General features: G+C 36.7%; 1 long non-coding RNA gene across 1 annotated transcript; it reads left to right on the top strand.

The window, feature by feature from the left end:
* The first annotated feature begins 58,478 nt into the window (after positions 1-58,478).
* LOC148754629 (uncharacterized) lies at positions 58,479-132,781 on the top strand. Its single transcript, XR_016019930.1, has 3 exons — positions 58,479-58,606; positions 101,033-101,189; positions 132,522-132,781. It is a non-coding gene; the product is annotated as an uncharacterized LOC148754629 (long non-coding RNA).
* Positions 132,782-144,179: the final 11,398 nt, after the last annotated feature.

The following is a 144,179-nucleotide window of genomic DNA, read 5'->3' as shown; positions in this document are numbered from 1 at the left end:
TTCCATCCCCAGCCACTGATAGCCACTGATCTGTTGTCTGTCTTACAGTTTTGCATTTAAAAAATATGATATAAATGGAATTATATAGTAGTATTTTTTTTAGTCAGATATATTTCACTTAGAAAAATGCATTTGAAATTCATCTATGTTGTGTGCATCAGTCCTGCATGTCTTTTTCTTACTGAGTGGTATTCTATTGTTCAGATATATCACAGCATGTTAATCCATTCACTGGTTGTTCCTAGTTTTGGGCAATAATGAATAAAGTCATTAAAACATTCACAAGGAGGGATTTTTAATGAAAATAAAATTTAAATCTTTTTGGTAAATACCAAGATGTGGGATTGCAGGGTTGTATGGACATTGTAAGTTTAATTTTATAAAAGAAATTGTCAAACTGTTTTCCAAAGACATTGTACTTTTGCACTCCCATCAGTAATGCATAAAATTGAGAACAAACCTCTGCACTGAGGCAAGAAAACTCTGGCATGGCTTCTGGCAACAGTGATGACTTTGATGACCCCAGCCCCAGGGGAAATTACTGTTTGTTCTAGCCAACACCTGATGTTATAGGCCTCTGACCTCTCTTTTTTAGAGCATTTACTGAAATGGGTTTACAAATGTGAATCCTTCCTCTGTCTCTTTGAGATGTAAATATATCTCTTGAAACTTAGGAATGACCTTCTCAAGGAACTGAAAGGGATTCTTTTGAAATATAATCTTCACAAAGGATCCAGGCCTCTGTCTCCCAGTCTCCTTGGAAGGATAGAATCCAAACTTCCATCATTGCCAGCTAGCAGACACAGCTGACCTAATCACATTTTTACAGACCAAACCTTTGTAATTTTATACTTTGAGCCCCCACCCCTCCTCCTCTCTACTCTCTCACTCTCCCTTTGAAACACCCAGTCACCTCTGTACAAATCAGAATGGAACTCAGTTCTTTTTTTTTTTTTTAAGATTTTATTAGGGAAGGGGAACAGGACTTTATTGGGGAACAGTGTGTACTTCCAGGACTTGATTCCATGTCAAGTTATTGTCCTTTCAGTCTTAGTTGTGGAGCTCAGCTCCAGGTCCAGTTGCCATTGCTAGTTGCAGGGGGCGCAGCCCACCATCCCTTGTGGGATTTGAGGAATTGAACCGGCAACCTTATGATTGAGAGCCCACTGACCCATGTGGGAATCAAACTGGCAGCCTTCGGAGTTAGGAGCACGGAGCTCCAACCGCCTGAGCCACCGGGCTGGCCTGGAACTCAGTTCTTTACTGTAAGTAGTTCTAAATAAAATCTGTCTTTACCACTTTCTGTTTAACAGTGTTCCAGTTGCTCTGTATATCACTAATAGTATTGTTTATTATTATTATTATTATTATTAATTATTTTAGTAAGTGTATACTGGTATCTCATTGAAGTTTTAATTTGCTTTTCCTTAGTGACTAAGGATGTTGATCATCTTTTTAAATGTGCTTATTTGATATTTGTCTTCTTTGGTGAAATTTCTGTTCAAATCATTTGCCCATTTTGTAATTGGGTTGTATGTATATTCAGATATCAATCATTTATCAGATATTTGTTCTTCAAATTTTTTCTTCTAGTCTGTGTGTTCTCACTCTCTTTCAAAGAGCAGAAGTTTTGAATTTTGATGAAACCCAATGTATCTCTCTTTTATAGTCATGTTATTTTGTTCTTTCTTCCGCCTGCCCCCCACTCTGGTTCAAAACATTGTTTCTCAGTCTAGTTGTATAGGACACAGCTCCCTGGCCCATGCTGGTCTTATGAGCCTTGCGCCCCCACCCCGCCTCCCCGGCCACGACTGAGGCAGCTGGTCGCTGGTTGGTCACTCACAGCAGCTCACGGCAGCTCTTGTCAGCTGCGGGCCGCTCTTGATGGCTGCTGCCCGCTCATGCTGGCCACCAGCTGCTCATGGTGGCACACAGCATCCTGCAGCAGCACACAGCAGTCCTCGCCAACCTCCGGCTGCTCACAGCAGCCCAGCTCCAGGGAGAGCTGTTGTTCACAATCTTAGCTGTAGAGGGTGCAGCTCACTAGCCCATGTGGGAATCGAACCAACAACTTCGGTGTTAGGAGCATGGTGCTCCAACCACCTGAGCCACCAGGACAGCCCTATAGTCATGTTTTTTAATTGCAGAGCTTTGTTAACTTTTTCTGTATGGCTGAAAATATGGGGGATGTTTTCTTTGGTCAATTACAGTTGACATTCAATATTATTTTACATTAGTTTTAGGTGTACAGCATAGTGGTTAGGCATTTGTATAATTTACGAAGTGATCCCCCTGGTAAGTCTAGTACACACCTGGCATTGTACACAGTTATTACAGTATTTTTGACTGTATTCCCTATGATGTATTTTATATCCCTGTGACTATTCTGTGACTACCAATTTGTATTCCTTAATCCCTTTACTTTTTTCACCCAACTCCCCAATGCCCCTCCCATCTGGTAACCATCAGTTTGTTCTCTGTATCTGTGCATCTGTTTCTATTTTGTTTGCTCATTTATTTTGTTCTTCAGATTGCACATGCAAGTGAAATCATATGGTATTTGTCTTTCTCTGTCTGACTTATTTCACTTAGCATAATACCCTGTAGGTCTAGTCATGTTGTCGCAAATGGTAAGATTTCATTCTTTTTTATGGCAGAGTAATATTCCATTGTATGAATGTACCACATCTTTTTTATCTAGCCTATTGATGGGCACTTGGGTTGCTTCCATATCTTGGCTATTGTAAATAGTGCTGTACTGAACATAGGGGTGCATATATTTTTTTGAATTAGTGTTTTGGATTTCTTCATATAAATACTGAGAAGTAGAATTTCTGGGTCATAAGGGAGTTCTATTTTTAATTTTTTTGAGGAACCTCCATGCTGTTTTCCATAGTGGCTGCACCAATTTGCAATTCCACCAACAATGCATGAGGGTTCCAGTTTCTCCACATCCTTGCCAACATTCCTTTGTTGGTTTATTGATGATAGCCATTTTGAACAGGTGTGAGGTAATATCTCGTTGTAATTTTAATTTCCATTTCTCTGACGATAGCCCAGAAATAATCCCATGACTATGATAGGGTAGGTAGATAGATAGAGATGAGCAGGAGAAGGAGAGATTTAGCCCTTGTTAGAAAGCCCCTCGCTGTAGCTCCTACTTGGGTCAAGACCCCTGGCAGCTGCCCAGCAGGACTCCAGGCTTACACATACCTGTAAATCAGAGATGTGTTGTTACAAGTCAGAGAAGGGGGAGGGGGTGTGTCACATCCTGTTTGTCAGAATCATCAGTACCTTACTAGCCCAACAGGATTCCAGGTTTTCACACACCCCTAAGGGATATGTTTACATATCCCCCAAAATTAAGGGGATGTTTTTACCCAGCCTCTGAATCAAAGGGATATGTTTACTTATGCCCCTAAATCAAAGAAATGCATTGCTAAATTCCAGAGGACCAGGCACCTCAGGGGAAGAAACAGAGGTAAGAGAAGGGAGAGGGGGAGGCAATTCTACTCATAGAAATAAAAGCCTTCACAGAATATAAGACGGGGCTGCTTCCCTCCCTTGAGTCAGTGCCTCCGTGTCTCCGAGTGTACTTTCTTTTACTAATAAATGTCTGTTGTTCATGCTGCAAAAATTTCTGTCTCTTGATTGAATTCATTCCTTCAAGAAGATAAAGAGCCAAGGTGTTCAATGTCATTTTCCTGGTAACACATCTATGGTCATTTAATCTATGACAAAGGGGGCAAGAATAAACAGTGGGATAAAGACAGGCTATTCAGTAAATGGTGCTGGGAAAACAGGACAGATACATGAAAAAAAAGAAAAAAAAAAGAAACTGGACCACCTTTTCTTGCACCATATGTAAGAATAATCTCAAAATGCATTAAAGACATTGATGTAAAACTGAAACCATAAAAGTCCTGTAAGAAAACAAAGGCACCAAGCTCTCTGACATTGCTCATAGTTATATTTTTTCTGCTATGTGTCCTCACGCAAAGGAAACAAAAGGAAAATTAAACAAATGGGACTACATACTAAAAAGTTTTTGCACAGCAAAGGAAACCATCAAGCAAATGAAAATTCAGCCTATTGATTGGGAGAAGATATTTGCCAATGATACTTCTGATAAGGGGTTAATATCCAAAATTTATAAAGAACTCATATAACAACACCAGAAAGACAAACAATCCAATTTAAAAAGGAACAGAGCACCTGACAGACATTTCTCCAAAGAGGACATACAGATGGACAGTAGACATATGAAAAGATGCTAAAAGTCACAATGTATCTATATCTATATCTTTATCTATCTTTCTATCTGTCTGTCTGTCTCTCTGTCTATCTATCTATCATCTATCTATCTATTTTGGATTTTGCTTTTGATGTTACATCTTAGAAATCTTTGCCTAACCCATGGTCGCAAAGATTTTGTCCTATTTTTTTCCTTGAAAAGTTTTGTAGTTTTAGGGTTCACATTTAGGTCTGTTACCTAGTTAGACTTAAATTTTGTATGTGATGGTGATGTGTGGGTCAGTTCATTTTTGTGGTTATGGCTGTCCAATCATTCAGTCATCATTTGTTGCACGTTGGTTACAAATAAATTGGGCACATATGTGTGGATATAATTTTGGAATCTATTCTATTCGATCGGTTTATGTATTTTTCCTTTCACCAATACCACACTGTCTTGATTACTGTATCTTTATAGTTAGTCTATAGAAATTGTATAATATAAGTTTTTCAACTTTGTCCATTTCAAAATTTTTTTGGCTATTGTAATTGCTTTGCTTTTCAGTATCAACTTTAGAATCAGCTTGTGAAGTTCTATAAAATTCTCCTGGAATTTTTATTGAAATTGCATTCAAATTATCAATTTTGGAGAATGTACATCTTGACAATATTGAGTCTTCCAATCCATCAACATAGTGCATCTTTATTTTAGGTCTTTTTGATTTCTTTTATTAGTGTTTCACAGTTTTCAACATACAGCTCTTGCACATACTTTGTTAGATTTATACCTAAGTATTTAATGCTTTTTTGGTGCTATTGTAAGACATACTATTTATTGTTTCAATTTCCATTTGTTCACTACTGGTATTAATATATAGAAATGTAATTGATTTTTGTATACTGATCTTTTTCCCTGAGACTGCTAAACTCACCTATTTTAATAGCGCTTTTTTTGTACATTTGGGACTTTTTACATCAACAGTGACATATTTGTGAATAGAAACAGGTTATTTCTTCCTTTCCAGTCTGTATACATTTTCTTTTTATTTATTTTCTTGCTACAGTGGATAGGACCTTTCGTACAATATTAAATAGGTGTGTGGAGAGCAGACATCATGTTTTTGTTCCTGATATGAAGGAGAAAGCATTAAGTCTTTTATTGTTAAGTATGAAGTAGGCTCTGGGTCTTTTGTAAATGCCCTTTATCGGGTAGTAAGAATTCCCTTGTATTCCTAGTTTGCATTTTGTTTAAAAAATTTTTATTGTGAATGGGTATATAATTTTGACATGCTTTTTTCCATATGATCCTTGAGATAATCATATTTTTTTCTTCCTTAACCTGTTGATTATTGAATGTAAAACTAGCCTTGAGTTTATTGGATAAATCCCACTTAGTCATGATGTATTATTATTTTTATATATTGCTTGATTCAGTTTACTAATATTTGTTGAGAATTTTTGGATGTATTTTTGTGAGTGATATTGGTCTTTAGTTGTAAATTGATTTTATATATCCATCCAGTTTTCTAACCTCTTCTGTTATTTCTAGTAGTTGTTAGATTCTTTGGCTTATTCACGCAGAAAAGCGTACCTTCTAAAAACAGTGGACATTTATTTTCTTCTTTCCAAACCATCATGCCTTTAATTATTTGTGTTTTTATTCTTTTTCTTTCTTTTCTTGCACTGAACTGGCCAAGACCTACAGTGCTACATTGAATTGATCTGGTAATATTGGGCATCCATGTCTTTTGTTTCATTTTAAGGGAAGCACTTTTAATATTTCCCATTTAGAATGATGACATAAATTCTTGTAGATATCCTTCATAAATTTAAGGATGGTCTCTTCTTATTTATAGTTCATTAAGAGTCCTTTTCTTACGGAACCCAGGTTTGATGCTGCTTGCCACAGGAAGCCCAGAAATTGGAGCGTCAAGAATTGGTGAGGAGAAAAGGTGTTTTGTTTATTCTGTGTGCCTGCAGCCAGGGAAGATGGTGGACTGCTGTCCTGAGAAATGCCATCTTCCCCAAGCTGAGGATAATCAAGGGGTTTTATAGGCATACAGGTTAGGGGAAGAACAAAGAGAAGTGGAGGAGTCAGTCAGGCAGGCTGAAGGGCTGCCGTGCTTCCTGGGGTCTGGTCTGTTTCAAGATAATGTTATCTCGGTACTCTAAGACTTGGCCACCATGGCCTGGGACTTTATGCGTCACCAGTAAAAACTGCAGGGGAGTTGCAAAATGGACTCCAGGGCCTGGATGTCTGAGGACTAAGGAATTACTTTTTTTCGATTCATGCGTGCTCTGCTTATTAACTGCATTAGCGAAGTATGTATAGCCTTGAGAAAGGGAACAAAGCAGAGTCATTAAAATCAAGCAGTGAGAAGGAGAAACAAAGAGAAAACAGCTGAATAATAAACTATGAGGTGAATCAAGCTATAGACTAAGTTACTGACTTCTTAAGTTGAATCCTTACACTGTTTCTTGATTTTCAGTCATGAATGGGTGATGATTTCTACCAAATGCTTTTCATGCATTGAATGATCATACCCTTTTCTCCTTTAAAGTGGTAAATGACATGTATATATTTTCTAATATAAACCATCCTCAAATTCCTGGGATAAACCTGGCTTAGTCATGGTGTCCTTTTTGTACTATGTAGAATTTAGTTAGCTTTTTGTTTAGGATTATAACATCTATAATCCTACATTTGAAATCAACCATCGTTGTTTTTTTTCTTACTATCCTTGTTTGGATTTGTTATGGTTACTAAGCTGTATAATATTTCCTCTTGTTCTAGCCATTGAAGAGTTTACATAGTATTAGAAAGATCTGTTCCTTGTAAGTTTGGTAGATTTTGCTTGGAAAAGTCTCTGGGTCTGGAGTTTGTTTTGTGAAAAATTTTGAAACTACTGCTTTAACTTCTATTATAGTTATTATAATCTTTACACTTTTTATTTCTTCTTACATTAGTTTAGTAAATTATATATTTCTAGGAAATTATCCATTTCATGTAACTTTTCAAGTTTACTGACAAGATTTTAGACAAATCTAATAGCTTTCTAATATCTTCTTTACCTGTGATCATGTTTAGTTCCTCATTTATAATTTATACCCCCTATCTTTTGACAGTAAATCTTTCTAGGCATTTTTTCATTAATGTTTCTATATGTGAATCCTGTTTTAATGTTCATAGATATCTATGACATGCTATATCTGACATATGCTAAGCTCTAGTAATAGCTAGGAGGCTTTGAAACTTCATCCAGAAAAAAAAAAAAAAGGATACGATTATACTGGGGTTTAAAGATTGAATGCAAGTATTAGAGCTCATGATTTTTTGGCACTTTCTTGATATCTTATAGAAATTCTTCCTCCTCTTGTCTCTCCATCCTTCAGCTATCAAGTGTGAGAAGCAATAGGGCATTTTACTTCAGCTACAGTAAAATGAGAACTATTCATAAAATAAAAAGTGAATTATTAACAATATATGTATACTGCAATATTTGGGGGAAAATATATCAATGACACTTGAATTTCAATGCACAATGTATATAGGATCCTTTTCGCTTACAATATTATTAACATAAAATACATGAATCCCCTTTCTTCCTATTTCTTCAGCTTGCTATATGCCAAACAATATACCTAAGATATACCACTTTGACAATTCAGAAAGTTGGCAATTATTAGCAGTTTTTGAAAAACAAGCAAACCAAAAACTATGACTTGGAAAACCAATACCTGAGAGCAAAAACTGTGCATTGCTGTCAAGGCAAATAAGCAATGAGATAGGTATTGTTTGTTTTTTAGAAAACTGAAATCTAATCCATTATTATATTATTCTTTCTTACGCATTACACAGTGATCCTGGAAATGTCATTATAGACAATACCACTTACTGTCTTATATTGCATGTCACATAATATCAGTAATGTGCATGGTGTCATGCAGGTGTCTTCTTGCCCTGAGTACAGCAGTTATACTTGTGGGCTCCGAATTCAGACTATCTTGGCTTGAATCCTGGCTTGCCCTCTTTCTAGCCATCTGACTACTGGCAAACTACTAAAACTCTGTGATTGCTCATCTGTTAAATGGAGATAGTACTTACATAATTATTATGAGGATTGAATGAATTCATCAGTGAAAAACCTTTGGCATGGTACTTGGCGCATTGTAATATCCAATAAACGTTAATTTTTTTAATATATGAGAGACATTTATTTTTGTTTGCTAATACAACAACTAGTGTAGGGTTCTGCATATTTTGCTAGTTGCTTTTTAAAAAATCAGCCCTAGACAAATTGTTAAAGTCTAAAAAAAGATGTGACCTATATAAAATGTAGAAATATAAATCATATTAAAAAGTTTAGAGGAGAATATTTAGAAATAATATTCCTGAGGATAAGGTGCTTTTTTAAGTAAAGGGCCAAAGCAGTGATGTATTTCTATGTACATTGTCATGAAAAAGAAGTCTTGTTAATTTGAAAAAAGCTAAAATATACATATGTATGGAATGATCTCACTCTTTTAAAATATATGTGAAAGTATTTTTACATGTAAATATATCCAAAAGAATCTGGAAGGTAAATCCCCAAGATGTTAACTGTCCTTATCTCTAACTAGCTTATTGTAAATTATTTCCACTTTTTTCTTTAAATTGAATACATTCATTGTTAAAAATTTCAGAGCATACAGATAAAACTACGCATACTTATGAAGTAATAAAACTATTCATACTTTGGGAAAAAGCAAAGACTAATTTAAAATCTGAAGAGAGTAAATGTTCACTGCTTGTGAAAAGCAGATCAGAATAATCCTTTATTAGGAATATGTGCTAAATGTTAGTGAAGACATCACATCCTCATGGTATCCTTCTTTATCCAGAACGTCTTTACCAGAAATCAGATTTATAAATAACATGGTGATTTATCCTAAGCCACAAATAAAAGCGTTCATATTTGGATGTACTAAATACTATGTAAATTGTCTAGAAAATATCCAATGTGCATCTTGGAGTTTGGGGAAGAGGAATGGAAGTGTTAGTTTTGCCTAGGTTTGGCTAGTTTACCCCAAATTGGAAATGGACAAAACCAATATATACATTGGTGGTTTGGTTATGCTTGGCCTCTATAGCATACACCTGTGCATTATGTTTACTATTTGTTTTGTTTCTTAAATATAGAGATTATAAAGGTTTTATGTGTTTTTTTTTTTTTTTGTTTTTTTCTGGAGAAGCAGTGTATAAGAGTAATGAAAACATTTAGCAGAGAAGAAGTTACCGATCTTATTTTCACCTATAATAAGCCACTCTCCTGTAAAAAAGTGTAACTCTATGACAGGGGTGTCCAAACCGCGTCCCATGGGCCAACTGCGGCCCATGATCCATTGTTAATTGGCCCACAGCAAATTCCAAAAATATATTTAGTTTACTTAAATAAACCAGGTGAGGCAATACGTACTTCACCTCAAGGGAGAGGCCCCGCCGTTTGTGTATTTTACCGCATATGGCCCTTGGTAAAAAAAACATTGAAAAAGTTTGGACACCCCTGCTCTATGATAGCAGATCACCATATCTCTGAAATGGTCAAATCTTATGAGACACTTTCTGTTGAAAAAAGCCACTGACCTTGTGATGTTTAAAGATGATCAAACCAACAGTTCTTAAGTCAGTCATAGAAAGGTAGAGTGTTTAAAGTAGAGGTGGAAGGTAGACTTAATTAAGAAAGAAGAAGAACCGTCTAGAATGTCCCATTTCAGAGTGCTGTTTCTTAAAATCCAAACCTATATTACTAGCTATAGCTTTTGGAGCACATACTGAGTGTCAGGCATTATTCTAACAAGCTATACATACATTTTCTGTTTTAGTCTTTGTAATAATCCTGAGAGGTAAGAAAAAATATTGCCATTAGCATGTTAAAGATGAGTAAACTGAGGCAAAGTCATGCCCAGGTTACAATATTATTAAGTGTTTCAAAAGAAGTTTGACTCCAGAACATCATGACATTATATTACCCAAGAAGAACTTTCTTTTTCGGACTTACCAAAGCCAAGTTTACTTATTGCTCACATTACGTGTCCAGCACAGGTCAGAATAACCTCATACTTTAAAACAGTACATGTAGCTAAAGAGATAGAGAAGTTCAATGACCTAAGGATGAAGCATGCCTAATTGAACCAAAATATTTGCACTTGTAACTGTGCACTATTCCTTGAGGATGGACTGTGCATAATGTAAACACAATGATGTTAGATCATTTCAGAGAGGAACTGCAGCTTAGAAACTTATGCAAGTCAACAGCTGTGACCTCGGTCAAGCAGGCAGTGGAGTTTACATTCAGCAAGCTGTGCCTCATGCTTCTTTGGCTAGAGCTATGTATATTAAATTAGTGTCCTCTCACCTTCACAGTACGTTTTTCCACTTGACAGTTTCTGGCACCAAAAGAATGTCCTTGAGGAAAAAGTCAGGCCTATTGACTACTAAGCATATTATTTGACTTGGTGTTCAACCATTCTGGAGAAAGAATTGGGAATAATGAAAGACAGTGGGGCATAGAGCCACTTTAACTGACAGTGTCAGGACGGTCGAAGCTATTGAACAGTTCCTATTAAATTAGCTTAGCTTCATTTCGGCTAGTTAAAGCTGGCATGCTGACAAATTAGTTTCTATCTGTACAGAAAAAGAGAAAGGAAGAGTAGATTTACATATGGGGGCTTAGTGACAGGCATAGCATGGAGTCAATAAGAACATGATCATCACAGAAATGTTTGTCCCATGTCAGTACATGGGATGGTCAGCTTCAAAATATTTAGCCTTTCACGAGGTGAGAAAGAATTTCATTCTTTCTGATGAAATTCTTTCATTATTTCTTTGAAAGAATATTAACAGAGATGATTTCACAGGGTTTATTGCTTGTTGGAAATCCAAATGTAAATTTTATTTAGCATTTCCACTCAAAGATATGGGACAAGATTGTGCCCCCTCTTGAAAAAATATCATAGAGAAAGATGCTCATTTCCTTAGCAATATTTTTTAATTCTATGACTACATATAATTTGAAATGGTGTTAAGATTAATCTCGGATATATGATTTTAAAAAGAGACACATGTTGGTCCCATCTCATTTTTTCATTCTAGGGGTCAGATTGTAAGTCCTGGGATGTTTAGGATTTTTACCAAAACTAGAGAAAATAACTGTAACGGAGGCATTCTATCCACTTCTAGGAATTGTCTGAATGTGAACAAGAGCCCTTAACTTCCCTTTAACTAATTAAAACACCTGTCTCTTATAGAAATCAATGTCATACATACATAAAATAGCTCCCTTCCTATTATACTCATAATCCGTGAGGGAATTATTCTGGAGAAATCAGAAAATGAGATATGACAAAATAACTTTCTGTGGTGCTGGGTATAGTGAAAAGACAGCTTCTCCCATCACTTGGTACTGCTCTCTTCCTTTATCCCCCATTTGACTGCTTCCATTTTTGTTGCCCAAAGTTTTCAATCATGGCATTCACTAAACCAAATCTTTTCATGCTTCAAAATTCTCTCTTCCCCTCTCCATCCCTGCTTATTGCTGAGCCACATTTTGGAGCTGATTTCAGTTTTTATATCCGAATACTCTTGCAAGAGGTGAAGTGGCTGATAGCTCTCCCAGAAGAACTTTGTATTATTAAAGAGAGGAAGTTAACGAATCTCTAGTTGGTAGAATTTAGAAACTGTCACCAAATAAATTACTCTTCAAGAAGAATTTTAAGGTAGAGGATCTCATCTAGTACTTCTAAATTACCTACTTGTCTTCATTCATTCACTCCATTTCTCCTCTCTTTCAACTCCCTCCCGGCAGGTTGTGAGAGTTTTCCTTGGGTTTCATACATGCTGTTTTAGTTATACCATTAAATAACAAATTACCCCAACATTTAGGCTGAAAACATCAATAAACATTGAACAGCTTTTGTAGATCAGGAATTTGGGTGCAGCTTAGTTGTATGTTTTGGCACAGGATCCCTCACAAGGCTGTGGTCAAGGTGTGGGTCAAGGTGTCAGCTGAGGCTGCAATGAACTCAAGGCTTCAGAGGGAGATGATCTGCTTCCAAGCTCAGTCACATGGCTGCTGGCATGCTTCAGGGCCTCACTGGCTGTTGGCTAGATCTATTGGTTCCATAAGGCTACTCACAGCATAACTTCTTAATAAACACACACATACACACTGAGAGAGAGAGAGAGAGAGAGAGAGAGAGAGAGAGAGAGAGAGTTGATTGAACCTAGGATGGACATCACAGAATTTTATATGACCTAATCTCGTCAGAAGTGGCATCCCATCACTTCTGTTCTTTACAAGGAAATCGCTACGTCCAGACCATTCTCAAGGGAGAGACAATGACATAAAGGCCAGAATATCAGGAGTTGGAGCCATCACTGTAGAGGCTCCTACCGCATTTACACACTTAAATAAAGGGATAGGAAGGATGGCATCACTTTGTTAGAAAGTTTGTTTAAAGATGTATGGATTTTAAACTTGGCTATATCTATAGATGTCAATGTGACCTGTATCAGTTACTGTTAGACAATGTGCTTTTTGAGGGCACCTGCTTTTGTGAAGGTATAACCACTGCCTATTTTAAGGAGTTATTAGCATGGGACTATATTCAAGAAATAGACAAATGATAATAGGAATAATTAAGTACGCCTACACAAAAAAATGTTAATTTCCAATTAAACACTCATATTTAAGCTCCTGTTATAATATATGTCAGGCATCATACAAGACACTGCAGATACAAATGTGAATAGAACAGTCTCTTCCCTGTAGGTCTCCTAGTCTACTGGAGGTCACTAACAGGTAAACAAAACTGACTACAGTAAAGCACATGTGAGAATAGAGGAATTGACTAAAACTTTATGGATAATGAAGTGTATACTTTTGTCTGGATAACCAGGAAACGAATTGAATCTTGACCTGAGTCTTGAAGTAAGAGTGGGCAGAGTAGGGGAGTGAATCACAAGCAGCGGTAAGAACAACATGAGCACAAATGCTTGTCAGGAAGGTGTAGGAACATTCAGGGAGCCCGAGGTGTTCAGCAAGAGGAGCCTTGAGTGTGAGATGAAGAAGGGCACTGCAGGAGGCTTCAAGTGTAGGCAGGAGCCAGGTCATATTATGCCTTGCTTTCCGTGTAAGGACTGGATTTTCTCTTAAGGTTAATGTTGTACTAGTAGAAGGATTTAAGCAAATGTGAAAGAAAGGCCAGATTTATGGTTTAGAAACATCGCTTTAACTTCGGAGTGGAGGGTGGGGGAAGAAGTGAGGGGGTATGGGGTTGGACCATGGGGTTTAAGAGCTTGTGCTTTGGCCTTAGACAGTTTCTACTTTATCATTTACATACTGAAAATATCCAGATCTCTTCCAGATCCTCAGATTCCCCATCAGTCCAGTGGAGATGATGATAGCACCTACCTCCCAGGGCCATGATGGAAGGTATGGGAAGTGATAGATGCAAAGTGCTTAGTGCAGTTCCTGGCACATAGTAATTGCTTCATAAATGGTAGCTCTTACTATTCACCCTGTTTCAGAAAGAAAAAAAAAAAAAGGACCAATTAGGAAGCTTTTTTTCAGTAATGCATCTGAGAGAAGACAGTGGCCTGTATTATGGTGATGGCATTGTTGAAGAACAGAAGTAGATGCCTTAAGGAAACATCCAGGAGATGAAATCAATAGGTCTCAGTAACCAATGGAGTTATGCCACTAGTCATCATTTCTGAGTAACTATTAGGGACCAGTAAAGACTGTAGCTTTTATTTGACTGGACAAAGGAACTGGTTACGGGATGCACTATATGATATAAATATAGACCCCTAGTTACTTGATGTGAATACAAAACCTACACTTTAATCATGTTGTGAGAATCAGGGTTGACAGGATCTGTTCCTTTCTTTCTCTCTTTAGATTTGAAAATAAGGAATACTTGCTCACTTTAGGAAGAAAAATAGAACAGAAAAATCCCAGGAAATAAAAATCACCCTTATCAGTTCAACTTTTGTAGATTCTACATGTAAATACGATCATCAGTATTTGTCCTCCTGTGTCTGGCTCATTTCACTTAGCATAATGTCCTCCAGGTTGACCCATGTTGTCACAAATGACAGAATTTTCTCCTTTTTAAAGGGTGAATAATATTCCACTGCATGCCTATGTGGGTATCATGTCTTATTTAATCATTCATCCCTGGAGGGACACTTAGATTGTTTTCAAGTCTTGGTTATTGTAAATAATGCTGCAGTAAACATGAGAATGCAGATATCTCTTCAAGGTAGTGATTTCGTTTCCTTTGGATATATACCCAGAAGTGGGACATAAGGCATAAGGTAGTTCTGGGTTTTTTTGTTTGTTTGTTTGTTTTTTCAGGTGAGAAAAAATGCATGGGTTTTATTCTGTTTTGTTAATTAGTTTGAAAATGGTGATTATTTCACAATGTATATCAAATCATCAAATTGTACACCTTAAATATATATAATATTTAGTTACCAAATATACCTCAATTTAAAAATTTACCCTAATAATGCTACTAACTAGAGAAAAAATTAATGCATATTGAAGGAATTATCTCTTGTAAATAATAATGATGATAATGGCTTCAGTAATTCTTACTTGGTACTTGCTGTGTACCAGGATATTTTCTAAGGGCTTTACTTTGTATTTACTTATTTCATCCTTACAACAACCCTATGGGCTCCATACTATTTCTATCCCTATTTTATCAATGAGGAAAATTGAAAATTTTTATTGATTTTTAACATTCCAATTTTTTTTAGTTTAGCAGAAAAAGTCAGTTCTCTACTTTATTCAATTGTCTTCTCACTGTCCTAGCCCAATAGCTCTTGTTGTTTTAAATATATTTTTCAGCTTTATTGAGGTATAATTGACAAATAAAAATTCTGTGTATACATATAAATATGTATATCATGATGTATGCTGTACAATGATATGTTTTGGTATATGTATACATTGGGAAATGATTACTGCAGTAAAGCTAATTAACATATCCAAAACCTCACAAAGTTAGCAAGATTTTTTTGTGGTGAGAACACTTAAGATCAACTCTCTTAGCAAATTGCAAGTATACAACACAATATTATTAAATATAGCCACCATGCTGCACATTAGATCTCCAGAATTTATTTATCCTACATACTAAGTGAAATTTTATATGCTTTGACAAACATCTCTCTGTTTTCCCCACACCCCAGACCCTGGCAACAGCCTTTCTATACTCTTCTTACTCTGCTTTTATGAGTTCAAAATTTTTGGATTCTGCATACGAGTATAAATGAGATCAGGCAGTATTTGTCTTTCTGTGTCTGGCTTATTTCACCTAGCAGAATATCCTCCAGGTTCATCCATGTTGTTGCAAATGGCAGGGTTTCCTTTTTTAATGTTAAGTAAAAGTGTGTGTGTGTATCACCTTTTCTCTATTCATGTGTACACTGACAGATATTTAGATTGTTTTCATATCTTGGCTATCATGAATAATGATGCAATGTGGATCTCACAATATATACAAAAATCTGCTAAAAATGCATCAACGACTTAATTGTAAGACCTGTAACCATAAAACTACCAGAAGAAAACAGGGAAAAAGCTTCTTAACATTGGACTGGGAGTGATTTTTTGGGGAGTGAGACCAAAAGCCCCAGCAGCCAAAGCAAAAATATATGAGTGGGAATGCATCAAACTGAGAAGCTTCTGCACAGCAAAGGAAACAATAGAGGAAAAGGCACCCAACATAATGGGATAAAATATTTGCAAATCAAATATCTGATAAAGGCTTAATATCCAAAATACATAAGGAAGTCAAACAACTCAGTAGCAAACAAAACGAAACAAAACAAAACAAAACCCCCAACCCCCCAAACAGCAAAAAACCTCCACAAATAACCCGATTAAAAAATAGTCAAAGGACCTGAAGAGACATTTTTCCAAAGAAGACATACATACAAATGGCCAACAGGTACATGGAAATTCAGTGCGCAACATCAATAAACATCTGGGAAATGCAAATCAAAATTACAGACATTACCTCATACATGTTAGAATGGCTATCATCAAAAAGTCAAAAGATAGCAAGTGTTGGTGAGGATGTGAAATAAAGAACATCCATGTACACTGTTGGTGGGAATGTAAATTGGTACATTCATTATAGAAAATAGTATGGTGCTTCCTCAAAAAATTAAATTAGAACTGCTATATGATCCAGCAATCTGATTTCTGGTTATATAGCCAAAGGAAATGAAATCAGTTTATCAGAGAGATGTCTGACTATGGGTTTTAGATGCCCTTTATCAAGTTGAGAAAGTTCCTTTTTAGTTATAGTTTGTTGAGCATTTTTATCATGAAGGAATGCTTTGTCTGTGTCTATTGTGATGATCATGTGATGTTTAAAAATTCTATTGATATGATGTATTCCAGTAAACCAACCGTGCTGTCCTGGGATCAATCTTACTTGGTCACGTTGTGTAATTGTTTTCAAATGTCGATGCATCTGGATAGCATTTAGTTGAATAATTTTATGTCTATATTCATAAGAGATAATGGTCTATAGGTTTCATTTTTGTGATATTTTTATCTTGTTTTATCAGGGTAATATAGGACTCAAAAATCAGTTGGGAACTATTCCTTTTCTCCTTTTTGGAAGTGTTTGTGAATAAAGGGCATTAATTCTTTGACTATTTGGTAGAATTCAGTGGTAAAGTCATCTGAGCTTGGGTTCTTGTTTGTAGGTAGTTTTCTGGTTGTGGATTAAATGTCTTCATTGATTAGAGTTCTATTCAGATTGTCTATTTCTTCTTGAATTCCTTTTGGAAGCTTGTATTTTTAGATGAGTTTTTCCATTTCACTTAAATTACCTAATTTGTTGTTGTAAAGTTAATTATAGCATTCGTTTACAATTCTTCTTATTTCTGTAAGGACAGTAGTACTGTTTCCACTTTTAGTTCTGTTTTTATAATTTGAGTATTTTGTCTCTTTTTTAGTTTTTTGATCAAACTAGCTAAAAGTCTGACAATTTTGATGATCTTTCCAAGAAACCAGTTTTTTGTTTCATTGATTTTCTGTATTGCTTTTCTAGTTCCTATTTTATTTATTCCCACTCTAATTTTTAGTTTCTTCTATTTACTTAGTAGGTTTAGTTTGCTCTTCATTCTTTTAGTGTCTTAAGGTTGAATATTGACTTGAGATCTACCTTCTTAACATAGAGATTTACAGCTGTAAATTTCCCGCTAAGCACTGCTTAACTGTATCTCATAAGTTTTGGTATGTTGTGCTTTCATTTTCATTTGTCACAAAGTATTTTCTAATGTCCTTTGTGATTTCTTCTTTGATCCATTAGCTATTTAGTGGTATGTTGTTTAATTTACACGTATTTTTTATTTGTCAAATTTTCTTTCATTGTCAATAAATAATTTTATTCCTTTTGCGGTCAGAGACCACACTTTGTGTAATTGTATTATTTGAATCTTTTTAAATTTTTTGAGGCTTATTTTATAGCTAGCATATGGTCTGGCCTTTAAAATGTTCCATGTGCACTTAAGAAAAATATGTATTCTGCTGTTGTGGACGGAGTGTTCTATACATGTCTGTTAATTCTAATTGGTTTGCAGTGTTTTTCAAGTTTTCTATTTTGCAACCTTTTGCCTGGTTGTTCTACCCATTATGAAAGTGGGGTTTTAAAGTTTCAATACATTATTTTGGAATAGATTTCTTTTTCTCCTGTCGATGTTTACTAGTTTTTCTCATGTATTTTGAGGTTCTATTGTTATGCTCATATATGTTTATATCTTCCTGATGGATTGACCCTTTTATCATTATAAAAGTGTCTGTCTTTACTAACAATTTTTGTCTTAACTTCTCTTTTGTATGATATTAGTATATCCACTACAGCTCTCTTTTTGTTACTGCTGTTTGGTATATTTTTTACTATTCTTTTACTTTTGAACTATTTTTGTCTTTCAATCTAAAGTATGTCTCTTGTTGACAGAACATAGTTGGATCATGTTTTTGTTTGTTTTTTCTTTATTCCATTCTGCTCAGTTCTGACTTCAGATAAGAGTGTCTAATCTGTTTATGTTTCATGTAATTCCTGATGAAGTTAGGTTTTACATCTCACATTTTCCAATTTGTTTTCTATATGTCGAAAATATTTTTGTTCCTCTAATCCTCAGTCAATCCTTGTCTTCCTTTGCATTAAGTAGATATTTTTAGTGTACCTTTTTAATTCTTTTGATATTTTTTACATGATATGTCTTTTAAACTTTATTTCCTTACTAGTTAATTTAGTGAATATAATTAGCATCTTAACTAAAAACTATCACATTCAGATTATTACTAATCTGATTTCAATAGTGTATGAAAATTTTGCTCCAGTAACTCCAATCCCTCCCTAGTTCTTTGTACTACTATAGTCATGCAAGTTCACTTTGTTTTATAAACCCAACAACACAGTAATTATTGTTTTATGTTTTCTTCTAAAATAGGAAGAAGCAAAGCGTTAGAAAGAGAAAATACATATACTGTATTTTGTAAAATCTATATGGTTACTTTTACAAGTTTTCATTTCTTCATTTGATTTGAGTTACTAATCTGTGTCCTTGCATATCAACCTGAAGGATTCCTTTTAGTAATTCCTATAAGTCTGATCTGCTGTCAATGCATTTTATCAGTTATTATTTGTCTGTAAATGTCTTAATTTCATTTTTGAAGGAGATTTTATAAAGGAGATTTCCTAGGGGATTTTGCAGAATTCTTGGCTGACCTTCATTTTCTTTCAGCACTTTGAAGCTGTCTCCCCATTATCTTCTGTTTTTTCATGCTTATTCTGATATTCATGAGAAGTCAGCCGCTAATCTTATTAAGAAATACTTGTATCTCCTAAATCAGTTTTTTTTTCTGCATTCAAGATTTTCTCCTTGTTTTTGACTTCTTTCAATTTGACTGTGGCATGTTTTGATGATTATCTTTAGTTTATCCTAATTTGAGTTTGCTGAGCTTCATGGATTTTTTAAACTAAATTTATTGGGGTGACAAAGGTTAGTAAAATGACATAGGTTTCAAGTGTGCATTTCTATAATACATCATATATATACATTGTATGTTCAACACCCAGAGTCACTTCTCCTTCCATCACCATATATTTGACCTCCTTTATGCTCTTCTACCACCCTCCTCCCCTCTTACACGCTGGTAACCACTAAACTGTTGTCTGTGTCTATGAGTTTTTGTTTCTTTGTTTGTCTTGTTCCTTTGTTGCTTTCAGTTTTATATCCCACATATCAGTAAAGTCATTTGGTTCTTGAATTTTTCTGTGTAACTTATTTTGCTTAGCATGATAATCTCAAGATCCATCCATGTTGTCGCAAATGGCAGTATTTCATTTTTTCTTATGGCAGAATAGTATTCCATTGTGTATATACACCACATCTTCTTCATCCAATCATCTATCGCAGGACACTTTGGTTGTTTCCATGTCTTAGCCACCATAAATAATGCTGCAATGAACATCGTTGTAAGTACATCTTTCAGGATAAATGTTTTCAGATTTTTTGGTTAGATACTTCTATTCTTAATTTTTTGAGGATACTCCATACTGTATTCCATAGTGGCTGTACCAGTTTACATTCCCACCAAAAGTGTATGAGGGTTCCTTTTTCTCCACAGCCTCTCCAGCACTTGTTATTATTTGTCCTTTTGGTAATAGCCATTCTAACAGGTGTGAGGTTATAACTAATTGTTGTTTTGATTTGCATTTTCCTAATAGCTAGTGAAGCTGAGCATTTTTTCATATAACTGCTGGCTGTTTCTATGTCTTCTTGGGAGAAGTGTCTGTTCAGTTCCTCTAACCATTTTTTAATTGGTTTGTTTGTGTTTTTTTTTGTTTTGTTTTTGAGTTGTATGAGTTTTTATATATTTTGGATATTAGTCCTTTATCAGAGGCATTGTTTGCAAATATCTTCTCCCATTTGGTTGGTTGCCTCTTTGTTTTGCTGATGGTTTCTTTTGCTGTGCAGAAGCTTTTTAGTTTGATACAGTCCCATTCATTTATTTTAGCTTTTACTTCTCTTACCTTTGAGGCCAAATTAACAAATACACTGTGAACCCAGGGTCCATAAGTTTAATACCTATGTTTTCTTCTGTGCAGTTTATTGTTTCAGGTCTTATGTTTAGGTCTTTGATCCATTTTGATTTAATTTTGGTACATGGTGACACATAGCAGTCTAGTTTCATTCTTTTGCACCTGGCTTTCCAATTTTCCCAGCACTGTTTATTGAAGAGGATTTCTTTTCTCCATTGTATTTTTTTTGCTCCTTTGTTGACAATGATCTGCCCATATATGAGGTCTGACAATTAACTTCATGAACTTGTTGCAAGGATATTGCTAACTTTTTTATGTATCAGAGGGATTAGTCATTGCAAATTTGTACCAACTGGACAAACAGTTAACCAGGTTTACTATTTGAAAATGCTGAAAATGTTGCATGAAAAAGTTAGATGACCTGAACTTTTCACCAACAATTCACAGCTCTTGCATCATGACAATGCACCAGCTCACAGGGCACTGTCTGTGAGAGAGTTTTTAGCCAGTAAACAAATAACTGTACTGGGACACCCTCCCTACTCACCTGATCTGACCCCAGTGACTTGTTTCTTTACCCAAAGATAAAGGAAATATTGAAAGGAAGACATTTTGGTGACATTCAGGACATCAAGGGTAATACGACAATAGCTCTGATGGTCATTCCAGGAAAAGAGTTCCAAAATTGCTTTGAAGTGTGGACTAGATGCTGGCATCAGTGCATAGCTTCCCAAGGGGAGTACTTTGAAGGTGACCATAGTGATATTCAGCAGTAAGGTAGATAGCACTTTTTCTAGGATGTGTTCGCAAATGTAATTGTCCGGCCTTGTATGTGGGTTTATTTCTGGGTTTTCAATTTGATTCCATTGATCTGTGTGTCTGTTCTTTTGGTCAATACCATGCTGTTTTGATTATTGTCACTTTGTGGTATAAGCTGAAGTCAGGGAGTGTGTATGATACCTCCAGCCTTGTTCTTTTGCCTTAGGATTGCTTTGGCTATTCAGAATCTGTTTTGATTCCACAGAAATCTGATGATTCTTTGTTCTACTTCTTTAAATAATGCCATTGGGGTTTTTATGGAGATTGCATTAAATCTGTATATTGCATTGGGTTATATGACCATTTTAACTATGTTGATTCTTCCAATCCATGAACACGAAACATCTTTCCACTTTTTTTGTGTGTCTTCTTCAATTTTTTAAAAAAATGTCTTATAGTTTTCAGTGTATAGGTCCTTCACATCCTTTGTTAAGTTTATTTCTTAGGTATTTTATTCTTTTTGTTGCAATTGCAAAAGAAAAGAAAAATTTCATTTCTTTTACTGAAATTTCATTGTTAGTATTATGTATAGGAAAGCTGTGGTTTTTTATAGGTTGATTTTTGTAGCTGGCAACTTTACTATATTCATTTATTATTTCTAATAGCTTTTTGGTGGAGTAATTAGTGTTTTCTATATAAATAATGCCATCTGCTAAAAGTCACAATTTAGCTTCTTCATTCCCAATTTGGATGTCTTTTATTTATTTCTCTTGCCTGATTGCTCTGGCTAGGGCTTCCAATAATGTTGTGTAGCAGTTGTGAGAGAGGGCAACCCTGTCTTGTTCCTGAACGTAGAACAAAAGGCTTTATTTTTTCACTGCTAATTACCTTTTTTTGCTGTGTATAATGTGCACTTTTTAGCCCAAATTAGTGAGGGAAAAATAAGGAAGCACATTATACATGGGTAGTACTAATTCTGTATCTATATCAATGTTTTCAATTTTTTTTATTTGTGCTTATGAGTTAAAAGTATAACTAGAAATTAATAATGACATCTGTATGCAAAATAATGTCCTGGAATATGATAATCAGTTTTGTTGAACTTACGACAAACTTTCAACAGCGAAGAGTTCTTGGCCTTCTATGATGTGTGAATATCGTAAATTAATTACTGGTACATAAAATTTCTTGTACCTTGTATCTGTTGTTGTTTTGTAATTATGTGTTACATAAAATTTCTTGTACCATAATATGTTATAAAATAAATCCTAAAATTCCTTTATAATAAAAAAGTACCTAAATATAAACAAATAAAAATTTGAATTAAAAAATTAAAACAAAAGATTTTTTTCCCTGAAATTTGGGGTAAAAATGTGGGTGCACATTACACACTGGAGCACATTGTACCTGGCAAAATACGTATAATAATAGCTGAGGATTTGTCATATATGGCATTTATTATGTTAAGGTATTTTCCTTCTATACCCTTTTTTTAAAGTGTTTTAATCATAAAAGGATGTTGTGTCTTCTTAAATGCTTTTTCTGAATCTATTGTTATAATTATGATTTTTATCTTTTATTTATATGGTGTATCACTTTGGTCGATTTACGTGTATTGAACCATCCTTGTGCCCCTGGGATGAACCCCACTTGATCATGACGTATGATCATTTTAATGTATTGTATTCAATTTGCTGGAACTGTTTTAGGATTTTTGCAAATTTGAGCTTCTTGTGTATTTAGATTAATGTTTTTCATCAAATTTGGCAAGTTTTCCGTCATTATTCCTTTAAATACTTTATATGCCCCTTTTCTTTCTTTTCTCTTCCTGTGTTTTCCATTATGCATATGTCAGTGTCCTTGTAGATGATGATGTCCCACAGGTCTCTGCTCTGTTTTTCTTTCTTCATTCTTTTTTTCGGTCTTCTTTTTCTTCATCAGACTAGATAAAGCTAATGATCTACCATCAGGATTACTGATCCTTTTTCTGCAAGCTCAAATCTTTTGTTGTGCATCTTTTTAGTTATTTTTTTAGAGTATGTTTTTAGTTACAATGCAATATATTGTATTTCTCAGCTCCTTAATTTGCATTTGATTCTTTCTATTATTTCTGAATCATTATTAATAATATTTTCTGTCTAGGGAGACATTTTTGTCATAAGTTCCTTAATTCTTTAAACATGGTTTCTTAAATCTTTGAAGATAGTTATAATAGCCTATTTAAAGTTTTTATATACTAGATCCAAAATCTAGGCTTCCCTCATGAACATATTCAGTTACCTTTTTTTTCCTCCTGAGATGTTAGCACACTTTTATTTCTTTGCATATCTAGTAATTTTGTTGTTGTTGTTGAGAACCAGACATGTTAATTATATATTTTATCAACTCTAGTATCATATTCCTCTTTCTCCAAGATGTGTGGTTGTTTGGTTGTTGCATGTTTCTCCAAAGAATACATATAGATGGCAAACCGACACATGAAAAGATGCTCAACATCACTAATCATCATGGAAATGTAAATCAAAACCACAATTAGATATCACCTCACACCTACCAGATGGCTATTATCAAAAATACAGCAAATAACAAGTTTGAGTGAGAATGTGAAGAAAAGGGCACACTCATTCATTGTTAGTGGGGTTGTAAACTCATGTAGCCACTATGGAAAACAGTACGGAGATTCCTCAAAAAATTAGAAATAGAAGTACCATATGACCTAGCAATTCCACTTCTGGGTATTTATTTGAAAAAAACAAAAACAACAACAACAACAACAAAAGCAATAATTTGAAATGATATATGCATCCCTATGTTCATTGAAACTTTGTTTACAATAGCCAAGATATGGAAGCAAACTAGGTGTCCATCCATAGATGAAATGATAAAAAAGATGTGAGACACACACACACACACACACACACACACAATGGAATATTACTCATCAATAAAAAAGAATGAACTCTTGCCATGTTACCTACATTTCAGTTTCTTGGTGATTATAAGAATAACTACATTATGTGATCACCCATGTAAAACATTTAACACAGTGACTGTCAAAGAGGAAGCATTCAAAAATATTATTATTTTTATTACCTTTATTTAGTATTTTCTCTACTTTATTTATTTATTTAGTAGATTTCTCTACTCCTGATTATTCCAGAGAGAATAATCATGATCCCTTTACTGCTTAATTCTTGTTAAAAGCCTAGCTATGAGAAATCACATTCATGCAGGATTTCTTGAAGTATAGGCAGTTCTTCCCTTAAGGATTGATACCTCAAATACCTTTAATGCTAGGAAGTTCAAATCAGTAAGACAGTAGGGAGTGGTAGGTACTATAGGGAACTGGAGACTGCATGGACTTTTTTAATAATTCAAATTAAAAAGAAAAAATAAAGATACTGTAGACTAAGCCAAACTTATGTTCAAGTTGAATGTAACTCTCTTGCTGCCAGCTTATGACCATTGGATAGTCAGATATTGTCCTTGGATCAGTCTAGACCACCAGAGAGCCGTATTCTTGAATCGCATTCTTTAGGTCCCTTATCTAACAGCTGGTTGTGAATATTTCTTGGTTTTGTGAAATTAGTCTGCAAGGAAAGGCATTGATTCAATCAGCAAAAGTTTATTTAGTGCTTACTTTGTGACAGACAATCATTAAGACAATATAAGAAGGAGTTATACAAAATGCACTATTACATTTGTTATGGAATTTTATGGAGGATGCAGACTACTTTTTCAAATAGTTTTCTCTTTATGGGGATCCATTGTAGAAATACCTCTTGAGTTCTCCGAATTTTGGTTTCAGAAAATGCTGTCTCTCTTGAGTATTTGCTTTGACTATATTATGAAGTTGTTGAATCTGATAGTTAATTGTTTGCCTCAATAAGACTAGACACTAAAGATCTCAGAGACATTTTTTTTTTTGGCCCACTTGTGGCAGTTGTAGAGGAAATATATGGTCTTTTGTACATGGATTCTATCGCTAGCTTTACCTCATTTTCCTACTGTAGTTTTCCTGTTACTTCTATTTCTCATTCATCTTATTTGTTTTTATAATAATAAAAATAAGAGTAAAGCTAACAGTTATCAAGTGTTACTGAATAATATCATTTCCATTTTACACATGAATAAACGAAGCTCAAAAATGAGATTAATTAATTTAACCAAGGTCATCTACCTCACTAAGTGAGAAAACTGGGATTTAAACTCAGGCTAACGCTGAAGTTTACATGCTTAAACATTATATTACACTGTTTCTATTTGTTCAATATGATATTTTCTCAAGTCCACCTTTGGAATTAAGTGGGAGAGTGAGTGTGTGTGTGTGTGTGTGTGTGTGTGTGTGTGTGTGTTTGTGTGTTTCCTTTAAGTGAACAGTTGGATACAAGGATTGAGGGATGCATGATGCTTTGCACAAATGTTTGGGTTCTCCTCTGAATCTATTGTGAAACATCCCCAAAACCTGATTTCAACCTCTGTTCCTCTGAATTGAGAGGTGAGGATTTTCAGATACCGTACCTCATGATTGACTGTCATTTGATCTATATGATGATGAACTGAGGGGAAAGAACAGTAGGGACAGAGTGATGAATTTCAAAGAATGGTAAACCAACTTTTTCAGGGTAGGGAGGCAATATGGATAGGGTTTAAGAGTGGTGAGTTAAGAGCTTGCCTGCCTAGATTCAAATTGTGCCTCCACTATTTACAAACTATGTACTTGGCCAAGTTATTCAACACCTGGAAGCCTCAGTTTCTTTAAATACAACTATGGGTAAGAATAGTATGCAGTGTTTAGGCTTATTGTGAGGACTAAACAAGATAATCAATGCAATGCATTATTCCAATGCTTGGCAAATAGTAAACCTTTAACCAAGACTTCGAAGTGAACAGTATCAGCGATGAGACATACTGACATCATGTGCCTGCTGGTAAGAACCACTGGAAGGGGCACCGACTCACTTCTTTGTATTCTGTGTAAAATGTATAATATGAATTGAATTATAATTAAGTAGCAGTTATCAGAAAAATTGAAAGTGAGGAGCATTCTTCAAAATAACTGGTTAGTAGTTTTAAAAAAATTAAGATCATGAAAGAGAAGATAGATTGGGGAACTGTGCCACATCAGAAGAAATTAGATACATGACAACTAAATGAGATGTGGGATGCTGACTTAGATCCTGGAACAGAAAAACGGCATTAGTGGAAAAACTTATGAAATCTGAATAAAGGCTGTAGTTTAGTTAATAGTGTTGAACCAATGTTAATTTCCTGGTTTCAGTAATTATACTATGATTATGTAAGATGTTAACAATGGAGGGAGCTAAGTGAATGGTATATAGGAACACCATAGACTATTTTTGCAATGTTTTTGTAAGTCTAAATTTATTTCAAATTAAAAGGTTATAATAGGAGTAACACAAATGGGGGTACAGTACTAGTTGGAATAGAAAGTTTTTAGTCAGTAATGCTAGTAATTTATAACTACAAGCCAAATACCTTAGATATTAGTCCATAATAAACCAAGTATATTCAAATGTATTTTGCAGTTTACTTTATTTTGCTTAAAAGTTTGGGATCTGCTATGGGTTGAATTGTGTCCTTCCAAAAATTCATGTGTTCAAGTCCTAACCCACAGTATCCCAGAGATGTGGCTGTGTTTAGAGAGAGGGTCTTTAAAGAAATTAGCAGTTGTTACCTATTCCTGGCCAATAACATTTTGATGAATTTAGGATACTGTGTGAAAAGTAGTATAGTTAAATTGCAATATACTAAAATGCTGAGAAATATGCATTATGGTTAACAGAGTTTTTGGCTTTGTAAGTACTTAAAAGGGAACTGTCATGCTATTGAAAATATTTGAAACATATTTTAATTGTGTTAATCCACTTTTCTGCCTCTAATCGTAATCTAGTGAAGGTAATGAATTCTTTGATGAATAAGGATCTTGGCATGGGCTTAGTTCATTATTATTAATATAGATAATTTGTGGGTATGGCTGTAACTGTAAATAAAAAATGCTTTGAGAGATTTAGTCTGAACATATACCTTTCAGATCTCAGTATCTACTAGAGAAGGGATTTTGAGTTTTGTATCTCTTACGTGCTAGTTACCGACATGTCTCTGCCTCCTAATAAGAGTGTAGAACAAAATGAAAATGTGATTACTAAGGATTACAGTTAGTTGGGTTTTGGCTAATTAATGTTTTATTGTGTTAGGAATGCTGTTGTTATGGGAAGGGAACTGATTTAGGACTCATAAGACTTGAGTTATAGTACCAATTTTGTATTTTACTAGCCATGTGATCTGAGCAGATTACTTAAACTTGGTTAGTCTCAGTAAATACCAAGTAAACTTGGTTAGTCTCATAAGATATAAGTAGATATATCTGGAAAATGGGTAAAAGCAAATGTATTAATCTTCACTGTTTACCTGAAAGGGTTGTGAGAGGATCAAATAAGGTAACATATGTAAAAAGTCTTTGTACAATGCCAAAAAACAATAAACAAAACAAAACAAAAAAACAATCCAATTAAAAAATGGGCAGAGGATGTGAATAGGCATTTCTCCAAAGAGAACATACAGATGGCAAATGAAAAGATGCTCATTTGAGACAAGATGGATGGATCTTGAGATTATTATGCTAAGCGAAATAAGTCTACCCAGCAATCCCTCTCCTGGGTATCTACCTAAAAAATCTGAAAACATTTATCCATAAAGACAAGTGTGCTCCAATGCTCATTGTAGCTTTATTTACAGTGGCCAAGACATGGAAACAACCAAAGTGTCCTTCGAAAGATGTTTGCTTAAAGAAGATGTGGTTTATATACACAATGGAATACTATTCGGTGGTAAGAAAAGATGAAATAGTACCATTTGTGACAACATGGATGATCTTGAGATTATAATGCTAAGCAAAATAAGTCAGACAGAAAAAGTGAGGGTAAGGGGGATCAAATACATGGTGATGGAAGGAGAACTGACTCTGGGTGGTGAACACACAATGGGATTTATAGATGATGTAATACAGAATTGTACATCTGAAATCTATGTAATTTTACTAACAATTGTCACCCCAATAAATTTAAAAAAAAGAAAAAAAAAGAAAAAGTAGAGAACCATATGATTTCACTGATATGTGGGATATAAAACTGAAAACAACAAAGGAACAAGACAAACAAGTGAAGAAACAAAAACTCATAGATAATAGTTTAGTGGTTACCAGAGGGTAAGGGGGGATGGAGGCTCTAGAAGAGGGTAAATGGGATCAAATATATGGTGATGGAAGGAGAACTGACTCTAGGTGGTGAACACATAATGTGAGATATAGATGATGCATTACAGAATTGTACACCTGAAAGCTATGTAACTGTACTAACAATTGTCACCCCAATAAACTTTAATTAAAAAAAATTCATTTTGGCTCACTGGGGTGGGGGGAATTGATTTTGGCACAGCAGAAAAAAGAAAAAAAAGAAGATGCTCAGCACCACTATCACGAGAGAAATGCAAATTAAAACCACAATGAGATACCACCTCACTCCTGTCGGAATAACTATCATCAATAAATCAAAAAACAAGTGTTAGTGAGGATGTGGAGAAAAGGAAACCTTCGTGTACTGTTTGTGGGATTGCAAATTGGTGCAGCCACTATGGAAAACAGCATGGGGGTTCCTCAATGAAATGAAAAATAGAACTACCTTATGACCCAGCAATCCCACTCCTGGGTATTTATCCAAAACACTAATTCAAAAAAGATAGGCACCCCTATGTTTACTGCAGCGCTATTCACAATGGCCAAGATATGGAAACAATCAAAAATGCCCATCAATAGAAGATTGGATAAAGAAGATGTACATTTGTGCAATGGAATATTATTACTCTGCCATAAAAAAGAATTAAATCTTACCATTTGCGACAACATGGATGGACCTAGAGGATATTATGCTAAGTGAAATATGTCAGACTGAGAAAGACAAATGCCATATGATCTCACTTATATGTGAAATCTAAAAAACAAAATAAATGAGCAGACAAAACAGAAATGGATTCAAAGATAGAACAAACAGATGGTTACAAGATGGGAGGATGGTGAGAATAGTGAAGGGATTAATGAGTACAAATTGGTTCTTACAAAATAGTCACAGGGATATAAAGTACAGCATAGGGAATATAGTCACTAATATTGTAATAACTATGTATAGTGCCAGGTGGATACTAGAATTATTGGGGTGATCACTTCATAAATTATGTAAATGTCTAATCACTACACTGTGTACCTGAAGCTAATGTAAAATAATATTGAATGTCAATTATATTTGAAAACTTTATATAACTTATAAAGTAGTATGTGATGATAAGGTCATAATGATTAACAATAAAAATGTTTAAAGTAAACAAGATTCTCAAATTTTTATCCCCAACACTTTCAAAGAGACTGCCAAGACATTTGTTAATGTCTCTTTTCTGTCATATAAGCATATAAGTCTCTTTTCTGTCATGAGAATCAGCCAGCAATATTTATACTTGGTTAACTTTTTTTTGAATTGAAAAAAAGCATTTAATCTTTACCTCAATTTTACTGGGAGAAAATATGTTTTATATACATGAATAAAATTCCAAGTATAGGTTTCCACTAAGAGATGGGTTGATATTTCTACTTAATGTGCTTCCTACACTTACAGGCACAAAAAGAAAATTAACTGCTCTCTTGTGCCTACACATTGTCCCTGAACATACAGTACTACAGTATGCAAATCCAGAAGCCCTCAGAGTGTATGGAAATAAAAATCTCTCATCTGGCAATTGCCAAAAAGGCCTTTTCTCTTGGTAATGCCTTTTCTTTGCACTTTGAAAATAAAACAATACCAATTGATTAGATAATCTAAGTATCAGAAGTTCTCTGAGATTAGGAAAAATATCACATGCCCTGAATTTTCTATGTCACTTAGTGGTTTACCTGTTTACATACTGTGCCTCTAGATAGTGGAAGAAGGAGTGTTGCCTAGTGATTAGACATGCAGGCTCTGGAGATGGAGAATCTAGTTGATAAACAAGTTGTATTATTTACTAACTGTCTAAATTTGGGCAAAGGCCCTTACAGTTTCATCTCGGTTCTATAACAAATTACCACAAGTTTAGTGGTTTCAAACAACAGATATTTATGCTCACAGTTCTGGAGACTCGAGGCCTGAAATCAGTATAACTTTTGCGAAATCAAGGTATTGGCAAGGCTGCATATCTTTCTGGAGGCTCTCAATGAAAATCTGTTCCCTGAATCTTCTAGCTTCTGGTGACTGCCACCATTCCTTGACTTGTGGCTGCATCACTCAGATCTCGGCCTCTGTGGTCACATTGTCTTTTTCTCTTTCTGTTTCAAATCTCTCTCTGCCTCCCTCTTATAAGGACACTTGTGATTAAATTTAGAGCCCATCTGGGTAACTCAGGATAATCTCCCCTTCTCGTGATCACTTGCAAATAACCTGTTTCCATATAAGGTAACCATGCCATTTGCGACAAATGAAATTTTGCAAAGGAGATTTGTCTACCCCAATAATTTATTTATTTAATTATTTATTTAGATCAGTATGGATTCATGGATACTAATTTTATACTTCAGGTTATAGTCCACTACATTTTCTTCCCCTCAAATTGTTCTAGTTTTGGCCATTGAGAGTTCTTTCAGTTGGCTCCTGTGTTGATATGCCATACTCCCACTGTTTTATTTTTCTACAGACTTTCTGGTACTAAAAATGCCCTAAGCTCATCTTATGTATTTCCTCTCGTAGTCCTAGAATCAGCCATTTCTCCAAGGAGCCTGGGTTCTTTTTATTGGATGACAGCATTAGAAATCAATATCTGGACACTAGGTGTGCTTGTTGCTCCTGAGGTGTCATTGCTTCTAGGTCTTCTCAGTGAAGAGAACTTGGAAATATATTTATCCCAACCCATGTATACACATGTATTAATGATTATGTCTAATTTTTTGATCAGTGTCTGTATTAATCTAAACATGAGTTCATTCTAATGTCTCTAATTCTATTCCTGTATCTTATGGTTCATTCTAGCTTTTCCCTTTAGTTTATCTGTAACTTCCCACTTCAACACTGAGAAACCTGACTTGCACCATCCACCATTCACTTATTTGTGCAATCCCAGTATGCATACGTGTACAGTGACTTCAGAATTATTGATGTGTACCCCCAAGGGAAACAGTCAACTAGAGTACAGTGTTGTGTATTTTGCCTCTTGTCTTGTATTCTGCACTCATTGGCAAAGTTACCAAAGTAGGTACCTTTCACCCCAACTCCTTCAGTTGGATTGTTCTGTCACACTCTGTGTTTCATTCTGAGATCTACTGAGTTACTAAATGATAATTTAAATGTCTGTATACATTAAAGTTCACTCTTTGTATTGTAAATTTCTATAGGTTTTGGCAAATGCATAGTGCTATGTGTCTACCACAACAATATCATACAAAATAGATTCATTATTTGGTTTGTGATTTTAAATAAGTTATAAACTAACATCATTCTCTTTTCTTAAAATATTGAGGAGCATTATGGAATCTAATACCTAGCATCCTAAGTGTTTTCTGAGGTTTGCGCTTAAGAGTATGTAGCTAATAATAGCATTACATTTATGTTTTATACTTTCAAAAAATCCTTTGTATACATATGAGTCTTTAAAGAATACTAAGAGTGAGGTAGATTATATCTTAATAGCCCCATTTCACAGAAGAGAAAACAGGCTTCAAAAGGTTTGAGAAGATTTCAGAATTGTACAGCTGGTAATCAGAGGGGTGGAGACTAAAATCAAGTCTTCTAGATCCAAGAGTAGAACTCTTCCCACTGTGTCGTACTGCCCATTGCTATTATCATGTTTGTAAAATTGTTTATGGAAGGTGCTTTTCCTATCTCCATTATCGGGTATGGTACCATTAGTGGGGGGAAGATATATGAATTGTACTCTCTGGGATTTGATTTCTATGATCTTATCTACTATACTAACCCTTCTCTACCCCCATTTAACAGCTGTATATATGAAGGCAATTTAAGTAGGGCAGACTCCAATACAGCTTTGTGAAAATTAAGCCCTAAACAGTTAATTTAGAGTAGAGCAATTGAAATTAGTATCTGATGCAAAGGAGAATAGGTTAACTGCTTGTTAGAGTGGTGTCAAATTACAATATTAGTGTTTTACCCTTGCTCTGTAATAATCCCACAACAATATTTTTTGGAAATTTTAGACTACATTTGAAAATTCTAATGAAGTTAGTGGGCAAAAAAATTAGCAACAACTGGAATTAAAAGCATGAGATTTTTAAAAGGATCATAATGAAAATTAGATGGAGAATATTAAAATATTACTTTAGAGTGCTGTAGAAAAGACATGTTTTAGATTGAATTTGATATAGTGTTCCATGATTAATTCCTTCCCTACAATTTTTCTTATGACTATTAGACATATGTTTTCCAGTGATACAAAAGATGGCTTTCTGAATTCAAGAACATTTATTGTTGGTTGTCAAGTGTAGCAGTCATTAGTGCTGCTTACTGGCTCTTTCATTCCAGGCAAATGGTAGGATTGCATTTTTTTTGTTTGTTTCCTTTGTGATTTGATATGTGCTGAAGACCACCTTTGCCAATGGATTGTGAGTGGACATAACAAGCCTCCCTTCTGATTCCAACATTTAATTTCTGTGTGAGACCCATAAACATATTTTTTCCTCCTTCCATGGTGACTAGCAAAATTCAAGACAACAGCTGCTCTGTAATCTATGATTATGATAAAAAATTGCAAATATCTAAGCAACATACTGTTCAATTACAGGACACACTGATTCCTCCCTCCCTCCCTCCCTCCCTCCCTCCCTCCCTCCCTCCCTCCCTCTCTCCCTCCCTTCCACTTTCCCTCCGTTCTTCCATATATATTTTTTAAATATATCAGCAGACACTGTGCTAGGTTCTAATTTGCAAACTCAAAAGACACGGTTGCTATTCTTAAGCAGCTCATAATTTGGTGGGAGAGAAATATGAGTAAACAAAAAAAATTAAACCTAACATGAAAAGAAATTAATATTTCTGTATGCAAAGTGCTATGGAAACAGGGATTAGGGAACAATGAACTGACTGAGCAGAGATAAAGGAAATCTTCTCAGAGAAAGTGACATTTGAATTGTGTCAAAAAAAGTATTCTCTTAAATAAATGGTGCTGCGAAAATTGGAACGCCACATGCAGAAGGATGAAGCTAGACTGCTATTTGTCACCATATACCAAAATTAACTCAAAGTATATCAAAAAACCTAAATATAAGACCTGAAACAATAAACTGCATAGAAGCATAGGTACTAAACTTATGGACCTTGGGTTCAAAGAGCATTTATGAATTTGACCTCAAAGGCAAGGGAAGTAAAAGCTAAAATAAATGAATGGTACTATACCAAACTGAAAAGCTTCTGCACAGTGAAAGAAATTATTAGCAAAACAAAGAGACAACCAACCAAATAGGAGAAGATATTTGCAAACAACACCTCCCATAAGGAGCTAAAATCCAAAATTTATAAAGAACGCATACAACTGAACAACAACAACAAAACAAATAATCCAATTAAAAATGGGCAGAGGACCTGAACAGACACTTCTCCCAAGAAAACATACAAACGGCCAACAGGTGTATGAAAAAATATTCAATTTCACTAGCTATTAGGGAAATGCAAATCAAAACCACAATAAGAGGGAGCAGACGATTAGCTTAGTTGGTTAGAGTGTGGTGCTCTTAACAACAAGGTTGATGGGTTCGATACCCGCATGGGTCACTGTGACCTGTGCCCTCCAGAACTAGATTGAAACAACTACTTGACTTGGAGCTGATGGGTCCTGGAAAAAAATACTTAAAACAAACAAACAAACAAACAAAAAAACCCACAGTGAGATACCACCTCTCACCTGTTAGAATGGGTATCATCAACAAGACAAGTAATAACAAGTATTGGAGAGGTTGTAGAGAAAAAGGAACCCTCATACACTGTTAGTGGGAATGTAGATTGGTGCAGTCACTATAGAAGGCAGTGTGGAGGTTTCTCAAAATAATAAGAGTAGAATTACCATATGACCCAACAATCCCTCTGCTGGATATCTACCCAAAAAATCCGAAAACATCCATAAAGATATATGTGTTCCGATGTTCTCTGCAGCTTTATTTACAGTAGCCAAGACATGGAAACAACCGAAGTGTCCTTCAATAGAAGATGTGGGATATATACACAATGGAATATTACTTGGCCATAAGAAAAGATGAAATCGTGCCATTTGTGACAACTTGGATAGATCTTGAGATTATTATGCTAAGCAAAATAAGTCAGACAGAAAAAGTCGAGAACCATATGATTTCACTCAGATGTGGGATATAAAATGGAAAGCAACAAATGAACAACAAACAAAAACTGATAGACTTAACAGTTTAGTGGTTACCAGAGGTTCCGGGGGAGGGAGGGTGGTGGAAGAAGTTGTAAAGGGGGTCAAAAGTATGGTGATGCAAGGAGAACTAACTCTGGGTGGTGAACACACAATGCAATATAAAGATGATGTATCATAGAATTGTACACTTGAAGCTTACATAATTTTACCAACCAATGTGACCCCAATAAATTTAATGAAAATTTAAAAAGATGCATGTCCAATCTAAGAGTACAGCAGCTACTCAATTACAGTCAAATGTTGCCTTGTGGGATTATGGGCTCAGCATGGCCAGACCCCAATTTTTCAGTGCCTGACATTTCCCAAGTTCTAACATGCAGGTGTAAGTGAGGATTTATGCAAATCAAGTTAAGTAAACACACTGTTAGTGATTGAAAAATTTTTTTTTTAATTTTATTAAATTTATTGGGGTGACAATTGTTAGTAAAATTACATAGATTTCAGGTGTACAATTCTGTATTACATCATCTATAAATCCCATTGTGTGTTCATCACCCAGAGTCAGTTCTCCTTCCATCACCATATATTCGATCCCCCTTACCCTCAGCTCCCACCCCCCACCCCCCACCCCCCTTACCCTCTGGCAACCACCAAATCCATTTGAAAAATTGACTAAAATAAATTCAAAACAGATTAGCAGCTTAATTAGCTTTACTTTCACACCATACCAAATAGAAAAATTTAGGTAAATATTTTAATCTAATTTTTTGACTCGTAAAATATTGTTGAAAATAATGAAAGAAGAGATAAATTTCCTTATCTACACAAAAATAAAAAATACTGTATATTAAAAAAATCATAAAAATAATGAAAAGGTAAATATCAAAGCGGGAAGAATACTTCCCAGTGATGATTGACTCTCATATACCACTACTGGGAATGTGAATTGCGTCCACCTTCTAAGAAGCAATTTGGCAATATACATGAGAGACCTTAAAAATAAATATAAACTTTGACCTAGTAAAATAACTTCTAAGATTGTATCCTAAGGAGTTCATTTTATGTAGTTTTAGAATTTAGTTACAAAGGTGGTTATTCTAGAATATTATATCAATTATAACATGTATCACATTTATTATATCAAATATTCAAAACAAATTAAATGTCCAGCATTAACTAAAGGTTAAATAATCTTAAGTAATTCAATAAAAATAGTTTTATGCTCTTCATAACATCGTTTTAATTAATTTTTAAGACATTAAAGAAATGTTTATGTGTATTCTAGACTTTTCTAAATGCTAGAATAATTTGCCTATAATTCACCACTGCTTCTTAATGACTGCTAATATTTTAGAATATATCTTTCCAGAAGGTATCTAAATGTAAAAGAACAGAGTGTATGTGTGTATATATATATATATATATATATATATATATATATATATATGTATATATTCCATCTTTCCCTCCTCCCTCCTTTTCTATCTTCATCTTCTTCTTTCTCTCTCTCTCTCTCTCTCTCTCTCTCTCTCTCTCTCTCTCATTATACATTAAACAATGTATCATACATATATTTTTGGTTCATTACATATTTAAAGGTAATTTTAAATGGTTATATAACATTTCTTTGTATGACAAATACAACACAGTCATCTAAAAATGTATTCTAGGCAAAGGATATGAAAGCTCATATAATTAAAGACAGGAAAGATATAATTAAAAGAAAGAACAGTTTTTTTTCTTCCAGCTTTGTGAACAGTTTTGTAATTCAAAGTTAAGAGTTTATACTGATGACACCTTGAATGACTTGCAAGATAAAACAATTGGTGGCATATATTTTATGTCTTTATATACATGCTTACACACATATACAGGAAAGTAAGCAACTTAAATTTTTGTGGCAGTCAAATGACACGGAGTTGTGTGACATACTTATGTCTCTCTCTCTCTCTACTGTTATTGTAATGTCTATAGTATCAGGGAAGAGTCTCCAGGTGTTCAGCCTTATGTGAATTGTCATCGCTTTGTACAGTGCCAGCCTATGGTAAAGACACAACTGTCGAATGTGTAAGCATTTTGATCCTCAAGGAAATGTGACATCTGATATCACTACTAGTTTATGGGATCTTTGAAACTCTTCGAGCCTTTTCCTTTGATTGAATGTTTGAAACATCTATTTATGTTTTAATTTCTTTAACCTTCTGAAATAACTTCCCTTCAAAATAGTTCCCCAGTGAACTCTTCCAGAGCTTTTATTTAATGTCAGGAGATGAAGCTAGAATTGTTAATTCTGACAGTAAACATCTGGTCTTTTTAAGTACTTACTCAGCTTGTATTGAATCTGACAAACATATCCAGGAAACTGAAGTTTGAAGAAAAACACATGTTCAAGTGCTCACAATGTACATTTCTAACCCTCTGCTTTATCTTGCCTAAATTTTAATCAAGACTTTTTTTTCTCCGTGGGCTCCCCCCAAGTCTTTGGCTTCCCCCAAGTCTGAACAAGCACTAAAATATAAAATATTCCCCCTTAAGAGCATGTGATGCTTAATTTTATGTGTCAACTTGGGCTGGGCTGGTTAAAAGTTGTTCTGGATGTTTCTCTGAAGGCGTTCTTGGATGAGATTAACATTTCAATTATTAGACTGAGTAAAGCAGATTGCCGGTCATAATGTGGTGGGGCTTATTCAGTCAATTGAAGCCTTAGTAGAACAGAGCGTGACCTCCCCTGGGCAAGAAGGAATCCTGCTAGAGTACTGCCTTTGGCATGAACTGTAATTCTTCCCTGGGTCTGCATCCTGCCCTGGCTACCTTGAAGATTTCAGGCTTACAAAGCCTCTACAATTATGTGAGGCAATTCCTTAAAATATCTGTCGCTCTCTAAATACTCCTATTGGTTTTTCTTCTCTGGAGAACCCTAATACACAGCACATCCATAGAATTGAAATGGGCTAACCACAGTGAGAAACATTCCCTGTCAGACCACCCTGAACAGGCTGTCTGCTCACTATCACTCCTTTGACTAATTTCTCCTCAAGAGTTCTTGTTTGCCTTGATTATTCCTCCCTATAGAAGCCTTTTTCTGTTTGATTTTGAGACACTTGCAGATCGTGAAGTTGGAGCATTATCCTTACTGCATTAGTCTTCTTGTAAAAAGTTTATTCTTACGTAAGTCTGGATTTGTTTTTATTTGACACAAGAAACCATTAATGAAGAACAGGAAGATTAGAATATAAAAATAGAAATGTGTTTAGGATAAATTAGGGATGAATGCAAATGAGCCACACGGACAACAAAAGGTCAGTAAAAATAATTGAAGAAGAGAATACAAATGAATTAAGATATGCCCAAAGAAGAAGAATAGATAAAATTATAAAAACAATTAAGATAAAGAAGTTTACAAGTAAATAGTTGTTTCTTGCTTGCTAAGCTGTACTTTTTTTTGCCCCCTAAATAAACATGACATATGGTCAGTGAGGAATGGCCCGAAAGGAATATGTGTTTAGATTATATTTAGAGAATTGTTTTTGTGATTATTAACTGAGTATATTTATAACTCTCTTTGTAATAGAAACATATAGTAATAGAATCATTAACCTATTGGTGATTACTATAATCTTAGTATCCTCAGTGGAATTCTCTTAATAACCATAACAGAAATCATGCTGGAGTACATAATTGATAAAGTAGAAAAAAAGTCTAGAGAAAATCCTTTCACTCTTCTGCTTCACTCAGCAAAATATCTTGGATTTCTTTAAACAAAGAATTTTAAAAATTGCATTTTTGTTAAATATTTCCAGTGTACTCTCATGGAGATTGTAAGTAAATGGATGAAACGATGACAATAATTCTGCAGAAGATAGGAAAGGACTTCCCTTTAGTATGTAGACAGAGTGACTTTCTAGGCCATAGCTATCCTACCATACATGTGTTTCCCACCCCACCTTGGGCATTACTTACATGGGAATGGATAAATCCCAGGTAGGAATTCCATGCTGAAAAATGCCCTCAAGATGAGAATATTTGATTTGGACTTGTTGACAGTCTTTGCTAAATCCATTTCAAGAATGAAGTAAAAGGAAAGTGCAGCATTAAACTCATTAATTAGTTTTCTTGTATATTTCAGTGAGGGCAAAATGTCAGACACACATAGTAATGAGAAGAGAGTTTTAATTTTTCATTAACTCTAATTAATGTTGACTCTTCATGTTTCATTAACATTACTTCTGCTGACTGGGGAATTTATCAAAAGTACAGCAAGGATCATCAGTCTACTCTAGATAATGCATTCTGAGTGTGGGAGGGGAGATGCCACTTTGAAATATTTTACTCTGGAATTAAGTAAAGTTCAATTACCTCAACCACAGGAAAATTGTCAGGGTCAGGAGAAAACTTGAGAAGCATTTTTCTCATGGTCTTAATGTTAGGGAGCCATCTCTATCATTTTCTTTGTCTGGTTAATGCCCTATGCTAATCGAAGAATCCACCATCCCTTGCCTTGAAAGCAACAGCTGCAGGACAGCACATTTGCTTAATGGACATCTTCGTCGTTCTGGTCAGTGTCTTCTTTATCAAGCATGAGTGAATGTTCCCAGTGTACTTCTCTCAACACAGGGAGAAAAGCTGATCCTTTGTTCTCCTTAGTTGCTGCTGCATTTATACTGGGTTGCATGGTTCCTGGGAAGGTTGAAGGACAGAAGACCAAGGGGATGAGAAAATGCAGAATATAGGGGATAAAGAATAAAAAACCTCTTTAAGGTAAGTTAATAATAGCTACAATTTAATTAGCTCTTACAATATGCCAGATGCTGTGTTGCATGCTTTATATGAATAAGACATTTGATCACCACAACACCCGGTTCAATGATGTAGGTGCTACTGCTATACTCATTTCACAGGTGGGAGACCTAACAAATAATTTTAAGTACCTCACCCAAAGGTTATAAAGTTATTGATTGTGAGAATGAAGATTCAAATCCAGGTGGTTGAGCTCCGAAGCCCATCTTTCTAACCACTATACTATTTAATAAATGCAAAGTCTGGGTAAACACTCAGATTTAGGGTAGTGCTGGCAGAGTAGGGTGATCTGTTTCACAAAATCTTTTTTGGACAAGGTTTCTTTAAGGTACAAAATGAAGAAAGGTAAGGACATGGTTAGCTGGGCCCGGGAAGGAGACATTCTCCATGCACATGGAAAAAATTAGTCAAAATTAGTAAAACAGAAGCAAATGGGCTAAATACCAGAGATAGCAAGAAGGCTTTTTGGACCTGTGTAAGTCACAGAATGTGAATAGATTTTATCCGATTCACTCCCTACAGATGAAATATTCATTGCACGTCTTTGTAATGACAATAGAACTAGTAACTTTGCCCAAATGCATTGCTACCCCATTCCTTTCAGGAAAGGCAGTGGCTAAAAACATTCATTTTGAAGTCATTTGGTCTGGGATTGACTCTAGATTTTGTCATTTAATAGCTGTGTGAATTTAGGCAGTGAGGTGAATTGCACCTCCTCAGTAAAATGCTGATGATAATGGTACCTACCTCATTGGCAGTTGCAGAATGAGATTATGAGGTGGTATCCTTTGTATTTATTGGGGTGACATTGGTTAGTAAAATTATATAAATTTCAAGTGTACCTTTCCATAATACATTATCTATATATTGCATTGTGTGTTCACCACCTAGAGTCAGTTCTCCTTCCATCACCATATATTTGATCCCCTGAGATGTTGTTCTTAAAGAACATAGCAAGCACTCCATAAGTGGCAGTTACTGAGAAGGAAGAGGAGGAAGTAAAAGATGAAGAGGAGAAAGAGGACTTCTATTAAGGCTATCTTAATTTAGGTTGTGGTGCACCATGGCTATGGATAATTAATTCTTCCTAAAAGAAAATTTTAAGGGTGTTTAGGGCTATATTTTCCAAAGGGTATACATGCATTTTTTTGTAACATAAGATAACCTCCAAGTATTTTCCATTTCCAGTCAACTATATTCAGGTATAATTCAAAATATACTTCCTTCAGTTGAGGATATGTCCTATTCAGTTTTGTACAGTGATAAAGAATTAGCATGTTTGTAATCACAGTTTCTTTTCTCTAAAAATTAGCTTGTCACTTAGTGTTCATTTATTCTATGCCTTATTGTGACAAAAGATAAGTCAATTAAATGTGACAGACAATATGAGATTTTTGAAAAATGAGCTCAGGTCTAATTTATTTAAAGATTAAGTGACAAGAAAAATGAGAAGTAAAGAAAACTTTAGTGTATTTTCACTTTTATTCTTTTTTTCAAATCTTTGCGGTGTGATCAGGAAATATGGTGAATGTAGCTGCCAGGTGCCATCCAATGGAAAGGCAGGGATATTCAATATGAGAAGCGGAGCATCAAAACTTAGTGACAATGTCTGACAAGTTTCAACTTGTTCAATGCAGTCGGTTGGGTGTGAGCTACAGTTGAGAGAAGGTGTGTTTTTAAGTGTGCCGTAAATCATGGATCACGAACATAGCATTAACATGAAATTTTGTTTCAAACTGCAAAAAAGTACTAAAGAAACACATGAAATGTTAAAGTTATTTTATGGTGATGCTGCAGTAAGATGGTTTACAAGTGGTTTGAGTGATTTTGTAATGATTGTGAATCTATTGAAGATGAGGAGACATCAGGACATCCTTCAATATCAAAGAGAATATTGAAAGAGTAAGAAAATGATTCGATCAAACAGGTGATTGACTATTAGGGAAATTGCTGAGGATCTGAACATCTCTTATGGTTCTGTTCAAAGCATTTTAGCAACACATTTGAACATGAGGGGAGTGAGTGTGAAATTTGCTCCATGCATTTTGACTGTCGACAAAAGCAAGATCATTTGTTAATTTCATTGTAGTTGCGTGATCGTGCTGCTTCAGATTCAAACTTTTGAAGACATGTCATCATGGGAGATGAAACTTGGGTGTATGATTATGATCCTGAGACCGAGGTTCAGAGTTCTCAATGGAAATCACCCAGTTGTCCTGGTGCAAAAAAAGCTCGTCAATCAATTAGCATCAAGCTGATGTTAAATTGTGTTTTTTAACCTTGATGGAATTGTGTATGCTGAGTTTATACCCAGGAAAACTATGGTGAACTTTGAATATGATAAGGGCTTATTAGAGTGTTTAAGAAATGATGTGCATAGAAAATAGCCTGAGAAATGGATAAACAGTTTCATCCTCCATTATGACAACACTCCGTGTCACACATTGCTTCTGGTACAGCCATTTCTGTCAAATAAAAACATTATGGTGTGTCCTCATCCACCGTATTCACCAGCTCTGACACCGTGCTACTTCTGGCTCTTCCCTAAAGTCAAAATGACCATGAAAGATAAACGTTTTGAATCGAGTCAGGACATTGAGGCAGCTACAACAGCATAACTAAAGACACAAACGAGGACTTCCAGAACTGCTTCAGAAATTGACAAGAATGATGGGATAAGTGTGTTCAAAGTGAGGGGGCATATTTAGAAGGGGATTAATGGCAATGTGTTTTTTATTGTAATTTTAAAAATTTAAACATTCACCATATTTTTTGATCAATCCTTGTATATTTACATACCATAAAATTCATTCATTTAAAATGTGCTGTTCAGTGGTTTTTAGTATATTCACAGAATTGTGCAACCACCATAGTTTAATCTTAGAACATTTTCACTAGCCCCAAATAAACTCCGTACTCCTTAGCCATCAGCCAACAACTCCCATCATCTGTGGATTTACCTCTTTTGGACATTCGGTATAAATGTTATACGTGGTTCTTTGTCACTCGCTTCTTTCAGTTAGCGTGTTTTCAAGGTTAATCCATTTTGCAGCAGGTATCAGTCCTTCATTTTACTGATGAATAATGTTCCTTTGTATGGACATACCACATTTTATTTATCCATTCATCAACTGATGGACATTTAGCTTATTTCTACTTTTGTGACATTATTAATGCTGCTATGAACATTCATGTATAAGTTTTTGAGTGTACATATGTTTTCACTTCACTTGGTTATATACCTAGGAGTGGGATTTCTGGGTCATATGGTAACTCTCTGTTTAACATTTTGAGGAAGTACCAAACATTTTTCCAAAGTGATGTCACCATTTTATATTTCCACCAACAACATATGAAGGATCTGTTTCTCTGTATCTTTGCCAACACTTGTTATTATTTGTATTCTTGAGTCCAGCCATTCTAGAGGGTGCGATGTAGTATTTCAGTATTGTTTTGAATTTTCTTGACATCTAATGATGTTAAACATCTTTTCATGCACTTCTTGGATACTTTTATGTCTTTTTTTATTGGAGAAATGCCTACTCAGGCTCTTTGATCATCTTTTTGTTTGGTTTATTTATCTTTTTATTGCTGAGTAGTAAGAATTCTGTATATACAGAGGGTGCCAAAAAATTATACACATTTTAAGAAAGGTAAACTGTATTAAAATTGTTATACTCAATATGTACTGATCACAAAAGATGCATACAAGTCATGTGTGACTTCTGCAATTATAAGAGGTGCTCAAAGTCATTACCATAGGCATCCAGACACTTCTGATTATGGCAAACTATTGCTTGAGCAACATTAACCAAAGTGTCCACTTGTATACATTTTTTTGGCACCCTTGGTATTCTGGATTAAAGTCCCTGATTAGAAATATGATTTGCAAATACTTTTTTTCTATTGTGTGAGTTTACTTTTCATATTCTTGCTGATGTCTTTTGAAGCACAAAAGGTTTTAGTTTTGATGAAGTTTTACTTATCTAAGTTTTCTTTTGTCACGTAAACTTGTTGGTGTTGTATAATAAAACCATTGTATAACCCAAGGCCATGAAGATTTACTCCCTTGTTTTCTTCTACGAATTTTATAGTATTACCTCATACATGTAGGTCTGTGATCCATTTTGAATTAACTTTTGTGTGTGGTGCATGGCCTAATGTCATTCTTTTGAGCAAGATATCCAGTTGTCTGACAACCATTTGTTAAAAACACTATTCATTTCCCCATTGAATGGTCTTGGCACCTTCATTGAAAACAAATTGACTGTAGATATGTAGATTTATTTCTGGACTCAATTCTATTACATTGATCGATATATCTATCCTGTGCCAGCACTACAATGTCTTGGTTACTATAGCTCTGTAGTAGGTTTCAAAACTGTGAAGTGTGAGTCCTCCAATGTGTTCTTTATCAAGATTGTTTTGGTTAATAAAAGATTAAATAGTGCATTTGTGACAACATGGATAGATCTTGAGATCATTATGCTAAGTGGAATAAGTCAGACAGAAAAAGTGAAGAACCATACGACTTCACTCACGTGGGATATAAAACTGAAGGCAACAAAGGAAAAAGACAAGCAAATAAAGAAATAATAACCCATAGACACAGACAACAGTTTAGTGGTTACCAGAGGGTAAGGGGGGAGGGAGGATGGTAGAAGAGAGTAAAGGGGTCAAATATATGGTGATGGAAGAAGAACTGACTGTGGGGGGTGAACACATAATGCAATATATAGAATGCAATATATAGCTGTGTTATAGAATTTTACACTTGAAATCTATGTCGTTTTGTTGACCATTGTCACCCAAATAAATTTTAATTAAAAAAAACACCACAGATTGTTTTGGCTATAGGTACATTCACTTTTTTTTTTAAAAATTAAAGGTTATTGGGGTGACAATTGTTAGTAAAGTTACATAGCTTTCAGGTATACAGTTCTGTAATGCATCATCTACCGTGTTTCCCAAAAATAAGACCGGGTTTTATACCATATTTCCCCGAAGATAAGACTGGGTCTGATATTAATCTTTGCTCCAAAAGACACATTAGGGTGTATTTTCAGGGGATGTCTTATTTTTTCATGTGTAACAATCTACATTTATTCAAATAGTAATGCCCTCTTCTTGAACATCGTCATAATGTACTAAATGCGTCTCTGTCTGGCTGATGATTTTAACTGAGGCTTATTTTCGGAGTAGCATGTTTCCCCAAAAATAAGATCTAACTAGACAATCAGCTCTAATGCATCTTTTGGAGCAAAAATTAATATAAGACCTGGTATTATGTTATATTGTATTATATTATATTCCCAATCTTATAGTAAAATAAGACCAGGTCTTATATTAATTTTTGCTCCAAAAGATGCATTAGAGCTGATTGTCCGGCTAGGTCTTATTTTCGAGGGAAACACGGTATATCATATTGTGTGTTGCCCACCCAGAGTCAGTTCTCCTTTCATCACTGTATATGTGATCCCTTTTACCCTCTTCTAGAACCCCCATCCTCCCTTACCCTCTGGTAACCACTAAACTATTGTCTGTGTCTATGAGTTTTTGTTTCTTCATTTGCTTGTCTTGTTCCTTTGTTGTTTACAGTTTTATATACTACGTATCAGTGAAATCATATGGTTCTCTACTTTTTCTGTCTGACTTATTTTGCTTAGCATAATAATCTCAAGATCCATCCAAGTTGTCACAACTGGCACTATTTCATCTTTTCTTATGGCAAAATAGTATTCCATTGTGTATATATACCACATCTTCTTTATCCAATCATCTATGGAAGGACACTTTGTTGTTTCCATGTTTATTCTTAATTTTTTGAGGAACCTCCACACTGCCTTTCATAGCAGCTGCACCAGTTTGTATTCCCACCAACAATATACGAGGGTTCCTTTTTCTCCACAGCCTGTCACTGTGTACCAAAATCAACTCAAAATGGATCAAAGTCCTAAATGTAAGACTAGAAACAATAAACTGCATTGAAGAAAACATAGGTACTAAACTTATGGACTTGGGGTTCAAAGAGGATTTTATGAATTTGACTTCAAAGGCAAGGGAAGTAAAAGCTAAAGTAAATGAATGGGACTATATCAAACTAAAAAGCTTCTGCATGGCAAAAGAAACCATTGACAAAATAAAGAGGCAACCAAACGAATGGGAGAAGATTTTGCAAACAAAACCTTGGACAAGGGGCTAATATCCAATATATCAAAGGAACTCATACAACTCAACAACAGAAAAACAAACAACCCAATTAAAAAAATGAGTGGAGGACCTGAATAGACATTTCTCCAAAGAGGACATACAAATAGCAAATAGACGTATGAAAAAATGCTCAACATCACTAACCATCAGAGAAATGCAAATAAAAACCACAATGAGATATCACCTCACACTAGTTAGAATGGCTGTCATCAACAAGACAAATAATAACAGGTATGTTCACTTTTAAACTGAAAATCAGTGGTAGACATAAGAGATCTATACATTTCTAAATAAATACAAAGATGATACAGGTATTGGGCACTGTTTCTGGTTTTTCCAGCTTTTCTGTTATAGTGCATACCATTGGTTAATAAAAATTCCCTATTGAACAAAACTCCTGTAATAGAGAATCGCTGAATGAATAAATTCTGATGGAAACATTTGTCTTAGGTCAGGCTGCTATACCAAAATCCCACAGACTGAGTGGCTTAAATAACAGATGTTTATTTCATACAGTTACAGATCCTGGAAAGTCCGAGATCAGGATTCCAGCATGATGGGGTTCTGGTGAGAGTTCTCTTCCTGGCTTTCCAACAGCGCAGTCTTCTTGCTGTGTCCTTAACATGGGGTAGGGGGACTGTAGGAAGGGGAGCAGTAGGGTAGAATGGGGGTAGGGGAAGAAAGATTGGGGGAATCTAAGATGTTTCTCCTGGCTGAAGTTTGCTTGCTATTGCTTAATATTCTGTTAGGGTGACTCTCTGGTTTTCTTCTTCCTATAGGATGAGAATAAATTATAGTAGAACAGTTGAGCACATGAACTCTGAAATCCAATAGGGCTAGGTGGAGCACAGGCTCTACCTCCTTGGCCTGTGATACTGGGCAAGTTGTTTAACCTTTCTGAAACATCCCCATTTGTAAAATGGGATTAATAATAATAGTGCATTCCTCATAATATTCTTGTGACAATTACATTGCTAAGTCATGAAAAAACCTGTAGTATAGGGACTGGCCTGTGGGAAATGCTCAATAAATTCTAGCTGTTATAATTTATTATAACAAAATGTATTGTAATTTGAGAAAACTACCCATTTAGAGGCTTCAGAAGGTAACAGACCAGATTCCAAGTTCGAAGTTCCTTTTTCTGAAGGATAAGCTGAATAAGAAGTTTGTCACACAGAATTTTTCATTCAAAGTACTCAATACTGCTTTGAAAAAAGATGCACACATAAGATTTTGCTTTCTCTATTCTCCTCTCTTGACAGATTTTTCTCTTAAGAAAGTAGCTGACCATGGAAACCAATTAATCTCTCTCCTGAGGCAAAGCAATCGTTTGCAAAAGAATGCACTCCAGTGCCAGCCCCAAAGGCTCCAGAATAGCTAGAGGAGAGAAGGCTGCTTTTTCTTTGATTTTCATGGCTGATGAAAGCTGTTATTTGGGAAGCGTGTGTGTGTGTGCGTGTGTGTGTGTGTGTGTGTGTGTGTGTGTGTGTGTGTGTGTAGTGAGAGGGCACATAATTCAATCATTCCTACACAGTTCCCTGAAACTTTCATGAAAGATTTTATGTGCAGTATGTGTGGTATGAGGACTTATCTAGACACATACATTTACCTGCCACACATTTGTGTCTTCCTCCGTGTCCATGGACCTTTTTTTCCCCCTCTTTTCTCAGTGCCTAGTGCAGTGCATAGCACATAAGAATCAGGAAACACGAATTACTTACTGTTCAGAAACAGTTTGCAGTCTAAAGTGGTTCAGAGCATGGATTTTGGAGTCAGATAGGAACTGATTCCCAACTCCTTCATTTGTTGGTTCAGTAATTGGGTAAATTATTTAACTTCTCAGAGTCCCAGTTGCTTTACTTGTAAAATTTAATTGACATAAACCATAGGTCAGTTTGAAACTTGAGGCAATGTGGGAAAGTATAAGGGCCGACAGTTTACTTCATGAACTTATCCTAGAAAAAGTGCTACATACCTCATTGCTGAATATCACAATGGTCACCTTTGAAATACTCCCCTTGGGAAGCTATGCACCAACACCAGTGCCTAGTCCACCCTTCAAAGCAATGTTGAAACTCTTTTTCTGGAATGGCTATCAGAGCTGTTATATTATCCTTGATGTCCTGAATGTCATCAAAATGTCTTCCTTTCAATATTTCCTTTATCTTGGGGTAAAGAAAGAAGTCATTGGGGTCATTGGGGGCCAGATCAGGTGAGTAGGGAGGGTGTTCCAATATAGTTATTTGTTTACTGGCTAACAACTCCGTCACTGATAGTGCCATGTGAGCTGGTGCATTGTTGTCAAGCAAGAGCTACGGATAGTTGGCAAAAAGTTTAGGTCGTTTAACTTTTTCATGCAGCCTTTTCAGCACTTGCAAATAGTAAACTTGATTAACTGTTTGTCCAGTTGGTACAAATTCATAATGAATAATCCCTGTGATATCAAAAAAGGTTAGCAACGTCGTTAAAACAAGCTCGCGAACTTAATTGTCAGACCTCATATGTAACAGTTCTTGACAAGTAATAGGCAGTGAATAATACTTATAGGAACCAAGGAAATTGCTTGTAAATTAAATTAGTAAAAAGTCATTTACTAATCATTCATCTTAGGATTTGTTTATGCAATATACATTTAAAAATACCTACTATATGCAAGTATGCTAGATGTCAGGAATGCAGAGGTAAGACACAGTCCCAACCCTCAGTGGACTTCCAGTGGAGTATAGAATATAGCAAGGTAAAACAACTGAAAGCTATAAGGAAATGACTTTTTCCAACATTTAATTAAGAAAACGTTTATAGAGGAAAATCTTCAAAGAATTATACAATAAGCATCTATATACCGGCCACCTATAGTCCCCAATTAATATGTTGCTATATTTGCATTATCATATGTCTAAACATCAATTCATTCTTCTATCCATCGACCAATCTATCTTATTTTAATGCTTTTCAAAGTAATTTGCAGATAGTGCATTTTACTCCTCAGAATGCATGTATATCATTAACTAAACTTCAATATTTGTTTATTTTTTAAGAGGTAAAATTTACATATTGACAACCACTGACCTTAACTATAATGCTTGAGGACTTTTGACAAAATGTAATACCTGTATAACCCAACCCCTATTGAGAGCTAGAATATCACAATCACCCCATAAAGGTCTCTTTGATTCTCCCCAATCAATCCCTAAGGAAAATAAGTCAGACAGAATCATATGATTTCACTCGTATGTGGGATATAAAACTGAAAGCAATAAACAAACAAGACAAACACAAAAACTCAGATACAGACAACAGTAGCGATTACCAGAGTTTAAGGGGAGAGGGAGGATAGTAGAAGAGGGGAAAGGGGGTCAAATATATAGTATGCATTCTTTTGTGTAAGCCTTCTTTCACTCAGAGTAATGTTTTGAGCTAGATCCATGATTTTTGAGATTCAGCTAACTTGCTCTCTGAATTATTAGTAAATTCATTTTTTTAATTGTGAAAAAAAACCACATAACAAATTTGCCGTCTTAATCATTTTTAAGTTTGTAGTTCAGTGGTGTTAAGTATATTCAAATTGTGCAACAAATTTCCTGAACTTTTTCATCTTGCAAATGTAAAACTCTGTACCCATTAAACAACAACTCCCCATTTCTCCCCTCAGGCCCTGGCAACTACCATTCTACTTTCTGATTCTATGAATTTCGCTAGTTTAGATACCTCATATACATGGAATCATACAATAGTTGTCTTGTGACTGATTTATTTTACTTAGTATAATGTATACTCAAGGTTCATCCATGTGGTAGCGTATGACAGAATTTCCCTTTTAAGGGAATAATATTCCACTTATACACACACACACACACACACACACACACACCACCACCACCACCACCACCACCACCACCACCACCACCTTTTGTTTATCCATACATCCATTCATCCATCCATGGGTACTTGGGTTGATTCTACCTCTCAACTATTATAAATATTGCTGCTGTGAACATGAGCATACCAAAATCTCTGTGAGATTCCAGTTTTAAATCATTTTGGTTATATATACTCAGAAATGAGATTGCTGGGTCATATGAGGTCTGAGAATTAAGTTCGCGAAGTCATCCTAGAAAAATTACTACATACCTCATTGCTGAATATCCCTATGGTCACCTTCAAAGTACTCCCCTTGGGAATCTATGCACCAATGCCAGTGCCTAGTCCACCCTTCAAAGCAATGTTGGAACTCTTTTTCTGAAATGGCCGTCAGAGCTGTCATCATATTCCCCTGATGTCCTGAATGTCAGCAAAGTGTCTTCCATTCAATATTTCCTTTATCTTTGGGTATAGAAAGAAGTCACTGGTGGCCAGATCAGGTGAGTAGGGAGGGTGTTCCAGTACAGTTATTTGTGTACTGGCTAAAAACTCTCACAGACAGTGTCGTGTGAGCTGGTGCATTGTCGTAATGCAAGAGCCATGAATTGTTGGTGAAAAGTTCAGGTCGTCTAACTTTTTTATGCAGCATTTTCAGTACTTGCAAATAGTAAACTTGGTTAATTGTTTGTCCAGTTGGTACAAATTCGTAATGAATAACCCCTCTGATATCAAAAAGGTTAGCAACATCGTTGCAACAAGTTTGTGAACTGAATTGTCTAAGCTCATATATTAATTCTATTTTTAACTTTTTGAAGAATTGCCATATTTTTTTCCACAGTGACTGCACTGTTTTATATTCTTACCAGCAATGCACAGGGTTCTAATTCTCTACATTCTCTTCAACACTTATGTTGGTTGTTGTTGTTGTTGTTTTTACAGTAGCCATCCTAATGGGTGTGAAGTTATTTCCAAGAAATCATAAAGCTTTTCCCATGTGTTTTTTTCTTTAGGTCTTACATGTAGGTCTTCGATCATTTTTATTTTCTGTATATAGTGTAAGTAAGGGTCTAACTTCATTCTTTTACATGTGTGTATCCAGTTTCTCTAGCACCAATTGTTGAACAGACTGTTGTGATTGTTGAAAATCATTTCACTGTATATATGAGGGTTTATTTCTGGGCTATTTCATGGTCTTTATGTCTGTCTTTACACAAGCACCATATTGTTTGCATTATAGCTTTGTAATAAGTTTTGAAATTAGGAAGTAGGAGACCTCTAATTTTGTTCTTTTTCAGGATAGCCTTGGCTATTTGGGATCCCTTGAGGTTATATACCGTGTTTCCCCAAAAATAAGACCTAGCCAGACAACCAGCTCTAATCTGTCTTTTGGAGCAAAAATTAATGTAACACCTGGTGTTATATTATGTCATATCATATATCATATCATATCATATCATATCATATCATATCATATCATGTATTTTAAGATGGGTTTTTGTGGTTCTGCAAAAAATTCCATTGGGATTTTGATAGGGATCATATTGAATCTGAAGATTCCTTTGGGCAGTATTGTCATTTTAACAATATTAAGTCTTCCAATCCATGAACATGGGATGTTTTTCCATTTATGTCCTTTTGTTTTTTTTTCAATTTTTTCAGTAATGTTTTGCAGTTTTTAGTGTAGACGTCTCTTGCCTCCTTGGTTAAATTTATTCTTAAATAGTTTATTAATGTTATTATAAATGGAGTTGTTTTCTTAATTTTCTTTTCATATTGTTTATTATTAGTGTATAGAGACACAACTGATCTTTACGTGTTGATTTTTGCATACTGCAACATTGCTAACAGAATTTGTGTGTGTGTGTGTGTGTGTGTGTGTGTGTGTGTGTAATCTTTAGGGATTTCTAAATATGCGATCATGTTATCTATAAACAGCTAGAATTTTACTTCTTCCTTTCCAATTTGGGTGCATTTTGTTTCTTTTTCTTGCCTATTTGCTCCAGTTAGATCTTCCAGGACTATGTTGAATAGAAGTGGTGAAAACAGTGAACATCTTTTGTTGTTCTTGATCCTTGAACAAAAGCTTTTAAGTCTTTCACCACTGAGGATGATGTTAACTATAGGCTTTTCGTGTATGGCCTTTGTGTTGAGGTACTTTCCTTATATTTCTAGTTTGTTGAGTGTTTTTTCATGAAAGGGTGTTGAATTTTGTCAAATACTTTTTTTCATCAATAATCTGTTCACTTTTATTACTAAGTAGTAGTCTGTTCTGCTATATACATATACCATTGTTCTCTTGATGGACACCTGGGTTGTTTCCAGTATTTGGCTGTCATGAATAAGTGACCATATTTTAAACCAGCCAAATTCAAACCAACTAACCACATCTGCTCTCTATTTCTAGTGCAATCTATTGTATTTTTTTGTTTTTCTAACTTGCTTATACATGGCATTTGACTCACTGGGCTATATTCCCTTTAACTAGCATTTAATGTTTTCCAAAATGTGAACCCACCTAACTTTGTGTTTTAGTCCTCCATATTAACAACATTCTGCCTGTCCCCTTGCTATCCCCTAAAAAGGGCAAACCTATTTTTACCCCTAAACTTGCTTTCATTTGTAATAATAATAAATGGTAAGAATAACAGTAACACTTTCCTTCTGTCTGCTTTAAAAACCTGTTCATCCTGGTGAACTTGTTGGAAAAATATATATGCCATCCATCTGTCTATTTTATTATTTTATTCATAATTCAGTAGAGATTAACACATAGCACTTAGGGGCCCCTTTTGGACAGCAACATTTGTTGTTCATTCATTTGTTCTGTTCACCCATTTAACATATCCCCATAGTGTTTACTATGTGTCTTTAGGTATGAAGTGGTGACTAAAACATAGGTTATGTCCTGGGCTTATTGTGGGGAGCCATGGTTTCTTGCAGCCTTGAACCTTGCAGACTGGCTCGGTTTCTGCCCCCATAACATTGTCTCTGCCTTATCTGAGAGGCGCCTAACGGCTGCTGAGGAATGTGGTGAAAACGGCCAGTTCCCAGACACAGAAAACTAAGGGCTTTCTGGACAATTGGTAGGTTCTGTCTCCTTGAGATATTTACTTTTGTGAGTTTCAGTGACCTTGTATTTTCTATGTCAAAGTAAGGTTGAGGCTGGAAAGATTTACTTTCACTGAGATAATGCATATCTTCTTCGTTTAACTGCATGTACTCAAACTGTATATATTGGTTAGAGATAATAAACTCAGGGCTTCAGCATGACTGAAGACCGGCTGCATTAGCATTTGTGTGTGTCTTTTATTTCATTCCCACTCCCCCATTCAGGTACTGATCGACTCGTGGTGGCTGGCCCGTCACAGCTTATATTCATCTAAAAATGTGTACAAACCTATAACTAAAAGCTGAGTTAATAACAAGGAAAAAAAACAGGGAACCGTGATAATATACGAGGTGTGACAATTAAGTTTGTGAACTTGTTGCAACGATGTTGCTAACCTTTTTGTTATCAGAGGGATTATTCATTATGAATTTATACCAACTGGACAAATAGTTAACCAACTTTACTATTTGGAAGTGCTGAAAAGGCTACATGAAAAAGTTAGATGACCTGAACTTTTCGCCAACAATTCACGGCTCTTGCACCGCAAAGCACCAGCTCACACGGCACTGCTTGTGAGGGAGTTTTTAGCCAGTAAACCAATAACTGTATTGGAACACCCTCCCTACTCACCTGATCTGGCCCCCAATGACTTCTTTCTTTACCTGAAGATAAAGGAAATATTGAAAGGACGACATTTTGATGACATTCAGGACATCATGGGTAATACAACGACAGCTCTGATGGCCATTCCAGAAAAAGAGTTCCAAAATTGCTTTGAAGGGTGGACTAGGTGCTGGCGTCGGTGTATCGCTTCCCAAGGGGAGTACTTCGAGGTGAGCGTAGTGATATTCAGCATTGAGTTGTGTATTTAGTAATTACGGTTTTTGCAATTATTTTTAACCTTTTAAACCGCAATTACTTTTGCACCAAGCTAACAGTACTTTTTCTAGGTTGAGTTCGTGATCTTAATTGTCTGACCTCATATATCAAGGGACATGATCTTTTTTTCAGGGAGGAAGATATTCAAGACAGATAACCCACCAAAAATGGACCTTTCAGAAGAAATTTGAATGTTGAGTAGAAATTAAGAAGGTAAAGTAGGGGAAATGTACAGAAGTGCAGTCTAAGCAGAAGAAACACTATGTGCAAACACCCTGAGACATGAGGAAGCTTGGAGAGTGTACTGAGAGGAACCCTCTGCAGCTGGAGCACAGAGAACCTTGGGGGAAAGAAGAAGGAGGTTAGGCTAGAGAGCTAGGCAGGATCTTGCAGGACTTTCATAAACCAGGTTAAGGATTTTGATTTTCATCCTAAGTAAAACTGGAAGTCATTAAAGCACTTGTGCTTCTAAAATATCACTCTGGTTGCAGTATTGGAGATGGACTGTGATGGAAAAGTGTGGGTACAGGGAGAAAAGTTAAGATGCTGAGGCTGTGTTGTAGTCTGATGATGGTTCTTTGGACTAGGGTAGTGGAGGCAGAAATAGAGAAAAAGTGGACAGAATCGAGGTTTAATTCAAAGGTAAAATCAATGGGAATTAGTGGTGAGATATGGCTATGGACTGAGGGGGTGTTAAGGATGATTTGTAGGGTTTTCGCTTGCATGAGTGGATGGTGATAGTGGCATTTACTTTCATACATGTGGCAACCTCCACTTACATGGTTTTGCATATATTTATCATACCCAGTCTCTGATGGGAAAGAACTTTATCCCAGATATGCTATTCAGTCCTTAAAGTTATGGGAGAAGTTGTGTAAAGGTATACTGTAGGGTTTTAGACTCCTGGTTATGTGAGTTGAGACACTGCTAGGAGTGAGTGATGAATTTTCTCCGTGGTCCTACCCCAAAGTCATTTTGGAAACAACTGGAAAAAGGATACTGAATACTATATTAGGGCACACAAAAGGGAGTTCAGAGTACTGTCACGTGCATAATGCTTTAAAAATTTGCTGCCCTAGTGTGGCTCTAGAAAGCCATGAGCAATTCTGTCCGAGAGTAATTCCTTAAAATACCTGAGCAATTTGGTAAGTTCTTTTACAGTCCAGCAGGGACTGTGTTATGCGTCATCTGCCTCCTAGTGGCTTCTAATGGAAATTGCCCAAGGGAAGGGGAGTTTCATGAAATGGAAAAGGTCAGTCATTCAAGAATAGCTGGACCTGAGACTTTAATTGGAAATTGTGGAAGAAGGTGGTAAATTCCAAACTAACAGGAATGTAAACAACTGCTAGGTAAGTTATTAGGCTAAGGAAGCCTTTTGCTGCCTGTAGGCCTAAATCCTGCTCTGTTACAGCAGGGATTACCTTAAGGGAAAGAAGAGATGTGTCAACTAAGGAAAACAAATTAAATTATTAGATTCTAAATCAATATTTGCATTACATGATTCATCACCAAGACTGGTACTTGTTGGCAATGCATCAATTTCACAAACACTCTTCCTAACTGGAAATAGAACATTATTTTTCACTATGACTTTTGCTTTTTTTCTGGATTAGTTTTTATTGTTTGTCTCAAGGGGAACTGTGGGGACAGAGTCCCAAAGAGCAGTTTCCAGGTTCTTAGCCTCACATGGAAAGGTGCTGGCTCAGTTATTAGATGGCCATCAGCTGTAATCAGATGGCCATCCGCTGTGGCTGGGAGGCCATCAGCTGTTACCGGTTAGCTATTAACCACTAATGTAACTGCCATGGATAGGCTAGGGGGTTGTTTGGTTGGCAGATAAGCGGACGGTGGGATTGCAGCTAGTAAGTGGGGTGGGTTGGTTGGTTAGCAGAGAAGTGGATGGCAGATTGTGGCACCTGCTTCCTGTGTCTCCAACCCAGCCGCCATCGAGAATATAGTGGTGTGACTCCCCTATCTATGGCTCCATGGGTGTTCCTTTTTGGCCTCCCATGTCCTGCGTTCCTATGTGGGGAGCAGGAGCTGAGATCCCGCATGACACCCTGCATGACACATGGCGCAGCAAGCAGGGTATGATACCGACCAAAGCTCTCTGAAGGGCGGTGGAGCAGTTTGTGTGTATGAACACTCAGTCTCAGGAAGACCAGGAGGAGCAGCTGCTGGAGAGCTGGACCCCCATGGAGGGGTGGGAAGATGTGGACGGTTCTCCAGCCAGCATAGGCCAAAGAAAGCAAAGATCTTGCGGCCCTGTGGGCTGGGAAGTGCTTGCTGAGGCAGCCCAGGTTCAGGACTTAATCCCGGGAGGAAATGCTTGCTGAGTCCTCGGTGGAGGATGCAGGTGAAGTCAAGGTCGTCCCTCAACCCCAGGTTGGGGAGGATTTGGAGCCCTCGCCCTGCAGAGAGGGTACACATTGTGAATCCAATGCACAGCCCTGGCGCATGACTGTGGACTATGGGAAATTGCCTTCCATCCCTAATTTAGTGGACCGCTTGACTGTTTGCTTGGGAACGTACCACCATGTAGTGGAACCGGTGGATGTTTATTTCCTGTGTCTCAACTGGCCGCCAGAGAGACTGTAGTGCAGGAACACCCCTTGTTTGGGTACATGCAGATGTTTGCTTCCTGTATCTCGACTGACCACCCTCGAGAAAATGTAAGCACCTTGGCTGTGAACCACTATTGTTCCAGCATTGTACCCTGAGAGGCCCTGTCTGCACCCAGAGAGTAGGTGGACATTGAGGGACACTCCCTGAGACATTACTTGAACTGGACTGAAACTTTTTCTTGTGAGCTGGGTTTCTGACACAGGGCCCATTGCGGAAGACGCCTGTCACGTAGATTGTGAGGCGAGACCCTGTGGGGTGGGGTGTGGGGACAGAGTCCCAGAGAGCAGTTTCCAGGCTCTCGGCTTCACGTGGAAAGGTGCTGGCTCAGTTATTAGATGGCCATCCGCTGTGGCAGGGTGGCCACCAGCTGTTACCGGTTAGCCATTAGCCACTAATATAATTGCCATAGCTACACTAGGGGGTTAGTTGGTTGGTTGGCAGAGAAGTGGATGACAGATTGCGGCTCCTGCTTCCTGTGTCTCCAACCCAAACACCAGCGAGGATATAGTGGTATGACTCCCCTATCTGTGGCTCCATTGGTGTTCCTTTTTGGCCTCACCATATCCTGTGTTCTTGTGTGGGGAGCGGGAGCTGAGTCCCTCATGACAGGAACCCTTGTGAGAGGAAAGATCATGAGGTTTCTGAATAGTCCATCTATTCCCTATTCTCCTCCCCCCCACAAGACAACCTGGTTGCTTTCAAACTGATACTGAAACAATATAGGCATCCAGGTTTACCTAATGCCAGGCAGCCGCACTTTGTTAACATAAGTCAAGAGGTTGTGAGTCACAGCAGGAAATGTATTCATCCGTTAAATAATTATTTAAAAAAACTATATCTGCGATTCATATCAGGGCTAGAAATATAAGTTTAACAGCAATATTTGAAATTATTTTTTTTCAAATCAACACAGGCAGTAGTTATCAACCAGGTACATTTTGCTAGCTCCCCCCAGGTGTTCAGATGTTTAAGGCAGAGGTCACATTAGGGGACCCTTAGTCTTGTTACCTGAAGCCAGAGAATGCCACAGGAATGAAAGGCATCTTACAATCATGCACTAGTAGTTCATTAAGAGTTGCTTCCCTAAGCATATAACTTGCTACCAGGGTAATTATAGCACTTGGAAGGAAGTGCTATAGGTCATGGAAGGAAAACTCTTATACCCCTTCCAGAACTGTCTATTTTCCTGATAAATTCCCAGCAGGAAATATCTCCATTGCTTTGAGCAACTATCAGGAGAATTTGTTTGCCAGTTATGAGTTTGGGCTTGATTGGTGCTTATCTTTACTCATTGTACCTTCTCCATTCTGTATAGGAAAGAGTCACTTTTGAAATCTAATCTTTAGATTTTTTTAAGACAAAAAAAAACCATATCATTTGTTCAACAGGATAGTTAGAGGTTGTTTTCTATTAAAAACATGATAAAGAGGCGTTTTCAGAATACTGAAACTGTGCTATCTAGTCAGGAAAATTTATATAAGTGAAAAACATTCCTTGAGGTCCCTTCAAAATGAAGTACACTCACCCTTCCTGCAAGGTATTTTGGGTTTACTCCAGCCAGCAGTGTGCCTGTTCTCACATTTTCTTCACCTTTCCCCTGCACAGAGAGCCGTAATAGGTTTTAAAGCTCAGGGCACAAATGTCTGTCCCTGTTGTATAAATTCAAATGTTACCCATTTTAATTAGCTAAGTTTTATTATTTTCACAAGTAAAGACTTCCAAGGATTGAAGCCTCCTTGGCCATATGGCCATTCCCTCCACAGGAAAGAAGAAAGTTGACAAGTGAAATACACTTATTTTAATATAGGATTTCTATTTGTCACAGTTACATTTTTGCCTGCAGCTTGCCCTGTAGGATGTTGGGAGTAGGTTGATAGATATCCTCTCACCTTTGAATCAAAATCTTTTCATCAAATAGACAGAACTCTTAAAAAAGGGGGGGAGGGGGAGGGACTTTTAGATAATACATTTGATTTTATGAATCACCCTGTCTCCAGTGGAGGTAGTGGGCTTATAACATATTGTGATTGCTGAACTGAAGAAGTGCTTTTGTGCTATATAGATGTAACTTCATTCCCTACAGTCCAGCTACTTCTCTTCACTTTTCATAGGAATTAACAACTTTGGTATCTGATACTGATAAGATACCATTTACTGTGTTTGAAACCAACAACAGAAGTGCTTTATCCAATTTTATTCGTCAACTTAAATTTATTTCCATTCTACAGGAAAATGATTGGCAATGCACAAGGATCACATCGCGTCAGTATATTTCATCCTTTTCTGTTCTACATACAGTAAATCTTGAGTTACAGTTGCAGAAAGGCTGAGAGTTGGTAGGCGATAGGAGAGACAGAGGTCACCTTGAAGGCAGTGTTCCAAGGCATTAAAAGCATTGGCATATGCTGCTAGAGGAATAGCATTATGCAATCATGATAATCAATTTCCCTTTTTTAAAGGCCTCACAGAAATTCACCCAACTCATGAAACTAAATAAAGTGTGCCTGGACCCACAACCTAAAAAGAAAGGATCACCTACTTGAAACATTTTGAAAAAAAAGTTTGAGATGGTCACACATCCATTGGAAATTTAAGGTAGGTTGTATATTGATCCCTGGTTGTGATGTGCTTTGTTTGATAAACTTAGTGTGCAGTTTCTTCCCACAGGAGAAATGAAGGAGAGGACAAGGGGTGTTGCTATTGAACAAGGTTTCAAGGTGCCTCTGTTGAGCAAACGAGAGTTTGCTCTTGCCCAGTGTGTACTCGTACTGTGAACGATGTGACTGTGCATCCTTTACAATGCATGCTAGACAGCTTAGAGCCAAAACCATGGCCCACCTTTTCCACTGTATAGGACTCCACAAATGTTTTTCCTGGCTAACTTGACACACTTACCTCTCTTCTACTTTATTGCTTTTAGTTGTCTATTGACTCATTTTCTCACTTATTTTCAATTTATTATACCTTCCTGTAGTACATGCCTCTATGTAATCTGCTAAGCTGCCTTATGACATTTTTGGAACAGGCCTGGTTGGGGGGTACTGATTGATTGTTTGAAAGCAGCCTGGCTGATCAATACACTTTATCTCTGCGGTGAATTCAAATTGCTGACAAACACACATGATGGTAATAACACTAAAAAAGAAAAATGAATCCTGCCCACTGCTGTCCAGCCTGACCCCTCTGTTCATTGCAAGATAAAAACAAAGTCTTGGACCATATTTCATGTGCCGTAGTTAGATTCACCCCTCCACCTCCCCTGCTAAATTCACTGTTGTGTTAAACGCTTAGTCACTCAGACCCCTCAATTTGCTGGCATTGTTCATATTTGACTTTCAGGGAAAATGGCAGGTAAGAAGAGAGTTAATTTCTGTGATTTGTTTCTTAAAAGTTAGCTTCTTCTGCTGTATGGTCTTGTGTGTGTCCCCTTCAACTCATGTTCATGCCATCTCTGAGCTCTACACTTGCCTTTTTCCCTATTTAGTATATACTACTCCCTCACTCAACAGATCAGCAGACAACTCTTTCACGATGTAGCTCAAGTGTCCTCTCTCGGGAAGTCTTTATGAACCATGTCCAGGCTGGGTTGGATGCTTGCCTAAGTACTGCCATACGATCTTGTGCCCACCTCTGCTGGCATACACTGTATTTAATCTATTTCTGTCTGTCCCCCTACTAGATTCTGAGTAACTTGAGGGGAAAAATGCAAACAAAAAATGTGTGTCTTATTTATTCATTGCTGTGTCCTGAGCGCCTTCTAACAGGTATTCAATTGAATGAATTAATGAAAGAATAGTCTGTATATCTTGTTTAGCCATCAAAAAGACTAGAGGTTCAGATGATCTAAGCATGTTTAGAAAACAATTGTCCCTTTGACTATTTTATGATTTGGCTTATTTTGAAATGGAAACAGCCAAAATCTAACCTCTAAATAGATCTGTATATATGCCCCATTTAGTGATTGGATAACTGGGAAAATCCTGTGGCAGCCCCTAGTCATTAGATAAGCTTTACAAGGGCATTCTGTGGGTGACAAGTGTCCCACAGAGCAGGTGCCTTTGGCCTAGCTCCGTTAAGCCCCAAATCACTGCACAATTTTTCCTCCAATGTCTGCCTACATTGGAAAACCCTCAGTAATTGTTTTCAACCTTGTGGATGCAGTTAAACTCTTCAGTTGGTAAGGACACAACCCAATTATAGGGAGAACTGCTCAATCGTTCAGGTAAAATCAGTAATGCAGAGACGGTAAGGCGTGGGATGCTTACATTTTGCACTGTACTCCGGATGAATTTCTCGTTATACCCAACACAGTGTTATCAGATACATTTCTGAAATGCACATGTCATGAGTGACCTGAAGTGCCAAGTCCTTAAGTACCACCAACTTTTTTAATGGAAATCTAAAGGTCTAAATCACTCATACAAATGAACTAAAAGAGGGCTTCATTATTTTAAAGCTAGCTCAAATGGGCCAGATGTCAGAGTTCATCTCCTTGGTGAATTTCAGAAAACACTTATTGTTTACCATGGTTACATAATTAGAAAATTTTTTTCCTGAACATGTGGCAGAGAAAATTATGGCACAGAAGGGGGTTAATTGTCTGCCCGTGGAGTAGATAATCGAGGGACGGGAGAGCAGGGTATTAGGTTGATTAGAGGCTTGGCGCCTTAAATTATGCCTTGTTAGAGGTAGGGTGTCTACACATTGTGTTTAAGTGGAAATAAATGACTTGAATTTAAGCCACACTGCACACCCAATACTTTGATGACTGTGAGATAGTTTGTGTTGTTTTTCTTTTAAATTATGTGATTAAAGCTATAAATTGTAGTAACACTAAAACATGTTCTCTTTAATCCTGTCATAATCTATCCACTGTGATATGCGTAACAACCTTTTAGAGACATTTACAACAGCATCATGGCATGTATTCTGCTGAAGACCGTATTTTCTGATTATGCATCCCATTATTTTCAAAACCAGAGTCAAAGTAATCGAATGTAAAATTTCAAATCACGTTATGTAAGAGTCAGGAAGTACTCTGCTTAACATATTTTAGAGCTGAAGTGAACTTTAGAAATTCTCTAGTATGCCCTCCACTCCTTCCATTTTATAGATGAGAAATCGGAAAATATAAAAAAGGTTAAGTACCTTTCACCAAGTCACACAGTTTGCTGGTCCCACACTGACAGCCACATGATAATCTTTTGTTTCTTGAAACATACAGATCTTTGCTTTTTTCATATAATTTTTGAAGTAACCATCCTTCTAGCCCTCTATCAATGAGGAGGCCTAAAACACAAGAGTGATATTAGTGAAAACATGCAGTGTCAAAATACAGTTGACCCTTGTACAACTTGGGGGTTAGGGGCGCTGACCCCTGCTCAGTCTAAAAGTTATGTAACGTGTAACCTTTGACTGCCCCCAAACTTTACTAGTAGCCTCCTGTTGACTGGAAGCCTTACCGATAACATAAATAGTCGATTGCCACTTATTTTGTATGTTATAGATATTATGCACTGTATTCTTAGAGTAAGCTAGACAAAAGAAAATGTTATTAAGAACATCATAAGGAAGAGAAAATACATTTACAGTATTTATTAAAAAAAGAAATCTGCGTGTTAGTGGACCCACTCAGTTCAAACCTGTGCTATTCAAATGTCATCTGCGTGCATTTGGTTTATAATATCAGTTCAGTTCTGAAATATTAAAATGAAAAATGTAAAGGTCTTGGATTGTTTCTGGAGAGAGGAGAAAGTTGAAGGATGCTTTAACATCTGTCTTTTAATCTCCAAAGGTGTTTTAACATGAAGAACATACTCAGTCCTCATGTTTTATTGGGGGAATTAAGTGTTTTCAAGGAAATCAACTTCAACATTGGTATGGAAAATTAAGATCAAATATGAAATATTACTGATAGTTATTAAATATTAGAATGAGTTAATAAAGGAATATATGTCATTTGAGAGGCTATCAAATACAAGGAAATTTTTTACCTATTTTGGATAAGTCTAGCTACATATTTCACTGAAATAGTCTTTCTCATGTATCTGTATAGAGAAAAGCAATGACAACATAGTTTTGACTGAACATTTGGCAAATAAATGTAATTTCCTCAGTGTTTTATGAAAAAAAATCTCATTCTGTGACTTTAGAGATCAATTAATACAGAAAGTTAAGGGAGAGAGCATGACATAGCAAAGAAACTAGGGGCTTTTGAGGGAGGCATACCTATGCTTGACATCTGGCTTGGATAAATAATAATTCTACAATAATGGGAAGGTCATTAACTACTCTTGAATGTAGTAGCTCATCTGTAAAATGGAGCTGATAATACCCACAATGCATCGTCTTCAGGATTAAAACCAGTGCATGTGAAGTACTTGGTACATAGTAAGTGATCAATAAATAGGAACTCTTATTATTTGAGAAGTAATAGAAGTTATGGTCAAAAAAGCAAATTGATTATGAAACTGTGCATGCCAGTAGTTCTAAGGAAATAAAACATCAGAAGATTCTGTCTTAAGGGGAGAGAGAGAAGGGTAAGACTAACAGAGAAGAGAAGCCACTAGTTAAGATAACTAGATATTAAACAATTCATTCAACAGATGTTTATTGAGTTCCTGCTCAACAGTGGTATACACTGTTCTAACTTCTAGGGATTCAACCGTCAACATGACACAAAATGGTCAAATTAGCAAAGAGGAGACTGCCAAGGCATTTTTCTTGATTTTTTTATTTTTATTTTAGCATTGGTAAACTGTGTAATCAGTATTTAGTTTCATTAAGAGATACATATTTAGAGGAGAACATTTTCCAAAGCAGGAGCTTATGTTTTTGTGTTTGAAAGTAGCTATACCTGAAATGACCAGATTCTCTTGGTTATTATTCCATAAAATGTTATGTCTACCATCTCATGGAAGTACCCTGAATTTCAGGTAGAAAATTCATATAAAATAAAAAGAGTAACTAAAGTAGGTCATCCATGCAGTGATGTATTTAACAAATTATTTTAAGTGCCTTCTAGGGTCTAGGCCCTGGATTTATAATGATGAACAAAGGGAAAAACTGCTAATTTACAGTGAAATGTGGGAAATGGACATCAACACATTAATACACACGTTTACATGTAAGTGCAAATTTGATGAAATTATATGAAGGAAGAAAATCAAAGTCTATGAGAAAGAGTAATGAGCAGGAAATAATTTATAATGAGGTGGTGAGCAGAGTCCTCTCTGAGGAAGTGCTATTTCAATTGAGAATTGAAGGATGAATAGGAGTTAGTTACTATACAGAGAGAAAGAGAAAATGAATGAATGTACCTTGTGGGGTGGGAAGATGGGGGGCATATTCTGGGAGAGAGAGCATATATGTGAAGCTTCTGAGGCAGGAAGCAACATACCTGTTAGAAGAACTCTAAATAAATAAATAAATAAATAAATAAATAAATAAATAAATAAGCAAGCAAGCAAGCAAGCAAGCAAGCATTTTAGGCAGTACCAGAAGAACAAAGCTGGTTTATCAACACAACTTCAGGAACACGGACATTGTATCCTCTCTAATTCTAAAATTTGGGGAAACAGCACTTGGTCAAGTTCCTTCTGAAATTTAGATGTTGGGTAGACCCATTCACTATTTCATGCCACTTCCTATTAGTGTCGGTCATGCATTGCCCCATACCTAAATTATTCTTAGACAATATGATGTTGAAATCAAAACACTTCAAACTACCCCTCCCACACACTATGCTGTTGCAGCAAGTAAATATTTGAAAAATTGAAAAGTTTTTCTCATTTACCTTTTATAACTATTATCTTGACTGTGTCCTTTAGATTTTTCAAAGAAATATGTCTGAGAAAACTATATATTTTATTCAAGTAGCAACTCCCTCACCTCTCTCTCTCTTTTTACTGTGAGATAGTAGGAGACCTGCAAAATAAATTAAACCAGTCTATTTAGAGCTCACTTTCTGAGCGTGACATCTAAGTGTGTCTTGGATTTGTGATGCTGTCAGTAAAAAAATGGACTACACAAATAGAAATATAATTCTTAAACTAAAAGCATCACTTTGATGAAGTGATTGAGCATGGAGGGAGGGAAGGTGTCAGGGAACTGTAATAAAACTTTTTCATATCAACTAAAGCCTTGATTATTAAAATTAGGGGGGTAATGGGCAAATGGAGGTCTCACCAATTTCACAGCCCAGAATACTGACCTATTTTTATTTTTAGGTTAAAGTTGCATAAAAGCAAGTTAGGAAGACTGAAATAATATATTATCCAACAAAATGTGAGGAAAATGTAACATAATGAATAAGGGCACAGATATTAGGTTGGTGCAAAAGTAATTGCGGTTTTTGCAATTATTTTTAACCTTTTGCCCCGCAATTACTTTTGCACCAACCTAATAATAAGCTACAGGGAAAGGTTCAATACCTTATTAGGTATTTTTCATAAGATTTTTTTCTGTTTTGACGAATGGGGCAAATTAAGGAAATTGTACTCTCTTTAACATCTGTTCACTATGTTCTATTTGTAAAGATTTTATGCCTATTATTCTGCAGACTAATTTCATTAAAGTTTTATTTGGCTATTTACTATGAAACACTTGGCCTTTCTATTAAGCTTGGCTGCAGACTAGAAAAAGTAGAAAGACTAATATGTCAAAAAGGAAAACCCTCAGAACTGTGGCCAGCTGCAGATGATACACGCCTAGTATAAATCTGGAAGATTGAGATTCATCAGTTATAAAGCAACTTGTAAAACCTTTAGAAACATCGTCACTACTCCCTGAAACCCCCACCCCGTCCCATAAGCCTAATTCACCACTGGAACATTTAACATATTCTTAGTATTTATATCTGCTCTTCATAATTCCTTAAGACCTTTAAGAATTACCAAATTGATAAACAATAAAGTTTTATATCAAAACGTTTCTAAGGGTAAGTCAAATAAACATTTTCCAGAGCATATAAATCTATTTGAAAGGAGTTAAGCTAATCACCAGTATATCTGTGAGACCTCAAGAAAAGTGGTAAGTAAATCAAGTAATTCCATGAAGTATAGACTTTCACTTTGCTGGCTTGACCTTCTTCTGCTATTTAACCTTTCTGCCCTTCAAAACTCAAAGAATATGTGTGCAATGAAGGAAGGTTCTTAGAAGGTTCTCTTCTGTTGCATCAAGCAGTGCTAATGCATAATGATTCTCCCACCAATAGTGATTGGAAGTAAGACAGAGGGATACAATTAGAAACAATATTGCTGATCTTGAACAAGTGGTCAGTCATTTCGCGGATGCTAGTTAGGAATATTTTAGACATAAGCCAACAAAAGATGTTATAGAAAGAAAGTAAAAGAGAAGACTTGATTTGGGACTGTGTTACAAAGTATATTTCTATTTCTTGGAATAGAAAAATCTGTTGCTATGTGTTGTAGCCTGGCAGTGTTTAATTACATTTTGCTGCTGTTTAATATTTTTGAATGTATCTTAAGAAGATGAATTAGAACGTCTTGCTTTATTACAATTATATACAAGTGTGGGTTTGCTCTATTCACAGTCCTGCCCAAAATATAATGTATGATGTGTCTATGTTGTGAATGTTTGTTGCATATAGGGAAAGAAAGAATAGATGAAAACGATTCAGTCAACACCTTCTGCAATTTGCATTAGACTTGAACTAAGGGCAAACCATGGTTGTTTTGAGCCAGAACACCAAGCCCATAACAAAATGGATGCTTCAACGTGTCCCCTGCATTGTTTTGGAGAAATCCATTTTTTAAAAAGATATAATGTCTATGGGACAGTAGAAAAATCAATTCATATATACTAAAGATCAACTGTGGTAGTTTATTTTGAAAAGAGGGAACAATTGGCTATTGTAAGGTCTCAGACATGCAGACTATGTTTATTTCTAAGTCACTGATTTCCTGAATGGAAAGACAGCAAAGACTGGAGAGTCAGATGGTCCTGGGTGCATACAAAAAAGGAAGGAAGGTAGGATGGTAGGTAGGCTAGTTTCAGATGGCTTTACCTGACAAAGTCATATACACTGACCTTATATTCATGCTCTTTTTACCCCATTTAGATCCTCGCATCTGAACTGGAGGGTTTCAATTGTTGATAGTTTGAGGATCGATTTAGGAAAATATACTTACCTTCAACATGAATATAAGACACAATATAAAGTGCTCTACAGTCAGTAAGTTTGGTTGGTTAAAAAATATATGGAACACAGTTTTCACATGCACACAATCTCTAAGTGTGTGACAAAGTACAAATATAGTAAATAGTTTTTCTTGAAAAAATTGTGACTATCTGCTCGGTATATTTTTTAGCATTGTTATTTATTGTTTTTCAATGTGACAAAAGACCTCTCTAATACTAAATATCAAGGGCTTTTTGCAGCATAGCATAACTATCCTCTCCTAGATAGCGTGATTCCTCTTCATATTACTTGAATAAAAGTTGATTACAGTAGCCCTCCCCTTATGTGTGGGGATATCTTCCAAGACCCCCAGTGGATGCCTGAAACTGTGGATAGTGCCAAACCCTGTATATACTATGTTTTTTACAATATAGGCATACCTCATTTTTATTGTACTTCACTTTATTGCACTTCACAAATACTACGTTTTTACAAATTGAAGGCAAGACCCTCCACCAGCAAAAAGATTACGATTCGCTTTATTATGGTGATCTGGAACTGAACCCACAATATCTCTGAGGTATGCCTGTACATACATACCTTTTCACTTAAAGGAAGCATTTTATGGCTTGCCTTTGGCATATTGAATTGCCAGTATCACTACTAGTGCTCTTTGGGGCCATTATTAAGTTAAATAAGGGTTATTTGAACATAAGCACTGCAATACTGCAACAGTTGATGTTGTAACTGAGATGGCTACTAAGTGACTAACAGGTAGGGAGTGTACACAGCATGGACATACTAGACAAAGGGAGGATTCACGTCCTAGGCAGCACTGAGCAGGAGTGTGAGATTTCATCACGGTTACTTAGAATGATACACAACAGAAAACTTAGAAGTTGTTTATTTCTGGAATTGTCCACTTACTATTTTCAGACTGTGGTTGACCGTGGGTATCTGAAACTGTAGAAAGTGAAACTGTGTATTTGAATTGCAGGAGGTGTTGCTGACAGGTTCTGACCTTTTGACCCAAACTTTTCTATTATGCTTTTTTTCTGCTTTCATGTGAATGCTTTTTTGTCTTTCAAAGTGCTTCAAAACTCAACTACCAATTTATAATGTTTAATTCATATTCGTTATCAATATGTTCCTTCCTATGTATAGTGATCTATATAATATTAGTTATAATTTTAAGTTCTCCCCTTTTTTATTTAAGAAAATGCATACATACAAGTCACTTTTTGGGTTCTATTTTTGTTAGATGTTTTATTTAGGGAAATGTAAGGATTTTCAACTTTTCACAAAAATAGATATGCAATTTCTCCCCTCCACCAATGCACAATATTGTTTGGAATGGAGTGAATAGCTTGTTTTAGCATAAAATATCTTCATTGGGAAGAGAAGTAAAAAGATAAATATTAGTTGGTTTTAAATATATTCTTTTCAAGCATGTCTTTATTTTGTCTCCAGGTTACTGGGTTTTTTTGCTTTTATATTCAACTTTAGTTTCCATTTCTACAATTTATAGGGAAAGAAAGTGTCCTTGTGGTAATTATTTGACATCGATTTAGCAGCTTCACATTGTGATTGGTGTTTTTGATGACATGGATTATAGTGAGAACACATCAAAAGATAAATTCAGAGAAAATAAATAACTTGGGTTGTATCTACATACACAAACTGTACCCACTGAAGGTTAAAAGGCAACCAAGTAGTCCCACTAAACCAAATTGCCATTCTGACTCATTTTTTCACTAAATTGTATAATTTCTTTAACCTTATTGAAATCACCAAATCAATCATATCTTGGCATCATGTAGACAAAGTCATAAAATGGTTTCCCAGAGAAATGAGACCATTTCAATAGCTTTACTCCCCCTTCAGTAAATAAAACACTCACTTGGACTGTGAAGGAGACATTTTTCCCTTTATAAATCCTTCAGAATTCAAAATATTGAAACACTTAACTGTCACAATGTCATTTCCATCCACACTTCACTATTGTGGTGATTCTCATTGCCAAGTAAAGATTAGCATTAGATACTCTACAGAATTTATTTTTTTTCTGATTTTTTTTTTTTTTGTGAATGCAAAGGGATATTTTCAAGTATAGTTTTAGAGAAAGTATTGCAATAAGATCCAAGAGGAATTTAGTAACTATCTTCAAGAATTGGGTGTAAATTTTCATGAACAGCCGGTCTTAAAAGATACTATTATATCATTTTGAGATAGATTAAAGTGAAGAGACTGTTGCCTTATGAAGTCTGTAAATAAACAATTCTGTATATTAAATAGAATTGTTAAATTTTAATTGAAAAAAATAAAGCTATTGGAATAAATTTTTTAAATCATTTCATCAGAGTAAGAAATTATTTTTAGGCTCATGAATAAAAGATTCCCTAACCAATTAATGTAAAAGTAGGTGCCTCTAGTACAGTGATAACTTGAAAGAGTGACTTTTATTTGAAAGTTTAGAATAATAAAAGATCGATAACATTACCTTAACCTTGTTATGACTGTCACTGTATCTGTAAAACAGGGCTAATAATAGTACCTAACTCATTTTCTTTTTGGTAAAGTTTAAAGTTAATATTTAGAAAGGACTTCGCTTAGTGCTTGACACATAGTTATAGACGTTACAAGCATTCAGCCTTATTTGGTTCTTTCCCACTTCTGGGAGGATCCCAGTTCTCAGCTGTTGCCCACACCACCGCCATCTTAAAGTCAACCTCTTGACTTGCTCTGCCAACGAAGAAGTACCCTAAGACTGAAACATTCTACAATTCTAGCCATCCTGTTGGAGGCTCTATGTTCTGGAGAGTTGCCTAGACATGAAGTAGACTTTTATTGGGTTAAGTCACAGCATCAGCTAGTCTATTCAGACTAATATGCATACTACTGTACGGTAGTACTAAACTATAAAAGTGTTAGTGGATTTTGCTATATGTTCAGCTATTCTGGTAGTCATTTCTATAGATCATATTTTTTAGGTTTGTTTCTTTTGTCTTTCCAATAAACTGTTCGAGGGGAGATGTCATAGTTTCTACTGCTTTCTGTTTCCCTCCCCAGGGCCTAACACCACATGAGTGCAATGCACCCTGGGAATAGTAATTAAATGAAGAAGGTATTCCAATATTCTTGCTATGTAGGAGACTTTGTAGTTTCTCAATGGAGTCCTTTAAAAAGGCAGATAACTCATCAGAGAGGATTATAGCCAGTACGTATGTAAATCCATAATCTACAAAATCTCTCAGTCCCACTCTTTGCATCTACCAGGAATCTTAGCCAGAAATCTAAAAGTCATACTTAACTCCTCAATCTCCTTTACCTCCCACATTCAGTCTCTAACTCTTGTCATTTCTAGTTCCCAAATATCTCTCCTATCTGTTGCTCTCTCTCCATCTCCTCAGCAACTGTTTTAGTTCTGTTCACCATTATTCCTTCCATGGATAATTGAAGCAGCCTCCTTTGTTCTTTTGATCCAGAGTGAACATATTAAAAAACACAAATATGATCATGTCACTTCCCTGTTTAAAATGGATTTTCCATTGCCTTTATGATAAATTCCCAATTCTCTAATTTGACAAATAATGTTCTCCACGATCTTCTAGTCTTTTCACGATGATTTCCCTCACTATCCCTCTCAAACACTATGCTTCAGCCACGTTGAATTATTCACAGTTCTTAAAACAAACACTATTTTTCTCTTTGATCTAGGCCTCCTCATACTTTTTCTTTAGCCATCATTCCTATTCCCATTTTGCTCGACTAAGTCTTGTTTGTCCTCACGTGTCAGCTGAGATGATCATCTCTTCTGGGAAGCCTTGCAGACCTCCCCAGAACTGTTTATCCGTAGTACTTCCTGTTTACCTTCATATGATGAGGTAGTATAGCATACTGACTTATGGTCAAGTAGATCTGGGTTTGATTATCAGCTTTGCCAGTTACTAGGGCAGCGACCTTGGGCAAATTTCATGGTACATGGTGATAATAATAGTATCTTCCTTGTGTTATTAGGATCACAAGCTTTAAGCACAGTGCTTGCAGTATAGTAGGTGTTTAATAAATACTAGCTACATTTGTTGTTGCCTCACTTAACAGAAACTGTCCCCCAGAGCCCTAAGTGAACCATCTCACTCTCAGTTCTGAGAAACAAGTTTCTTCTCTTTTTACTGTTTTTAAATGAATGAAAGCAACCCTAATTTTTAGTGACAAATACAGAGTTAAATTCTGCTTCTCCTAATACTGCAGGAATTTTCACTCAATGCCTTTGGGAAAATGTTGAGTGAACCTGAATGAGAATAACTTTGAACAATTTTTTCTACAAATTATTATCTTCCACTCAAATTTTGAGGGGCTCAGATCATTGTGTCTCCTGATCACAGAGGCACCATTTAAATAGGGAAGGTGTTCTTTTTTTATGCATGGTTATTAGGATCCTGTACTGAGTGATTGCCTTGGTGCGTTTCCTGGGTTGTCTGTTCTTTAAAGATTAATTCCCCTGTGCTTAAGTAAATCTCTTTCCTGGGTCTTTAGAAACCATCTGGTTGATCAACACTCAGGGTAACTCTATATCTAAATGAGTCAAGGATATTTGTTTTACTTTTAGATATCTAAAATGGAAGGGAATTCCTTTTAAGATATACTCCCTTTGTTGAAAGTTAAGTACATTTCTCCAGTGTGCTAACTCTTTATAGTTTCCATGTAATGAATAACTTTAATGCTGTCAGTGAGTTGTTAAAATTATTATGTGCTCTCAGACTTCTGAATTCTATATCATATACATTATTTTGATTATCTATCATCCAACATTTCTTCTCTGAGTATAATCATGTGATTCAATACTAGAGAAAAAGCAACCTATTTGTTCACATGTGTAGTATTTCCAGCTTTTTAAAGAATTTAGCTGATTATATTTTATAGTATTTCGTTATTCATCATAAAAGAAATGTGATTAATGGCATTTGGAAAGGATGAGATGATAAAAAATACAGGAGGAAGGTTGTAACTAAGTGGAATGTCCTAGAGTTCTAGGACTCAGGAGTTTCTTCTATATCGAGTATATCCTCTTTCCCAACTTATTCTCCATTTGGATGTGATGCTTGGCTTAGATAGGAAGAATCCAGCTTAGACGTCACTGACTGCTTTGAAATCAGCAAAAGGCTAGCAGTGCACCCCTTACCTCCATCTGTGGAGAGGAAGTGTTTCTCTAAACTGTTCTTATGTAATCCCATGTCTCACAATCCTAGTTGGAGGGCGCAAACCCCAAAGATCCACATTCAGATTATCCAGGTGCCAAGAGTGGGTCGAGCCCTGTACGCAGATCGAGAGTAAGAGTTACTGCTACACAGATGAGGACTACAGATAGTTCTAGGACAAAATCTCTGTAATCATGGCCTCCTAGTCCCTCCATCCACTCCTTCAGCTTCACCCTAGGATGTATGTAAAACTTAGCCAAGTGTAGATCTTCATATATGTGTGTTGATTTGCTATTTCCTTGGGAAGGATATACCTAGTTGCTCTATAGAAGTTTTTTCTTTATATACAGAGAAGGAAGTCTTGCCTCATTCTTCCTTTAAACCAGCAAGCTCTAATATGAGAAGCCCAAATCATCCGTTTTTATTTTTATTGTGGTTCCCCAGATCTAAGGAAATGGACTTACGAGTGAAATAACTGCTACCAAGAAATTCTAAATCAAATTCTCTGGATGAGAAAATAGGGAAACTAATTCAATATTGCTTTTTTTTTTTCTAGGGATAAATAATTCTAAGGGCAAAAACATGAATCCCTTTTTTCTGTTGATCAAAACTTTACTACCAAGTGAAGTGAGCTTTAGGCATACCGTGTTTCCCCAAAAATAAGACCTAGCCGGACAATCAGCTCTAATGCGTCCTTTGGAGCAAAAATTAATATTTTACTATAAGATAAGACTCGGTCTTATATTAATTTTTGCTCCAAAAGACACATTAGAGCTGATTGTCCAGCTTGGTCTTATTTGCCCGGAAACAGGTATTTCTATCTTAAATTTCCAATATCTGCAATATTTCTGATTCACCAATAGGTGGCACTATATGATAAGGAAGATGAATTAGCCGCCAAAGAACAAAAAATTATTAGGGAAGATAATATAAGTAAGGAAAATTCAGAAATAAAAAGGCGATTTCTGTATTTAAATCTTATTCTTCTCCTAGCTAGATAAGGCAAAAATATTTTTTCCAGAGAAACATTCTACGGTACGTGGAAAGGTACATTTTCTGTTAGAAATTAACAGTAGTGCTTGTCAGTACTGAAATTCCCTGTACTGTGGGTGATTTAACTTTGTACCCACGATTATATTATTTAGAGCTCTATATGGAATTTCAGCAATTTTGAACATATTGGTGTTTTGAAAATGTGAGACTAGCAAACGAACACACATGCATGTTTGTACACACACACACACACACACACACACACACACACACACACACACATCAAAGGTGACCTTGGCAGTTTGGCATTTAAAATTATTCACAAGCTAAGAGATCCACGCAGGAAAATGTGTTCCTCAGTTATCCATTTCAGTAGGACGTATTTTCTTTCCTTTATAATTTGGGACAAGAGTTTTTCTAGAGTTAGATTTGTCCCCATTTATATTCTACATCCTCCGTCCTTTTCCATAAGTTTATTTACTTGTAATCATCCTTTAACCAGTTGGCTTTGTTGATTAGGCTCAGGTAATTTCACAGAACTATGTAATCAATATGATGTAATGGGCTACATATTTTTGAAATTTGTTTCTTGCCCATATTCTTAGCAGTAATGCCATTTAACCGAAAAGAATCCAAACAAAACATACTTTATGCTGTGGATGCAGACAGCTTATATAACCCAGAACTGAAAAAAAAATCATTCATGAAGAATACTGATGGAAAAGTAGTCTTGGCTTAAAAACCACTTTGTGATTTTTAGTCCTGTGATCTTTTAGATATGAGAGCCATATATATATATATGTATCTTTTGAAATAGCTCCTTTTCTTTTTTCTGTTCCATTTAGGGAAATTGGCATGGCATGAGAGAAAAATGTTAAAACAAAAAATTAAGTGTTTAACCGTTTTAAACTTCTAAAAATACACTCAGTCCATTTCTTTATATTAAGGCACTGTTTAAAAAAAAGAGGGGGGAAATTTCCTCCAGTTTTGGAAAGACATTGCAGGATGTTAAGATCTCATACGGTTTTATATTTCTAATCCTTCAGGCACTCTGTGGGTCTTGGGAGATTACTCCCTTGGAAGCTTGAATTGAGGTGAATTGGGGCAACCATTTGAGTTGGTTTCCTTCATCTTGTGGCACCAATCCTCAAAGGTACCATTCTGCTCTGGGAGCAAGAAAGAAAAAAAAGAAGTATCTCCTATATAAATGGCTCCCCTTTGTCTACTCCTGCCCTACATGCCCTAAAGCAAGTAGCTCTATGAGGGCAGGTAGTGGTTTTTTCTTTCCTTTTTTAAGAGCTATTTTAGGGTTCTGTAACCTCGGTATCTAATACAGTGCTAGGTACATACATGTAGCTCAGTAAATATCTGATAAATGAATGTCTAAATGAATAAATAAATGTCTACACCCTCATCACATAATTTTTGGCAAAGAGCTGATATTGTATAAGTGGTCTATTGACAGCTAGGACAGAAAAAAATAAATTTACTTGGTGCACAATGAATATTTATTTAATTTTCATTGCCTCCAAATACATCCAGAAATATATACAGGGCTAGCCCTCAGCACAATTGTAAATTCTATAAAATTAGTCTTTGCCTCCAATCTTCCCTTAAGTACCAATTTTTTTATCCACCTAAGAAACAAAGTGGTATAGTGGAGAAGTGCATAGGTTTTGTGATCAAACGGTTCTGGGTTGGATTTGAATCCTGCATTTGCCACTTTTTACCCTGTAGCCTTGAGTAATTCATGTCTCTCTGAACACCAGTTTCCTCACTTATAGAATGAGGGAGATAGATACTTCTAAGGTTGCTGAGAGAACTCCGTGAGAACCTAAGTGCCTAGTACAGTACCTGACGTATGGATGTTTAGTAAATGCTGTTCCTTTCCTGTACTTGATGTTACTTTTTCTCAAAACAACTTAATGAGGTAAGTATTACTCTCATTATTACTGTATTATAGATGAGGAAATGTAGGTGTAGTGAGGTTAAGTAACTTACCCAAGTATGCAAAGGTCAAAGATGGAGGAGATGTGATTCAAACTTGACTATCCAGTCTGCTTTTAACCGCTATAGTATATCAACTAGGAATTTTATTTTGCTTTAGCATTAGAAAAGAAAGGCATGGCATATTTATTATAATGGTATCTTCTTAAAAGATTTTTATTAAAATATAGCTAACATACAATATTATTTTAGTTTCAGGGGTACACAACAGTTATTCAACAGTACTCACCTGGTATTATACAGAGTTATTACCATATTAGTGGTTATATTCCCAATAAAGAAGTGATCACTGTGATAAGTCCAGCAACCACCTGACACTGTACCATGCTATCTCACAATATCATTGACTATATTTCCTATGCTGTATATTACATCCCCAAGACTTAATTGTTTTATATCTGGAACTTTGAACCTCTTAATTCCCCTTTATTATTTCCACCATTTAAAAATTTTTCAATTATAGTTGACATTCAACATCATGTTTTCTTTTAAACTTTGCACACACAGGTGTGTGCATGCATGCACACATGCATACACATGTATGCACACACAGATATTTAGTTAGGAAAGGAAACACTATAATGGTGAAAGGTGCAGGTTGTAGAGTAGAGTCACACGTCACATGGTCTGGGTTAAAAATTTGGCTGTTTATTAGCTGTGAACTTAGCCAAGTCACTGACTCTCTGTGCTTCCATGCTCTCAGCTGTAAAATGGGAATATCAATGGTTCTCACTTCATAGAGCAGTTGTGAGGATTCTGTAAAACATGAAAAGTACCGTTCCTAGCATATAAGTGCTCAATAACTGTTTCAACTATCATGATTATTTTAGGGACAGACATGTGAATAAAAAATGGTCGATAACCAGGAAAATATTCTCAAAGATATTTTCCAAAGAGAGCTTGTGTACATTTCTTATTGACAATACCACATCACTTAATACATTAATGTATTATCCTTAAGAAGCACCCCTAAAAATATTCTCCTTACTTTGTTAGTCAACTACCAACCTAGCCTGAGTTATTGGAAATTCAAGCTAAGTTAGAATATCTTTAATGTTTTGTAGCTTGAGTCCATTGCTAACATCTTTTTAACTCAGTAACTTAATGCACATTCCTTGCATAAATTTAATGAAGACAGACTTGTATAAACTAAAATTACATCACATTTGTTTACTGGAGTGTAAGGTAGCCATTAGGCCAACCAGACTAATTTAGAGAATGTTGAAAGATCCAAAGTTTAGAACTGAGAATAAATGTGAGTCGGCAAAAGTGTAGAGACTTGGTAATAAGGACAAGGTACTTTAGAAATAACATACCTATTCAGCATAGGTTTTTGAACTTTTAAATAGTTCTATTTAAGAATATCTAGGCTTCCAGAATGACTGTTTGACAAAATGGAATGAGACATTAAAAAATAAACACATTTCCCTAGTTGCCAGTGAAATTGAGCATTTTTTTCACATATCTGTTGGCTGTTTGTATGTCTTCTTGGGAGAAGTGTGTTCAGGTCCTCTGCCCATTTTTTAATTGAATTGTTTGTTTTTTGTTGTTCAGTGGAACGAGTTCCTTATGTATTTTGAATATTAGTGGTTTATCAGAGGTGTTGTTCGTGAATATCTTCTCCCATTCTGTTGCTTGCCTCTTTGTTTTATCGATGGCTTCTTTTGCTGTGCAGAAACTTTTTAGTGTGATGTAGTCCCATTCATTTATTTTTGTTTTTACTTCACTTGCTTTTGAGGTCAAATTCATAAAATCATCTCTGAGCCCAAGGTCCACTAGTTTACTACTTATGCTTTATTCTATGCAGTTTATTGTTTTAGGTCTTATGTTTAGGTCGTTAGTCCAGTTTGAGTTAGTTTGGTATATGGTGACAGATAGAAGTCTAGTTTCATTCTTTTGCACATGGTGTTCCAATTTCCCAGTGCCATTTATTGAAGAGGCTTTCTTTTTCTCCACTGTATGTTTCTGGCTCCTTTGGTGAAAATTACCTGCCCATATACTAGGTGTGATCAAACAATATGATGAATGTTTAAAAAAATTATTACAGTAAAAGACACATTGCCATTAATTCCCCTCAAAATATTCCCCCCTCGCTTCAAGCACACTTATCTCATCATTCTTGTCCCTTTCTGAAACAGTTCTGGAAGTCCTCTTTTGTGAGTGTCTTTAATTGCACTGTTGTGGCTGCCTTGATATCCAGAATCGATTCAAAACATTTACTGTTCATGGTCATTTTCACTTTTGGGAAGATCCAGAAGTTGCACGGTGCCAGATTCGGTGAATAAGGTGGATGAGGACACACCATAATGTTTTTATTTGAGTGAAATGGCCGTATCAGAAGTGATGTGTGACATGGATCTTTGTCATGATGGAGGATGACTTATGGCACACTTTAAAACGGAACTTCTCTCAACCTTAGTTCACCTCTGACTGACTGCACCAAACAAGTTGAAACTTGTCACACACTGTGAATGAGGCTTCATGCGCCACTTCCCGTATTGAAGATCCTTCCTTTCCATTGGATGGCACCAGTCAGCAGCATTCACCATATTTTGTGCTCGCAACAGAAAGGCTCTGTGTCACACATCGCTTCTGGTACAGCGATTTCTGTCAAATAAAAACATTGCAGTGTGTCCTTATTCACCTTATTCACCGTATCTGACACCGTGCCACTTCTGGCTCTTCCCCAAAGTCAAAATGACCATGATAGGTAAACATTTTTAATTGATTCAGGACATCGAGGCAGCCATGACAGCACAACAAAAGATAGGCACGAAGGAGGACTTTCAGAACTGCTTCAGAAAATGGCAAGAATGATGGGATGAGTGTGTTTGAAGTGAGGGAGAGTATTTTGAGGGGGGATTAATGGCAATGTGTCCTTTACTGTAATACTTTTCTTTAACTTAAATATTCACTGTGGTTTTTGATCACACTCCATATACTTGTGTTTGTTTCTCGGTTCTCAATTCTGTTCCAGTGGTCTGTTGTGACTGTTTTTCTGCCAATACCATGGTTTGATTATTGTTGCTTTGTAGTATAAATTGAAGTTAGGGAGTATGATACATCCAGCCTTGTTCTGTTTTCTTAGGTTCGCTTTGGCAAATGAAAACCACAATGAGATACTACTTCACATCTGATAGAATGGCTGTTATCAATAAGAGAAGTGATAATAATGTTGGAGAGGCTGTGGAAAAAAAGCAACCCTCATACACTGCTGGTGGGAATGTAAATTGGTACAGCCACTATGGAAGGCAGTGTGGAGGTTCCTCAAAAAATTAAGCATAGAATTACCATATGACCCAGCAATCCCTCTACTGTGTATCTACCCAAAATATCTGAAAACATTTATCCATAAAGATATAGGTGTCTGTATGTTCATTGCAGCACTATTCATGGTGGCCAAGACATGGAAACAACCAAAGTGTCCTTTGATAAGTGATTGGGTAAAGAATATGTGGTATATATGTATACAATGGAATATTACTCAGCCATAAGACAAAATGAAATACTGCCATTTGTGACAACATGGGTGGATCTTGAGATTATCATGCTAAGCAAAATAAACCAGACAGAAACAATCGAGACCAATATGACTTCACTCATATGTGATATATAAAACTGAAAGCAGCAAAGGAAGAAGATAAACAAAGAAGCAAAACTCATAGACACAGATAACAGTTTAGTGCTTACCAGAGGGTAAGAGGGTTGTGGTAGAAGAGGGAAAAGGGGGTCAAAAATATGGTGATGGAAGAACTGACTGTGGGTGGTGAACACACAATGCAGTATATAGATGTCATATTATAGAAATATACACTTGAAACCTATATAATTTTACTAAGTAATGTTACCCCCATACATTTAATAAAAATTAAAAAAAATGCAATCAGTGAATATAATTTTTTAGCTATGAATATTTTATTAATTGCTCTGTGAAAGAACAGACCAGTGGTTTCCATAAGAACAAATATATAGGGCAAATTTCTGGGCTGTCCAAATAGCTTTATAGTACAAATCTATTATTACTATGCTGCCAGAAATTATAGTTCTAGTCAGGAAGCCTAGAGATAAAACAGCAAAATCATCTTCATAAGTAATAAATTAGTCAAAAGAACAACTTTTTATACACTTCATAGGGCAGTTTTGAAGATTCTACAAAATATATGTAGGTTAAAACTGGGTATGTGCAAACTAAGTGGGTTAGAATAAGATGTTGAAGATAGAGAAAGGAGTGTTTGAGGGGAGATGTTTCTCTCTGCCAGTCTCTAATAAGCTTACTCTTTTATTTATTAAGGCAGAGAGTGATAGATTTAAAACTCTGAGAAAGATATGAATCAAACTAGTTTTTCAAATCCCTGAAGTTTTCTACTCAAGTTAATAGGAAATATTCATTAGGTAATATCTGTTCTGGTTTCTCATAATAATTTATCTTTCTTTGAATTATTTGAGAAGTTCAAAAACTGGAGACACGCCCACTACACCCCATTCTCTGTCTTAGGTTGGGCAGACAAAGGATTATTTCTGAACCCAACCTATTCAGTGCTTCCTAGTGAGGAAGTTCATCTTTCATTTTTGTACATGAGTTAATTGACAGTGATATCAGGTAATAACAGCATCTGTTTCTCACTTTAGGCTTCCTGTAGTCTCTCAGAGAAATAGTACAAAGTAGAAGTATGCAAATATTCACCGAACAAAGAACAAGATATTAAGATTTTGAGGACTATGTTAGGTTTTTCTTCTCATGGTTCTAATATTAGATTATCAATTGTGAGTGAAACAGCCCATGTATGAAGCCCCCTTATTGACAGTTTATCAAGTTTATCTATCTATTTTCCCAGAGGAAGGTGGCAAATGGCCATGAAGCCATGGCTTGTAAGGTAGTATTTCCCGAAGGTCTCCTGGCACAGAACGGGAAGAACTAATGTGAGTTGCTGCTTGATGACAGGAGAATAGATCGTGAAAAGTTGCATTCTGTTTAGTTTTTCTCTCCCCTGTCTCGTTATCTCTAGAGGATTGGACATTTTACCTGAATCAATAACACACTGTTACTATGGACCAGCTTTTTAAAGTGCAAAGCTTTTATAATATAGAAAATGTGTTTGTAATGATATCATGTTTCCCCAAAAATAAGACCAGGTCTCATATTAATTTTTGCTCCAAAAGATGAATTAGGGCTTATGTTCAGGGGATGTCACCCTGAAAAATCATGCTAGGGCTTATTTTCCGGTTAGGTCTTATTTTCGGGGAAACACAGTAGTCCATACAACTGACATTTAACCCCTAAAATAGCATATTTGTGGACCTGATGGAGATTTTTACAACTCATTTATTATTTCCATTTATCTATATATGCAGAATATGCCTACATATGAGAACTGTTAGTACTCATTCTATATATTTTAGCCCAAGCTAGTTTATTGGTGCTATAGCTGATTTTGGCTGGAAAAATGTTAGTTTTTATTGGCAATGTGTTTTAACTCATGCCATGTGAGTCCAGCAATGTCTAGGACAAAGTCAAGACTATTTTTTATATATAAATGTGAAAATACTAGAATTATAGAATGCTTATGCCATCATCAGGGTTTACCCTCTCATCTGTTCTGCCTCCCACTGGATGAACCTGCTTCTGTCCCTCACCAAATATCGTGTTTCCCACCTCATTTTGCTACCACGACCTTCCTCATTTAATTCTATGACTGTTGTTTTTAAAGGCAGGGGAGCCTTCATAAGTTCATCAATCAAGGTTTCCTATTAAGCGTCATGCATCACCTTATCCAGTTGAACCAGAGGAGGGGCAGATCCCTATTTGCCCTTCTGGTAAATAGAACAGGAACATGAGGGAGAAGTAAGAGTAGGCGAGAGTGATGCCAGTAGGGTCTGGGGAGACAAAGCAACATTTACAAGACTTGGGTCAAATGTTGCCTGATTTACGTTAGAGGGGAATGATACCTTTTCCCAACTTCTTTGGATTCCATGAGGAAAGAATTTTCTAAACACACTCCTGGCAGCTAGCTCCACGCCCCTTTTAATCACTCCACCCCAGGGGAGTTGGAATGACTTACGTGATTGGTAAGCAATGGGCATGCTTGGATAAGTTCCTTCTTTCTCTCTTTTTTTTTTTTTTTAATTAAATTTATTAGGGTGACAATTGTTAGTAAAATTACATAGATTTCAGGTGTACAATTCTGTATTACATCATCTATAAATCCCATTGTGTGTTCATCACCCAGAGTCAGTTCTCCTTCCATCACCATATATTCGATCCCCCTTACCCTCATCTCCCACCCCCCACCCCCCACCCCCTTACCCTCTGGCAACCACTAAACTATTGTCTGTGTCTATGAGTTTCTGTTTCTCATTTGTCTTGTTCTTTTGTTGTTCTTGGTTTATATACCACATATCAGTGAAATCACATGGTTCTCTGCTTTTTCTGTCTGACTTGTTTCGCTCAGCATTACTCTCTCAAGATCCATCCATGTTGTCACAAATGTTCCTATATCATCTTTTCTTACTGCCGAATAGTATTCCATTGTGTATATATACCACAACTTCTTTATCCATTCATCTATCGAAGGACATTTTGGTTGTTTCCATGTCTTGGCCACCGTAAACAAAGCTGCAATGAACATTGGAGCACACGTGTCTTTATCTCTAAATGTTTTCAGATTTTTTGGGTAGATACCCAGAAGAGGGATTGCTGGGTCATATGGCAATTCTATTCGTAATTCTTTGAGAAACCTCCACACTGCCTTCCATAACGGCTGCACCAGTCTGCATTCCCACCAACAGTGTATGAGGGTTCCTTTTTCTCCACAGCCTCTCCAACATTTGTTATTGTTTGTCTTGTTGATGATAGCCATTCTGACTGGGGTGAGGTGATATCTCATTGTGGTTTTGATTTGCATTTCTCTGATGATTAGTGATGTTGAGCATTTTTTCATATGTCTATTTGCCATTTGTATGTCCTCTTTGGAGAAATGTCTCTTCAAGTCCTCTGCCCATTTTTCAATTGGGTTGTTTGTTTTTTTGTTGTTGAGTTGCATGAGTTCCTTGTATATTCTGGATACTAGCCCCTTATCGGAGGCACTGTTTGCAAAAATCTTCTCCCATTCAGTTGGTGGCCTCTTTATTTTGTCAATGGTTTCTTTTGCTGTGCAGAAGCTTTTAAGTTTCATATAGTCCCATTCGTTTATTTTAGCTTTTACTTCCATTGCCTTTGGAGTCAAGTTCATAAAATGCTCTTTGAACCCAAGGTCCATAAGTTTAGTACCTATGTTTTCTTCTATGCAGTTTATTGTGTCAGGTCTTATGCTTAAGTCTTTGATCCATTTTGAATTAACTTTGGTACATGGTGACAAATAGCAGTCCAGTTTCATTCTTTTGCACGTGGCTATCCAATTCTCCCAGCACCATTTATTGAAGAGGCTGTCTTTGCTCCATTGTATGTTTTTAGCTTCTTTGTCAAAAATTATCTGTCCATATTTATGTGGTTTTATTTCTGGGTTCTCAATTCTATTCCATTGGTCTATGTGTCTGTTTTTCTGCCAATACCATGTTGTTTTGATTATTGTAGCCCTGTAGTACAAGCCAAAGTCAGGAAGTGTGATACCTCCATTATTGTTCTTTTTCCTTAAGATTGCTTTGGCTATTCGGGGTCTTTTGTGGTTCCAAACAAATCTGATGATTTTTTGTTCTATTTCTTTAAAATATGCATTGGGATTTTGATGGGGATTGCATTGAATCTGTATATTGCTTTGGGTAATATGGCCATTTTAACTATGTTGATTCTTCCAATCCATGAGCACGGAATGTTTTTCCATTTCTTTGTGTCTTCTTCAATTTCTTTCAAAAATGTCTTATAGTTTTCAGCATATAGGTCTTTCACATCCTTGGTTAAGTTTATTCCTAGGTATTTTATTCTTTTTGCTGCAATTGCAAAAGGAATTGTTTTTTGTATTTCTTTTTCTGAGATTTCATTGTTATTATAATAGGAAGGCAATGGACTTTTGTGCATTGATTTTGTAGCCGACAACTTTACTGTATTCGTTAATTGTTTCTAATAGCTTTTTGGTGGAGTCTTTAGGGTTTTCTGTATATAGCATCATGTCATCTGCAAAGAGTGATAATTTAACTTCTTCATTCCCAATTTGGATGCCTTTTATTTCTTTCTCTTGCCTGATTGCTCTGGCAAGGACTTCCAACACTATGTTGAAAAGCAGAGGTGACAGGGGACATCCCTGTCGTGTTCCTGAACGTAGAGCAAAGGGCTTCAGTTTTTCTCCATTAATTATGAGATTAGCAGAGGGCTTGTCATATATGGCCTTTATTATGTTAAGGTATTTTCCTTCTATACCCATTTTATTAAGTGTTTTAATCATAAATGGATGTTGTATCTTGTCAAATGCTTTTTCTGCATCAATTGATATAATCATATGATTTTTGTCCTTTATTTTGTTTATGTGATGTATCACATTGATGGATTTGCGTATGTTGAACCATCCTTGTGCCCCGGGGATGAACCCCACTTGGTCGTGATGAATAATCTTTTTAATGCATTGTTGTATTCGATTTGCTAGAATTTTATTTAGGATTTTTGCATCGGTATTCATCAGAGATATTGGTCTGTAGTTTTCTTTTTTTGTGCTGTCCTTACCAGGTTTTGGTATCAGGGTAATGTTGGCCTCATAAAATGAGTTAGGGAGTACTGTCTCTTCTTCAATTTTTTGGAAGAATTTGTGCAGAATTGGTATTAGATCCTCTTTGAAGGTTTGGTAGAATTCACTAGTGAAGCCATCTGGTCCCGGACTTTTCCTTTTGGGAAGGTTTTGGATGACTGATTCAATTTCATTACTGGTGATCGGTCTGTTTAGATTTTCCAGTTCTTCATGGTTCAGCCTTGGAAGGCTATATGTTTCTAAGAACTTGTCCATTTCTTCTAGGTTGTTGAATTTGGTGGCATATAGTCCTTCATAGTATTCTTGGATGATCCTTTGTATTTCTGTGGTGTCCGTGATAACTTCCCCTTTTACGTTTCTGATTTTGTTAATCAGTGTCTTCTCTCTTTTTATCTTAGTAAGTCTAGCCAAGGGTTTGTCAATTTTGTTAATCTTTTCAAAGAACCAGCTCTTTGTCATATTAATTTTTTCTATTGTCTTTTTGTTCTCTATTTCATTTAGTTCTGCTCTAATTTTTGTTATTTCCTTTCTTCTGCTGACCTTGGGTTTTACTTGTTCTTCTTTTTCTAGTTCTTTAAGGTGTAACATGAGGTTATTTATTTGGGAGTTTTCTTGTTTCTTGAGATAGGCCTGTAATGAGATAAATTTCCCTCTTAAAACTGCTTTCGCTGCGTCCCAGAAATTTTGGTAGGATGTATTTTCATTGTCATTTGTTTCAATGTATCTTTTGATCTCTCCTCTAATTTCTTCTTTGACCCTGTCCTTCTTTAAAAGTATGTTGTTTAGTCTCCATGTATTTGTGTTTTTCCCCGCTTTCTTTTTACAGTTGATATCCAATTTCAAAGCCTTGTGATCAGAGAATATGCATGGTATGATTTCAATCTTCTTAAATTTGTTGAGACTGATTTTATGTCCCAATATATGGTCTATCCTTGAGAATGTTCCATGTACACTAGAAAAGAATGTATAGTCTGATGTTTTAGGATGAAGTGCTCTATAAATGTCAATTATGTCCATTTCATCTAATGTGTCATTTAGGGCTACTATTTCGTTATTTATTTTCTGTTTGGATGATCTATCCATAGCTGTCAATGATGTATTTAAGTCCCCTAGTACAGTTGTGTTTTGGTCAATTTCTCCCTTTAGTTCTGTTAGAAGTTGCTTGGTGTATTTCGGTGCTCCCTGATTGGGGGCATAAATATTGATGACTGTTATGTCTTCTTGTTGTACAGTCCCCTTCACCATTATGAAATGTCCATCTTTGTCTCTTGTTATCTTTTTCACCTTGAAGTCTGTTTCATCTGATATCATTATGGCTATACCTGATTTTCTCTGGGTACCATTTGCTTGGAGTGTCAATTTCCACCCTTTCACTTTGAGTCTATGCTTGTCCTTGTAGCTGAGATGTGTCTCTTGGAGACAGCATATGGTTGGGTTTAGTTTTTTTATCCAATCTGCTACTCTGTGCCTTTTTATTGGTGAGTTCAGTCCATTTACATTTAGAGTAATTATTGATATGTGAGGATTTCCTGTCATTCTATCCTTAGTTTTCTGGTAAGGTTGTGTCTCCATTGTTTCTTTGCCTTTTTGTTGTTGTCTATTATTTCTGTGTGGTGGTATTCTATGATGTTTCCCTCTGTTTCTTTTTTTATTTCAGTATGTATTCAATTCTGGATTTATTTTGAGTGGTTACCCTTAAGTTTATGTAAAAGAAAGTTTGATATTTAGAGTATTCCATTTTCTTCAGCACGCTTACTTTCTCCATTCCCATATTCCGGTTCAGGCCTTTACTCTCCCCCTTTTTGAGTTTTGTTTGCCACAAATTGTCCCTGTTGATGGTGGTCGAATGGCCTCCTTTAGTATTTCTTGTAGTGCAGGTCGTGTATTAGAAAATTCCCTCAGCTTCTGTATGTCTGGAAAGGTCTTTATTCCTCCTTCATATCTAAAGGATATCTTTGCTGGATATATTATTCTTGGCTCATGGTTTCTCTCTTTCAATAGTTTGAATATTTGGTTCCACTCCCTCCTAGCTTGTAGAGTTTCTGCCGAAAAATCTGATGATAATCTAATGGGCTTTCCTTTGTAAGTTACCGTCTTCTTTTCCCTGGCTGCCTTGAGGATTCTTTCTTTGTCGTTGATTTTAGACATCTTCAATACAATGTGCCTTGGAGAAGGTCTGTTGGGATTGAGGTAACTAGGTGTTCTATTTGCTTCTTGGATTCGAGGGTCCAGTTCTGTCCACAAATTTGGGAAGTTCTCATCGACAATTTGTTTGAATATATTCTCTGTTCCCTTCTCTCTTTCTTCTCCTTCTGGTATGCCCATTATTCTTATATTGCTCTTTCTGATGGAGTCAGAAAGTTCTTGTAGAGTTCTTTCATTTCTTTTAAGTCTCAAGTCTCTTTCTTCTTCAATTTGTGACATTTCCAGGTTTCTATCTTTGATGTCACTGATTCTTTCCTCCATCTGGTCAACTCTACTACCTAAGCTGGTTATTTCATTCTTAATTTCTTCTATTGAGTTCTTAATCTCCAGAAATTCTATTTGGTTCTTTTTTAAGATTTCAATCTCTTTCGTAAAATGCTCATGCTGTTCTTTGATTGAGTTTCTGAGTTCCTTTAACTGCCTATCTGTGTTTTCTTGTATCTCGTTGAGTTTTTTCAGAACTGCAATCTTGAATTCTCTGTCATTTAAGTCACATATTTCTGTATCTTTAAGTGCCTTCTCTGGAGATTTTTCACTTTCTTTCTGAGCTATCTTGTTGCCTTGGTTATTCATGGCGATTACTGGTTTACTATTTCTCTTCCTAGACATCTACAGGAGTGACTTCTGCAACAGGTTGATAGAAAGCGGTCTTTCTTTTGTTTGCCAGTACTTGTTGGTAGAATGTTTTATTATTTCTCCAACTGCAACTTATTTTTCTTCTCCCACACAGTAGTGCTATGTTTTCTCTGCACTATTCCAACTTCTCATGCAATGGGGGGATTCCCTGGGAGACGGGCTTCTCCTTTGTTAATAGTTCGTCTAGGTCACAGGGCGCAGTGTCCCGGTGGGTATGCGGAGAGCTTTTGATGTTCGAAAGCTCTTCCAGCTGCTGATTCAGAGCCCGTATATTTCAGCAGTTCTGTTTACTCCTGCAGGGATCCGCCCAGATAGGTGGGGTCAGGGGCGGGGTGAGTTGTGAGAGGTGGCCCAGAGCAATGGCGGCGACCACCACCACAGCCGGTCCTGCTTCCACTGCTCTCTCCCCTTTGCTGGAACTAGTTGGGCTGTGAATTTGTGTTTGCGGTCCACAGATCTCAAAACAGCAAATTTTCTGTTGTTTTGATCTGACACTGCTACTGTTTCGCTTCTAGCACCGGGCAGGTGGGGGCGGGGCGAGCTCTGGGAGGGGAGGGATGGGGCGGCTAGTCTCAGTGCCTAAGGCTCTGTTCTCTGCTCGGCAGTGCGGGCTTAAACCACCGTTTTCAGCCTTTTTCCCTCAGTCTTTTCTCCGAGGTCTCTGCCGTGAGCGTTGGGTTCAGCCGTGTTATATGCTGTCCCCTCAGCCCTGTGGAGCCCTGGCGGAGCCCTAGCAGTCCGATGTCCCGCAGCTGCGGTAGTTCCGGGAAGCAGCGAGCTCGGCGCACTGAGCGAGGTCTGCGTCCTGCGCCCGCGCGGTTCCGTCTCCGCGCGCTTCTCCCTTTCCTCCTCCCTCCACTCGCGCGAATCTCCCACCTGTAGGTGATTTCAGTCGGTAGTGGGCCTCTTCGTGTTGCTTGTCTGCTGTGCAGGGAGTCCTTTGTGGAGTTTTTGTTGTTCGATTCTTTGTAAATTCCAGGGGAGCTTTACAGAGGCTCACCTCACTCCGCCATTTTTCCGGAAGTCCTTCTTTCTCTTTTTTGAGAATAGGCCTGCCTACAGGGAGACATATCATGTGCTGCCCCTACAGGAAAGGGGGCCTGTCCTGATTCAGTGCTGCTATGAATTGTTGAATTCCCTTGTCTGATTCCAGGGTTTACTATTAACCTCATCTCATTAACAGAACTAAAACTACATCCTTCAACTTATACTACATCAGTAATAATAGCGGTGATATTTTGGTTCTCTACTACCCTCTCCTGTGTGCTGTTTTTCAATTTGTTCAGATCCTGGGCAGGTAAACTCTCAGAAACCTCAAGAATATGCAGGAGGGTGGGTTAACCTATTCAAATGAATAACAGATTGTGTGATTATCTTTAAAATCACTAGTCAGTTTTCAAAACTCAAAGAGCAGATTCCACTTTTAACTTTACTATCTATATAAATACCAGCAGAAATAGCATCTCCTACATGTAAAATACTTGGACAGTTCATATAAATGCTAATTCTGGAATTCTGATCCCTCTAGTTATCATTTGAACTTCGACTTGTTTTGAAATTTCACATACTTCCACAGGTGAATGAAGTATATATAGTAAGGATATAGTTGGTTGACAGATATGCTTTTGATCATTAGTATTTTCAGACATCCTTTTTGTAAAAGAGGAAAGTAATTCTAATATTGAAGAGATATTTGGTGTTTAATGGAGATAATTTTAACGAATGATTTTACAACACTCCAATGTATGAACAAATATAATCTCCCAAATTCCATAAAATAAATTTTAATTTTTAAATATATGTCAAAGAGTATTTTTGAGGGAGCAATGTTGGGAAATCAAATAATCCCATAGATGTACTCAAATTCCTAATGGATTGCAATTCATTCTTTTAAATGATGATAGTGAAGAAAAAATATCCTGATATTGGAGAAAAAGCTTTTCTTACAGCTGACAAGATGTGAGCAATACAATTTGATACTATTAGAAATTGCCAGCAAAATGATGTGGACCCATTCAACAGTGACCTTTGCAGGAATGGCCTGACAGGCAGAGAAATAAAAAAAGTAAAAATTTCACCACATGAATCATCAGCTAGAGTGGGGACACTTTTTCATTAAAACTTAAGTCAATCTCCATTTCTACTCACCCATCAGATATACCTCTTGGGCTTTTCGAATTTATAGATAATTCAAGTAGATAGTTTCATGCCAGAAAAGTTACTCACAGTGGTTCACACTGGGATTTTAAAATCCTTGTCAAACAACCTTACACATACCTACTTTCTAGAGTAGTCCAGGGCTTAACTGCCTTTTAGGTGAATACTGATAAAGAATGACAACATTCTGATGGTACTGTCCCAGGGAACAGCTTAGGCACGGGCACATCTGCTTCACCATCTCATAAATCTCTATAATTATTTCTTAAAATTAGCTGACACATTAATTTGTGTTATAGAGTGTACTGAACAAGGATTCAACAGAACTTAATTCTAGTTTGGGCTATGATATTGAGCTATATAATTTTAGACCAACCACTTAGGATCTTTGGGTTTTAATTTGCACATGTATTAAATATGAGAGCTAAGTTATTTAAAATTCTATTCCATTCTGAACATTCCATCATATTACTTATTGTGGGACAACAAAGAATATAAACAAAGAGACAAAATTACACTATGTAATTATTGATAAAAATGGCCCATGGATATCTGAGGGCAGATATTGTTCACTAATTAGATGAATTTCATGGCATTTAAACTGGGTCTACACAGAAGATGCACTACCTGTATATAGCTCTATTTGCATGCAAGAGGTTTTCCAGGCATAGCGTTTGGGGGATGCTCAGAAATTCCTAGAGTCTATCAATATTTATTTAAATTGTTGTCCCTAAACTTTCATCTGCATGTCGTTCAAATGGAAATTTAAAAAACCCTGTTGGTGGCAGCAATAATTTAATTTTACCTTTCACAAAAATAAATCAAGCATAAGATATACAGGCAATTAAGTGGAAAAAAGTTAACTATATAGTAGAAGTTTTTTCCTCCAGCACATTGAAATACATTTTAAACTATTAACTTTAAAAACTAAGAAAGGTATTTCATTGTTGTCCATGCTACAGATAATAGTATATGCATTTACATCTCCTTTCTAGCTCCAGAGTATACACATACCCTTGCTGGTGAACCTTTCAGTGCAGTAGAGATGCTAAAATATTTTCTCTATATCTCATTCTGATTATCCTTTTTGAACTAGTCTCTAGATAGTTGGATATTGTACTATGGTAGATTTACAACTGAAGAAACACAAACTGGTTTGAGCAGCTTAAGAGGCAAATGTGTGAATTCAATTACTATTTCAATCGCCATTGACCTTTTCCTTTTCCCTTTGTCTACATTGACACTGCTTCTATAGCTCTTGAAAATCCTAAATTTCCTTATTTATGGATAGAGCTCCCTGTTCATGACCTGCAATCACTTTGACAATGCACGTATAGTTTATATTTTCTCCTGTGTATATAATTTTGGTATTTGTCTTATCTATGGGTATTGGATATTGGTAATGAAATGTATGGGTCTAGGCCAAAGATACGCAACCAGTGTGCCTCTGATGTGCAGGAGATGGGTCACAGATGAGCTAAGACATCATTTCTTTCAGTCCTGGGGTGGCTGGCCAGGGCTCGGGGTGACTGTGTAGGACCTGGAGCAGCCAGAGTCCTTGGAGTCCATTTGTTTCTTGCTAAGAGCAGCCTTATCTGGAAATGGCAGTGTGCTTTTACTACTATATATGTTATCATTTTCTAGAAATAGAAAAGTGACGGTCTTGCTACTCAAAGTATAGCCCTCGGCAACCATTATCATCATCATCATTTGGGGGCGTGTAAGAAATGCAGAGCCTCATTTTCCATCTAATGTATCAGAATCAGTATTTTCACAGGAACCTAAGGTGATTCTTATACACAGTAGAATTTGAGAAGCTCTGGACTAAACTATATCCTTGGTGCCCAGATGGTTTGCAACTTTATTTGCGTTACAAAATCTCCTTGGGGGTGGGGTGTTTTTGTTTGTTTGTTTGTTAGTTTTTTTGTTTTTTTGTTTGTTTGTTTGTTTTACCATTTCTGATGTCCAGACTGCACCACTGGCTAGAATCTCTGGGGCTAGGTCCTAGGCATAATGCTTTTAAGATTTCCCAGATAATGCAGACTGGTGCAGCCGTTATGGAAGGCAGTGTGGAGGTTCCTCAAAGAATTACGAATAGAATTACCATATGACCCAGCAATCCCTCTCCTGGGTATCTACCCAAAAAATCTGAAAACATTTATCCATAAAGACACGTGTGCGCCAATGTTCATTGCAGCTTTGTTTACGGTGGCCAAAACATGGTAACAACCAAAATGTCCTTCGATAGATGAATGGATAAAGAAGTTGTGGTATATATATACAATGGAATACTATTCGGCGGTAAGAAAAGATGATATAGGAACATTTGTGACAACATGGATGGATCTTGAGAGTATAATGCTAAGCGAAATAAGTCAGACAGAAAAAGCAGTGAACCATATGATTTCACTGGTATGTGGTATATAAACCAAAAACAACAAAAGAACAAGACAAACAAATGAGAAAAACTCATAGACACAGACAATAGTTTAGTGGTTACCAGAGGGTAAGGGGGGTGAGGTGTGTGAAATGAGGGTAAGGGGGATCAAATATATGGTGATGGAAGGAGAACTGACTCTGGGTGGTGAACACACAATGGGATTTATAGATGATGTAATACAGAATTGTACACCTGAAATCTGTGTAATAGTACTAACATTTGTCACCCCAATAAATGAAAAAAAAAGAATGCTAAAGCGCCTTTATAATACCAAAAACAAGAATCTAAAAGTAACCAAATAAAAATTTGAATTATAAAAAGATAAAAAGATAGATTTCCCAGATGATTTCAATATGCAGTCAACGTTGAGCACCACTGACCTGGCACACTTCCAGTAGGTGGGCACTACATGTTATGATACCAAACATCCAAAAGAAAGTATAATATTGTAATCAGCCACTCACTGTGTGTTGTACAATGCTGATATGTGTTGGTGGGGGTGTGTGGTGAGAGCAATGAATTAAGAGGGAATTGTGTACCATGGAGATGTGCATAATTTATAGAAGCCTTTGTAAGTGTCAACAACTTTGAGTTGGGTTTCAGGTTTCATATTTTTAATAAAATAATTTCCTCCAAAGGAAGAGATTTTGTCTCGTTTCTCAATTATGTCACCCCTAGCCATGACGACTGCTGCCATGGTGTGAGTGCCAGGGTAGCATCTTCAACAAATACTAGCTCAAAATACATTGTTTCCTTCAATCAACTTAGGTTACCCCTTGTTTTTATCTTTCACTTTGATTCTGCTATCAAATTTTAAAAGCCATAACCCATTTTTCTTGGAAAACTATCTTCAAAGAAAAAATGCTAGTTTGATACCTGTAACTAAGATATATCTTTAAACTATTTATGTACATAGAAGATTCTGTCAGGAAGAAATGAACATAAAGTAAAATAAGAAGAAATATTGAAAGCTAACAGCCATGAAAATGAGAAGAATAAATAGATTTATTTCCTCATTCTGGTTTTAGAATTCTTACAAGGTTTTTATAGTAGCCCCTAGGAACTGTAATAAGTATCCAGAAAATCTTCGTTTCTTTTATCACCACCACCCAAGATTTAAGGAGGTGGCGTTTCAGGGTTATGACCTTAGGAACTCAGCTTTTCTCACTCAGTATTGACCTAGAACCCAGACTGGCTATTCAGTTGTGTGAAATATTTGTATAAAATTTTCTGTGACTGCTGAAACAAAGTACCACAAATGTAGTGGCTTAAAACCATGGAAATCTATTCTTTTCACTGTTCTGGAGGCCAGAAGTCTGAACTCTGTATCACTGGGCTGAAATGAAGGTGTGCGCAGGGCCACACTGCCCTTGCAGGCTCTAGAGGAGAATCCATCCCTTGCCTCTTCCAGCTTCTGGTGGCTGTCAGCATTACTTGGCTTGTGGCTGCATCACTCCAGTGTCAGCCTCCGTGTTCACATACCTTCTTTAAGCAGTGCAAGGAATCTGAGGGTGCAAATGATAAATCACAAGTATGTATTATATTAGGTTGGTGCAAAAGTAATTGCAGTTTAAAAGGTTAAAAATAATTGCAAAACTGCAATTACTTTTGCACCAACCTAATTACTTCAGTGTATACCTAAGAAGGCTTCTTAGGAAAACCGTGTTTCTGGATCCTTTTGTTCATCACCCTTGGTCATCATTGCTGGCCTGGCTCTTTCTGTCTGGATCCCTCTCATGTTTGATTTCATCTGCTAAGTTCACCCTGGTTCTATTAGTATTTCAAGCCAGCATCTTTGCTTTCTCAATGTCCCGTGCCCCAGCTCCAGTAAAATGCTCTTATGTGAGGCTGGTTTCACTGAAATAGGGCTGACCTGGCAGAAGCTTGCAACTAGTGAATGCTTAGCTTATCCACTCAAATAGCTATTTCTAGACAGTGCCTATGGCTCTAATGTATAAAACTGAAGAGACTGACATTTTGTATATAAAATAATTTTTAATATATCATTTCATTAAGAGGTAAACAATGTTGCAACTCTCCAGTTTGCTAGTCAATGAGTATAAGGTTTCAATTATGCATGACGAATAAGTTCTAGAGTTCTGCTGTGTAACGTTTTGCCTATAGTCAACAATACTGTGCACATGAGAATTTAAGAGGGTAGATATCCTGTTGTGTTCTTACCACAATAAAAAAAGAATGTTTCAAAAAGGTAAACAACACATATTCAAAATGTAGATGAATCACATCAAAAGATACATAATTCTAGGTAGAGCTAGTGTCCTTTTTTACCAACCTCCTATGACCTGCTCTTTAACTCTAGAAACTGTCTGATATTGTCCTAGTTTCACCTGTGGTCCTTTACTATCTTAATACTTTCAGGTATTAATACTGAGCATGGCAGGCATGTTTCTTTAACTGGAATGAACCTTTGAACATCCAGGTTATGTTTCTCAGATGACTCTTAACTCCTCTGCTCTGGCCTTACAACTGTATTCCAGTGTCTCCCTCACTGTCAGTCACATAGTAGGTGCTTACAAACTACCTGCTGAATGTGTGAAAAGAAAGACTATCTTTTGATGTGGTGGAGGAGCAAACTGACTGGGTTACTTCTGATTAAACCAGACTGGTGACGTCTGGTAATGACCATGAAATGTTTCCCTTCCTAAATTATTTATAGAACTGTTTCTTAGAGAAGCAGGACTTTTTCTACCTTGAAAAGGTTCAAAAATTTTTTGAACATAATCAGTTTTTAAGAATGTTTTTACTATCTACCCCATACCCAGTATCTAACCTTGATTCTATGGAATAATCTATACTCGATTGACAGTCTGAGAGGAGCTGTGGAGTAAACCATTTTCCTCATTCTGACTTACTGCTGCTTTTTTCCAATTCCTCACTGGTTTTCCATTCCATGAATGTTTAAATCTATGTTGTTGTTTTTTGTCTATTACTGAATACCCACTAGAAATTTACATATGTAGACAAATTTATTTACATAGTTTTACTTAAGATCTGTGTCTGAAAGCATAGGTAATACATAGGTTAGAAAAGATTAATCACCGACCTAGCTTTGTGAACAATGTATTGGATGAAAGACTGGTGTCCAGTATTGTAAAACAATATTTTGTGAATTATAACCACAGTAAGTGAAAATGTCTTGGAATTGCTATAAACTCCATTAGCATTTCACAGCATAAATGCCTGCTCACCTTCCAATTTATAGGCTGAAACTTGTAAACATGGCATAGTGTTAAATAAAAGGAAACTATACTGGTGGTAATAGAAATCTAAAGGTAATGATTGTAAACTTGTTCATTTTTCTTTATGACAATTTCCAGATGGAGTTACATGGAACTGGAATACTTGGGGAGAATGTTAAAAATGTCTTTGTATATTGCTTAACTCTAAAGAGTATGAGTAAGAGTTAAACTAGTTGCTTTCTTAGGGCACATCAATGTAGCCAAATGAAACAAAGGAAATGCAATTACTTGGCGATAGTGATGACAGCTAATGTCAGTATGTTCTGTCAACACAGTTTCTGAAATTTATACCCAAAGAACTAAGGAGGATAAGCCATTTTGTAGAACTAAGATTTCCATATAGCAGACGTTAACTTTCTGAGTGCCAGAGCTTTATTTAACTGATTTCATTTTGTAGAAGTTTCCAAAAATGTGATACATGTCTTTCCTACCTCATTAAATATGTTACACAGTCATCTGATTTTTTTTTTAATTAAAGTTTATTGGGGTGAAAATGGTTAGTAAATTACATAGGTTTCAGGTGTACAATTCTGTAATACATCATCTATATATCACATTGTGTGTTTACCACCCAGAGTCAGTTCTCCTTCCATCACTATAATTTTCATCCTGTTTTTCCACAGCTCTGGAGGTTAGAAGTCTAAGATCAATGTGCTAGCAGAGTAGTTTCCTTCTGAAGCCTCTCTTCTTGCGTATACCTTACCTCAGTCTATGTCTTAATCCCCTCTTCTTTTTTTAAATATATATATATTTTTTATTTTTCAATTAGAGTTGACATACAATATTATATTTGTTTCGGATGTACAAAACAGTGATTAGACATTTACATAGCTGAAGAAGTGAGCAGCCTGATACATCTAGTACCCATCTAACACCATGTACAGTTCTTACAATATTATTGGCTATATTCCCTATGCTGTACTTTACATCCTCATGGCTCTTTTGTAGCTGCCAATTTGTGCTTAATTCCTTCCCCTTTTTCACCCATCCCCCAGCCCCCCTCCCATCTGGCAACCCTCAAAATGTTCTCTGTATCTATGAGTTTTTTTCTGTTTTGCTTGCTCTTTTGTTTTGTTTTTTAGGTTCCACATATAAGTGAAATCATATGGTATTTGTCTTCCTCTGATTAATTTCACGTAGCACAATACCCTCTAGGTCCATCCATATTGTTGTAGATGGCAAGGTCTCATTCTTTTTTATAGCTGAGTAGTATTCCATTGTATATACGAGTATGTACCACCTCTTCTTTATCCATTCATCTATTGATGGACACCCAGGTTGCCTCCGTATCTTAGTTATTGCAAATAATGCTGCAATGAACATATGGATGCATATGTCTTTTTGAATTGGTATTTTGGGTTTCTTCAGATAAATACCCAGAAGTGGAATTTCTGGGTCCTTCTTTGTCTCTTGTTATAGCCTTTGTTTTAAAGTCTATTTTGTCTGGTATAAGTATTGTTGCCCCAGCATCTGTTTGTTTGTTTGTTTCTACTATCATGAAATGTCATTTTCCATCCCTTTCTTTTCAGTCTGTGTGTGTCATTCAATCTGAAGTGATTCTCCTGTAGGCAGCATATGTATGGGTCTTGTTTTCTTATCCATTCAGCCCTCCTATGTCTTTTGATTGAAGGGCTTAATCCATTTACCATTAAAGTAATTATTGATAGATATGTAGTTGTTGCCATTTTATTATTCACATTTTTTATTTTTCTCTTCTTCTTGAAGAAGTCCCTCTACAATTCCTTGTAATACTGGTTTAGTGCTGATGAACTCCTTTACCTTTTCTTGTCTGGGAAGCTCTTTATCTTTTCTTCGATTCTAAAGGATAGCCTTGCTGGGTAGAGTAATCTTGGTTGTAGGTCCTAGGTTTTCATCACTTTGAATATTTCATACCAATTCCTTCTGGTCTGCAAAGTTTCTGTTGAGAAATCAGCTCTTATCTGATTTTTATTAGTGACTCAGAATCATTTTAAACCTGAAAATATAGTTTCAGTTACAGTCTTGATGGTGTAAGGACCTCAGCCAGACTTTGGGACTTCCTTTATGGATAAAGACTCCAGTGTGAGCTTTTATTTGAATCTCTTACCTCTCTGTATAGAGGTACCATAAATGAACATCCTGAGTAATAATGATACAGCTACCTTTATGTATAATTAGTGAGTGGATTGAATGCTAAAACCAAGTGGTTTTCTTATTATCTAGAAAATCATCATCTTTATTTTTTTACATTTGGATGCAGGATTCAGAACAATATCTCTTGTTTCTTCATTCTTTACAGAACAGATCATGGACCTACCTACATCAACTCATATATAATTATCTTATATTATTTGCTACCAAGATATACGAGTAAGAAAAATCATCATCACCATTTCAAGAATTTGTGAAATTGTGCTCTGCTGGAGGGTATATCTCAAGAGTAACAAATTGTTCATCATCACTCTTAGGTGGCAGCAGTACTGCAGGTGGAACACCCCACCTCAGTTTTCTCCAAGTCTTTTTTAATATTTGACTTCTAATAGAATCCCAAGCAATGATATATTAAAATGTCTATATTCTATGTTAACATCAGAATGAGAGATTTGTATCATCCCTGCATAATGCATCAACTTTCCCAAGAAATTTCATCTGTTATAATATATCATATTCTGAAAATTCACAGCATCAATGAGGTAATGTTTTGGGAATATATATATTTATATGGAAAGAGGGTGCCAAAAAATGTATACACATTTTAAGAAAGGAAATAAACTGTGCTAAAATTATACTGATGGTAACCACTCTGAGTGCCTCTTGTAATTGCAGAAGTCATACGTGACTTGTATTCATCTTTTCTTACTAGTATATATTGAGTATTACAATTTTAATACCGATTTTTTCCTTTCTTAAAATGTGTATACATTTTTTTAGCCATATATATATATATATATATATATATATATATATATATATATATTTCTGCTTTTTTTTTTTTTCTTGGAGTACTACCCTTGCTTTTTAAAAGTGAGCTCTCAAAAAATTCAGAGCAGTGGTTCTCATAGCGAGCGTGACTATCACTTGGGAACTTGCTTAAAACTGCCTCACCCCCCAAATCCTTAATAAGTGAGGGGTGTGATCCAGGATTTCACATTTTTACATATGTCCAGAGTATTTTTACAAATACTCCAGATAATCCTGATACAGGTAGTCCAGAAATGTCATTTTGATAAACAATGTCTAGATTGATAGCTTTCCACCCTGGCTGAACATTAAAATCATCTAAGGATATTAAAAAATGTTACTGTTTGGGCTCCACCACAGACCAATGGAATAGAACCTCTGGGGTGTGTCACAGGCATTGGTAGTTTTGAAACCTCTCCAGGTGATTTTGAAGTGCAACTATGATTGAGAACTGAGAGCATAAAGGTAGCTATTTTATTTTCTCCTGGTTCTAAAAAACACAAAAGATAATGGGACAAGAAAATGTTTCTCTGTATCAATGCATTGGCTTATGCTCTGTTAGCAAGAGGCAAAGTGTGATGTTTTTGAAAACTCTAGGATGATTACATTTTCCAGATTTTCTTTCAGGGGAGCTTACAGTAGTAAGCTGTACAGATCTAGACCACAACTGGTTCCAGCTGAATCAGGCTGTTACACAGTGCAGCTGCATGAAACTTCCCACAAAATCTGACTGTAAATAATATACTTGGTTCCCAACCCATTCAGCCTTCTTAGCATTGCCGGGCCATGTATCTCCTCCATGTATGTTCAGAATCTTGGATTAAACCTGTCACTGGGCATGAGGACTACACAGAGCTTTGCACTAGTAACTTACGTACTCACCACTGAGTTAGCTATGCTGCTGGTTCTCTTTTGATTCTGGTTTTGTCAACTGAGTTCTTGCCTCATTCCTTGCTGACCAGTTTTTGTTTTACACTCTAGTGTTAAAAACTTGGTTTTTTTATTATGCACTGCATGTGTGTGCCCCTACGTGATTCTAAATTCAATGCCTTCATGTTAGATGTTCAAAAACATACAAGCCCCGAGATAGAATCCCACATATCTTGCCTGAAGATTATTGTTTGTTTTAAGTGTTTGTTTTGATGTAAATTCATATTTACAGAAAAGTTTAAGAATAGTGTAAGGAACTGTCATATATCCTTTATCCAGATTCACCAATTGTTTATATTTTGCTTCACACACATTCTCTTCCGTGTGTGTGTGTGTGTGTGTGTGTGTGTGTGTATGTATGGAATAGAATAAGTTACTGACACCATGCCCACTTACCCTTAAATAGTCTAGTGTGTATTTCCTAGGAACAAGAGCCTTCTTCTGCATGACCACAGTTGTTATCAAAAGCAGGAAATTTAATATTGATATACTACTATTATCTATTCCATAGTTAAGGTTCAAATTTCATCAGTTGACCCAATAACATCTTGTATAGCTCTTCTTCCTGGTCCAGAATCCAACCTTGGATCACTCAATGAAATTAGTAGTCATGTCTCTTTAGGCTCCTTTAAATCAGAACTGTCCTTTTATCCTTCGTGTTTCTTGACTTTGACATTGTTGAAGTGTATAGGCCAGTTACTTTGCAAACTATCCCTCAATTATGTTTGTTTTGACTCAGATTATTAACTTTTGGCAGGGGTATCGCACAATTGTGCCTTTCTCAGGGCATCATAGCAGCAGGCTTACGGGAGTGGTTTGTCCTAACTTTGGTGATGTTAACTTTGATGATTTGATGAAAGTGGTGTCTGCTAGATTTCTCTACCGTAACTTTGTAACTAATAAGTAATTTGTAGGGAGTACCTTTAATGCTGGATGTATACCTTCTGTTCCTTGTCAATCTTTCACGCATTAGTTTTAACATGCATTGATGATTTTCTAACTCCTTATTATTTCTATGTTTACTAGTTGTTATTCTACTGTAAGAAAGAACCTCCCTTATCCCCTTTTTATTTAATTATATCCATATGGGCTCATGGATTCTTATTTTATTCAGTGGGATATAATACATCAGTATTAGTATTTATTCACGTGTTCATATTTTCCCTTTGAGCTGTCTTCTGTGTCCGTTTGACATGTCCCCAATATTCCTTAAGTACTTCCTTATTTTCTAGTTTGAAAAGATACTCTAGGTGCATCTTGTACTTTCTCTGTCCAGCTCTGGAATCAGCCATTTCTCCAAGGAGCCTTGGTTCCTTTTATTGGAGAATAATATTTAGACTCTAGAAGAGGGTAAACAGGGTCTAATATATGGCGATGGAAAGAGAACTGATTCTGGGTAGTGAACACAAAATGGGAGATATAGATAATGTATTACAGAATTGTACACCTGAAATCTATATAACTTTACTAACAATTGTCACCCCAATAAACTTTAATTAAAAAAAAAAAAGAAAGAAACCAAGATCTGGGAGTCCAGTGTTCTCATTGTTATTGGTGTGTCATTTTGGGGGTGGGGGTTCAGCAGACTGAGCTAGGGAATATGTCTTCCCAGGGGTGTATATTTCTCTCTCACTCTATATATAGTGAGTTCATACTGATACTTTCAATTCCAATTCAGCCAAACAGGGTACATTTCAGTATCCTTCCTTTCCATATTTGTAACTTCCCCAAGAGTGAGAAACTTAGTTCCTGTCATCCTCAAGATAGTTAATCTTTTGCTCAAGTCTGAAATATACAGAAGATAATTTCAAAATGTCTAATCCATGCCACTGTAAAAAACTAGTCTGGGTTTTAAATTTAAGCTCTAGGCTTCTAAAAGTGGGATCCTAACGAACAATATCCACTTTGCTCTCCCTGAGTACTTCCTTTGGTTAGTCTTTTTTTTTAATTGCGGTTTTCAAGTCCTAACCCCTAACATTTGCTGATAGATTTATATGAATTGTAAGATTCACTTCCTTGAATCTTTGACTGCTGCCTATTTTCAGTAACACTCCCAATCCTCTAGCACCGTATTGCAGATTATTTTTGGGCTTCTCCATATCTCCAGTAGGTCTATGTGATCTCTGACCCAGTTCACTTCCAGCTAAGCCATGGTTCAGACCAGTACATGGAAAAATTGGTAGTTTATCCTTATTGTGCTTAAAAGTAAAATTGTACTACGTATGTGTGCATGCACATACATGTGTATCGGTGTATTTGTGTGGGGAGCAGGTTATGGATGTGTGTGGAAATGATTCTTTGACAGTCACTTACGAAAGACAGAGTGAGCAACTATTGCCAAATCCACTCAGTTTTATCAGCATTGCAAATATATAATACATTCAGGTAATTTTCAGAAGTCTTTTTTTTTCCTGGAAAAAATTACATTCTTTTGCAGCATCATAAATTGCTGTCTTTTTTTTTAATACCAACTATATGTAGCCTTCTAATGTTCCATCTCACTTTGAAATGTCAAAGTCATCCTTCTGAAAAGTCACACAATTAAGTCAAATATATTGCCCAATAAAAATCTTTCACCTTCTCACTGAGCACTGGGACAAAGATAAGAGGACTTTAAGAACTATTCACACAGGCTATGGCCTGGGTCTTATAATTTGAGTATCCAGACTTTTAATGATTCAAAATCTATTTTTAAAAATCAAACACTACTCTTTTGGGGAAGACACTGAGAAGAGACAATATAGCATTTAAGATTGTGAACTCTGGAGTCAGATAGAGCTAAGTTACTTAACTTTTCTACAATTTAGTTTCTTCATCTTTCATCTGTGAAATGGGTGTAATAATAGTACTTAACTTGCAGGGTTGCTGCATTAGCTATGTTGCAGTAAAACATTTAACGGTGCATCTGACACCTAGGAAATGATAAATATTACCTCTTTTTATAAATACTGTTCAGCTCTATAATCCTTTTCTGTGCTTTTAGTTCTTAGTTGCTTTTCCTTTCCCCTTATAACCGTTTTGCAATTTTGCTCCTTGCCCTTCATCGAAGGGAGATTGTTTCATGATTTCCTCACTGCACTCATGTTAGCTGTGTTGCTTGTGAACGCAGTATTGGTCAAAGTTTATTGCTTATTCTGATATAGTTCAGCTTGTGCCCATAGAAATATCAGGTCTTCAGAGGCACTCTACTGAGGCCATAGTATGCATTTACGTGCTTCACATATCTAAAGGGCTATTAATGAGGTGTAAGGGACCCCTCATTGTTTCACCCCTAGTTACACTGCCAATCAGGTTTGTCTTGTCTCTTTATTGTTGGCTATCTTTTTCCTGATATATGCTGCTTTTGGCTTACCCCCACCTCCCAACTACTTTAAGTCACTGCCAATATACCTAACTTTTTTCCTCCTTTACTTGCTTCTCTAATATTTTCTTTACTTTTCAGGCATGAAATGTCTTCGGCTGATATTTTATATAAATCACCAGTCAACAGAACACTCTCCACACTGCAGAGTGAATTGACCAGTAATAATACACCGGTTCGAATATTTGGATCTCTGGTACTTCTCTCCTTTGCCCATTTGTTGATGGCCATTTGAAAGGTACTCCTTTGACCTTAAATATAGTTTTATTTTCTTTGGATAACTTTGAAGATATATACTATAACAGTAAACTGAGGGTTTTAGACAGTTAGTCTTTGGGGAATTGGGGTTTTATCAAATTTTGAACCCAGAAAAATCTTTCCTATAACAAATAAATAAATATATATGCATACACACACACACACACACACACACACACACACACACACACACACATATGTATATTCAGCAGCTTCTCTTTCTGGGAAGATACCATGAAAAGGCAGTACAGAATTTAAGATTATAGCTTCTGGAGTCAAACAGATTTGTCCTTGGAAGTGCACTGATAACACCCTTTTTGTCTATCTCCTCTCCTGATTTTTTTATCTCTAAAGAAACTACTCATCTGGAGGCAAAGGCCTCTGAAATCATTAGAGCCATAATAGCTTTACTTTCCCATTCCTAAAAGAGCAGAGAAACATTTCTTAAGTAAGAGCATCGTATTGACTAGGCACTAATTTCTACTTCTCTTCAGAGCTGAGCTATCTAACTGGGTTTGCACAAAGTGTCAGGCATATGCCTTAGTCATGGCGGGGATCGTGAGAACCTGCAGAGTGTTTCATCTAGAGTAACGATGTCAATGACAATGGTGATAAAAAGAAATATGTTCCTATAAAAGCAGCATTTACTGAGAGTTTATCATATACCAGGCTTTATTACAAGTGAGCAAACTGAAGTCCAGAGAGGTTAGTTAACTTGTCTGAAGTCACAAAGGTAGAAAAATGCAGATTCAGAGTCAGTGCTGTCTTACTCTAAAGCCCATGCTCTCTATTGCGCTATGCTGCTTATAGACCTATGTGAGTCTTGCATACTCTGCCCTACCCTAGACTCACACACAGAGAAGGAATCAGACTGGAACTCATTTGCAGAAATAAGGTTCCAGAGGTCTAGGTAAAACAAAGACTTATTTATTATTCACCCACATTCAAAACCAACGGAGCAATAAACATAGTGCCCAGAGACAGAGATTAAAACATCACATTTATTACTAAGTTATGTTTGAGGCAGTGGCTTGGAGCCCACCACTCTCATCTTGGAACTGCCCATCTGAGGGTCAATTTGGTTCTGCAGAGGATACCACCTACCTGGAGTTACTGCCTCACACTGGTCTGGTGTGAAGAGGGAAGGAGAATGCTTACAGATTTAGATTATTGGCCCACTAATATAATTTCGGACCAATGGCTGTAACCTACTCACCAGGTAGCTTACAGCATCTCAGTGGAGAGGAGTTAGGGGTGGGGCAAGAGACCTAGAAGTTTAATCCCTACTCAGGGAAACGGGAGTACTGAGGAAAAATATTCCCCCTCATATCTCTACAGTTTAGAGATTTTACTCAGTGACTCATACATTAAAAATGACATATCAAGGCTACAGTCAACCTATAGCTTTGTTTGAAAAGAAAAATAAAGGCTAGGTGAAAAGAAGCCAAAGAATTCCTTCTTGTTAGAAGTATAACACTTTCTGTGGCCCAGGAAGACATGGCTTTGAGGTCAACTTGCTTTTCGAATCAATGAAACTTACATAAGTGCTTCTCTGCTGAATCCTTTAGGTGTTTATATTTCATGAATAATCCATTTTCACAAGAAAGTCATATTATAGAAATGCATTCTCTTGGTCTTTCAAAAGCGTATATGATCAAATCCATGGGCATATGGAGGACAAACAGGGCAAACAGCAGAGGAGAAACTATGTGAATGTGTATACACCTCTTTTGTCCATCACAGAAGTGAATTGATGTATCTGTACAAGTAAATGGAAATTGAACTCAATGAGTTTCAATGAATGACAATTTTTACAAAATGGAAAAGAATAGTGGTTTTTATCTTATCTGTACAGTTTTTAAAAGGAATTTCATGACTTTGGTATTTGCATACAAATCAGATGTTGACACTGCAACAATGGTAATAATAATAATATTAATAATATCAACAGTTAATGTGTGCTTTCTTGTATCAGGAACCATGCCAAGAGTTTTACATATATATATATATATATACTATTATTTTTAATACTCACAGCATCCATATAATGTATATGCTACTGTTATTCACAATGTACGTAGAAAACTTAGGGTCAAAGAGTTTAAGTGACTTGCCTAAGTTCACTAGTCTAAATGACTTATTGGTAAGTCATTTAAGTCTTTCTCACCTCAAAGCCTGTAGTCTAAACCACTATGCAGTAAGCCTTTGTATGTTAAGATCCATAATTATAATCTTTCACTGATCCTGGGATTTAAAAACCTGGAGAGGTAAGGTATGAGGTGTTCATGTATTAGGTTATTCTGTAGCTCTATTCACATTTATCTAGAGCTTACTATGCTGGGCCCTAGCAAAACTGGCACAGTCCCTGCCTTCATATACCTCACTGTCCAGTGCACTGTTGAGACTCATCTCATTCTGTTAGGACAGTTTAGTCATCCTTGTCTACCCCTGGATTTGGAGGAGGGGGGAGCGTTGTAAAATACTACAAACAAACTTACTCTTTAAGAGACATATCTTCCCCATATTTTTTGCCCAAATGTATATGTCATCCCGATCCTGTGACTGGAAAGCAAGTGAGTCTGTAAAGGAAAATCATCCATAGGTGATGTTGTGGGTGGCAGTTGGATGGTTCACGAGGAGAGAAAGATGCCTGCCAACTCTGGTATAGCAACAGAGGGAGGAGCACAGTATGGGGTGACTTGGTGCTCTTTTGTCAAGGGCACAGCCTGATTACTCGCTACATCCCCAGCAATTTCCTTAGGAGCAAGCCCATAGCCGCTACACAGTCTGGTGTAGCATCTGAACCAGCCCCAACAATGGGAGGGAGTAAAAACCAAGGTGATATTTGGCTGTTGGGTGCTGGTTTTGTGTACTACAAGTGTGGAGTGCCGCGATAGATAAATAAAGAGCTCATGTATTAACATAACCCAACTTTCATCCAAGTGGACTGTGGTTTCTATTCTGTCTTTATAATTCACTGAGGCAAAACTACACTAATACATCTGCTTCCCACCCCTGCCTCCATTTATTATAAACATTGTCTTATGGCTGGTACGACTGATCTTCCTTTCAATACTGTAATTTCAAAACGAGATCTAAAATTTTAAATTTGAATGACATATGAAGAGGACTGTAATCTAAAGTGATTTTCTACTAATGCACAGGCTATAATATTAAAGACTTTATTATTTTGGTAGATGTTAATAATTCTTTTACCATGGAACACTTATTCCTTTAATTTCATGTAAAGTTAAATTTTATGATGTTTGCTTCTCCAAGATTATATAATCCTTTTTTATTATTGAAAAGATTTACAATTATGCAAATGATAATATCCAAAGAGACAAGCAGCAATTAACTGTGAAAGACAGGCTGCTACTGTAAGAATTGTATTCGCACCGAATGGAATTGGACTTTTCTTAAAATAAACCTTTAATAAGAAAATTCAGTTGGTACAGATTTTAAAGGCAAGCAGTTCATTGAGACAAGTTTGTAATCTTGCCATAATAGTTTTGCATTTTAATATTTATGGTTTTCTTTTACTCTAGTATGCTTTTAGCTCCTGCCCTATTAAAAAAAATGGCTGCTTCAGCAAGTAAGAAGTACGTGCGGAAAAAAATCTCACTCAGGTTTATATAAATTTAACCTAACTACTCACTGTCGTTATTAAGAAAACTGGGCAATAATAACCATTTTAAAGATTTTTTCAAACGTAAATGTGCTTCGTTTTTATTTATAGCCTCTCTAAAATTAAAACTAGTTTTTCATTATGATTCTTCAACGTGTATTGAGCTAGAATTTCCCTTGGGCCTACTTTTTGGTATTGAATTGCACACAGAGTGAAGGGCTTTTACTGCTTTAAGTAGTGAGACTCCATTTACTGCATTTCTTTTGCTGTCGTCTGTCACCATTCACAAGGGTCCAAAAAGACTTCAAGGTGGTGTAGCATACTTCTTAAAAGCACAGATTATTTTAGAAGCCAACAAACCTGGGTTCAAATCCTGGTACTTCCACTTATTAACTCAGTGGCCTTGGGCAAAATACTTAACCTCCTTGAGTCTTAGTGTGTCCATTTGTGTAAAGATTTTAATAATAGAACCTGATTCATGAAAATTAACTGACTTAATCCAGGTTTAGCACAATGTCCAGCACATAGTATGTAGTCATTGTGATAACTGCTATTATCATTACCTATCTTATAGAGTAGTGTGTACTCTGGAGAAATGAGTCTAAAAGTAGCATTCTAGGAGCTTTCTTTGTTGAAAAGCAGAAATGGGATAAGGTATGAAAGTTTTTACTCAGGCTGTACTTCATAATTAGTCTGATTTCTTACATTTGCAAGAGACAAAAGGAGAAAGAAAAAAGCATGATGGAATCTGTCATCGATTGCATCAAGTCATCCCAAGAAAAACAAGATGACTGCATATGTTGATCAGGATAAGAAAATCATAAAGCACTGACCACACATTTGAGTTGGTATTTAAATTCTCATTGGGCCTGGGTTTTTAACTGAAGGTATTGCAGAGGTAGGCACATATGGTGATAATTTGGCCAAGAGGCTGCATTTTAAATTGAGAGCTCTCAGGTTTTCATGGACTCTCAGGCTAGAAGGAGCCAGTTAAGGAAGTTCAAACTCACTTATTAGCCTGGGATCATTGGGGTTGGATTCCAATTTAAAACGTCAAAATAGCTTTGAGGACCAAGGGATTTAAAAAGCAGCATCAATTCTTTCCAAACCACCAGCACCACCTGCATAGTCAGTTCCCAGTTATGCATACTGAATCCCAGTTAACCACCATGGGTCTTGGGGGTAGGGCAAATAATGGAGCAGAGGCGAGTCATGGTGGGGCCCAGCTACAGACTTCAGAATGAAGCATATCAGGAGAAAAGCCATTGCCTGTTTTGTCCTTTCTTATTGCCCATCCTTTAAAACTTGCTGTCTGAGCTCTGCCACTAACTTACTTAGTGCCCATGGACAAGTCACTTATATCCCCCCTCTCTTAGTTTCCTCTCCTATAAATAGAGAGGGTAAAATTTCCAAGGTTCTTCTTAGCTCTGACAGTTTGTGATTCTTGCAGAAGATTGTAAGAATATGGGTAGATGAGTTTGGGTAGCTCTCTGAGTCTGATTCCAGGAGTATGATAGTGACTCTTCTCCCCTAGAGAGAGTTATTCTCACATGCTAACTCTGATTAGTAGTGAGTGGTGATGGTGGTGTGTGTGTGTGTGTGTGTGTGTGTGTGTGTGTGTGTCAGAGAGAGAGAGAGAGAGAGAGAGAGAGAGAGAGAGAGAGAGACAGAGACAGAGACAGAGACAGAGGAGAGAGAGAGAGAGAAATGAAGAATTAGAGTGAGAAGGTGAGCGAAGAGAGAGAAAGCATGATTGCACATATTGGAGGGAAGGTGGGACTGGGGAAATTCAGACTCAGAATCTTTTGAAATATTTCCTCTTACACTTGTATTCCTTCTGGGTCCCTGTAGGAGCTCTAACTTTAGAATCACACACAGACTTAATTAGTTTTTTTCCAAATTATTAATAAATTATTCAAACCATCTCTTCAAGCCGAGTTAGCTTCCCCAGACAACTGCTACCACAGAATACAAGCTACACCCTGATAAAAGAGAAGCAGCAGAAGTACTCCAGGGCTTCTGCCCCTCATCCACGAACAGACCTAGTGATGTGCTTTTCAGCAAGACCAATTCATTAACAGAGAAAACTGTTAATAGTGCTGGATTAGCTACCTGCGAGACCATCTGTGCCTCTTATACTGAGGCAACCGAGAATGACTGGTTTGGGAGGGTTGTATGATTTTCATACAGGTCAGAGTCAGGACTTGGAGGAATTAAATCTTTGAGACTGCTCTCCCTCTTAATATTTACTGAAGGCTGAAGGTCACCTTTTGTCTCTCTCAAGTCAGCAATCTTAAAGTCACGAACTCTTTCAATTTATTTGTTTTCATAAGGTGTGGATTAGACTCATAAACTGTGACATGGCTGTAAGAGATGATATGTTTGTAGGAATGTCTTCATACAGTTTGGATTACAATAGGGAATATTTTAGTAGAGATATCCCAATACATTGCTTCTTATTCTATTTATTCATATCCAAGGGTAATTATAGTAAGGCTTTATCCAGAGTAATCATGTTTTAAGTGCTTCCAACTCTCTTCTATATCAGGTCTCAGTAGCCCAGAATGCCAACCCCACCCTCATCCCATGTTGTTGGGAGGTACTTCAGTACACCGGTTATATACTTGGAGGGTTTAAGACTTGGATAAAGACAAACCTGGTTTCAAATCCTAACTCAGTCATTACATCCTGAGCCTGTGTGCTTTCATCTGTAAAATAGGACAATAACGTGGAACTCAAAAGGATGAAGTAGCATATAGGAATTCAATGAGAAAACATTCATAAAAAGCTTAACAGTGTTTTGGTCATAATAACAATAAATCTTATCTTTTATTTGCCCTAAAATTACCTGTAGTGAATCTGTTGTTTCAAAACTATGTTGCTTTCTTTTTTTTAATTTGACATTCAATATTATTTTATATTAATTCCAGGTGTACAGTTTAGTGGTTAGACATTTGTATAATTTAAATGATCCCCTGACTAGTCTAGTACCCACCTGGCACTGTACATAGTTATTACCATATTACTGACTGTATTCCCTATGCTTTCCTTTGTATTCCCATGAGTATTTTGTAACTACCAATTTATATTTCTTAATTCCCTCCCCTTTTTCACTCATTCCCAACTGCCCTCTCTCTGACAACCACCAAAATGTTCTCAGTATCTATGAGTTTATTTCTGTTTTGTTTGTTTCTTTATTTTGTTCTTTAGATTCCACATATAAGCAAAGACACATTGCATCTGTCTTTCTCTGTCTGACATACTTCACTCAGCGCAACACCCTTCAGGTCCATCCTTGCTGCCATAGATGGCAAAAACTCATTCCCATCCATGGCCAAGCAATATTCCATTGTATATATGTACCACTTACTCCTTATCCATTCATCCATCGATGGACATCCAGGCTGCCCCCACATCTTGGCCATTGTGAACAATGCTGCAATGAACATAGGGATGTCCATGTCCTCTTGAAGTAGTGTTTTAGGTTTCTTTGGATAAATACCCCAAAGTGGGATTACTGGGTCCTTCTTTATCTTTTGTTATAGCCTTTTTTTAAAGTCAATATTGCTACCTCAGCTTTTTTGTTTGTTTGTTTCCATTTTTATAAAATATCTGTCTCCATTCTTTTACTTTTAATCTGTGTGTGCCTTTTGATCTAAAGTGAGTCTCTTTTAGGCAGCATACTGGTATGTAAAGGTCTTGTTTTCTTATCTATTCAGCCACCCTGTGTCTTTTGATTGGAACATTTAACCCATTTACATTTAAAGTAATTGTTGATAGATATGTAGTTATTGCCATTTTATTATTCATATTTTTTATCTTTTTTTTTTTTTCCATCTTAAGTCCGTCTAAGATTCTTTATAATACTGCTTTTGTGGTGATGAACTCTTTTACCTTTTTCTTGTCTGGGAAGCTCTTTATCTGTACTTTGATGCTAAAGAGCATTGCTGGGTAGAGTAAGCTTGGTTGTAGGTCCTTGCTTTTCATCACTTTGAATATTTCCTGCCAATCCCTTCTGTCCTGCAAAGTTTCTCTTGAGAAATCAGCTGACAGTCTTAAGGGGTCTCCCTTGTAGGTAACTCATTGCTGTTCTCTTGCTGCTTTTAAGATTCTCTCTTTGTTTTTAAACTTTGGTGTTTTAATTATTATGCATCTTGGTGTGGGCCTGTTTTGGTTCATCTTCTTTGGGACTCTTTGCACTTCCTGGGCTTGTGGATATTGTCTTTGCCAGGGTAGGGAAGTTTTCCATTATATATTTTTTCAAACAGGTTTTTGATTCCTTGCATTCTCTCTTCTCCTTCTGGTACCACTATGATGAGAATGTTGGTAAACTTGATGTTGGCCCAAAGGGCCCTTAAACTCTCCTCATTTTTTGAATTTTTCTTTTTGATATTCTGATCCAGTGTTTTCTGCTACCTTATCTTCTAAATCACTGATTTGATTCTCTGCTTCATCTAATCCACTTTTTATTCCCTCCAATGTATTCTTCATTTAAGTTATTGTAGTCTTTATTTCATGAGCCACAAAGCAATTCACAGATGGCTTCTGACCACACGGAGCTTGGAGGTGCTTTGAAAGGCCAATCAGTGAACCAAGGCCAGCTGTCACTTGTGCTGTGTTTAGGGCTGCTCAGCCAGAGGTACAGGATACTCCGAAGCCAGATGCTGCTTGTTTGGGTTTTGTGAACCTTTGAGAGATCTTATGGAAGTCCGCAGCATGAGCTAATACATGTTGTTTTTATGGAAAAGCCACTGGAAGCAGCTTGGGTGGGCCCAAAAGTTGGGTGTGGAATGCATGGTCTCAGGGAATCAAACAAAAGGTGATAGCATGATGGAGACTCAGATATGGCATTTACCTGTGTCTGCACACAAGAAAAAAGGGGAGGGCTCAACAAAGAAACCATGTCTTCTGCCAGCTCCTCCCTCTGGGAAAAAGCTGCCCCTCCAGCCCTCACACTGAAGCCAGACAACTCAATTCCACCCCATATGTCCCTGGTGCCTCTCCTGCTGCTGTGCTAGCGCTGGAGCTCAGAGCTATTGAGTCCATCAGCAAGTGAGTCTGTGCATGGTCCCTTTAAGAGGAGTGCCTGGGACTCTAGCCACCCTCCATCTCACTCAGCCACAATCTATGTGGGTGTTTACAGCCAGAAGTTATGGGGACTTCTCTCTTTGGAGTGGAACTCTGAGCTGGGGAGGGTGGAATAGGCCTGGGGCAACTTGCTCATCGGGGAGCACTTCCGCAGCTGAGATATCCCTCCCAATTTTTAATGGTCACACGCGGGTGTGGGATCAGTCCGTTCTGTGTCTCCACGCCTCCTACCAGTCTCTGGATGGCTTCTTCTGTCTGTCTATAGTTGTAGGGCTTCAGTTCTGCTAGATGTTAGGTGATTCTCAGTGATGGTTGTTTTGTAGTTTAGTTGTAATTTCAATGTGGTCATGAGAGGAGATGAGCAGAACGTTTACCTACTTTACCATCTTGACTGTACCAAGTTCTGTTGCAAGCTTTTAAACATTTAAAAAATAAGGTTATCGGACATGAGATGGCCTATCCTTGTTAAACTATCTTTTAAAATTTTATTTATTTATTAAAATGTGTGTTTCTAAACTTTTAATTTTCTGATAATGGGAGATTCACATGCACTATGAAAAATAATATAGAGATCCCATGTAACCTATATCTAGTTTCCTTCAATGATAATATCCTGTAAAACTATAGTGCACAATTTACAGGATAATATCCTGTAAACTACAGTATCACAACCAAGATACTGCCATGAAACAATTCACAAATCTTATTCAGATTTCCCAGTTTTATTTATAAGTGTGTATGTGTGTATGTGTTAAGTTAAATGCTATTTATCATATAGTAGGTTCATGTATCTAACACCACAGGCAGGCAAGGCACAGAAAACTTCCATGATCACATGAATCCCTCATGTTGGCCTTTTAGAGCCATATCAGTCTTTCCCCATATTCCCTGTCCCTAACCCCTAGCAACAAACAATTTGTTCACCATTTCTATTATTTTCTCAATTCTAGAATACTATATAAATGGAATCATGCATTATGTAATCTTTTGGTGTTGGCCTTTTACACTCAGCACAATTCCCTGGAGATTCATCCACGTTGTTGAGTGTATCAAGTTTGTTCCTTTTTACTGCTGAGTAGTATGACATGGTAGGGTATACAGTTTTTTAACCATTCACCCTTTGAGAGACACCTGGTCTAGTTCCAGTTTTTTGCTATTATAAATCAAGTTGCTTGAACATTCTTATACAGATTTTTGTGTGAACACGGTTTTCATTTCTTTGGGGTGAATGCCTAAGAGTACAATTGCTGGGTCATATATGATTGCATATTTGGTTTTATAAGAAATTGCCAAAGTATTTTCCACAGTGGCTGTACCATTTTACTTTCTCACCAACATTGTATTAGTGACGCAATTTCTCCACATCCTTGGCAGCATTTGTTGTTTTGACTATTTTTAATTTTAGCCATTCTGATAGGTGTGTACTGCTGTCTCACTGTGACTTTAGTTTGCATTTCCTTAAGGGCTATTTCTGGGTTCTGTATACTGGGTTCTGTATTCTGTTCAATTGATCTGTCTATCCTTCCACCAATAGCACACTGTCTTGCATACTATAGATAAACATTAGGCCTTACTATCCCACTTGATTCTTCTTTTTCAGTATTATTTCAGCTATTCTAGGGATTATGCATTTTCATATAAATTTCAGAATAATATTGTTTATGTCTACAAAAAACATGCTGGGATTTAGCATTTAGTTGTTGATTATTATCATGTTACTTGTAGGGATTTTTAGATACTCTATGTCATGTTGAAGGATTTCCCCTCTATTCTTAGTTTACTGAGTGTGTTTATCATAATCATTTGTTGGATGTGATACAAGATTTTTCTCAAACTATTGAGATAATCACATTTATTTTCTATATTTTTTATATAGTGTATTACATTAATTGATTTTCTTATGTTGAACCACTCTATCAAACCTTGGATAAATCCCATTTGGTCCTAGCTAAAACCTGCACATCCATCTAAACTCAACTCAGGTATCACCTCCAGGCTGTCTTCCCACATACTGCCAAGTTGGTCAGGTACCTTTCCTTTCAGTTTCTAAAATAACTTGTTTTTATCTACCCTTACTCTTTGCTATATTTCCTGTAAAATAATAATGCTTATTGGGCTTTTTTCCCAACTAGGCTGTGAACCCTCTGAGAGTTGCATTCTGGGTTCATTCATCTTTGTATTTCCAGTGACTAGCATAGTGCCTGCTGCTAATGGATACTTAAATGCATGTTTGGGGGACCAAAGAATGGTGTCTTCCCTTTCTAAGAAGTTAGGAATGAGAGAAACAATATCCTTGTCATTCCCTAAGTTTTCTGACCTAGGTATTGATTTTATTGTCTTTATCAGTTTGTGTGTTGGGAATGTGAGTCATGATTCAGTCCTCTCTGGGTAAATATAGAATTTGTACTTCCAAGAGTGCAGTGAGAACTCTAGCAGCAAATCCTAGACCAAGCTAAGAGTCCAAGTTTTTCCACTACTAAAGGAAGTCCTTGACTAACTCCAAATTTTTTTTCTTCCTCATTCAAACCTTATTGAACCTCTATTATGAGTCAAGACTTATGGTTGGAATTGGGGATACTAAGGTAAATATCATACCATCTTCATCCCAGAAAATCTTTCAGTTCTGTTTTCCCTCATTCTTTGATACTCCCTCTGCCTCTACATTTGCTCTGGGATTAAAATGGAAAGAAAATTGTGGTAAAGTTCCAAATTTAATATCACTATGAAATGAGAGGAACAAAAGTACTTTAGAAAAAAATAGCCAGAGGGCATGATTGACACTGTTACCATTTTTTGTAGGTATAATGCTTCATTGTGTACACATCCAAGAACTAGTGTGGTATGGTGGAAAGTGCCTGAGGTCTAGAGCCAGACAGAACTGGGTTTGAATACTGGTTCTGCTACTTACTGGCTGTGTGACATCTATGAGCTTTATATTTTCACCTACAAAATGGAAATAATGATATCTGTCTCTAGGACAATTTTGGAGATTAAATGACATGATATATATAAAGAGCCTGGGACATAATAAACATCCAATACTTTTTAAGCCTTAAACCCAAAGCCCACCCATCTCCCTCCCAGTCTCTTTTAGCAGTTGATAGTTTCACTTTTTAATAATAGTCCAGTTCTATAACACAAATTTCTTTAAAACTGAGAATGGCAGGCCCTAAAAAATTGAAAACATCAATCCTCCTGTGAGAAAGCAATCAGGTTTTTGCAAACATAAATACTGGCAGAGGATGCCACATGCCTCACCTTCACACCCCATCCTTGAGTGACTGAGTGGGTGATCACTGTGCCAGGGAGGTCTACTGTGCACATGGAGTTTAGGGAGAGGAGGCTGCCAATATTAACTCATTGATGTCCACTTATTTCAGCTTTAAAAAGAGAATATGTCACCTGAGTAAACATATTCAGTATACTTTCCCCAACTAGATATGTCCATTTCAGAGATGGAAGATAACATGCTTGTCAGTCTTGTCAGCTTATAAGCCTTGGAAGAGAAAAGTGGTGCCATTAAGCTGACAGTTTCAGGACAACAAATCTTAAAATCTTCAACTTTCAGACTTTAGTGTCTGCTTTGTGTGATCACCTGAAATAGATTTACAGAAGAAAGGATGACACCCTGTGAGATGGCAGCACATCATAGAGGCTTAGTCAGTCAGGGCAAGCTGGTGCCCCTGGCCTGGTGGGGCAGAGGCCAAGCTTGTGTTATGTTTAGCTTCCACTATACCCATCTTTACCCTTTCTTCCTCCCACTTTTACCTGTCACCCACTTTTCTTGGGACTGAGTAAGAAGGAGGGCAGCTGGAGTCCTAGGCACTCATCTTAAAGGAACTGCACACGGACATACCCACCACTGGAATCACTGGCTCTGAGCTCTAGCACTGGAGCAGCAGCAGGAGAGGCAACAGGAACATGTGGGGAGTGGCAAAACTGAGTTGTCTTGCTTCAGGATAAGGGCTGGAGGGGCAGCTTTCTCCTGGATGGAGGAGCTGGCAGAAGTCATTGTTTCTTTGTTGAGCCCTCCCCCTTCCTGGCATGCAGATACAGGTGGCCACCATATCTGACTCTCCATCAAGCTGGCTGACACCATTCATTCGACCCACCATGGTGTTTCTGAGATCATGCTCCATCCAACTTGTGGGCACACCCAAGCCACTTCAGTAGCTTTTTCAAACAAACTGCCTGCCTTGGCTCATGCTGTCGACTTTCCTATGGTCTCTCAAAGGTTGGTGGAACTCAGACCAGCAGCATCTGGCTTGAGTGTGTCCCATGCCTCTGGCTGAGCAGCCTTAAGCCTGGCACTAGGGGCAGCCATTGTTGGTTCACAACTTGGCCTCTTGAGGCACTTCCAAGCACAGCATGAGTGGCAGCCATCTGCAATTGTTTTGTGGATCCTCCTCAGTGGCCCTGCTTGGGGTAAGGGCTGAGGCGGAACTTGACCTGCAGCAGGTTCCCCCCTCAGGTGGCCTTGAGGCTGGTGCTCCCAGTGGCCAACTTGGAAAGGATCTGGAGCATCACTCATACACCTCCAAGGACAACACACCCAGAGCCCTGCTGAGGCAGATCCTGCTCTGTAGGTTCAGCCCCTGTACCACAACTCCTCCACTGCAGTCATGGCCAGTCCTCACAACCAGTGAGCCCAAGGGTCAATCCCTTCCATTATTGTGCAAATAGCAACCAAGGCTCAACTGCAAGAGGAGGGCACACACAATCCACACAGGGGCACTCCTGGAGTGCATGGCTAAGAGGACCAGGAAGACTGCGCCACTGGGCCCCACGGGACACCTACTACATAAGGCCACTCTACTAAGACCAGAAGACATAGTAGCCCTACCAAATACACAGAAACAAACACAGGGAGGCAGCCAAAATGGGGAGACAAACAAACATGTCCAAAATAAAAGAACAGAACAAAACTCCAGAGAAAGAACTGAAAAAAATTGAGACAAGTAATCTACCAGACACAGGGTTAAACTCACTTGTTATAAGGATGCTGAATGATCTCAGGGTGAACTTCAACACAGAGATAGGCAACATAATATTGGAGATAGAAAACATACCTAAGAACCAGTTAGAAATAAAGAATACAATAACTGAAATGAAGAACATATTAGAGTGAATCAACAGTAGATTAGATTAAGCAGAGGATCAAATCAGTGATTTAGAAGATAAGGTAGCAGAAAATGTCAGATCAGAACAGCAAAAAGAACAGATACTCTACCCCCCAAAATGAGGCGTGTTTAAGGGGCCTCTGGGACAATATCAACTGCACCAACACTCACATTATAGGGGTACCAGAAGGAGAAGAGGGAGAACAAGGTATTGAAAACCTATTTGAAGAAATGACAGAAAATTTCCCTAACCTGGTGAAGGAAATAGATACACAAGCCCAGGAAGTGCAGAGAGTCCCAAACAGGATGAAACCAAACAGGCCAACACATCACAATTAAAATGCCAAAGGTTAAAGACAAAGAGAGAATCTTAAAAGCAGCAAGAGAACAGCAGTTAGTTACCTACAAGGGAGCCCCCATAAGACTGTCAGCTGATTTCTCAACAGAAACTTTGCAGGCCAGAAGGGATTGGCAGGAAATATTCAAAGTGATGAAAAGCGAGGACCTACAACCAAGATTACTCTGCCCAGCAAAGCTATCATTTAGAATTGAAGGACAGATAAAGAGCTTCCTAGATGAGAAAAAAGCTACAAGAGTTCATCACCACAAAATCAGTATTACAAGGAATTTTAGAGGGACTTCTTTAAGACAAAGAAGGTGAAAAATATGAATAATATGATGGCAATAACTACATACCTATCAACAACTACTTTCAATGTAAATAGATTAAGTGCTACAACCAAAAGATAGGGGGGCTGTATGGATAAGAAAACAAGAATCTTACATATGCTGCCTACAAGAGACTCACTTCAGTTCTAAAGACCCGCACAGACTGAAAATAAAGGGATGGAAAAAGATATTTCATGAAAATGGAAACAAAGAAATACTTATGCCAGACAAAATAGACTTCAAAACAAAGTCCATAACAAGAGACTAAGAAGGACTTAATAATCCCACTTCTGGGTACTTATCCATAGAAAACCAAAATGCTACTTTGAGGGGACATACTCATCCATACATTCATTGCAGCATTGTTTACATAAGCCAAGATATGAAGGCAACTTGGGTGTCCCTGAATGGATGAATGAATAAAGAAGAGGTGGTACATATATGCAATGGAACATTGCTTAGCTATAAAAAAACAATGAAATCTTGCCATTTGTGAGAACATGGAAGGACCTAGAGGGCATTGTGCTGAGTGTAGTAAATCAGTGAAAGATAAATGTCATATGATTTCACTTGTAAGCGGAATCTAAAGAACAAAATAAATAAACAAATGAAATAGAAACAAACTCATAGATACAGAGAACATTTTAAACATTGCCTGATGAGAGGGGGGTAGGGGATGAGTGAAACATGGGAAGGGATTAAAAAGTACAAATTGGTTGTTACACAGTAGTCATGGGGATGTAGGGTATAGCATAAGGAATATAGTCCATAATATTGTAATAACTATGCAGGGTGTCAGATGGGTACTAGATCTATTGGAGTGATAGATGGGATGGAGGTTGGGGACAGGATCAAAAAGGTGAAGGGATTAAGAAATACAAATCAGTGGTTATAAAGTAGTCATAAAGTAAAGCATAGGGAATATAACCAATAATATGGTAATAACTATGTGTAGTGCCAGATGAATACTAGACTAGTCAGGGGGATCACTTCTTAAATTATATAAATGTCTAAGCATTATGCTGTACACCTGAAGTTAATATAAAATAACATTGACTGTCAACTTAATGGAAAAATTAAAAAAAGGAGTGAAAATATAAGGTGGAATAAGAGTTTCAAAGTTCCAGGGATAAAATAAATAAGTCTTTAGTATGTGATATACAGCATAGGAAATATAGTCAATAATACTGTGATAACATGGTACAGTGTCAGATGGTTGCTAGACTTAGAATGGTGATCACTTCTTCAGCATTGGGAATACAAACTATAATGTGGTAATAACTCGGAATAGTGCCAGGTGGGTACTGTTGAGTAACTATGATCTATCCCTGAAACTAATATAATATTGTATGTTAGCTATATTTTAATAAAAATCTTTAAAAAAGAAAAAAGGATTAAAATAGAAAAATACCAAATGTAATAAAAATAGTGAATGTCATTTTTCCAATAGAGAGCTGGTTAAGACAGAACTCTACATATCTGAAATTTCAGGGTTTGCTTTGACATCAAGTTAATTAGGGTGTATCTGGTCCAGTCTCCTATCTCTGACTCTTTAGCTCACTGACTGACCATAAAATAGAATACTTTTCTCTTTGTCTCACCATTTTGTTTGAATTGTACTTTCTTTCATGTCGTGAAAATTGATGAAATATGGAGATGCTGAGTTATCTTTCTTTTTAGTTACACACAGACACACAACACACACATACACACACACAAACACACACACAAAGTAGAAAATTAGGCTTAAAATTTGTTTGTGCTGTCATTCTGTTTTGCCTTCAAAGGTTTGTTAATGTGCAGGTTTTATTATTAAAGACATTGAAGTAGAGAGTACCACTTTCCACAGTGATGTTCAGCTATTACCCAAGATATTACCCAAGTCTCAAAATCAGGTGACATTTTGAGATAATGAGGCAAGACATTTTTTTCTTTTTCTTTTTTTTTCATTAAAGTTTATTGGTGTGACAATTGTTAGTAAAGTTACATAGATTTCAGGTGTACAATTCTGTATTACATCATCTATAAATCACATAGTGTGTTCACCACCCTGTCAGTTCTCTTCTCATCACCATATATTTGATCCCCTTTACCCTCATCTACCACCCCCCTTACCTTCTGATAACCACTAAACTATTGTCTGTGTCTATGAGTTTTTGTTTCACCTTTGTCTTGTTCTTTTGTTGTTTTTGGTTTATATACCACATATCAGTGAAATCATATGGTTCTCTGCTTTTTCTGTCTGACTTATTTCGCTTAGCGTTATAATCTCAAGATCCATCCACGTTGTCACAAATGGTCCTATTTCATCTTTTCTTACCACCGAATAGTACTCCATTGTGTATATGTACCACAACTTCTTTATTCACTCATCTATTGAAGGACATTTTGGTTGTTTCCATGTCTTGGCCACCGTAAATAAAGCTGCAATGATCATTGGAGCACACTTGTCTTTATGTATAAATGTTTTTAGATTTTTGGGGTAGATATCCAGGAGAGGGACTGCTGGGTCATATGGTAATTCTATTCATAATTTTTTGAGGAACCTCCACACTGCCGTACATAGCAGACATTTTTCTCTTCATGGTCATTACGCATATCCTTTCGGAAAGGAAAGTCATTTGATATATTGGAAGACCACATGAGGCCCAGTATCCTGACACCACACCAATTAAGGGTAGGTTAGCAACATTCCAATAATTTCCTGTATATATCAACTGTTAATCTGGGATACTGGGCCCCCAATCATGGTTTTTCTTGTTATTGGAAATTGTAAGTCGATTCATTTTAAAACAACCACAAAAATTAGTGAGAATGTTTTTTAAAACAATCCCACCATTATCCACTATGAGATAATGATTGTCAACACCTTGGTTTATTTCCTTCCAGTGTTTTCTCTATGCATAGGTTGTATGTGTTTATGTATAAACAAATTTAACAAAAATTGGGATTGTAGTCTATGTAGATTTGTATCCTGATATCTTCATTTAAGAATATATCATAAAGATTTCCCCATGGCACAGGCTGCTTAATATTTCATAACTATACTTTATTTTGCCACTCTCTTACTGTTGAAGATTCAGGTTGTTTTCAGTTTATCAGCATTATAAATGTTGCAATGATGTTTATCCACATAAATTTTTGTCCAAAAACTATCAGTTTGTGAGGATACATTTGTACAAGAAATATCACTGGGTTAAGAACATGGACAATTTTAAGGTTTTTGATATATAAATTCATGTTGCCCTTCAGAAACATTGTTTGATTTAATTCTCAGTGTCTTTTCTCTGCATGCTTTCCAGCACTAGAATGTGTGGATGTACACACACACACACACACACACACACACACACACACACAATCTTTATCAGTGTGGGAAAGTGTGATAACCAAAAATAATGTTTCATTACTTTAGTATCTTTTTAATCATGGTTCTTTGCCATTGGGATATTAAATTTGGGGTAAGTTCTTCATCCCTAAAGATGGCTCCTGTAGAAACAACCAAGTAATGCATCTCCTTGAATGATAAGTGAAAAGTCTCACTGCTTGATTCTCTGATATGTGTCTAGAAGGATAGGATTGAGGGGTAATAAAAGCCAAATTCTACAGAACCAGTAATGTATGCTAAATCCTTTATGTTATTTCTAACTTCACTATACAATTTCAAAGAATTTACCTCATTATACTGATGAGGAAACTGAGGCTGAGGAAGAAGGGTTTTATAACAGAGAGGCTAAAATGATGTTAGAGTCAAATAAACCTGCTAAATTAGCTCCACAAATTACTGGCTGTGTAACTGTGTGAACTGTAACATGTGAGCCATTATACCTGCCTCATAGGGATTTTAATGCAGATTAATGAAATAATGAATTGCAATCTGGAACCTAAGAATGCTCAGTTTATAGCATTGATTATTGTTCTTTTTATCACATTAATTGTGGTGATTAAATTTGCCTAAAATCACATTGCTGGTAACTAGTAAATCTGAGATTTGAACCCAAATCATACGCTTCAAGTCCAGTGTTCTTTTTATTGCATCCTATTGGTCAGAGCCATCCCAGTAATGTTTAGTGATTTGCAGCCAATGAAATGGCAGCTATTTGAACCTGAAATACTTTGATAGAAGTCTTAACTCTGCTCTTTTCAGCTCTCCTTCTCCTCATCAGACTCCTCAAGCTAAACACATGTCCCAGTAGGACTGCACAGACAAATACAATGCTAGAAAACTCATGGCGATTCTTTCTTCAGATGACTCATTCTTTCCTTCTTTTGTGTTGAGTACCAAAGTTTTAAGAACACTTAATTACATATTGGACATATCACTATAATTTGATAGCAGTTTTCTTGCTCCAAAAGTGTTCATTTATTTTAACCTGTTTTTAAATGGGGTGTTGGACTCAGAAATCATACACTCTTAAGTGAGAAGAGACTTAAAGTTTATATAATCCAAGCCCTAACCGACTGTGAGGAAGCTGTCTACAGTATTCCTGACAGTAGTCAATCCATCTTCAATTCAAAAGTTCACTACCACATATAGAAGAACATTTATAGAACCATAAAAATGAGAATAGAAGGCACCTCGGAGCTTGGAGTCTCTACCACCCTGTCTTGCCCAAAGTTACACATTCATTTTATTTAGGGGAAAAAAACACAACTACAAGCCACCTCTCTTGATTTCTAGCAGGGCTGCTATGTACTGTTGCTCATACTACAGTGTCAATGCTCTCCCCGGGCACTGTGCAACATGGTGTACCTAATACCCAGTTTCCATAATGGCCTGCTTTTTTACCCCCTCTTAAAATGTGGGCCATACTCTTTTGGACATTGCTTTGTAACTCTCCCCCTTAAAATGCAGTGTTCTAAATTTAGTATTAACATTGAAGAAGTGGACTCACCCAAGTAAAGGAGTATCATGACCTGCTGTTATTGTTCTTGTAGTGGAATCTATACTTTCATCACTGCAGCTTAACTCAGCATTTACTTCTTCTCAGCCTTGTCACATTTTAATGTCAGTCAGTCTTTTAGTAAACTGAAAATCCTAGTGTTTTTTTTTTAATGACTGCTCATTAGATCTCCCTGTCTGTCTTAGTCAGCTCAAGCTGCCATAACATACTGTGTGGCTTAAACGACAGAAATTTGTTTTCTCACAGTTGTGGAGGCCAGAAGTCCAAGATCAAGGTGCCAGCACGGTCAGTTCCTGGTGAGACTCTCTTCCTGGAGTATAGATAGCAAGCAGCCTTCTTGCTGTGTCCTCCCATGGCAAGGGGAAAGGGAGAAAGCAATCTATTTGGTGTCTCCTCTTATAAGGGCACTATAATAAGATCATGACTTCATCTAACCCAAATTATATCCCAAAGGCTCCATTTCCAAATACAATCACAATGGGGGTTAGGGCTTCAATATATGAATTTGGCATGGGGGGATAATCAGTTCATAGCATATCATATCATATGAAGTAGTTTTATGAACTTAGGTACTGGACTTTACATACATTTAATTTAACCTGGGTAATTTCACTCCTTTCTTGAACAGGATGAAGTCACGTGAGCCTGGAGAGTTAAACCTAGTTATGATAAACTCGGTGCCCTCTTAGGACAACCACCTTGATCGTGGGGTTTTAATTTCCCGAATTTTCTTTTACCTTTTCCAGTTGAAAACTACTGTACTTGATACAAACTTTTATTCTTTAGTCCGCTTAGCTAAATGTTAATTACTTCTAGAAATGCTATTCTTCTCACTTCTTTCTACGAAATGACTCAAAATCTCCTTGACCAGAGCATGAGTTGTGTACCACTGTTAATGGTGCCAAAGAATAGTAAGAGATGTTCTTGTTACAGAGTACAACTGAGCATGTCTTTTCAGCCACTGAACATCAAGCAAGATCTGACTGAGCCTTTTATGCTATCAAAGATCCCAGTGCAAAATCGGAGCTGCTGACATGCAACAGAGCCATGAACAGCCACATAGGTGTTAAGGCATACTTTTATCTTATTTTTCCGTAAATTGTTCTAGCATTTTCCTCAGTCCTTTAATAGGTGAAATGGTATTAGCTATTTAAAAGTCTCCTTTGTTTCTAGCCTGGTTCCAAAGATTGTTTTACTTTAAAATCTTTGTGTCAATATCAGTACTTATATGATTTTTAGTGAAGAACATTCTATAAAACATAGACAATCACACATCTACACACACACACGTGCATAGATGTACACACATGCTCACATTAGATTTATATAATTTTTTCACTTTCAAGTCAGTGTTTCCTATTATAGACCAACGTTGGCTCCACCCTACGTTTTGAGGTCTATCTTTGGCTCTCTTCGCTCTCCTATCTACATAAATCTCCCTTCTTATTTTCCTTGTCTTATCTAGGCATCTGTGTCCTCATGTTATTCAGGGATTCTCATGGGGAATTTCAATATAAATCTACTTTTCATGCACAGTAAATCTTTCTTTCCTCTCACTCATCAAAATGTAGCTATTCCCCTCCTTCCAAGCTTTACTCATGTTTTTCATTGCCACGCCTAGATAACCTGTTGCAGACATTTTAGTAACTGCTAATGGATTTATTCTTTGTAGACAACATTCTTTTACTTAACATGGAATTACCTTAAGATGCCACCCTATCCTAAAATAATTGCTCTGATGGCAGGAAGATCAGGCATTATAGTGAAAAAAAGCCGCCGTTTCTTTGGTGCCTAAATCTCATTCACCAACTAAAGTTTTCTCCATATTTACCATGCTCACCTTTATTATAGTCAAACAAACAAACAATTGTAATTTAAGAAAGTTGAAAATGGAAGGTTATAATGTGAGTATGGTCGATAAGGGAGGATGATAGCATACTTGTAGAAGGAAAATGGTCGTAAATGTAAGTTTCACAAATATATAACCCTTTCGGCCATTAGTGATCTGGCTGGTTTCAAAAGGCTTTCGAAACAGCTGGGATTAGGAAAATACCACTTTTCAGATTCTACAACTGGTATGACTGTCTCTGTGATAGTAGTTCTAAAGAAACTATGATGCTTGGCTTGGAATTTTTTCCCAATGAAGCAGGAAAAGTGTGGTAGCATCTCAGGAAATAGAAAGGGAAACATTAGGTTATAATCACTGGCTATTTCCTCATGAATTGCAGATAAGAAACCCTTATTCACTGCACTAAGATTTTTACCTCTGGATTGAATAGCTGAAATGTGACGTTAAAAGCAAGTTAAACTGACCATGGAAAATATTTAATGGTTAATTAAAAAATACAGATGAACTTTACTTGTGCTTGGTCTTTTTACTATTAAAATAACAGAAAGTAGCATTGATAGAAGAAAAATCCAAACCACATATTACTGCTTTCATTCTCTAAAAATTATGTCATGTCTATGAAAAACTGATTCTTAAATAGGACTTTAGTTCTTGATAGATTCATGAAAATAAACACTGGAACAGATGTGTGTATCAAATGAAAAGTAGGCAGTGGGCCTTGCCACAATCTGCTGCTCTTTCCTAGTCTACCCTGCCTTTTATTCTTCAGGGAATATAAATAGGCCAATTTAGAGGAGGTAAAATAAAAGTGTTTCCCTGCATTGTAGTAGGTACAGTACTTGATAAATGTTTATGAAAGGAAAAAAAGGAAGCATGGATGGAATGATGGAGAGAAGGAAGAAAGGAATGAAGGAAAGAAGGCAGGTACACGATACAATCTAAATGAGAACTAAGGCTTTGGGCTTTGTTTTTCTTTATTGTTTGTTTTGACAATGTGCAGATAGAGCATCTTAGTAATTTCCGATCAAGACATTTATGCACTTTTAGCCTAATGAAATAGAAATAATTTTGCCAGTGTTATTTTCAAAAATTTAAAAAATTTGTTATTTTGATTCTCATGATCATTTCGGATTTATATGACCAATTCAGATGACTTGATACATCAAATTTTTCAATAGCCTTGCCCAGCAGAAGTCCATTTTATACCTTCTCAAGAAAAAGTGTGGGCCAACACAGTTGTAACAAAATTCATATTTTATAAATTATAGTAACTGAGCAGTTAAGCAAATGCAGCATGTTTTATCAATAGGATGGGGAAATCCCTTTTTGATCTTAAAGCTAATTAACAAATGTCTTAAGACTTTGTGTGGAGTTATGGAATAAAATGACATAATTTTCCTTCAAGGAGTACTTCCTTTAGCTTGACTTTGGCCAACTAATAAAATCTCTGGGATATGATGCTCACAGTAGAATTTGTATTCTTATATGAAAACCGATTGAAGTAATCAGAAAAGACTTCTTATGGGAGAAGAATTTGGGCTGGATTTTAAAGGTGAGAAGGGTCATAGTAAATTTATGCAAAGAAAGAAAGGATTCCACATCAAAGAAATAGCTACTAGAAACAGACACAGATGTGGAGGTTAAGGGAGATGATGTGTGCACATATCACTTTATATAGAGAATGGTTTTTGTTAGGGTAGAACAGAGTAATGTTTGGGGCTACATAAGAACTTTAGATATAAGGTTGCAAGTGTGTATAGGTGAAGGAGAGATTAGGGATTCTGAATTCAAAGCCAAGAAGTACACCTGCATGTGCTAACGCAAGGGTAAATCATTCCAGCATTAAATTATGATGGATTATACAAAAGACCTTGATGTGTACTTATTGAAACTTTGAGCCATTTGAAGTTTCATAAATATATAGAGCAACTGAAATCATCTTTATCACTAAAGCTAGACAATACATGAATTTGGAAAGTGAACATGAAACGGTGCAATAATCTTTGCCCCCTGCCCCCTGTCCCCGAACTGTGGAATTCAATTGGCCTAATTTGATGCAGGTCACAACTGTTGATAGGACCCACTTACAAGGTCAACTTCATTCTCCCACATCCATATCAATCCACCAACTGTTTCCTTTCAGAGTGTTTTTTTGTTTTGTTTTGTTTTAACAATTATGTGTAGAGGTTAGAAACTTTTTTTTAATCTAAGGGGAAGTGAGTGTTGTGTCTGTTATTTACCTTCTTGGCCAGAGCAATGAATAGGTTCAGTGATACAAAGAAAGAGAGGTAGACCGTTGATCTTGAGTGAAAAGTTAAGAAATATATAATTGAACAGCGGATTTTTGGAACATATAAAACATTTCGTATATTGTAGATCAGTAGCCTAGAATATTCAATGATCTTCAGCTGGACAGGAGGCCAGTCCAGAAGCAGAGAAAAGATGTATTACAATCTAGAGGAAATTTCAAGGCAGAAGAAAGAGAAGGAAAAAAAAGAGGACCAATTGCAGAGACATCTTACTGCTAAAAGTTTTAAGTTAAGCCTCATGTGAAGGAGCCAGGCAGCTGTTACCCTATTGCTGCAGTTGCCACAGTCTTTTGGGAGGGGTTTGGTGTAGTTTTCTTTACAGTAGTAAATTAGAAGAATTGAGTGGAGTTGGTGCAAAGTAGGTATTGGGGCCTTTTCTCCTACAAGAGTAGTTCACAAACCAAAAAATTTGAGCACTACTGTTGTAGATATAGCATCCAGATATGAATTATACTTCTCTATTTTCATCCAGGTTTTTAGCATTATGTGGATTTGTCCAAAAAGTCATTCCTGCCAATTATTATTATTTTTTTTACAAAACAGCTTATTGAGGTATATTATACACATAAAAGTCACCCATGTTAAGTGTACAATTTAATGAATTTTACATTATTTATATTGTTGTCCATCCATCACCAAAGTCTAATTTTAGAAGATTTCCATCATCCTGAAAAGAAAATTTGTGCCTATTTATAATAATTAAATTTCTTGCCAGTTCTTATTATGTTTTGATCAGAAACTGGGCTTACACATGTGGCACATAAGCCAAACATGAGCCAGGCTTTTCTCACTTCTTGTTATCACAAAGCAGTTCTCCAAATCTCTTTTATGAGACATTGTAAGCCATGGGCTTTACGGACAGTAATTATATACCTGAATAGATACTATAAAAGCAGATGGAGCTGTGCATAAGGGGGAAAGAGGAATTGGGGAGACAGTGTCATTGCATTGAATCAGGGAACCACATTGCTTTTCTTTTCCTTGTAGTTATTCTGGGTACCTCATAATGAGTCATATTTTTACATGAGTTTTGCCACTATATAGTGTGGAAAAGATGAAGATAACAATATACATTTACTGCTACATAACAGGATGAACTGAAGACAGAAGTAGATGTTAGTCCCCTGGCATATAAATACACTTTTTAAAGTTCTGCTATAGATAATGACAAACAACACTCAAAGTCTCCTTCTCTGCCTTCTATCCAAGCCACTGAGCCAATCAAGATATCCCCTCTTTTGTATGGGCTCTTGATAAGTAGCCCAATTATTTTGCAGTTTATCTTTTTTGGGTACGATTTTCCTAAGAGAATGTTTGCCTCAGCTGAAATGTTCTTCTTTTTGATAGCATCCATAGAATATCAATAAGCCTTGTTTGGCGTGCCTATCAGGAAACCATAATGCTTATCCAAAAATCAGTCTGTGAAATGGATACATATACTGACCTTCAATTAGGCTCCAGGTTAAGACAACATGAGAAAATCAATAGCTTATTTTCTCTCCCTCTTTTTTTTGTTTTTTTTTCTGCTCACATTTTGATGTTTTCTAAGAGTCATGACACTGAAAGACAAGCATCTCCACTGAACATCCAATGAGGTTACCACGGGCTCAAGGGGTCATGCTTTGGCCTAATCATTGTAAATCTACCAAACCAGGTCTCTCAATACATACCCATTCCCACTGTACACAACAGTCTGCTCCTGTCCGAATCAATAATCATTTCCCCTTGCACACCTTCCTGCATCCTCCATCCTCTATCCCCTAGACTCTTTGCAGGGAGCTTTACCAGGAAGGTGTTAGGTAATTGGCACTCTGATCATAGGGTAACAAACCTATGGCACTGAAGCATGTTGTTCAGTTTTATCACTTTTTGCAGACACTAGATCACCTCCCACAGGGAAAGGAAGAAATTCTGATCCCTGTCAAAAATGTCCATGGAGAAGATTACTGCAATAAAGCTGTTGAACATAAATAATTATGGAATTGTCTATCAGTCTGCAACAAATAAAGAAAGCATGCCATGCACACTTTTCCTTCACCTACCAGTTTTTCCCTAGTTTCTTTCCATGTATTTTGTTAGCTGAATTCTTGTAGGCAAGCTAATAAATAACAGCATTCCTAACAGAAACATATACCATGGATGTTGAGGATAACTAGGGACAAGCCAGTAAATTCTGAATGGAAGCTTCTAATCTGTCACTTTCCTTTCACTAGTAAGTGATAGAGCCAAGACTTTTATTCCCTCTTACATCACATAGGGTATTTAACACTGCTGCTAGTTCTGACACAAGGCAAATTGGAAATTTAAAAGAAAATGAGGCAGTTATTATGTATAAAATTTATATGTTGGCTCTTCTAATTTATACAAAGACAATCCAATGACTTAATGGAGAAATAATATGAAAACTGTAGCTCTTCATGTAAACGTTCTATAGAATCTTCTTAGAATAATAGGTACCATTTGTCAAATTCTGTATATTCCAGGCAATGTACTGAGGGCTTTAGAGTTGCATGTATTAACTCACCTACTCTTCACTGTTTGAAATAGATGATGTTAGTATTCCTATTTTACAAATGATGACACTGAGGCAAAGAGTTGTGCAGTAACCCGACCAAGGTCAAAACAGTTAGTGGGGAGCTGAGATTTGAATCCAAGCAGTGTGGCCTTAAACGTACTGCACTTTTAACTACTACACTATATTGCCTCTTGGACTCTGTGGATAAAATGAGCTCCTCATGCCAAGTACACCGCATTTTCCATAGTAGGAACTCAGACTTCTAAGGTACAATTTAATACTCTCAAGCAATAAGCAACTAGTTGTCCCAGATTCTCCCCACAGCTAAGTCATTCCCTTATTGGAAGTCAGACTTCAGGAGATAATTGAATAGTTTTAGGCTATTAGGATAACATTTAATTTACTGCTGAAGTAATGTGGTAATGCATGAAATGATGCCCTTGAATGTAGTGTGGGGAATATAAGCCTCTAAAATAGTGTATATAGCCCTCAAGTAAAAGTCATCATGATAAGGGCTTCTTTGTCAAATCCTCACAGGGCATTAACTTTCTGTCATGTACAAGACACTTTCTTAAGCACTATTCTAATTGAGATTAGTTATTTTGGTCATGACATGAGGAAACCTATCTGGTATATCTTTGCTGGGAAGATTCAGAAATAGCTGCAATATAAATAACATTATGGTTAAGGACTTGAATTGGGCTATGGACTTTGAAATGTTTCATATTCCTGTTAATGATCTCCATTCTAGCACCAAAACTCGAATGTGTCATTTGTTCTCCATCTCATTTAAGGTAGCAACTCTCATAGAAGAGACATTATCTGTTTTCATTGCTTCCACCTCTTGTCTCTTGCCCAGATGGCCTTATCTCTAAATGCTTGCTTTATGGTATGGTTAAGATTCTATTCCCAAAGTGGCTTGCATTATGTCACTTACTTACTCAAAAGCCATTTTTACTCCCTAATCTTACTCCAATCATTGTTTTCATAATGAACTGAAAATTCCTAAGCATGATATTTCGAGTTTTTGCTGATCTGGTCCCAAACTATTCTCCTAGCTTCCTCTCTCATTATTTATACTTTATTCTATCTTATGCCCTGCCCCAGTAGCTCCTGAATATTTGACATGTTCCAAACACGTTGTTATATTTTTCCACTACTGCTTCTTTACTCATATACTATGAGAGAACAGTTAGAGACATAGGTTATGTGGTCAGATTGCCTTATTTTGAAGTTCAGCTCTAATACTTACTAGTGGTGTGGCCTTGGGCAGATTATTTAATCTTTCTGATTTTTCCATAAATCATTTTCTTCATTTGTAAAGTGGATAATGATAGTGCCTACAACTTAGGGTTGCTGTGAAGGCTAAATGAGCTAAAGACATGAATTTTTTAGAAAAATTCCTAGCAGATAGTGAGCTCTCAACAACCATTACATTTTATTGTTGTTTTTGTTATTTTGTTTATATTTATTTTGTTATTATTATTCCTGCAGCCCACAATATTTTCCTGCCAACTTCACCTATTGATAATTTATGTTCCCGTCAAGGATCAGCTCAAATGCTACCTCCTCCATGAAGCCTTTGGAAGTTTCCTCATAGTTATTAAATGATACCTCAATATGTTTAGGTTATTGATATACTGGCTTCTTTACCTCCAGTAGATTCAATCTATTTTAGGTCCTTTGCTGTACATAATCCAGTATCTGAATATAGTAGGTGATCAGTAAGTATATGTTGAATTAGGCAGAAAAGTCTTGCAATATTCGATGCTTAAGAATTCCTTTTCATGGTTGTGTAGTCAAGAACCATAATACTAAGAGTAATTTTTGCCTCAATTTCTCCTATACTGGTGTAGAAAAGCTTAGTTGAAGAGATATTATGTCATTTAACCTACATGACTCTTCCCAAATCCTCTTCAGTCATCTTCTCAGCATGCCACAACCTGACTGCCAATTCAAACGTATGCCATGTGGGCATAGGCTTTTCATTGCCCAAATTGGATAAAATATGCACATATGCTATATGACAATTTGTTTGGAGTCTGGCTTCCTAATGGGCCTGCACAGTCAAAATGCATTTTGTTTGCTGTGTGCTAACTCAGAAACAATTATGCCTAGGGTCCTTTGAAATGCTTGGGGTAGAGGGTTGCAAACAGTTTCTACCTATCTCACCAAGCAGCTAAAGTACCAAGGTTTTATTTAAGACACTCATATTCAGTCTCTTCTTTGATCCAAGGTATAGTTAAAGTTGACAGGTTGGTAGACGTTACACACTTTACAGGGCACTGAAGAGATGTAGGAAAGAAACATGCTCCAAAAATGTAATAATTCAGCTTCCTTCAGGACACTCTTCAGTGGATCACTGAGGGTAGAAACCCACCCCCGATACTGAACAGATGAGATACAACAATATAGTCACACGAGCAGTTTTGTTGTTATAGTTTTACTTAACTGCTTGCAGTTCCTCAAATGTACAATACTCTCTTTCCTCTCCAGGTCTTTATATATGATGCTCCCTCTGCCTAAAAGGCAGTCTTCCTACTACCCCCACCTCTCTTTGCTTATCTCTCTCTTTCCATCTCCAAGTCTCACTGGGGCTTCTGAGATATCTTCTTGGTTCACTGTCCCTTCTATCCGCCCCCACAGCAACCTATGCTTATCTTCCATAGCTCCTACCACTCTGAATCATGATCATCTGTTTACTTGTCTGCTCTCCCCAACTAGACTGCAAAGGACTTGAGACTCAAATCGTATCATTCATCTTTGTATTTCTCATGCTTTGGCAACAATTTCTACTGCTTCCTCATGATAAATGGAAGCTCGATAAATGTTGTGGAATGAATCTATCAGTTTTGCCATAAAGACAACATCATTCACACCGGATCTCATTTGCTTCTCCCTTAACCCCATAGTAGATGCATGAAGATACAGCATTCAATATAGAAGTGGTCCCAAACTGACTACTGTGTTTCTCCAAAAATAAGACCTAACCGGAAAATAAGCCCTAGCATGATTTTTTCAGGATGACATCCCCTGAACATAAGCTGTAATGTGTCTTTTGGAGCACAACTTAATATAAGACCTGGCCTTATTTTCAGGGAAACACGTTAAAGTGCTTAGTGAACACTTTTTAGAGTCACACAGAGATACAGATTCAAATTCCAGCTGTACCACTTACGACCTTTGTGATATCAGGCAGATTACTTCTCCTCTCTGAGCCTGTTTCTGTGTCTGTGAACTACCGTGTTTCCCCGAAAATAAGACCTAGCCAGACAATCAGCTGTAATGCGTCTTTTAGAGCAAAAATTAATATAAGACCTGGTCTTATTTTAATGTAATATAAGACCGGGTCTAATATATGATATAATATAATAGAATAGAATAGAATACAGGGTCTTATATTAATTTTTTCTCCAAAAGACGCATTAGAGCTGATGGTCTGGCTCCTTTTATTTTCGGGGAAACATGGTATGGATCATTCATTATATTCACCTCAGAGAGTGATTGGAAGGATTTTATGAGATGTTGCATGCAAAATGCTTTATATAGTTCTTTTTTTCTTTTTTCTTTTTTTTTTTTTTTGGGGGGGAAGGGGAACAGGACTTTATTGGGGAACAGTGTGCACTTCCAGGACTTTTCTCCAAGTCAAGTTGTTGTCCTTTCAGTCTTAGTTGTGGAGGGCGCAGCTCAGCTCCAGGTCCAGTTGCTGTTGCTAGTTGCAGGGGGCGCAGTGCCCCCATCCCTTGTGGGATTTGAACCGGCAACCTTGTGGTTGAGAGCCCGCACTCCAACCAATAACTGAGCCATCTGGGAGGCAGCTCAGCTCAAAGTGCCGTGTTCAATCTTAGTTGCAGGGGGCAGAGCCCACCATCCCTTGCGGGACTCGAGGAATTGAACGGGCAACCTTGTGGTTGAGAGCCCACTGGCCCATGTGGGAATCGAACCGGCAGCCTTGGGAGTTAGGAACACGGAGCTCTAACCGCCTGAGCCACCGGGCCGGTCCCTTTATATAGTTCTTGATGTATCATAAGCATGTCACCAATAATAATAATTATCTATTATTATCATTAGTTTAATTATAGCCAGAAAATAGATAATATGCTGTTAACAGAACAAATTTGGGGAGAATGCTTTCATATCAGTTTTCCTAGTTATAAAAGACATTTTTGGTGGAACACCTATTAAAATGTATAGAATTAGGTCATACCTGAAAACGGCCATTTTTAATGAACCTGTCTTTGTCAGTACTTTGATGGTTTTAGTTTAATTGCTTCTTTTTCTTCATGCTGCTAAGTTTCTTCTCATTTCTTTCTGATTGATTTTTTCCCCTTAGTTTTTTCATGTTATTCTTTTTTTTTTTTTTTTTTTTTTACTGAAACCCTTAAATCTTGGCGTGGGAAAAAAAGCATTAAAATATTAGTGCTGGGGATTAATTATCTTCTCTGTTCTTGTAATAGTAACTAAAAATTGCCATTTTTCCATATTCTAAGGTCTAGTTACCACACCCACTTTTCCGAGAAAACCATTTTACCCAGAAAAGGGTTTTACTTTGATTTTTCTTATGGTTACAAATATATGTATACTTACCTCAAGACTGTAAAGCCTATTTTAGGGACCCTAAAGATATATTTAATTGTTACTTTAAACATGTCACCTCTTGATCTTTCACTTCTCTATTCTCTTACTCATCTGTCATAAAAAAGGCCAAGGTCTACCCAAATAATAAGTTAATACCATTTTACACATACCCCTTGGAAATGAAGCATTTTATATGAGGCATTCCACAGAAACTTATAGTGAGATAAAAAAGATAACTGTAAATCAAACGTAATAAATCCGTATGAGGCCTATAAGGGCATAATAAAGTAGCTTATGGCCAAATGTACCTAAATATGTTTAGCAACTTTTAAAAGCATTACGATTGCTCACTATATTATATGAGTAGAATTGACCCCTTTTCTCCCCCTCACAGGGATTTGCTTTGTTTGCTCATTACCCAAAATAAAATTCATTTTGTAAACTCTAAACATCTCACATATCTTGTTTGTTACATTCATATCTAATGCAACTATCTTAAAATTGCAACTTCTCACAGCCTTCATTTAAAGGGCATTGACATTTCAGTTTAGTTTCAGTAACTGTTATTGTTTTATCCCTCTTTAAGGATGAACACAGGCATGACAGTCTTTTTTTTTTTTTTTTTTTTTTTTTTTTTTTTTTTTTTTTTAAGGGCACGGCTCACAGTGGTTCAAGCGGGGATCGAACTGGCAACCTTGGTGCTACCAGCACTATGCTCTAACCAACTGAGCTAACCAGTTTTCACAGAAGGTGCATTGCATATATGCAATCCATTTTGGCTGTGGAGATACAGAGACATCTTTGTAGGCCTTCAATCAGTCACCACATGGAAAGCAGTGGTAGAAAAGGGCAAACAAGAAGCTGTTTTCTAAGAAGGGCATATTACTTGAAGAAGCTTTTATTTCAAAGTACCTTCAGGTATGAGAAAAAATTTAGGATGCCCTTTAATGCATTATGAACAAATGGAGATGCATTACATAATGTTAGTATTCAGGGAGAACAGGATCAAGAAGGATAAATCAATACTTCATGCATATATAATTTCTTCCTTTCAAGAAGCTCAAAGCTTTGTTTTCTTCATGTGAACAAAGTTAAAACAGCCCTAAAACTCAGACTGAAAACTTCACTTTCTTTTAATAATTTTGTATAAATATCAGATAATCTTTCCTTCAAATTCCTAGTAAGCAGTTCTGCATATTTGACTCCAGTTTTGCATATATAATGTCTAGGATGTTAATGAGGGTTCAGGTTTTTGAATGCGTAATGATATTTCCACATGCTGGGCAGAGAAAAGGCAATTAGGTTGAATGCCCCTTTCTTTTCTTTCTACGGTGCGTGTGTGCTATCTATTAGGATTTTCAAAAATGTAAGGAACAGTAACACTTCACTTATCGACCTATCAGATTTCCAGCAAAAATAGTCACCCGGGGCACCACTGAAAGCCAGAATTAAATGATCACCTGACAACGGTAACAGAAAACCAGCTGTTTTAGAACCTGGATTTTATATGCTTAGAAGAGTACTACCATATAGAAAACTAAAGATATCATTTTACTTAGCTTGGCTACTTGATTTCCTCTGAAAACATTATGCCTACCTTGCCTTAGAATGTGCAGCCATTTTAGAGATATCAGCAGATGCTGTTTAAAACACATGTCCACAACTGTGAAAATTAATAGCTAATTATACAGAATAGGAAAAAAAACCACCCTAACACTTAAAAAGATCAAACTGTAGTCATTAGCTGACTACAATGATTCGATGCTTCATTTAATCATTCAACACATATATAGTGAAAGAATATTTTGTGCAAGTGGAACAGCATGCACGAATGTATGGACATATGAGAGCATTGCTTGTATGGGGAACATAAAGGCGCTGAGTGTGGCTAAATAAAGGGCCTGTTAGGGCAGGGGACTAGATGGGAATGGGCCAGAGTGTCGCGGGCCTTCAATGATAGAAATGTGAATTTTATTTGGGGGAAATGAGAAGCCACTGTCAGAAACTTTTGAGTGCGACATGATCGGATTTATGTTTTGGAAAGTTCATTCTGTGAAAATGCCAGGTGCAGTGGGCATATTTTATTTTTGCTTATGGAAAAAAGAATATTCATATATCTGTATATAATATTCATGCATGTGTTTATATGCATAGACTATTTTTGGACGGACACACAAAAACTGGTAATAGTAGATGCCTCTGGGGCAGGAAAATGAGGATCTGGAACACAGGTTTTGTTTTGGTGAGGGAGACTTACTTTTTATTGTCTCCTCTTTGCACTATTTGATTTTCACTATGTGTCTTAGCCTTGGGCCCTTGTAAGCAGAGCCCAAGGCTAGATTAACATGCTGACACTTTATTTCAGAGGGCAATTTCAGGGTTTTGAGAGTAAAGAATAAAAGGGAAAGAGAAGCAACGTGAGGTGATGAATTCCTGAGCTGGGTTTCTACTTCATCATGGGGCTGGTGCTGTGAAGAGACACAGCAGGTTGTTCTCAGCAGGTATGTAAGTTTGACACTGCTGTTGCTGGACTTTTCCAGAAAGCTTGAAAAGAGAATCTGCTTCTTGGAGCAGTCTTCAGAAGGCAGAAGGGAGAAGGAAAGGAGCATTTATTTGCCTGCCTCATTTATTGGTCAGGCTTACCTCATGGATAAGCTAACACCCAACACTTCCAGATTGCACCATCCAGCCACCTGGAGGGCACCCAGAAAGCCTGATCATATAGCCAGAAATGAAGGGATGACTTACTGCATTTATTTTTGCATGGAGTATGAAATATGATGGGGATAGAGATCTTGGGCTTTAACTTGGATTCTGGCTAGCTTAGTGAATTATAAAAAGGGGGTGGTTTGTACACTCCGAGAGGTGGACAAACATATTTGGAAAGCAATCTGTTGATGCTATCTGAGAAGGTACACAGGTTTGTATCCAGAACACTTTTTTAAATGTATCACTAAAAAAACAAACAGAAAAACAGCTAATGGAAAAAACAGTATGCTGCTTCTGGTAGCGGTGTGAAAGGTGATTTAAAGAGGGAAAGAATAGAGGTGAAGCATCTAGTTGGGGGGGGATATTGTGGTTGTTTCAGTGGCAACAGATTAAGTAAAGCAGTAGAAGTTAGGAGAGATATAATGCATATTCAGAAAGTAGTATCAATAGGACTAGGTTACTGATTGGATGTAAGCACTAGGGCAGAAGTTAAAAATGACTAAGGATTTTGGGTTAGACTATAGATAAGGAAAACTGGGGCAAGAACAACTGGACTTGGTTTGTGAAGAAAGATAATGAGGTCAGATTTGGCCATATTTAACTGGAGGTGACAGAAGACAGAGAGATTCTGATAAAGATACCCTGTTTATAGTTAGAAATATATACCTAGAATTCAAAAAAGAGATCAAGGCTGGAGAGACATGTTGGGTCATATGAATATACGTGGTAGATAAATTCGAGTTGTTTGAATCTGAGAGAATGCTAATTCAGTATCTTCTGTTTAAAAGGCAGAGATGCATGCATTACATTTTAGGAAAACATCCATCAAAATGACTTGTCTCAACACAATAATACATCCGTTTTATTAATTAGAAACATAGAAGCCACACTTCCAATAGTCAGTCAACATATATTGGATCCCCACCATGTATAGATCACCATTCTAAGTGCTCTGAGTCAATAATAAAAGAAATGGTAGGGAAGGTACCTGACCAGATGCTGACAATATAAGTCAAAGACAAGCTAGATGCATAAAATGTGGATAATGACCACTTCATAAAAACTACTAAAGACATCATGCATCACACTTGCACATCCCTAAAGCAACAAAAACATGTATACATAGTAACCACTAATATGTGTTATGTTAAAAAGGAAGTCATTTATTCATCTAAATAGAGTTGTTCTATAACCAGTCTTTACTAGGTTTCAAACATAATTATAACAATGGTAGCACTATATTGAAATAATTATAACAATGGTAGCAGTATGTTGATCAATCAAAAATTATCTTCCTTCAGGTCTAGAGGGTCCAAATGGAGACAAGTATAAACATCAGCATTTTCAAGCCAAATGTACAGTGATGGGAAAAACTGGCTGTAAGATAATGAATCTTGTTAATACCGTGTTTCCCTGAAAATAAGACCAGGTTTTATATTAATTTTTGCTCCAAAAGATGCATTAGGGCATATTTTCAGGGGATGTCTTATTTTTTCATGTACAACAAGCTACATTTATTCAAATAGAGTCATGTCATCTTCTGGAACATCGTCATAATATACTAAATGCATCCATCTGGCTGACTATCTTAACTGGGGCTTATTTTCTTGGTAGGTCTTATTTTCGGGGAAACACGGTATCGATAATAAACTTGGGTAATTCAAGACTGTAAGAGCTGATTCTTTTACGTCTGGACTAAAATGGCCATCATTTATCAAATATTTACTATGTGCAGGATGCTCTTTTCAATACTTTAAAAGATTTATCTCATTTAATACTTATAATTAATCTAAGGTTAAAAATCATTATTCCCACTTTATAGTGAGGAAACCAAGACTCAGAAAAGTGAAGCCATTTTCCAAGGATATGCAAAAGTGATAGTCATGTTTCAAACTGTGGTAGCCATTACTAGTACCCTCCAGTACGTTTGGTTCTTTTTTCAGGCCAGTGCACAGAGGATTATACTTTCCCATCTCCTTAAAATTAGAAGAGGCCATACGCCTAGGTCTGCCTAATGTAATGAGATCAAAAGTGACACGACACTTTCAGGAAGAAGCATTGAAATGCTTGTGCTTAATTCTCTAGCCTTGTCTTCCCATATTGCTGTGGACCCAGGAGTTTTGTATAGAGATGACAGAATTTTAATTTGCTGGAGTTTCCATCAGCCTGAATAAGGATTACATGGAGCAGAGTTCCTCAACTTCCTGCTCCCCACCTTATGGTCACCCTACATTGGGTAAGTACCAGTAGTGAGAAATAAGCCATTGCTATTTTTATTGAGATTCTGGAGTTTCTTGACCACAGAATAATGTAGCCAGTCTTAACTGACCAAAAAAAAAAAACAAATCTATATATTTTTGCTCCATATTCTGTCCTCTTTGCATTATGCACCACTGATTTTTTTTTTTTTTTTTGAACGGGCTGTTTTACAGCCTAAAATACACCACATAATTGTTCATTTTTTTCATTTTTTTTGGCCACAAATATTTGATTTCTTATTATTTTCATTTCTTAAGTAGAACAATGAGAGTTAGAGAGGTCTCAACATAGATTTCTTCAATTAAGCTGAGAGAAATCACAGTGCCATTGAGGAAATCACCTCCCATATACAGAATCTGCTGATTTAGTACACTAAATCATTTTATTTCATGTACTTGATCTGAAAGCTACCGTGTTTCCCCAGAAATAAGACTGAACTGGGAAATAAGCCCTAGCATGATTTTTCAGGATGACATCCCTTGAACATAAGCCCTAATGAGTCTTTCGAAGCAAAAATTAATGTAAGACCTGGTCTTATTTTCAGGGAAACATGGTACCAGGAGAGAGAAATACATATTTGTCTGGGGATCCAATTTCCTACTCAACCTGCAAAAGTGACCTGCAGACTCAACAGTGCTCACTGGGCGCATGTATTTCGCCACATCCCTGGGATTGGATGTGTCAGTGTATAACTTAGGATGGAAGTTGATCTTCAGCTAATTGACAAATTCACTGGTAAGTTCTGCTGCAAAAGTAGTCATAGTCCACAAAAACACTGGTGTTTTCCTTGAAGTATAACATGACATTTTTGGGACTCAGCCAAATTATATGCTCCTTTCTTGTTGCTTGAATGCACGTTAAAGGGCATCTTGAGTAGTGAAATGAAAAATTAAAGTAGCTCTGTGCTCCTGGAACTGAGTTAGGATCAACATTTAAAAATCAAAATCAAATTGATGTCAGTGGACTAGACTTAAATGAGGAAACTACTTAATTATAATTCATCTAGGTTTGACCACAATGAGTAAATGTTTTATAGCACACAGCCATTCTGATGGTGACTGTTCGTTTTGATTGTCAGGCTAAGTTTCTCTGTTAGCCATCGTGATGTGAGTGTATTTCTTCTAGCACTGTTTGATATGACATGTATAAGGTTTCTATGGGCAACCCTGTCCAGGGAATAAAAGACCAAGTCAGCTCCCTTGCGGAGTTGACTTTAAATGTTAGTGGGTCTAATTTTATTTTGCAAGTAACTGGCGTATCAAAGTGTCAGGATTTGAGAAACAGTTTGAAAAATCACGCTAAACATAAATATTTCCAGATAACATCTTATTTCAATTAAATTCCTGCAAATAGACCCAATTCTAAAAAAAGTCATGTTGCTTTTGCTAGGAGAGTAGTGTGTCTTCATCTCCTTTAAGTTCCAATTTGCCTTATATCTAGTTTGTTTTCATATTTTTTCCTTAAATATGTTTTAATTGAATATCATCTTGTAATTCAATCTTGAGGCTCTGCTAATATCAAAACACCAGAGTGAAGTCTGTGTGATTAAGAAACAACTACAGGATTCATAGATTGAATTACAACCAAAGTATTCTTTTGAGGCTCAATGATATCTGAAACATATCATTCAAGACACATTTATAGGTGATTAGTCATTTTAATATTTGCATGGAACATGTCTTATGCACCACTTCAAATCTCTCAGCCTCACCTCTCATTCCAGCCACATCTGTGGTAACCAGTTCCCCACAGACTTTGACCAGTGCAGCACAGGTGAAACCTGACAGCACCTGACCTCAAGCCTGCACTAAATGTCTCTGATTTTTACCCTGTGCTTCTTGGAAATAACTGAAATGCCCATCGGTAGGCAACTGGATTAAGAAACTATGGAGATTTAACTTCCCTGCACTTTCAGGCTGCATTTGCGTGAGCAATGAGCAGGTTCTCACCATAGACACTGCTGCACAGCAGACAGGCAAGACGAAGAGGCCCACTACTGAATTCACCTACAGGTGGGCAAATCGCGCAAGCGGGGGAGAAGCGAAGGGAGAAGTGCGGAGACTGAGACGAGCGGGCACAGGATGCAGACCTAGCACAGTGCTCCGAGCTCACTGCTTCCCGGAACTACTGCAGCTGTGGGAGAGGGAAGAACTCGGACTGCTAGGGCTCCGCTTATGGCCCACAGGGCTGAGGGGGCAGCATATAACACGGCTGAACCCAACGCTCACGGCAGAGACCTCGGAGAAAAGACTGAGGGAAAAAGGCTGAAAACGGTGGTTTAAGCCCTCACTGCCGAGCAGAGAACGGAAGCCTTAGGCACTGAGATTAGCCGCCCCCTCCCTACCCTCCCAGAGCTCTCCCCGCCCCCACCTGCCTGGTGCTAGAAGCAGAACAGTAGCAGTGTCAGATCAAACAACAGAATATTTGCTGCTCTGAGAACTGTGGACCGCAGACACAAATTCACAGCCCAACTAGTTCCGGCAAAGGGGAGGGAGCTGTGGAAGCAGGACCTGCTGTGGTGGTGGTTGCCACAATTGTTCTGGGCCACCTCTCACAACTCACGCCGCCCCTGGACCAAACCTATCTGGGTGGAACCCTGCAGGAGTAAACAGCACAGCTGAAACATACAGGCTCTGAATCTGGTGCAGGAAGAGTTTTGGAACTTCAAAAGCTCTCCGCATACCCACATGGACACTGCCCTGTGACCCAGGTGGACTGTTAACAGAGGAGAAGCCCGTCTGCCAGAGAATCCCCCGATTGTGTGAGAAGCTGGAATAGTGCAGAGAAAACATAGCACTACGGTGAGAGAGAGAAATAAAAGGATGCAGTTGGAGAGAAAATAAAACATTCTACCAAAAAGTACTAGAAAACAAAAGAAAGACCTCTTCCTCTCAACCTGTTGCAGAAGACACTCCTGTAGATGTCTAGGAAGAGAAATAATAAGTCAGTAATTGCCATGAATAGGCAAGGCAACAAGACAGCTCAGAAAGAAAGTGAAAAGTCTCCAGAAAAGGAACTTAAAGATATGGAAATATGTGACTTAAATGACAGAGAATTCAAGATTGCAGTTCTGAAGAAACCCAACGAGATGCAAGAAAACACAGAAACGAAGTTTAATGAACTCAGAAACACAATCAAAGAACAACATGAGCATTTTACGAAAGAGATTGAAATTTTAAAAATGCACCAAATACAATTTCTGGAGATTAAGAACTCAATAGAAGAAATTAAGAATGAAATAACCAGCTTAGGTAGTAGAGTTGACCAGATGGAGGAAAGATTCAGTGACATTGAAGATAGAAACCTGGAAGTTACACATGGAACAAGAAAGAGACTTGAGACTTAAAAGAAATGAAAGAACTCTACAAGAAATTTCTGACTCCATCAGAAAGAGCAATATAAGAATAATGGGCATACCAGAAGGAGAAGAAAGAGAGAAGGGAACAGAGAATATATTCAAACAAATTGTCGATGAGAACTTCCCAAACTTGTGGACAGAACTGGATCCTCGAATCCAAGAAGTAAATAGAACACCTAATTACCTCAATCCGAACAGGCCTTCTCCAAGGCACATTGTATTGAAGCTGTCTAAAATCAATGACAAAGAAAGAATCCTCAAGTCAGCCAGGGAAAAGAAGACAGTAACCTACAAAGGAAAGCCCATTAGATTATCATCAGATTTTTCAGCAGAAACTCTACAAGCCAGGAGGCAGTGGAACCAAATATTCAAACTATTCAAAGAGAGAAATTATGAGCCAAGAATAATATATCCAGCAAAGATATCCTTTAGATATGAAGGAGGAATAAAGACCTTTCCAGACAGACAGAAGCTGAGGGAATTTTCTAATACACGACCTGCACTACAAGAAATAGTAAATGAGGCTATTTGACCACCATCAACAGGGACAATTTGTAGCAACCGAAACATAAAAAGGGGGAGAGTAAAGGCCTGAACTGGAATATGGAAATGGAGAAAGTAAGCGTGATGAAGAAAATAGAATACTCTAAATATCAAACTTTCTTTTACATAAACTTAAGGGTTACCACTCAACAAAAATCCAGAACTGAAATGTATACCATAATGAAAAAAGAAACAGAGGGAAACATCATAGGATACCACCACACAGAAATGATAGACAACAACAAAAAGGCAAGGAAACAATGGAGACACAGCCTTACCAGAAAACTAAAGGTAGAATGACAGGAAATCCTCACATATCAATAATCAGTCTAAATGTAAATGGACTGAACTCACCAATAAAAAGGCACAGAGTAGCAGATTGGATCAAAAAACTAAACCCAACCATATGCTGTCTCCAAGAGACACATCTCAGCTACAAGGACAAGCACAGACTCAAAGTGAAAGGGTGGAAATTGACACTCCAAGCAAATGGTACCCACAGAAAATAAGGTGTAGCCATAATGATATCAGATGAAACGGACTTCAGGGTGGAAAAGATAACAAGAGACAAAGATGGACATTTCAAAATGGTAAAGGGGACTATACAACAAGAAGACACAACAGTCATCAATATTTATGCCCCCAAACAGGGAGCACCGCTATATACCAGGCAACTACTAACAGAACTAAAGGGAGAAATTGACCAAAACACAATTATACTAGGGTACTTAAATACATCATTGACAGCTATGGATAGATCATCCAAACAGAAAATAAATAACGTAATAGCAACCCTAAATGACACACTAGATGAAATGGACATAATTGACATATATAAAGCACTTCATCCTAAAACATCAGATTATACATTCTTTTCTAGTATACATGAAACATTCTCAAGGATAGACCATATATTGGGACATAAAATCAGCCTCAGCAAATTTAAGAAGATTAAAATCATACCAAGCGTATTCTCTGATCACAAGGCTTTGAAATTGGATATCAACTGCAAAAAGAAAGCAGGAAAAAACACAAATACATGGAGATTAAACAACATAATTTTAAAGAATGACTGGGTCAAACAAGAAATTAGAGGAGAGATCAAAAGATACACAGAAAAAAATGACAATGAAAATACATCCTACCAAAATTTTGGGGATGCAGCGAAGGCAGTTTTAAGAGGGAAATTTATATCATTACAGGCCTATCTCAAGAAACAAGAAAAATCCCAAATAAATAACCTCATGTTACATCTTAAAGAACTAGAAAAAGAAGAACAAGTGAAACCCAAGGTCAACAGAAGAAAGGAAATAACAAAAATCAGAGCAGAACTAAATTAAATAGAGAACAAAAAGACAATAGAAAAACTTAGTGTGACAAAGAGCTGGTACTTTGAAAAGATTAACAAAATTGACAAACCCTTGGCTAGACTCACTAAGATAAAAAGAGAGAAGGCACTAATTAACAAAATCAGAAATGAAAAAGGGTAAGTTATCACGGATGCCACAGAAATACAAAGGATCATCCAAGAATACTATGAAGGACTATATGCCACCAAATTCAAAACCTGGAAGAAATGGACAAGTTTTTAGAAACATATAGCCTTGCATGGCTGAACCATGAAGAACTGGAAAATCTAAACAGACCGATCACCAGTAACGAAATTTAATCAGCCATCCGAAACCTTCCCTAAAGCAAAAGTCCGGGACCAGATGGCTTCACTAGTGAATTCTGCCAAACCTTCAAAGAGGATTTAATACCAATCCTGCTCAAACTCTTCCAATAATTGAAAAAGAGACCGTAATTCCTAAGTCATTTTATGAGGCCAACATTACCCTGATACCAAAATCTGGTAAGGACAACACAAAACAAGAAAACTACAGACCAATATCTCTGATGAATACAGATGCAAAAATCATAAACAAAATTCTAGCAAATCGAATACAACAATGCATTAAAAATATTATTAATCGTGACCAAGTGGGGTTCATCCCCTGGGCACAAGGATGGTTCAACATGTACAAATCCATCAATGTGATACATCACATAAACAAATAAAGGACAAAAATCATATGATTATATCAATTGATGCAGAAAAGGGATTTGACAAGACACGGCATCCATTTATGATTACAACACTTAATAAAATATGTATAGAAGGAAAGTACCTTAACATAATAAAGGCCATATATGACAAGCCCTCAGCTAATCTCATAATTAATTGTGAAAAACTGAAGCCCTTTGCTCTACGTTCAGGAACACGACAGCGTTATCCCCTATCACCTCTGCTTTTCAACACTGTGTTGGAAGTCCTAGCCAGAGCAGTCAGGCAAGAGAAAGACATAAAAGGCATCCAAATTGGGAATGAAGAAGTTAAATTGTCACTCTTTGCAGATGACATGATGCTATATATAGAAAACCCTAAAGACTCCACCAAAAAGCTATTAGAAACAATCAACAAATACAGTAATGTCGCTGGCTACAAAATCAACGTACAAAAGTCCATTGCATTCCTATATACTAAGGATGAAATCTCCAAACAAGAAATACAAGAAACAATTCCTTTTGCAATTGCAGGAAAAAGAATAAAATACCTAGGAATAAGCTTAACCGAGGATGTGAAGGACCTTTATGCTGAAAACTATAAGACATTTTTGAAAGAAATTGAAGAAGACACAAATAAATGGAAAGATATTCCGTGCTCATGGATTGGAAGAATCAACATAGTTAAAATGGCCATATTACCCAAAGCAATATGCAGATTTAATGCAATCCCCATCAAAATTCCAATGGCATTTTTTAAAGAAATAGAACAAAAAATCTTCATATTTATTTGGAACCACAAAGGACCCCAAATAGCCAGAGCAATCTTAAGATAAGAGAACAATACTGGAGGTACCACACTCCCTGACTTTAGCTTGCACTACAGGGCTACAATAATCAAAACAGCATGGTATTGGCAGAAAAACGGACACATGGACCAATGGAATAGAATTGAGAACCCAGAAATAAAACCACATAAATATGGACAGATAATTTTTGACAAAGAATCTAAAAACATACAATGGGGGAAAGACAGACTCTTCAATAAATGGTGCTGGCAGAATTGGATAGCCACGTGAAAAAAATGAAACTGGACTGCTATCTGTCACCATGTACCAAAATTAATTCAAAATGGATCAAAGACTTAAGCATAAGACCTGACACAATAAACTGCATAGAAGGAAACATAGGTACTAAACTTATGGACCTTAGGGTCAAAGAGCATTTTATGAATTTGACTACAAAGGAAATGGAAGTAAAAGCTAATATAAACGAATGGGACTATATGAAACTTAAAAGCTTCTGCACAGCAAAAGAAACCATCGACAAAATAAAGAGGCAACCAACTGAAGGGGAAGAAGATTTTTGCAAACAGTGCCTCTGATAAGGGGCTGATAT

Source organism: Rhinolophus sinicus, chromosome 18, assembly GCF_057876585.1.
Source record: "Rhinolophus sinicus isolate RSI-liver-muscle chromosome 18, RSI-T2T, whole genome shotgun sequence".
Lineage (NCBI taxonomy): Eukaryota > Metazoa > Chordata > Mammalia > Chiroptera > Rhinolophidae > Rhinolophus > Rhinolophus sinicus.
Note: the sequence above shows the minus strand (reverse complement) of the source record. Positions and strands in the feature narration are given on the sequence as shown.